General features: G+C 50.0%; 3 protein-coding genes and 1 long non-coding RNA gene across 11 annotated transcripts in view; 3 read left to right on the forward strand and 1 right to left on the reverse strand.

The window, feature by feature from the left end:
• The window catches only part of MAP4K1 (mitogen-activated protein kinase kinase kinase kinase 1), a 33,011-nt gene extending 22,097 nt beyond the window's left edge, over positions 1 to 10,914 (reverse strand). Inside the window, 1 exon segment of the mRNA XM_073321671.1 lies at positions 10,721 to 10,914. Coding sequence (XP_073177772.1) covers positions 10,721 to 10,828 — 108 coding nt within the window. The 5' untranslated portion in view covers positions 10,829 to 10,914.
• A 1,229-nt stretch (positions 10,915 to 12,143) lies between these two features.
• EIF3K (eukaryotic translation initiation factor 3 subunit K) lies at positions 12,144 to 19,529 on the forward strand. Of its 2 annotated transcripts, XM_073321730.1 has the most exons (8): positions 12,145 to 12,250; positions 15,592 to 15,690; positions 16,339 to 16,459; positions 17,156 to 17,230; positions 17,796 to 17,862; positions 18,235 to 18,312; positions 19,055 to 19,180; positions 19,381 to 19,529. In XM_073321730.1, exons 1-8 carry the CDS (start codon positions 12,192 to 12,194, stop codon positions 19,410 to 19,412), a joined length of 657 nt encoding a protein of 218 aa, XP_073177831.1. In that variant the 5' UTR covers positions 12,145 to 12,191; the 3' UTR covers positions 19,413 to 19,529. The 2 variants fall into 2 exon arrangements, with proteins under 2 accessions (XP_073177832.1, XP_073177831.1); XM_073321731.1 differs by lacking the exon at positions 19,381 to 19,529 and having other exon boundaries at positions 12,144 to 12,250; positions 18,920 to 19,099.
• Positions 19,530 to 20,725: 1,196 nt separating this feature from the next.
• LOC140902142 (uncharacterized) lies at positions 20,726 to 23,079 on the forward strand. The gene is made up of 4 exons (XR_012156017.1): positions 20,726 to 20,826; positions 21,581 to 21,962; positions 22,541 to 22,732; positions 22,862 to 23,079. It is a non-coding gene; the product is annotated as an uncharacterized lncRNA (long non-coding RNA).
• A 7,166-nt stretch (positions 23,080 to 30,245) lies between these two features.
• Positions 30,246 to 110,708, forward strand: ACTN4 (actinin alpha 4). Of its 7 annotated transcripts, XM_073321882.1 has the most exons (22): positions 30,247 to 30,490; positions 72,086 to 72,200; positions 73,682 to 73,801; positions 77,919 to 78,005; positions 78,710 to 78,797; positions 79,327 to 79,405; positions 79,866 to 79,947; positions 80,880 to 80,965; positions 89,632 to 89,724; positions 90,004 to 90,234; positions 92,003 to 92,150; positions 96,496 to 96,646; positions 98,862 to 98,970; positions 99,116 to 99,256; positions 99,713 to 99,895; positions 100,802 to 100,936; positions 101,966 to 102,145; positions 102,876 to 103,022; positions 104,263 to 104,343; positions 104,678 to 104,743; positions 106,637 to 106,795; positions 107,954 to 110,708. In XM_073321882.1, exons 1-22 carry the CDS (start codon positions 30,341 to 30,343, stop codon positions 108,110 to 108,112), a joined length of 2,790 nt encoding a protein of 929 aa, XP_073177983.1. In that variant the 5' UTR covers positions 30,247 to 30,340; the 3' UTR covers positions 108,113 to 110,708. The 7 variants fall into 7 exon arrangements, with proteins under 7 accessions (XP_073177980.1, XP_073177983.1, XP_073177979.1 ...); XM_073321879.1 differs by lacking the exon at positions 104,263 to 104,343 and having other exon boundaries at positions 30,246 to 30,490; XM_073321878.1 differs by lacking the exons at positions 80,880 to 80,965; positions 104,263 to 104,343 and adding an exon at positions 81,544 to 81,629.
• The last annotated feature ends 30,703 nt before the right edge of the window (positions 110,709 to 141,411 follow it).

The raw sequence follows: 141,411 nt of genomic DNA on the forward strand, positions 1-141,411 counted from the left end.
CCGTCGCAACGGGGATCTGCCTGGCCGGCAGAGGGTCCTGAACTGTAGTGCTGTGTGGCCGTTAACCAGCCCCTGTGCCCCACCCCAGAGGTGGCTGCATCTCAGCATTGGGCAAGGGATCCCTGTATAACCAGCCCCTGTGTTCCACCCCAGAGGTGGCTGCATCTCAGCACCGGGTGAACTGCTCACTGTATGTAAGGTATGTACCTGTAAGGTGCTTTGGGATCCTTTTGGAGGAGCGGCACTATGGAGATAGCAGATACCAGCACATGCCTCAGAATAACCCTACCGCGTAACCCTACAGCAATACACCTAATGGCAATAAAAACGTACAGCGCCTAGCGCTATGCAGTCCTTGTCCATGGCTGGGGCTCCTAGGTGCTACCGTCATACAAACCATATACAATAATGTACAGCCTTAACTCTGCCCATTGTGGAGTTGCAGCACAACATAGGCTCTGTGGCTGAAGCCCTGAGCTGGAACCCAGGAGATCTAGGTTCTGTTACTGGCTCTGCCACGGACTCCCCGCAGATGCTGGGGCAGGTCACGTCATTGTGGTGTGCCTCAGTTTCCCCCATCTGTGACATGGGGATGATCATCTTCCCCTGGCTCCCGGAGGTGGGGGGAAGTGTTTGCGCAGCGCCATGACACCATGGGGATGGGGACCATAGGATGCTCCTACCCATAAATCCACCCCATAGTGGCTGGTACCAGGGACTATGGCAGCCTACACTGATGCCCTCCCCTAGCCCATGCAGGATGGGTTGTAGTTATGGTCCGGGGGTTCCGCCCCACCAGTAAGAAAATCACAAGCTATTTCTCGACAACAACCACCGTATGTTCTCCCCAACAGCCACAGACACACAGATGCATCTACTTTAACCTAGGAGGGAACTACAGACAGGACTCCTGGGTTCCCGGGAAGGAGCGGGGTCTAGCGGTTAGATCAGGGAGTCGGGGTGCCTGGGTTCGCCTCCTGATTTGGGGGAAGGAATATAGCCTTATGATTAGCGAAGAAGGCCGAGAGCCAGGACTCCTGGGTTCTATCCTGGCTCTAGGAGGGGAGCAGAGTCTAGTGGTTGGGGGGGGGGGGGCAGAGGGGAGGGTCAGGACTCCTGGGTTCCACTCCCAGCTCTGCCACTGAAATGCTGTGCTGCCTGGTGCGAGTCCCTTCCCTGCTCCGTGCCTCAGTTTCCCCAGCAGTACAACAGGGATGGAGAGCGGCCGCAGAAGGAGGGAACCCTTCGCCTCCCTTAGGAGACGGGACCGAGTGGCCAAAGCAAACCCAAGACCCAGCTGCGGCCTCGGACCTGTCGCGCGGGGCAGCCCGGGATGCCGTGCCACTGAGCCCCCAGGAGGCTGCCAAGCACCGGGCCGGATCCTGCCCTGGTGGGGGGTTGCCCAACGCCCCCTCCTCCAGTCACGCCTGCCCTGCCCCACCTGTGCCTGTGGCTACCAGCACAAGTGGGCGTTCTGAGCAGGGAGGGAGCCATATCTGAGTGGCGGGGAGACCCCGCTCGGTCCCAAGGCCACTCGCTCAAATTCTGCCCGGTGTCACGCCAGCCTGGGAGGGTCTGATGTGATGCCCCTGCCTTGTTTCCGGTGCCCGTGGGGGGGCACCCCGGGCTGAGCCCCTAGCAGGCCAGGCAGCAGCTCACAGACCACCGCCCCCACCTGCTCCGGTGGGAACCACCCCACAGTGTCTCTGATTTGAACTACAGCCGGGATCCGAAACTGAGCCCCTTAGAGCGCAGCGAACGAGGCCTTCGGCTCTCAGCTGGGGGCAGGGTCCTCTCAGGGCACAGCAGTGGGAGCCCCCATGCACACACAGCCCCCCATCCATGGGGCTGGGTGTGAGCCCCCCCAATTCTGCCATCACACGGAGGCAGGGGTATTTCTGGGGACACCGTCAGTCCCACGTCAGCCAGCTGAGCTCACCAGAAGCAATCTCGTAGCTGGGCCCAATCCTGACCGTACTACCCCTCCCCCCTTCACCGCAGGGCCCTGGCTATTCCCCCCCCGGGAGGTGGGGGCTGCCACCTCTCCTCGCTCAGAGCAAACAACTTGCCACTTCTGCTTTTTATTTTTACTGAGCCGTTGACGAGGTAGGGGGGAGGACGAGGGCCCGGGGGGTCTACTGGGGGATCAGCCACGGAGCACATCACCGCAGGGCAGTGGTTCAAAGCCAGTGCGGCTCGGCAGCCAGCCCAGCCTAAGGCCCACGGGTAGAACGAGGCCGGTTGGTCTCGTCTCCTCTTGGCCGCTCCTACAGGGCATCCCCCTTGGCCAGGGTGTGCGTCAGAGGGAGAGTCCCCTGGGTAACAAGCCACCCTTCCTTCCGTGGGACGCCCACATGCCAGCGCCCTGCTCCTCACCCGACCAACACAGATGTGCCTAGCCTGGGACCAGCAGTTGCCCAGCCGGCTGGGGCCTGGGTGGGGAGCTCCTTGGAGCAGGAGCTGGGCCCCGTTGTGCCAGGCACTGCACGACCCCAGCCTTGCAGGACCTAGGGCCCGTCTACACTAGAAAGCCGCATGGCATTAACCCCCCTGCCCACCCGCGTGGCCGACATAAAGGGGCCGGGGCTACCCTAGGAGTGCAGTATCCACCCTGGCATACGCACTCCACCAGAAAAGCACTCCCAGTGTGGACACAGCTCTCCCAGCGTAAGGGGGCTTAGACCAGGGTACCTATTCCCGTCGGCACTACACAACCCTCGCCAGGTCGGGACAAAGCCATACCCTGGCCTGGCCCAGCGCTCCCAGTGCGGACACAGCTCTCCCGGCATAACGGGGCTTAAACCAGGGTACCTATTCCCGTCGGCACTACACAACCCTCGCCAGGTCGGGACAAAGCCATACCCCGGCCTGGCCCAGCGCTCCCAGTGCGGACACAGCTCTCCCGGCATAACGGGGCTTAGACCAGGGTACCTATTCCCGTCGGTACTACACAACCCTCGCCAGGTCAGGACAAAGCCGTACCCCAGCCTAGCCCAGCGCTCCGAGTGCGGACACAGCTCTCCCGGCATAACGGGGCTTAGACCAGGGTACCTATTCCCGTCCGGCACTACACAACCCTCGCCAGGTCAGGACAAAGCCGTACCCCAGCCTAGCCCAGCGCTCCGAGTGCGGACACAGCTCTCCCGGCATAACGGGGCTTAGACCAGGGTACCTATTCCCGTCCGGCACTACACAACCCTCGCCAGGTCAGGACAAAGCCGTACCCCAGCCTAGCCCAGCGCTCCGAGTGCGGACACAGCTCTCCCAGCATAACGGGGCTTAGACCAGGGTACCTATTCCCGTCCGGCACTACACAACCCTCGCCAGGTCAGGACAAAGCCGTACCCCAGCCTAGCCCAGCGCTCCGAGTGCGGACACAGCTCTCCCAGCATAACGGGGCTTAGACCAGGGTACCTATTCCCGTCCGGCACTACACAACCCTCGCCAGGTCAGGACAAAGCCGTACCCCAGCCTAGCCCAGCGCTCCGAGTGCGGACACAGCTCTCCCGGCATAACGGGGCTTAGACCAGGGTACCTATTCCCGTCCGGCACTACACAACCCTCGCCAGGTCAGGACAAAGCCGTACCCCAGCCTAGCCCAGCGCTCCGAGTGCGGACACAGCTCTCCCGGCATAACGGGGCTTAGACCAGGGTACCTATTCCCGTCCGGCACTACACAACCCTCGCCAGGTCAGGACAAAGCCGTACCCCAGCCTAGCCCAGCGCTCCGAGTGCGGACACAGCTCTCCCGGCATAATGGGGCTTAGACCAGGGTACCTATTCCCGTCGGCACTACACAACTCTCGCCAGGCTGGGACAAGGCCGTACCCCGGCCTGGCCCAGCGCTCCCAGTGTGGACACAGCTCTCCCTCGCCCCACCACAGCGACTCCTGTAGGGGAACAGGCTATAAACAGAGCCAAGGCCACCTCCACCCTCAGAGCCCGGTGCCCAGACCCAGCGCATACCAACAAAACTGGGCTTTGTGCGGGCAGACCTCATTCCACCCCCCGCCCCAAGCGAAATCAGCCGTTCTCTGTTCCCTTGGGTCCCCGTCTGTCTCTCTCCACCTGGGGTCTCTCGTCTTAGATTTTTGTTCTGTGTTTGCACAGCGCCCGGCACAAGGGTGGCCTGGGGTGCCTAGACACGACGGTAACACACCTAATAAATCATATTATTAATAGAGTAACTGCTTGGGGCTTTTGCCAGCACACCTCTCCCACCTGCGAGGGGTAGAGCTGGGCCTGCCGAAGTGAGCAGCGCAGCCCCAGTCTAACTGCAGCCCCGCTCCGGCTCGGGCTGGGAGAGCTCTCCCCACCCCACCCCAACCTGGCCAGGCCTAGGGATGCCAGGCGGATGCAGCAGCCAGGGAGGCAGAGGGAGCAGCCAGACGCTGCTGCTCAGCATCTGGGCCTCAGTTGGCATGTGCCCGCTTGCAGCGAGCGGGTGTGTTCTGGGCATGCGCTCGTCCAACGTCCATCTAGCCATGGTCCTTCTACAGCCCCCCAGAACAGCCATGCCTGAGCGCTGATCCTCACAAGCCCCCATGAGGCAGGGCTGTTATCCCCAGAGGGCAGATGGGGGAAACTGAGGCACAGAGCAGCTAAGTCACTTGCCCAGGGTCACACAGGGAGCCTGTGGCAGAGGAGAGAATTGAACCAGGGTCTCCTGAGAACTGGGCCAACCTTCCTCCACCCCTTTCCTGCTCCTCCGCCAGGGGCCGGCCCCGGCTGTGTGCTGAATCTTCAGCCCGTGTGGGTGTGAACAGGGCAGGGAGCCTTCGAGCAAGGATGTGAAGGGAGGTGTTGAAACGAGCGTATCAGTGGGTGGGAGAGGGGGTGGGTGTTGAGGGTGAACTCATGTCTCTCCTGGCTTGTGAGTCTGTCTGACTGCTGGCTCCCCTGTGTGCCTCTCTCTCTCTGCCTGGCTGTGGGTGTCTGTGGGTGTGTCTAGACAACCCGCAGGGGAAACACTCTGCGCGTGTGTGTGTGTGTGTGTGTGTGTGTGTGTGTGTGTGTGTGTGCACAACCACCACCCAGCCTGGTGGTCTGTGGGGGAAGGGCTCTGGGCCCGTGTGTGTGCGTCGCTCATGCAGAGTGTGTGTGTATCTCCCATGCAGTGTGTCCGTGTGTGTCTGTATGTCTCTGGGTGTGTGTGTGGCCCATGCAGTGCGTGTGTCTGTATGTCTGTGTGTGTCTGTATGTCTGTCTGTGCGTGTGCATGGCCCACAGAGTCTCTCTCTCTCTGCACACACCCCGGGCGGGCGGGTGGCCAGTGGGGGAAGGGCTCCTCCGGCCCTGTCGCTCTCTGGGCAGCAGCCGGGTTTCCTGCAGGAAACTCCTCAGGAGCAGGAGGGCAGCCGCTGCCCTGATCCCCCGGAGGCCAGTGTCGGGAGGGCGAGATCCTGGGCATGGCCAGGCCCTGAACGGCCCAGCATGGGTGGCCCTGCCCTCCCGCACAGCGAGGTTGTAAAAAGAACAGGAGGACTTGTGGCACCTTAGGGACTAACACATTTATTAGAGCATGAGCTTTCGTGAGCTACAGCTCACTTCATCGGATGCACGCAGTGGAAAATACAGGGGGGAGATTTATATACACAGAGAACATGAAACAACGGGTGTTACCCTACACACTGTAAGGAGAGTGACCAGGAAAGGTGAGCTATTACCAGCAGGAGAGCTGCGGGGAGAGGGGGGACCTTTTGTAATGATAATCAAGGTGGGCCGTTTCCAGCACTTTACAAGAACAGTAGGAGGGGAAATAAACGTGGGAAAATAGTTTTACTTTGTGTAATGACCCATCCACTCCCAGTCTCTATTCAAGCCTAAGTTAATTGTATCCAGTTGGCAGATTAATTCCAATTCAGCAGTCTCTCCTTGGAGTCTGTTTTTGAAGTTTTTTTGTTGAAGAATTGCCACTTTTCGGTCTGTAATCGAGTGACCAAAGAGATTGAAGTGTTCTCCGACTGGTTTTTGAATGTTACAATTCTTGACGTCTGATTTGTGTCCATTTATTCTTTTACGTAGAGACTGTCCAGTTTGGCCAATGTACATGGCAGAGGGGCATTGTTGGCACATGATGGTAGATATCACATTGGTAGATGTGTGAGCCTCTGATAGCGTGGCTGATGTGATTAGGCCCTATGATGGTGCCCCCTGAATAGATATGTGGGCACAGTTGGCAACGGGCTTTGTTGCAAGGATAGGTTCCTGGGTTAGTGGTTCTGTTGTGTGGTATGTGGCTGCTGGTGAGTATTTGCTTCAGGTTGGGGGGCTGTCTGTAGGCAAGGACTGGCCTGTCTCCCAAGATTTGTGAGAGTGTTGGGTCGTCCTTCAGGATAGGTTGTAGATCCTTGATGATGCGTTGGAGAGGTTTTAGTTGGGGACTGAAGGAGATGGCTAGTGGCGTTCTGTTATTTCCTTTGTTGGGCCTGTCCTGTTGTAGGTGACTTCTGGGTACTCTTCTGGCTCTGTCAATCTGTTTCTTCACTTCAGCAGGTGGGTATTGCAGTTGTAAGAACGCTTGATAGAGATCTTGTAGGCATTTGTCTCTGTCTGAGGGGTTGGAGCAAATGCAGTTGTATTGTGGAGCTTGGCTGTAGACAATGGACCGTGTGGTGTGGTCTGGATGAAAGCTGGAGGCATGTGGGTAGTCATAGCGGTCAGTAGGTTTCCGGTATAGGGTGGTGTTTATGTGACCATCGCTTATTAGCACGGTAGTGTCCAGGAAGTGGATCTCTTGTGTGGACTGGTCCAGGCTGAGGTTGATGGTGGGATGGAAATTGTTGAAATCATGGTGGAATTCCTCAAGGGTTTCTTTTCCATGGGTCCAGATGATGAAGATGTCATCAATGTGGCGCAAGTAGAGTAGGGGCGTTAGGGGACGAGAGCTGAGGAAGCGTTGTTCTAAGTCAGCCATAAAAATGTTGGCATACTGTGGGGCCATGCGGGTACCCATAGCAGTGCCACTGATTTGAAGGTATACATTGTCCCCCAATGTGAAATAGTTGTGGGTAAGGGCAAAGTCACAAAGTTCAGCCACCAGGTTTGCCGTGACATTATCGGGGATACTGTTCCTGACGGCTTGTAGTCCATCTTTGTGTGGAGGGCTTCTACATCCATAGTGGCCAGGATGGATTGTAGTTTCCTCAGGAAGTCAGTGCTGTCTCGAAGATAGCTGGGAGCTGAATCGCAAACCCGGGAAGCCAGCCATGTTGGGGCCTCGCTCCTGCCGGTGGGCGAACGACCCATGCCAGCCACCTGCCCAGGCGAGACGCACCCAAGGACAAGAGATCCAGCACCCAAGAGGGCAGCCCAGAGGTCCCCAGGGCACTTGTGCGACCCCAGCAGGAGCGACCCAGTGGGCTCCCCCCATATTACACAGGCGCAGGGGGGCATCCAGCCACTACCTGCCGTGACACCCCAGGCACACACGATCTGCCCCCAACAGCCTCACGTGCTCAGTACCTGCCCTGTCCCCTCCCTGCCCGACAGCCGCTGTCTAAGGCCCGGCGCGCCCCAGCATGCCCCCACCTCAGCCCCCCAGGGCCTGTTTCCACATGACCTGGCCCCAGCTGAAACCTCCTGAGAACTGAGTGCCTCCCACGCATGCCTGTAGCCCAAGTGGGCAGAGGCAGGGCACCCGCCGGTGGTGGTGGGGAGGGGTTGTGTCTCCATGGCCCATCCTATCCCTTGGCTTCTCGGCCAAGGTGGGGGCTGGCCAGTGGGGGCGCAGATATGGCCAAGCACGCCAAGACCCAGCAAGCTCGCTACACGCCAGGCCTTCGGGCAAGAAGGCAGCCCGCCCCTCTGTGCCAGGAGTTGGGTGGATCCTAGCCAGGAACCAGCCCAGCCCCCACCACTGACCACCCCCCTTCAGGCTGCCCGGGCCCTGAAGACTGAACTCCCCCACCCTGCTTGTGGAGGGGGCGTTCCAGCGCTGAGGTGGGGGAATCTGCCACCTGCTCTGGGGAGGAATAGGGTCCAGGGATGCAGAACGGGCACCCAGAGCTCCCCCAGAGGGCCTGGGCTGAGCCAGGGCCGGGCACAGCTCTGAGCCGCCTGAACGCCCGCACCGCCAGGAAAGGTGGCCGGGAGTTCCCCTCGGGCGGCTGCAGCGTGCAGTGTGGGCGCTGGCTGCAAACAGGCGCTGCAGGGCCCTGCACGTTCACCGCGAGGAGCGTGGGGGCTGCAGGAAGGCTCCGTGCAGTAATGCAAACTGGGATACTGGGTCGGGAGAGGGGCTGCAGGGCGTGAGGGGCTCCGGCAGAGCTGGGGCGGGGGAGCCCAGGGCTGGGAGAGGAGGGGAGTTTGGGGGATGGGATTTAGAGGCATTGGCAGAGCTGGGGAAGCCCAGGGCTGCAGGTCAGGAGTGAGGGGCACCAGCAGAGCTGGGGTGGGGGTGGGGAGCCCCGGGCTAGGACAGCAGGGGACTGTGGGTCAGGAGTGTGGGGCACCGGCAGAGCTGGGGGGAGCCCAGGGCTAGGACAGCAGGGGACTGTGGGTCAGGAGTGTGGGGCACCGGCAGAGCTGGGGGGGAGCCCGGGCTAGGACAGCAGGGGACTGTGGGTCAGGAGTGTGGGGCACCGGCAGAGCTGTCGTGGGGAGAGCTCTTAGCCCTAATAGCCAGGCTCCAGGGAGCTGAACCCCCACCCCCAGCCCAGCCCTACGCCTACCAGGGGGAAGCTGCTTTGCTGCATCCTGCCATGTGGGGCTAGCAGCGGGAGGCATCCCCATTGCGTGGGCACAGCAGCAGGGGCCAGGGGGTGACCCACAGAATCAGACACAAACGGGGCCCCTGAGAGCACCGGCCTGCCCAGACTGGCTCCACCGGCCCCGGTGCCCCCTGTTTTGCCGCTGCCCATCCAGGACAGCCTCCCGAGGCTGCTGCCCTCCGCCACACCCCAGCCCAGCCGTGCAGCAGGGCGTGCTGGGAGCAGGGCTCCTGGGTGCGCTCTGGCTGCATGGGGCTGCTGTCACACGGGAGGTGCAGGCCGCCCTCTGCTGCCCCCGCTCTCCCGCCTCCACCCGCCCGCTGCTCAAAGCAGCTTCCGGGCCGCGCTCGCCTCTGGCCTGGGCTAGTGACAGCCCCCGCCTGCCTGGCCCGCAGCAGCCTGGCTACCACCCTCCCCACCGCGCCCCTTGGCCCCTGACTCATTTTGGGGCCCAGGCCACTCCTGCCCCTTTATATCTTTACCTGCCCCGTGGCTTTGCTCTCTGCTCCCATCCCCCTCCCCATTGTCCAGGCAGGGGCCTTCCCCGGGTCAGCTCTGACGCTGCCTCCATGTATCTCTGCCTTAGTGACTATCCAGCTGGGTGCGCAATGCCTGTAGACGCAGCGGCCCTGCTCTACCCCAGAGGGGGCTGCATTTCAGTGCTGGGTGCGCAATGCCTGTAGACGCAGCGGCCCTGCTCTACCCCAGAGGGGGCTGCATTTCAGTGCTGGGTGAGCAATGCCTGTATGAAGTGCTGCCATGCCCCGCTGCAGCGGTGGCTGTATTTCTTTTGACTGGGTGAGCAATCCCTCTATAAACATGTTCCACCCCAGAGGTGGCTGCATTTCAGTGGTGCAGCAGGGATCCCTGTAGAACACAGCTGCCACGTCCCACCCCAGAGGTGCCCACATTTTAGCTTACTTTCATATTTGAAAATCACGCCCCACCAGCTATTGTTCTGTCGAATGTGGTTAAATTTTAAACCAAACCCACATTTTCTACAGTGCAGTCCCTGGACCTGGTTCTGACCTCCTTGCCACCAGCGCTCTGCCCTGGGAGCCTGCCCCATCATGCTGAACCCCAGGGTAGACAGAGGGGTGCAAACTGCCCCCTGCTCAGCTGGTGGCATTTCACTCCCGCTCTGCATTGGTGTCAATGATGGTGCGAGGTGCAGGGAAAGAGGGAACCCGGCTCAAGGGATAACGCAGGGCCACAGCCTCTGGCGCTGCTCATGTACCCCAGCTGGGGAGCTGGCTCATTAACTCACTCCTGCTTTTCACCAGTGGGAGCAAGGAGAGAACTGGTGCCAGTGACCTTCCCCTTGTAAAGACACTTCCCTCAGAAGAACCTCACACCCTTCTGTATCTTTGCTCCATCGTGCCCTGGGCGTGCAGATTTAGCTGCAATAGCTCAGGCTGGGACTTGCAAAGCAGCCTACATGAGCGGGGTCGGTCGACTAACTCACCCCAGACCTGCCTCCGACTCCTAGCTGCTGAGAATAACTGATAGCGAAAAGCAGCTGCACCAAATAACTAAAACAGGCTTGGCTCTTCGGAGCTGGGTGCAAAACCGCATTGCTCTCCTTGTGCTATGGGCTGCATCGCCCACTGTCATGGCGATACTTTCATTCTAGCAGGTGCAGATCCTAAATCTTCTTTGCTCTTCCCCCTCCCGAGCTCAAGGCGTTCGCCCTGCCAGATCCCGGAGCACGAAGCTCACAATGAAGCTATCGCAAATACCATGTTGGCCCCCCGCCCTCCCCCGATAATCACCATCAGGGTCCTGCCCAAGGGGCCTGACTCTCCCCACGGCCCTGCACTGAGCATTATGCCAGGGGCTAGAAAATGTACCAATCTTATTTAGTTTCATGCTGCAGCCACTCTAAATAAGAGCAGCTGATGAGAGTGTTACTGACCAGGTGCAGGGCACGGAGGCTCTGACCCAAGCCCTGCAACGTGCAGCAGAGCGGGGTCTGCAGGAAAGCGATCGCAGCGGGTCCTCAGCGTTACCTTATAAACTTCCCCATAGGTCCCTCCGCCAACTCTCTGCAGCAGCTCAAAGTCGTCCTGGGGATTTCGGGTGGAAATATCCAATGCCAACCTCTCTTGGACATCCATACCTCAGCGTTTTCCCGCAGACTGACGCTGTGGTGCTCAGCGCCGGGCGAGCGTGTGTGTGCGTGTGTGCGCAGTGAAGCAGTGTGTGATCTGGGGAACGATAACGTTCTCTAGCTTTTATTTCCTGATTTGAACCGTCAAGAGCGTTGTGTGAGCCCAGAGGGCCCCCTAGACAGAATGTAGGATCCGTGCAGCACAAGGCAACCCAGAGGGGTCACTGCTTAGCAGGCCAGAGTCACAGGGGCTCAGAGAGCGGGAAGGATACCTATATAAAGCAAAAAGAAAAGGAGGACTTGTGGCACCTTAGAGACTAACCAATTTATTTGAGCATGAGCTTTCATGAGCTACAGCTCACTTCATCGGATGCAACTAATGACCATACTCCTGGTGACTCAGGGGCACGGGTGGATTTTGGAGAGTGCCAGGGTCCATCCAGTTGATTTGTAAGCAAACAAATCAGTAAAGTGCCTTGAGATCTGCTGACAGCTCACGCGATTGGTCCGTCAAGAGAGATAATTAATTATTCCAAAAGGAGCGATAATAAATAACGCTTTGCCCGAGTCCCCCAGAAATCTCCAAGCACTTTGACAAAAGTCGGGCTGGGATCACTGTTCCTGGTCTATGGAGGGGGAAACTGAGGCACAACGAGGGACAACAGTGGAGCTGGGAGTTGAATGCATTTGACCCCCCAAGAGCCCCACCCTGCTCTAGCCACTGGGCCCCGCCCCCCTCCTGGAGCTGGGGTGAGAACCCAGGTGTCCTGACTCCCTGCCCACTGCACCATGCTGCTCGCTGGTGGCCCTCAGACCCCCGCGTGCCCAGCGCCCGCCGGGAGGGGCCGGGGGAGAAGGGGCGTGGCCCCCGTCTGGGGTCAAAGGATCAGAGGGGGAGAAGGGGGAGGGGGACATGGGTGGGGGGCCGGAGGCCAGGCAGAGAGGGGCTCAGGGGTAGAGAGGGGAGGTGGCAGGTGGAGGAGTGGGGGGCAGGGGGAGGATATGGGGGCGGGGCGAGTCCCAGGGTGGGCGTGGGCCTCAGGGTGGGGGCGGGGCGCGTCGTGGGGGGCGGGGCCTCAGCGGGAGGGCGTGGCTTCAGGATGGGGCGGGTCACAGGGTGGGGGTGGATGTGGGGGCGTGGCCGCAGGGCGGGGGCCGCTGGGGGGGGGGCGGGGCTCCCGGCTGGGGGCGGGGCCCGAGGGCGGATATGGGGCGGGGGGGGGGGGCGCCGCTGCTGCTCTCGCTCCTCGGCGCGTGCCCCCTTCCCATCATGCCTCGCGAGGGCGGCCGGCGGAAGCGGAAGTCGACGGCGTCCCGGCCGCCCGTGCCCGCGGCCCCCGCCCCCCCCTCCGCCCCCGCCCCCCCGCAGCATGGCGCTGTTCGAGCAGATGCGGGCCAACGTGGGCAAACTGCTCAAGGGCATCGACCGGTACCGGGGGGCGATGGGGATAGCGGGGGGCCGCGGGGGGGCGGGCTGGCGGGGGGCCGCGGGGGGGCGGGCTAGCGGGGGCGGGCAGGCGGGGAGGGGCGATGGGGATAGCGGGGGGGGGCCGGGGCCGCGGCGGGGGGGCTGGCTGGCGGCGGGGGCCGCGCGGGGGCGGGCTGGCTGGCGGTGGGGCTGGGTAGTGGGGGGAGACGGGGATAGCATGGGGGGCTGGCTGGTGGTGAGGGGGGGATGGGTAGCGGGGGGGATGGGGGCCTGGCGGGGAGGGGGGGTGGGGGGGGGATGGGGGTAGCGGGGGGGATGGGCTGGCGGGGAGGGGGGGCCGCGTGGGGGCTGGCTGCCGGTGGGGATGGATAGTGCGGGGATGGGGCAGTGGGGGGAATAGCGTGGGGGCTGGCTGGTGGGGGGGGATGGGGCAGCGTGGGGGCTGGCTGGCGGTGAGGGGGGATGGGTTGCAGGGGGGCATGGGGCTGGCTGAGGGGGATGGATAGTGGGGGGATGGGGCAGTGGGGGGGATAGCGTGGGGCTGGCTGGTGGGGGGGGATGGGGGCAGCGTGGGGGCTGGCTGGCGGTGAGGGGGGGAGGGGGTTGCAGGGGGGCATAGGGGCTGGCTGAGGGGGGATGGATAGTGGGGGGATGGGGCAGTGGGGGGGATAGCGTGGGGGCTGGCTGGTGGGGGGGGATGGGGCAGCGTGGGGGCTGGCTGGCGGTGAGGGGGGATGGGTTGCAGGGGGCATGGGGCTGGCTGAGGGGGATGGATAGGTGGGGGGATGGGGCAGTGGGGGGGGATAGCGTGGGGGCTGGCTGGTGGGGGGGGATGGGGCAGCGTGGGGGCTGGCTGGTGGGGGGATGGGTAGTAGGAGGATGGGGATAGCATGGGGGCTGGCTGCTGGTGAGGGGGGATGGGGCTGGCTGGTGGGGGCGATGGGATAGCGGGGGGGCGGGCTGGCGGTGGGGGGGGATGGGGCCGCGCGGGGGGGCGGGCTGGCGGTGGGGCTGGGTAGTGGGGGGAGACGGGGATAGCATGGGGGCTGGCTGGTGGTGAGGGGGATGGGGGTGGGGGGAGATGGGGATAGCGTGGGGGCAGGCTGGCGGGGAGGGGGGCTGCGTGGGGGTGGGCTGGCGGTGGGGCTGGGTAGTGGGGGGGATGGGGCAGCATGGGGGCTGGCTGGCGGTGAGGGGGGATGGGGCAGCGTGGGGGCGGGCTGGCGGGGAGGGGGGATAGCGTGGGGGCAGGCTGGCGGGGAGGGGGATAGCGTGGGGGCGGGCTGGCGGTGGGGCTGGGTAGTGGGGGGATGGGGGAGGGGGCAGTGGGGGGGATAGCATGGGGGCTGGGTAGTGGGGGGGATGGGGCAGCATGGGGGCGGGCTGGCGGTGAGGGGGGATGGGTTGCAGGGGGGCATGGGGCTGGCTGAGGGGGATGGATAGTGGGGGGATGGGGCAGTGGGGGGGATAGCGTGGGGGTGGCTGGTGGGGGGGATGGGGCAGCGTGGGGGCTGGCTGGTGGGGGGATGGGTAGTAGGAGGATGGGGATAGCATGGGGGCTGGCTGCTGGTGAGGGGGGATGGGGCTGGCTGGTGGGGGCGATGGGGATAGCGGGGGGGGCGGGCTGGCGGTGGGGGGGGATGGGGCCGCGCGGGGGGGGCGGGCTGGCGGTGGGGCTGGGTAGTGGGGGGAGACGGGGATAGCATGGGGGCTGGCTGGTGGTGAGGGGGATGGGGGTGGGGGGAGATGGGGATAGCGTGGGGGCAGGCTGGCGGGGAGGGGGGCTGCGTGGGGGTGGGCTGGCGGTGGGGCTGGGTAGTGGGGGGGATGGGGCAGCATGGGGGCTGGCTGGCGGTGAGGGGGGATGGGGGCAGCGTGGGGGCGGGCTGGCGGGGAGGGGGGATAGCGTGGGGGCAGGCTGGCGGGGAGGGGGATAGCGTGGGGGCGGGCTGGCGGTGGGGCTGGGTAGTGGGGGGATGGGGGAGGGGGCAGTGGGGGGGATAGCATGGGGGCTGGGTAGTGGGGGGGATGGGGCAGCATGGGGGCGGGCTGGCGGTGAGGGGGGATGGGTTGCAGGGGGGCATGGGGCTGGCTGAGGGGGATGGATAGTGGGGGGATGGGGCAGTGGGGGGGATAGCGTGGGGGCTGGCTGGTGGGGGGGGATGGGGCAGCGTGGGGGCTGGCTGGTGGGGGGATGGGTAGTAGGAGGATGGGGATAGCATGGGGGCTGGCTGCTGGTGAGGGGGGATGGGGCTGGCTGGTGGGGGCGATGGGGATAGCGGGGGGGCGGGCTGGCGGTGGGGGGGGATGGGGCCGCGCGGGGGGGCGGGCTGGCGGTGGGGCTGGGTAGTGGGGGGAGACGGGGATAGCATGGGGGCTGGCTGGTGGTGAGGGGGATGGGGGTGGGGGGAGATGGGGATAGCGTGGGGGCAGGCTGGCGGGGAGGGGGGCTGCGTGGGGGTGGGCTGGCGGTGGGGCTGGGTAGTGGGGGGGATGGGGCAGCATGGGGGCTGGCTGGCGGTGAGGGGGGATGGGGGCAGCGTGGGGGCGGGCTGGCGGGGAGGGGGGATAGCGTGGGGGCAGGCTGGCGGGGAGGGGGATAGCGTGGGGGCGGGCTGGCGGTGGGGCTGGGTAGTGGGGGGATGGGGGAGGGGGCAGTGGGGGGGATAGCATGGGGGCTGGGTAGTGGGGGGGATGGGGCAGCATGGGGGCGGGCTGGCGGTGAGGGGGGATGGGTTGCAGGGGGGCATGGGGCTGGCTGAGGGGGATGGATAGTGGGGGGATGGGGCAGTGGGGGGGATAGCGTGGGGGCTGGCTGGTGGGGGGGATGGGGCAGCGTGGGTGCTGGCTGGTGGGGGGATGGGTAGTAGGAGGATGGGGATAGCATGGGGGCTGGCTGCTGGTGTGGGGGGATGGGGGCAGCGTGGGGGCGGGCTGGCTGGTGGGGTGGTGCCTGATACAGGTTGGGTGCTCTCGGGACAGGTGCCTAGGATGGGGGGGCAGAGAAAAGGGCTGGGGATGACTGTAGCTGGGCCTGGATTTTGAGGTGGGGGGGCTGTGGTGTCTGGATGGCATTGTCTGGAGGGGGTGTCTAGTATGAGTAGAGGAAAGGCCTGGGGGCCAATGACTGGGTGGGCAGGAGCAGGGGGCCTTATGGGAGTGGAGGGGGAGCAGGGCTTGGTGGGCGTGGAAGCGGCTGAAGGAAACGGCTGGAGGCAGGGGTGTGGTGTGGGGGAAAGGATCTCCTGCGAGCTGGGGGTGGCAGGGGACCTGTCGAACACTGGACCCCCCTTCCCTCCGGGGACTTTGTTGAGTGTCTCACCGACCCCTCTGCATGTCAGGTACAACCCCGAGAACCTGGCCACACTGGAGCGCTATGTGGAGACGCAGGCCAAGGAGAATGCTTACGACCTGGAGGCCAACCTGGCCGTGCTCAAGCTGTGAGTGGCGGGGGATGGAGGGGGCACCCATCACCCCTGCATCGTGCCAGGGAGCAAGACCCGTGCACGATCATGCAGAGCAGGGCTGGGGGCATGGGCACGTTTGAGGGTTCCTGGCTAATGCTGGGCCCCACCAGTTACAGGGAGACTCCCTGGTGCAAATGCCTGTCTCGGGGGCGGCACAGAGTGGCTGCGATCGCTAACCTAGTCCTTATGTGGCTTCGAATCCCGTGGAGCCAGGCCCATCACGGTCAGAGCCGTGGTTAGAGCTCAGAGTAGTTATTCAGAGCTGGGCAGTTGACTAACCACCACCAAGGGCTGGGAGTTGAAGGTCACCAGACTGGAAATGGACACTTAACAGGGAGGGTAATTAGCAATTGGAACAGCTTACCGGGAGCCATCGCGGACTTTCCATAGCTGGCAATTTTGAAATTGGGACTGGCTGTTTTTGTGAAAGATTCTGTAGGTCAGGGAGGAGTTGAGTTAAGGCAGTCCTGGGCTATACGGGGGGGGGCAGATGATCACAGCGGTCCCTTCTAGCCTTAGGCTCTATGAATGGTGCACAGCTTCTCCTGATGTCTGCGTGGTGATAAACCTGGGTTTGATGGGTGCCCCAGGGCTGCTGACCTCTTCTCTCTCTGTCCTCAGGTACCAGTTCAATCCTGCTTTCTTCCAAACCACCGTCACGACTCAGATCCTGCTCAAAGCCCTGACCAACCTGCCGCACACAGACTTCACCCTCTGCAAGTGTATGATCGACCAGGCTCATGTATCCTTCCCAGGCTCTTCCTGGCATGCCTCTCTTGCTCCCAGCGGCCTGTCCAACTGCTCTGGTCTCTGAAGGGCTCTCCCCACAGATTGGGGTGGCATAGGCAATGATGGGTGTACACCCTCGCTCTGGCCTGGGGGAGATGCCCCCAGCAGTGGGAAATAAATTCATGAGCCACTGTCCCTTGGCTTCTGAGCGTGACAAGGAGCGAATGGTGTTGGCTTTAGGTGATGTGAACAGGGAGCTCCTTCAAGACGAGCCAGTGAACGGTGGTCGGCTGGTGAGGATGCTCAGTACTGACTTAGATCAGAACCAGCGCCCTAGAGGGGGAGGAGCCTTGTCTCCCATTCCCCTGAGCCGGTCACTCCACCTGTACATCGTTCTGTTGCGTCTGTTTCAGTTCCCCTGGCGGGTGCTTGGCTTTCTTGTGCCAAGGAACAGGTTACCACTTGCTCTCCTCCTTCCTTCCCTCCCAGCTGAGCCCAACCACGGGGAGCTTGGAAGTTTCTTCTGGACAGCAGGGCTTGAAGAGGGAAATATCTGCTCTTCATGGAGGCACTGGAATGCCGCTCTCCAACCCCCTGGCCTTGAGCAACGAGTGTCGGGGACAGGGTGACTTGCTCTTGTGCTCCAGCCCTGCTAGCTCAGCTTCCTTCCCCTCTCCCATGCATGTTTCCCTTGACCCCTGCACCTCAGCAAGAAGAGAGGCCGATCAGGCAGATCCTCTACCTGGGGGAGCTACTGGAGACCTGCCACTTCCAGGCCTTCTGGGTGAGTGTCCCCTCCCCCAAGATCTTATTGGGCTTTACCAGCCTGAATGACTTGCGCCTCTTAGCCCACCTACTCTCTGAGGGGGAAACCGGCCCAGCAAGTGACATCAGCTCAGCGAGTCTGTGCAGTGCTGGGAATCGAACCCAGGAGTCCTGGCTCCTGGCCCCTGCTCTAACCCCTTGGCAACATCCCTCCCAGAGCTGGGACTAGAACCAGGAGTCCTGGTGCCTGTCGCTGCTCTAACCATTAGTACACACACCTTTCATGAAGCAGAGGTTTGCAGTTGGGCTCCCTAGGACACAAACCCAAGGGCTTCTACATCACAGCGTAGACTGGTGGCTGGATGGGCTCAGGAGGAAATTAACCACCTGGATGTCCACTGGTCCCCTTTAGAAGAACCCAAAATAGAAAGGGAGGCAGACTCCTTTCTCTGCAGCATTCGTCACTGGCCACTGAAATAGTTGGCCTGTTGCCTTGTGCCCCATGGCCCTTGCTGCGCCCTGTAGTTCCTGCAGCTCCCTGGTTGGTGACTATCCTGTGCTAACGCAGAGTCCTTCCTCTGCAGCAAGCCCTGGATGAGAATATGGAGCTTCTGGATGGGATCACAGGGTTTGAAGACTCAGTTAGGAAGTGTAAGTCTGGCTAATAATGTCACACTCTGCCCCGGTGCGCCCCGTTCCCTGATTGCAGTGTCCTCTTCCTGGTGGGGATCAGGGACCAGTCACCGAATCCCTTCTGGTGGCCGGCACGTCAGCTGGTAAGCCAGGGCCCTGGAGTTTTGGGCTGGAGGTTCCTGCATTGTCCCTCTGGGAGCTGGGTGCTGAACCAGGGCTTGTTCACTCACTGTGTCTCATTGCCGTCTAATGGGGCTTGATCCACCTGGGGCTAACACCTCACTCTTTCCAGCAGGTGGGTCAGGTTCAGCCCCAGCCATGCTGGGTGGGGAGGGGGAGGTCAGCTCATGTGGAAATAGCAACCTCTGTCTCTTCTGTGTCCTCACGTAGTCATCTGCCACGTGGTGGGGATCACGTACCAGCACATCGACCGGTGGCTGCTGGCTGAGGTGCTGGGTGACCTCTCAGGTAAGGCCCTTCAGTCCTCCAGCGCCTGCCATGGGCTCATGGGTGCCACCCGCACTCATTGTTTCCTTGGCAGGTCTCCCATCCCTGCTCTGAACTAGCTCAGCAATGACAAGCATCTCTCACAGGGCTCCTCCTGCCCCATGGTATTACCCCACAGACAGATCAGGGCTGTGCCTCTGCAGGCTGGGAGCAGACAGTCCCTACGGGGGGTGGGGGGCATTGGCTGACCTGGAGGCTCATGTGTTGAGGAGATGCTGTGGGACTGATGAGTGGGCTCAGCGCAGTTAAACTCGGGACTGAGCTCGGCTGTGCTGTAGCAAAGAACAGAATCCCTTCCTGTGTTCCCTTGGCTGGGGATCTCTGCCCTCGTATCATGCATGGGGCAGGGTGCCTGACTGGGCTTGGATAGGAGCCGGGGGCTCCTGCCAGCCAGCTCTGTGATCTCAGCTGGCAGGTTAAAAGGGGAACAGCCAAGGTAGCAGGCAGCCCTGCTGCAGACTTGTGGGGCTAGAGGATCAGAGTTGGAGCAGCGCCCTAGCCCGCCTGGGGCTGGGTTCCTGTGTCACCCGAGCAGAGCTGCCCTGGCTGAGACTGGCTTGGCCTGCAGGCTCTCGCATCCACCGCTTCCCACGATGGTCCGTCCTTAGAGGCGATCCCATCCGGCACTAATGGGAGTGGCAAAGGCTCAGCTGAACAAAGCTGAGAGCCCACCTGCTCAGCCTTCCGGCCCCTCTGTCTGCAGACAACCAGCTGAAGGTCTGGATGAGCAAATACGGTTGGACAGAAACAGAGTCGGGCAAGATCTTCATCTGTAACCAGGAGGAGAGCATCAAACCCAAGAATATAGTGGAGAAGATCGACTTTGACAGTAAGTGCTGAGTGCTCGCCTCGGCTCTGTGTCAGGCCCCTCGCTGGGATCACCCAGCTCTCAAAGGCCCCAGTGGGGGCCTTGCTGGAGTAAGGCCTGCATTTGGGATCCAGCAGTGGCTGTTACAGGCTGTTAATCTGTGGGGGGTGGGAATGGATCCATTGAGCGGGGGTTTATTTCCACCCTTCCTCTGTTCGCAGGTGTCTCCAGCATCATGGCTTCCTCCCAGTGATGGGCCCTCCGTCACCACCCTCCTCACTGCTCCACGAGAATTCGCTCAGGGGCTCTGTTCGGTTCCCTTTTTAACACCAGTCCAACCTCGGCCAATAAAAAAACGTCGTTGATTCTGCCTCGAGCCTGTCTCCTTTCTTCTCCGTGCAGCCTTGAACGTGGGAACCTGGAGCTGATTGGCGCTTGGGGGGGTGGTGGGGGCAGCAGGCAGAACCCCAGGGGTGTAAGTGGGGCCCCAGCCAGCACAAGATCCCTGAGAAGCTGCTAGTTGCAATCGACTGCGCCCGAGAGGCGGTTGGTTCCAACACCAGGGGGGATTGTCAGCCAGGTGGCTCTAAGCAACGGGGTAGGAGGGCAGGGAGCAAGGGAGGCTGCTTTGGGGCTGAGCAAAGAGCTCTGCCCAGCTCTTGTCTCTGCCCCACCCTTGCCTCGTCCTGTGTCTGCCTCGAGGGACCCCACTGAGAGCAGAGCTCCGTCTGAGGCCCGTTTGGGCCTTTGCCCCTGTGCGAGCCAAGGAGGACACAGCAGCTGCCTATCAGTGCCCAGTGGCACTCAGGAGGGGAGAACTGAACGTGGGGGTGGGAAACGAAGGCTGGCAGCTTCCTACAGCCAGCACTGGGTGACGGGGTGCCCGCTGTCTGTGCCTTCAGGCAGGGACTGACTGTTCTGCATTGTGTGGTAGCCCTGGGGCGCGAGGTGCTCTGTGTGACGCACCTGATATCAATGCTCGTTACCTCCAGCTCTCTGAGGGGAAGCCCTACGCTGCAAACGAGAGTGAGGGATGGCCAAGGGACTTACCAAAGGCGGTGCAGCTGGGAAGAGAACCCCGCAGGCCTGCTCCCATTCTCCAGCAAGGGGAGCCTGGGGCTGGACAGCCTGTGGCAAGAACCAGCAGGAGCCATTTCCAGTGAGGGGTAAAGTGGAGGAAGGGTCTGGTGCTGCTCCCCCCTGCCTGCTGGGCTGGGCCCCAGTGGGGTTCTGCCTTCCAGTTCACGCTGGCTCGATTGCACAGAGCCTTGTCCTGCTGCGCTGGTCTCCTGACCAAACACCCAGTCAATACAGGACAAGCTGGCCAGGGAGCTGGCTGTCTCCTTGGGGAGCTGGAGCAGTGCTGCAGCCAGCCTGGAGTAGGCAGGAGCTGCTTTGAGGCTCCTGTTTAAACAGCAGGACTCCTGGGTTCTGTTCTTGGCTTGGGCGGGGCATGTGGCCTGAGGGCTGGAGCACGGCTCATGGGAGTCAGGCCCTCCGTGCTCTGTTCCCAGGGCTAGGAGCAGTTTGCCCCTCTGAGACACTTTTGCCTTCTCTTAGTGAAGCTGGTTCTGGGCACAACGCTGGTCCTTCAGGCCCTGAGGCTCCCTGCCTGCTGTGCCCAGTGCAATCCAGAGGGGGGCAGCAGCGCTCCACGTCAGGCTCGGGTGAGCATCTGGCTGGTGCAGGAAGCATGGGAGGGAGCCGTGCGGCTTGTTCACTCTCGCCCTGCCCATGGCCTCATACTGGGCCTTGGGCTGGAGGCTGGTTTCTGGGTTGGGGCTGGAAGTCGGGGGGTAGCTGGTCTCCCCCTGCTCCGGTCGCAGTGAGGTGTCTCCTCTCAGACCCACGCGAATGAGAATTGTTCACTGCATCACGGCAAGGTGGGGGCGTCTCTGCCCCAGGCTGCTGGGTCGCTGCCAGCAAACCCCTGCCTCGGCCGGGCGCGTAGCTAGCAGGGGCTAGACATCCCCCAGCGACCCCCCGTGCTGCAGGGGATGAGGCTGCCAGCCTGCACTGTGGCAGAACCCCGGACCTCAGAGGGAAGGGGGACTCCAGCCATGCAGCAAGGGGCTGTTAAGGGCTGTTCTCTGACTCCAGCCCAGTCAGTGGCCCTAGTTCCGGCCTGGATCTAGCGAGTGGAGCTGAGAGACCCACCTGGGCAAGGTTGGAGTGTGTGAGGGAGATGCTTACAAGGTTGAGCCCATCCCCAGGCTGGATCGGCCCTGGTTTTGCTGCAGACATGCTGGACTGACACACAAGCTTTGTTCTGCCAAGGCCCTTTATCCAGCTCTGCGGCACAAAGGCCTTTTGTCTGCTGCTTTTTATAGCTGGCACTGTCCGGCTTTGCCGGAACATCCGTGTCCTGCTGCAATGTCGAATCTTCCTCCTGTTGTTTCCCTCTTCCTCCCCCCATGCTAGGGTGAAGCTGTCTGGGATCCAGGACTGCTGACTGACTCTGGTCCAGGGCTTACCCCCTTGTGTTCATTCCCCACAGAGCCCTGTCCCCGCCTCCTCCGCTACGGGTTGAAATGGGAAAGTACGCAGCTTGATTCTGCAAGGTGAGGGCACCAGGAGGTGTTGGTTATGGGGGTGGAGTGCTGCTGGCTCAGAGCACGTGGGCTTCTGGGGGTGATGGGCTGGCTCAGCCTGCAGGGTCCTGCCTCTGCGATCAGCTGGCGAGAGCATTCCTCTAGCAAGAATGTGGAGCACTCCGGCGGTGTAATGGGAACAAGCTGCGGGGATTTGTCTTCCTGAGGCTGGAGAGATGTTGGCAAATGGCACGTGGACTGGGAGAGTGAAGGTGTGTTGAGGGGGAGCCATGGGGGGACGGGACAAGGATCCTTCACGCTTACAGCATGAAACTGAGGGCTTGATCCCATCCCGTCTACACCCTGTGGGCGTGGCGTGTGCGGACGACAGCAGGATCGGGCCTAGGCTTGGACGGACAGACACCTTGTCCCCGGATACTGTGCTGCTGTCTCCTGGTGCTTAGTAGGGTGTCTCGGGGGCTGTGCTGATACAGGGGCCCACGGGATCTTCAATGACCGGGAGAGGCCAGGACCTCCAGTGATTCCAGTCCTTCTATTGCAGGGCTGTCCCTGGCCTGGGCTGCGTAATGATGCCTGCCCCTGCTTGGGCTGTCTGTGGGCAGTGGACGTTAGGACCTGTGGGTCTGTTGTCTGAGCTAAAATGACAGCCCTGTTTTCTGGAAGGCAGTAGCTGACTCAAGCCTCTCTATGTGCTGTAGCCACACCGAGGTAGGGTGTGTTAGCAGGGGCCACGCCGGGGCTGGGAACGGGAGTGTGTGCGTCTGGATGTGAGCTGTGTATGTAGCTTCCTTTACCAGGCCCGTTTCTCTCCCTTTCCCTGTCCTCCCAGCTCCTGTCACCGGCTCTGTCCCATTCACTCCCTCTCACTGGACCACAAGATGCTGCCGTCCTTGTTTGCGAACGGGGGCGCAAGCTCTGAGACCACGCAGTCGGTGAACCCAGGTGGGAGCTGAAGGCAGCGGGGAGACACGATCTGGCCCAGCCCTGCATGCGTCTCAGCCGGCCAATTGTTCCTCCCCACGTGAGTGATGCCATTTAGCAGAGTTTCAGAGTAGCAGCCTTATTACTCTGGGAGTGGATGGGTCATTACACAAAGTAAAACTATTTCCCCATGTTTATTCCCTCCCTCTCCCCCCCCACTGTTCCTCAGATGTTCTTGTCAACTGCTGGAAATGGCCCACCTGGATTATCACTACAAAAGGTCCCCACCCCCCGCTCTCCTGCTGGTAAAAGCTCACCTTAAGTGATCACTCTCCTTACAGTGTGTACGGTAACACCCATTGTTTCATGTTCTCTATGTATATAAATCTCCCCACTGTATTTTCCACTGAATGCATCCGATGAAGTGAGCTGTAGCTCACGAAAGCTTATGCTCAAGTAAATGGGTTTGTCTCTAAGGTGCCCCAAGTCCCCCTTTTCATTTAGCAGAGTGTTTCTCAAACTGGGGGTCCCCACCCAAAAGGGGGTTGCAAGACTATGGGAGAGGGGGCGTGAGAGTAGCAGCAGCTGCTGGCTGGGTGCCCAGCTCTGAAGGCAGAACTGCCACCAGCAGCAGGGCAGAAGTAAGGAGGGTGTGATATGGGGGGGAGAGAGAGGGGGATGTCACAGCCCAAATGTTTTCAAAGAGGGTCCCAGCAAAAAAAGTTTGAGAACCTCTGGACTAGCATTTAGTGCCGAACATCCGGCCCGCCCCTGTTAACAGCGTGGGCTGGGGTGGCAGGGAAGTTAAGATGATTGTTGCATGCTGGTGAGTCACGCACCCCCCCCCTCTTTCTCCCCCCACTGAGAGCAAGCTCCTTCTTATGATAAATAGAGGATTCCGAGCCAGCGTCTAAATATATATGTCGCAGGAATGTTCAGCATCTCGCCACGCAGGAAATGGGAGGGCATAACCCTTGCTTCATATTTGCGGAGCTAAGAAATAAAACAAAAGTGTGTGGGGGGGGGAATTGATAGAATTTCAAAATTGGCGGGGGGGGGAAGCAGCTAAATCTGTGGGTCTGGTTCGTGGCCAATTCCCGGCTATATTGGGGGACTTTGCGTCCAAAAAGAGCTTTATATGGCAGCTTTCTGGAATACATTCCCCTTCTCTCCTTGTCAGCTATGATCTCACCGGATAGCACCTATGTTTAGAGGCTAACCCCTTGCATGAGGTTAAATATTCAGTGGGAAAATGATTGCAGCCGCTCTTTGGGTAGCTAGGACAGAAGGGCTGCTGCACGTTGAAGTTGCTCTGGACATCAAGGTGAGGGCAGTACTAGAACTCAGATCTGCCTGCTCCAAAAGCCTAAGCCTTGAATTGAAGGAGAATCTCACCTAGGGGTTAGCAGTATAGAGCTTATGACACGTTGTTTGGATTCCATCCACGAGAAGGCAAGGGTGTGTATAAGTAGACACAGACACACTCTCGCCAGCTGGTTTATGACATACTCCCCTCTAGCCAGCGCTCGCAAAGATAAGGATAGATCTGATTCTTGAGTAGGGGGATCCCCAGGAGACCTGACACACTCTTGACTTCAGTGTAAGCAATCTGGGACCCCCAAGAGGACAGATCCTACCTCTCACACCAATGTAAGAATCCATTGCCACCTCCTGGGATGTTTCCCTTAAACCTGAATGCAGTTGGCTCTGAGTGGTCTATTTTCCTCCTGCTTCACTGTGAACGTGCCATCACCTTTGGCCCTTGAGGGCCACTCGCTGTGATGGCTCTGGTGCCCTTCTCTCAGGAGTGAATGAAAATAAATCTCCTTAGAGTCGGTTTTCGGCCCAGTTCAGCCTCCGAGACGGGCTGTGAATGGGGTCAAAGAAATGCGAAGCCCAGCGCTGAGCTATCGAAAGTGACAAATGAAATGAAACGTTACAAATACAATTCCGTTGGAGCAGGAAGCATGAGATGTGAGCTCCCCTGTCAGCTGCTTCATGTGTGGCAGAGGCTAACTGCACGGCATAGGGGAGGCCCTGAGGCTCCGCTTGGTCCTTGCGTGTTCCTCACGTCTGCCCAGGTAGCTCCGGCTCACAAGGAACAGTGTTGACTTTGTTCCCGATCCCAGAGGCCTTCCTGAAGCTTTGGCCCAAGTTCCGTGGGTGCTGTAATAGAAGTGGGAGCAGCCAAAGAGGCTTACTCTGTCAGCTTTCCAGATGGAAAGAAAGAAAGGCTGTAAATGTTTTTTCCATTCCTGACGATCTGTTTTTCATTATGTCTAGCCCTGGCTCCCTGTCCTTCCTAGCCCAGTGTACAGATCTCCTCCTCCAGAGTAGGCTGGAGCTCTGGGTTTGGTTTCAGACCTGAATTGGGGCTCAGATCTGAGTCTAGGCCGTATTTGATTTGTTTTCTGAGATACCAACCCCACGAGGCAGAAATGTCCCGTCATTTGTTGTTCCTCCAGGGCACCAGCCACATCCCAGTTGGAACCAGCAATGGGTCCCTCTTTGTTGTGTAGTCAACCCAGGACTGGCCCCTGGGGTGGAGGCAGGTCCCTCACTTCACACCTTGCAACAGGAAGGTGCTGGTTTCATCCCCTCCAATCATTTCCAGCCATGGCTTTTCCATACCGATTGGCAGAGAATCGCTCTCCTGGGAGCCCGGACTCCCCCTTGTGCCCCTGGCTCTGCCATCCAGCTCACTGGGCTGCCTGCTTGAATCGCAGCTGCCTCCAGCAGGGCTGCGGCTGAGAAACAAGGAGGGTTCTCGAAGTGACATCTGTGCCTGTGCTGGACATCAAGGATCCTCTCACGACGGAGGATGAGTCAAAGAGCCTCCCCTGCCCCACTGCACGGTCTTTAGAGCAGGAGAAGGGGGGGACTCTGTGGCAAGCCAGCCCTGCAAAACAGGCTGTGGGTCCAAGACGGGAACGCTCAGGGGCCTATGGAGGCGCTCCCTGGGTTGAATCGAGCAGTGATCTTCTCTGCACCCTGAGAGAATAGAGGTTGTTGTGGCATAAAAATTCAGTAGCACAACTAGCCCCCTTTGTTGACCAGCCATGGAGATTAAACGGGGTCCCTCCAAGGCAGAGAGGATCACTGGTCTTTGCCCTGCCGTCAGATCCAGTCCCCAGGGCTATCCAGCGAGCACCTCTCACCAGTCGTTGCTACAAGGGGACCCAGTGTCACAATCTGGGGTGCAATCCAGACTAGTGAAAGACTAGTCACCACTTGTCCTGTAACCCTGAGTGCCTTAAAATGCTCTGCTGTCCTAGCTCCTTGTCTGGGTGGTCCTAGCCAGCATGCACTCAGGGTCTGTGTGTCTGCTTGTTACCCCCCCTGCCATGCTCTGAACTCCACCGGCCTTGGTGGCTACTGGCCAAGTGACCGCAACCCACCCCCAGTCCCAAATTTCCCCAACACCATCTGTCCTGCCATGTCCAGCCCTTTCCTCAATGCATTCAGGTCCATTGCACCTTTAAAGAGACAAAACCACAGCGGCTGGTTGCCTTAACTGGAATTAACAATTGCGTCAATTCAAACGCAGCACTGGGTTGGTTTCGATTAGAAGTAAAATACGTTAATTAACAGAAGAACTGGGATTAAGTGGTGCCAAGTAGAAGGGATAAAGGTAGAGATGGTTACAACCAAATAAAGGGAAAACTCACAGCTAAAAGACTGAAACTTAACCCAGCAAGACACAGTCGTGGTTCAAGGTAGATTTCTTCCCAATTTTTCTTTTCCTCATCCATGGCTGACTTCCTTTCAATCAGTCAGGGCCTTCCATAGAATTACAAGGTGCTGATTTCCCGCGTATTCCTAGGTGAAAGATCTTTGCCTAAGCAGATTTCTCACCTACATTCAGTTCCCAGAGACTTCAACCCCCTTGGGTGAAGGATCCATCTTTCTCTGCTTGCCATGATGGCTTCTCCTCTCTCCTTATCTCTTCCCAAACTCAGTTTTGTCCCCAGACTCAGGATGACCTCATGCCGTTCTTCCCATCCCCCTACTGATTCGTACATAAACAGAGCCTGTCTCTGCCTGTTGACCAGCTGGTCGGATACACAAATATACACTCCTTTGTCTAGGGGAGAGTGGGTTGATGCATTGCTTGCCAAACACATTTTAGGAATGACCAAGTTGGGTGAGGTAATTTCTTTTATTGGAAGAAGTCAACCACTGATGGGCCTCTGTGTCCCACCCAGCTAATGCATCATGAAGCCTTCAGGTATTATACACCTGGCAAAAATGTCTTACTGGCACTGCTGCGCCATCCCAGCTGGGAGGCAACAGAGGAAGCTCTGCCTCATTTTTATGTCCTGAAAGCAGGGACATTAACGCAGCATAATCTAGGGGAGGAGCATTTCTGTAGCTGATGCTCGATATGGCCCTTGCAAGCCGTTGGCCGTAAAGCAGAAGTATGGGCTGAATGCCTCATGCTTCCCAAAGCACGTGAGCATGTGTCAGTGAAGTGAGTATATGCTTGTGAATGGCTGTATGCCCACACGCGTGAAGTGTGACTGTGCGTGTGATGGGACTCTATTTTTGAATGCTTGTGAGAGACAGAAGGGTGTATGAGAAACATGACTGTATTTATGAATCTACCTATGGGCCTCATACGAACCCTGTTACCGCAGTATCACAATCATCTTCACAAACCCCCTATGAGGTAGGGCAAGGCTCCTACCGCCATTATACAATGGGCAACTGAGGCACAGAGAGGCTAAGTGACTTACCGAGGTCACATGGTGCCTCCGTTTCTCCATCGGTGGCTGAGCAGGGAATTGAATGAGGGTTTCCCCAGTGCCAAGCCAATGCTCTAACCACTAGGCAGTCCTTCCTCTGAGCATGTGTCTGTGAATGTGTGTGTGCACACCTGAGAAACAGACTCAGTTTGTGAATCTGTGTGTGTGTGTGTGTGCAGGGTGCACAGATGTGTGTGCATGCAAAGGGCCATGACTATGTCAGAGACACAACAATGTATTTATGAATACGTGTGGGTGACAATATGGGGCTTTGGATAAAGATTTGCATGCGCCTTGTTAATGCTTATGACATACACATCACGGTATAAACCTATTCCAAGGGGTGACTTCAGAGTAAAACCCACCTCCCCTCCCAGCCACTCAGGGCTACCGCCACGCCTCAGCTTATTGTCATGCCACAAATTTGCCCACTCGAAGCCCACATGGGTCCAGAATGCAGCCGTACAGAGTTTGCTGTGAACCCCAAGGGATTGGTCAGAGCTTCATTCCTGGGCCCGCAGCCTCAGGGTAATTGCTGTGATAGAGGGCAAAGATGACTGCTCAGTCACAGAGCCTGATCATGGGAAAACTGCTTCCTTTCTGAGTGCAAACTGCGGTTACAATTAGGGAACCTGTGGGCAGACCAAGGTTTTTTATATTAAGGCAGTTCCCTTCTCATCATGGCTTGGAGCCAGGCGTGAGATTGGGTAGGCTACTCGGGGGCAGGGCTATTTCTATTTATAAGGCTGATGGCTGCTTCCGCCCATTGTTCCAGAAGAAGGCAGCTCCCAGGATTCATGCTGGGGCTGGAGGGCAGGAATCCGTCAAAACGGCAAGTGGAATTTTAATGACAATTTTCCATTCCAGTCATTTTTTCTTTGCTCTCGATGGGAGACCTATACACAAGAATGACATGGTGAGAATTAATAGTAAATACCACAAACTGCATGTACTCACCATTGACCTTGCTGAATGGAATCAAAACTGTCCAGCTGTGCATCATAGGGCCTATACTGACAATTGCTAATGGAGATTCCCCTTCTGCACGAAAGGCTGGGCACTGGGCTTTCAGAGCACAAGTTTCAGAGTTCTGTTCTTGCCTTTAGCTCTGGCTTGAGACAATCTAGATTAATGAACTGAACAGGGAGCCAAGAGCACAGCTGGGCTTTGTCCATCCTGCGACCAGGATCCACTTTTCTCTGGTCCAAATACTTCTCTGCTTTCGTGCTGCGGCATGAGCTCAGCCATGCCAACTCGGGGATGAGCTGTTCCATTTGTGCTCACTCTTGCCGCCAGTCTCTTCTCGCACGTATTCTGGTGGGACTTTCTGCAGCTGCAGTGGATCGGATGCTAAGCTGGGAGCCAGGGCTCGCTATTCCAACCTCTGCCAGTGCTACGTCGCCTTGTGTAAGGCACTTGCCTCGGTTTCCCCATCTGTCCAATGGGGTTCATGGTACTTGGCTTCCTTCGCCAAGTGCTTGGAGCTTGAAAGCTCACGGTTATTACGGAGCCTGCTGACCCCTGCCCAGAAACGGCTCGGAAGGGGCCTTGAGGTAGCGGCCATTCCGCCGACAGGAGCGTGGGCGTCGGGCCCACCTGCAGACAGAGGCTCCTCACGCAGGCTCGCCGACCCGGCAGGGCCCCCTTTCCAAAGGGCTGGCTGCCATGCCCGGGCTGAGCGAGGCCGGGGCAGGGGCACCCCCAGGTGAAGCCAGAGGCCAGGCGGGGTGAGGGTGGCTTTGTCGGGCCGGATGCTGGAGCCGTGACAACCCCCCCGTCCCCTGCGGGGCAGGAGGCCGGCACTGTCCGAGGGGCGCTCACCACTCTGGGGCCCGCACATGGGGCAATGGCTGTCTCCTGCCCCCACACACGCCAAGGGGTGGAGGGGCACAAACTCCACCCATACTATGAATATTCATGAGGATGAGAAAGTAGACACCCTGCCATCATGAATATGCATAATGCAACATCACCACCCCCCCATATGCACACACACCTTATTCCTTACCTGCTCTTTCATCTCAACCGTCCTCATATGCCACGAAGGGGTGGAAATACTATTCTGAATATTCATGAGGAAGGTTTAAACTCCACCCACAATATGAATATTAATCAGAGGACACTGCCCTCCCCTTATGAATATTAACAAGGGGTTACACCGCACATACAATATAAATATTCATGAGGGAAGGGGAGGAGGGGCTAACCACAATATGAATATTCATGAGGGAAGACAATGTCACGTGCAACCTCCACTCAGGATATGAATATTCATGAAGCAGCGACGTTGTCACACCCACAATATGAATAGTCATGAGATATCACAACAATCCCACCTCTTATATGAATATTCATGAAGGAGGGCGGGCTCCATGAACAATATGAATATTCATGAGAGGGAGGTGCCATCCCACGCCACACATACAGAGGGCATTGATTGTCATTGGCCACACACACACACACTGAATATTCATGAGGGGAGAAACAGGCGTGTGGCTCTCAAGAAGCCGTTGTGGGGACATGCGCAGGCGCAATGCTATGGTGCTGGGGGGCAGCGGGAAAGATGGACGCAGGCGCACTTGTCAGACCCCCGAGAGGGCGGGAGAGGAAAAGGGAGGCCAAGGGAGAGCGCAGGCGCAGGGGGGGCCCGAGGACGTGGACGGGGCAGGTAGTGACGTCTCGCGCGGGGGGGGAAACAAGGCGTTTTCAGCGCCTGCGCCCTGAGAGTTTGAGCCTGGCGGAGTGGGTGAGGCCACCCTTCGCGCCGGCCGGGCGTACGACGCAGGCGCCCTGAACCTCCCCGTCTCGGGCGCAGGGGGCGGGGCTCGCTTCCGGCCAGCCGCGCCCCGCGCAGGCGCCGCGCGCGCCGGCCCCTCCCCGCGGGGCGGGGCGGCCCCGCGGCGCGGCTCCTCCCCTCAGGCGGAGCGGCGGGTCGGGGCGCTGGGCCGGGAGCCGCGCGGACCATGGTGGATTACCACGCAGCGGGGCAGCCCTGTCAGTACGGCGGCAACGGGCCCAGCTCGGGCGGCGGCCTCAACGACTACATGGCGCAGGAGGACGACTGGGACCGGGACCTGCTGCTCGACCCCGCCTGGGAGAAGCAGCAGCGCAAGGTGAGGCGGGGCCGGGGGTCGGGGGAGCTGGGGGGGGACGGGGGGGACCGGGTCAGGGGTGAGGGGCTGGGGGGGTCGGAGGGACGGGGTCAGGGGGTCTGGAGTCGGGGGTGAGGGGCCGGGGGGGGCCGGGGCGGGGCTAGCGGGAGAGGGAGGTTGGGGGGACGGGGTCAGGGGGTCTGGAGTCGGGGGCGAGGGGCTGGGGGGGGACTGGGGTCGGGAGGGGCTGAGGAGGGGAGAGAGGGGGGTCGGAGGGACTGGGGGGACCGCGTCGGGGGTGGGGGGCGGGGGGGCTAGGGAGAGAGGGGGGTTGGGGGAATGGGGTCTGGAGGTGGGAGTCGGAGGGGCTGGGGGGGCCGAGGAGGGGGGGACTGGGGTCGGGAGGGGCTGAGGAGGCGGGGCTAGGGGAGAGGGGGGTCGGAGGGACTGGGGGGACCGGGTCGGGGGTGAGGGGCTGGGGGGGTCGGAGGGACGGGGTCAGGGGGTCTGGAGTCGGGGGTGAGGGGCCGGGGGGGGCCGGGGCGGGGCTAGCGGGAGAGGGAGGTTGGGGGGACGGGGTCAGGGGGTCTGGAGTCGGGGGTGAGGGGCTGGGGGGGGACTGGGGTCGGGAGGGGCTGAGGAGGGGAGAGAGGGGGGTCGGAGGGACTGGGGGGACCGGGTCAGGGGTGAGGGGCTGAGGGGGCTGGGGGGGGCTAGGGAGAGAGGGGGGTTGGGGGAATGGGGTCTGGAGGTGGGAGTCGGAGGGGCTGGGGGGGCCGAGGAGGGGGGGACTGGGGTCGGGAGGGGCTGAGGAGGCGGGGCTAGGGGAGAGGGGGGTCGGAGGGACTGTGGGGACCGGGTCGGGGGTGAGGGGCTGGGGGGGGACTGGGGTCGGGAGGGGCTGAGGAGGGGAGAGAGGGGGGTCGGAGGGACTGGGGGGAGCGCGTCGGGAGTGGGGGGCGGGGGGGCTAGGGAGAGAGGGGGGTTGGGGGAATGGGGTCTGGAGGTGGGAGTCGGAGGGGCTGGGGGGGCCGAGGAGGGGGGGACTGGGGTCGGGAGGGGCTGAGGAGGTGGGGCTAGGGGAGAGGGGGGTCGGAGGGACTGGGGGGACCGGGTCGGGGGTGAGGGGCTGGGGGGGGACTGGGGTCGGGAGGGGCTGAGGAGGGGAGAGAGGGGGGTCGGAGGGACTGGGGGGAGCGCGTCGGGAGTGGGGGGCGGGGGGGCTAGGGAGAGAGGGGGGTTGGGGGAATGGGGTCTGGAGGTGGGAGTCGGAGGGGCTGGGGGGGCCGAGGAGGGGGGGACTGGGGTCGGGAGGGGCTGAGGAGGTGGGGCTAGGGGAGAGGGGGGTCGGAGGGACTGGGGGGACCGGGTCGGAGGTGAGGGGCGGGGGGGCTAGCAGGAGAGGGGGGTTGGGGGAATGGGATTAGGGGCGTTAGAGGGGCTGGGGGGGCCGAGGAGGGGAGGCTAGGAGAGGGGGGACGGGGTTTGGAGTCTGAGGTGAGGGGCTCTGGGGAGGCTAAAGGAGGAGGCCTGGGAAGGCAGGATTCAGACTGGGGGCTGAAGGGGCCTCTGGGTGTGAGGGGGGACTTGCTCTGGGGGGGTGGCCTGGGTTGCGGGGGCTCTGTGGCTGAAGGGAGGGGGCTGAGGGGAAAAGCGGGGCTGGGGGGCTGAAGGGGGAGGCGTGGGCTGAGGTGACTCGGGGGAGAGGGGGGCTGGGGGGAGGGAGACCTGGGCTAAGCAGAGGTGCAAGGCGAGGGGAGGGTGTCTGGGGTGAGGAGACAGGGAGGGGTCTGTGGGTCTGAGCGAAGAAGTGTGTGAAAGGGTGCCCGGAAGGGTGGGGAGGGAGTGGCTCTCGGCCTTAGGGGCAAAGGGGGAGTGGTGAGTGACAGGTTTGGGTGGGGAATGGGGGTTTCTGTGGGGGTGAGTCTGGGACTCAGGCTGGGAGATGCCTCAGCGCAAGGGGAGGGGTGGGCGCTCCATGAAGTGGGCACTTAATAGTTTGGGTTGTGGGTCCTGACTGGGGAGTCTCTAGGAGGGGATTGAGGGTGTGTGTGTGCGGGGGGGGGGGGGGCGGGGTTAGGGACCTGCTACTGGACCCTGCCTGGGGAGGCATCAGGCAGGTGAAGAGAGAGCTTGGTCTTGCGGGGAGGGTGCTTGTTGCTGACTTTGCGGGGCTGTGACCTGGGAGAAGCAACAGTGTTGAGTAAGAGGGAGATTCAGGAAGGGCAGGGGTAGGAAAGGGGTCTCTGCAGGGGATGAGGACCTGCTGTTGAACCTAGTCTGGAGAAACATCAGCTCAGGGTGACAGGGGTTAGAGAGGTATAAAGGGGAAATGGGCTTTGGTCCTGGGTGGTCGGGCAGAATATAATGGAAAGCCTGGGTGCTTGTGGGAAAGAATGGCAAAGAGTCCTGTAGACCTTATAGACTAACGTGTGTGGGAAAGAATGGAAGGGGGTGGGGTGAGCCTGGGTGTCAGTAGGTGTTGGTTGCAGGAGGAAGCAAGAGTCATGGGGGTTGGGTGGGGCAGGTTGAAATGTATGTGATGTTGGGTGGAGAACAAATTCCTAGTCACTGCTTTGAGGTGCTCCCCTTTGAGTAATCTACCATGGGTGGGGAATGCTGAGAGCCCCTGGAAGGGAGGTGCCTGTTTCCCAAACCCCTTCCCTGGAATCTCCTTGAGATCTCTCTACAGCACCACTGGGAGCTGTTGACCTATGGAGTTAGTGGCTTCTGTAATAGATCCCTACTGCATCCCTGCCCCTTTGAAGCAATCTTCTCCACTGGCTGAGTTTCATTCCTTGCTCTTGTCTGGTCAGCTGAGAGAGCCAGATATGGAGTGACCATGGAGGTGAAGATTCCAATCTATATGCTTTCCTTGTATGTCTAAATAGTTTTGTGTAAAAATTGACTGGCCCCTGCTGCACCAGCTATCTATATTAATATATAAAAATGCACCTATTGTGATCTCTAGCTGCATGTACAAAAACGCTACAATGCACAGACATTCATTAATAGGCACATGGTCAACCATGGACAGCCTTAAAAATGCCGAGGGTGTTACCCTGCCTCTTATAATCACTCCTGAGGGCAGCTGTATGTCTGCTAGCAATAACTGATGTGGTTCTGTGAATCCTGCTGGGTTGCAGGAATCCTTCCTTCCATTTCTGTGGCCTGTGATTTGGAAATATTTGCTTGGGTGGACTAAACTTGCTGTGATGGCATCAGAATCCTCTCTGGTTTGTTCAGTGTTCAAGGTATATTGGAGTAGTTGTCGTCAATTCACTCATGGCTGAGCTCTGTGCTTCGGGCACCTTTTTGTGCCCGATGCATCTAAAACCATGCGCACATTTTAATGTGTGTGACACTTGCAATTCATATAGCTTTTGCGTTCCTCAGGATGAGAGGATATATTTGAATGAGAACTCATTTTACAAAACTACACCCTTAAATTTAGCAGGTCCTGTCTTGCAATGACTGCAGCTGTGAATTCAGTCAACTGAAGCCGGGAACTATTAGGACTGCAGCAGTATTAACACTTGCGTTCTTATATAAATCTGATGTCCCTCCCCCAACCTCATCCGATTTTATATTGGGAGTGTCACAAAGCTGGGTAGGGCACATCTTTTTTCCTCTCTCCCTTCAAGTCATAGGTGACTCTGGTAATTAAAAAATCCTATCATCACAACAGGGCAACACCTTGCTTGTAAGACTCGATTGTGAAGAATATGTGCCATTTTCTCTGCCAGTTTTTCCAGAACCCTGGAAATGTAGCAATACATTGAGCATTCGGACCTATAGCTGATTTTGCATTCATGTTGGTTAATAATTTGAAGATTATTTGTGTTTCAGATTTTTCTTTAGGCAGGCAGTGGAGAATTCAAGGTGGCCATCTGCTATTTTGTTTAATTATCTTAATTGCATGCTATTTAAGACACAGCTAAGAATATCAGAACAAAATTCAAGGAGGTGGAGGAATTTTTAGACTCCATGCTGGCAAGAGAAGAAACTTTCAAAGGGAGTATTTTATTCTAAATGTAACAAGTATGTGTTTGTTAAAACTATGTAACAAGTCTGTGCTGTCAAGCTTTGTGAGTTTAGGCTGAAATCAGACCGAAGATATTTTAAAAATAGCCAGTAGACTGTTTCAACAGTGTGTAAAAGCCAACTCACATTGCTAATGATTTTTCCATATTTTGAGGGATAGTGAAAATGGCTCACTTTTAAATCATGCTGATGCATTACTATTAAGAAAAGGTTCTGCCCTCTCTCAAGTATTGAACAATAGCTTAGTTCCACTTAGATCACCTGGCTAAAGGTTTTGTCACTGTGACGTGGCACCTTAGCTGCTCTTCTTGTGGGAGAACGCTATTAATGCTCATTGTTTCAGGGTGTGTGATTTCCATGATGTAGAGCTGCATGAAGCCCGTCCCATATTCTCTCCCCCTGCATCCATTTGTCCTTCGCACTTCACTGAAACTATTTTACTATGATATGAAACAAGCGGAGACACCTTTTCGAAATTGGGCTACAGCTCTGCAGTCAACTGGAAATTGTTTTAAATACATCTAAATTCCTCTAAGAATTGTGTGATAAGAAAAATTGATCGTTCAAGGCCTTGTTGATACTGGGCTTTGAACCACCATTCCAGCTAAACTGGCTTCAAATGTGGATTGACTGATGTGGATAGGACCAGACTCTCAAATCAGTTCTCCAAAAGTTGGTTTTCCAGTCAAACTTTTTTTTGAAAGCTATCTTAGAGCAGATCTACACTAGAAAGAATTGTTGATTTTAATAATGCTGGCATAGTTAAGCTGACAAAATCTTCCTATTGTAGATGTAGTTTATATAGGTATGAAATTCACAGCTCAGGGAACCAATATAAGCCATACTATTGTAAGCAATCTTACACCTGTATAACACTGTGTTTAGTAGGGCATGTAAGTAAAACTTTACTGGACATCAGGCCTTAGGCACTGTGGCTCCATCTATGCAGCTCAGATCATGTTTGGAACTGTGTTTAAACCAGATCCAGGCTTTGTTTTCAAATGTGGTTAAAAGCCCAGTGTAGACAAGGCTCTTGGTGTGGGGAAACCAGAGTGAGACTTGACCAAGCAGGATGATTGTTATAACATGACAGAGCCCCCTGATCATGCGATTTGGCCCTGTTCATATAGGCAATATCAGGGCACCGGTAGCTTGTTTTATGTAGTAAAAGATGAGAAGTCGTAGAACTGACTGACTTGGCCTTAAATGTGGCTGTTGTTTTTTTTTTAAAAGTCATTTTGGCTGTATATAATATATATTAGATGCTTAATTCAATTAGGACCAAGTTAAGAGAATGTTCTAAGAGAACAATGGTGATGGATGGGGAATGTCAAAGCACAGTCTAGACCAGTGCCTCTCAACCTTTCCAGACTACTGTACCCCTTTCAGGAGACTGGTTTGTCTTGTGTACACCCATGTTTCACCTAACTTAAAAACTACTTGCTTACAAAATCAGACATAAAAATACAAAAGTGTCTCAGCACACTCTTACAGAAAAATTGCTTACTTTCTCATTATTTTTTAATTATAAAATCAATTGGAATATAAATATTGTACTTACGTTTCCTTGTATAGAGCAGTATAAACAAGTCATTGTCTGAAATTTTAGTGTGTACTGACTTCACTAGTGCTTTTTATGTAGCCTGTTGTAAAAGTAGCCAAGTATCTAGACGAGTTGATGTGTACCCTCTGGAAGACCTTTGTGTACCCACGGTCAAGAACCAACTATCTAGACTGATACAAGCCCAATAAATGGGGAGGGGAGGTGACACTTCATAGTTTAGTGGTCACTGTGATCTTGATATTTGAACAGTTCAGTTTGTTTCATTTTCACACCTTATAGTGAATGAAAATGCCGATGTATACATAGCAGCTGATGTATACATGCCATTGCATGCTATTTTGGCTGTTGTACTGATTTCTGAAAGTTTAGTGCATTGCCTAAAGGTATCTAATCCTTCTCCCTTTAGCTATATCTCATCTCATTTTGCCAGATTTCAATGTGAGTTGCTGCAAGCTTCACTCAAACTTTGAGGAGATGATAAAATGTAGTTAATACTTCCTTTTACAAAAACAGTTGGCACTTCTAAAATAGCTGGAATGTTTGTGCTTGGAAAATCACAAACAAGTGTTAAGCTAGTGTTTGAGAGCTGAGCTTTCTGGCAGCTGTGGAAGGACAGGGAATCCTGGAGAAAAACGACATTTACTTTTGCTTTGAGCTTGTGCTTGGAGATCTGGTGCCACCTTTGATTAAAAGGAGGTGGAACAAGTGTTGTAGCCTAATTTTGGTGGATACTTGTCCACTATCACACAGGTGCAGTGGAGCTGTTTGGGGTAGGGACGGGACCGGAATATTAGGAAGGTTGAGATGAAATAGCAGGTTAGGAATAAAGTGTGTGTGCATGGATTTGTGGGGATTGGGTGCATTATAAGAATAATCGAGAGCACTGAAAATCAAGGATGAGGTGAATTGGAAGAAATTAAGGGATTGTGTCAGGACCAAAATGTAACTTACCAAGATGCACGAAGAAAAACTGTTTGTCTGATCTTCACTTGAGGTGGCCAGGTTTGCTCAGTAAAGAAATGCTGAATGTTCTTGCAGGTTGTTTAAATTGGCATGCTAGTGGAAGTACAAGGTTCACTGATTTCAGAGCAGAAGCAGCAGTTTCAAATTCCAGTCTGCTCAAAGGCTAATCTAGTTTAAAAAAAAAAAAAATCCCTTCACCCTCCCCAAAATAATTCCTGCTTCTTTCTCAAAGAAATCTTTGCTGTATTTAACTGCATCAGTACAGAATAAGTCTCTTAACCAGTGGTTTCATCAAGACTATAAAACAGAGAACTCAGCATCTAACTTATTGAAATACTTTAGCTGTGTGTCCTTTTAGGTTTTTTTCTTGCAGCACAATGCTTGGAACAACTGACTGTACAGAGAAGCAGAGAAATTAGCTCTGCTGAATGTTAATGCTTAGCACTTGTATAGCAGTTTACTTCAAAGTGCTGTACAGAAATTAGAGGCAGTTTGCTCTAGTGGATTGAGCTCAGGACTAGGAGCCAAGAATGGATTCTGCCACTGGCTTACCGTGTGGCCTTGAGTAACACTAAACCTTTGCCTCAGATTACCTGTCCTTAAAAAGGCAATAATACCGAACTTCCTTGTGTGGGGTGAGGACTAATGCTTACAGAGCACCTGCACAATGTGCATTAGAACTGTTAGGTGTTTTAACTTCTCAGTGAGGCTTCAATAGCATGCCGGAACACCCACACATCAGAAACTCACTTTCATTTTATTGGTGTCTGAGCAAAAGGCAAAGACCACTTTGGCATATGCTTCTCTGTATTCTTGGATAGTCCCCTTAGCAACTTGGTCACATTTATTTGAAGAGGGCCACAGAATAAATAGCATGAAGCAGAAACACGCTTTCCTCTATAGGATGCTTTCAGCCATTATTGGTTCGTTGGTCATGTTCGTTCAACCATCTTGCATTAATGTCAATCCTTATACTTTTAGTTAGTTTACTTCGTGCCATTTCTACACCTGTTGTTAGTGGGCCCAAGAGTTCAAATTTGTCTGGAGTAGTATCAGTGTGAGGTGCTTCAATCATTTCTTTAAATTGCTCATTCTGTGCTGCATGGACAGTGATGGTTTTTAGTATCAAAGACGGTTGTAACTTACAAAGTTCAAGACTTTGCCTTTCAGTTTTACGGCATAATCACAGACTTGATTTTTGACAATTTTGGGATTTCAAAGATGAACATAGACCATTCCTATGTGAAGCTGATATTGAAGAGTTGCTGGAAGGTTTGAAACAGAGATATGAGTTGTCACGGCTATGTTTTGATGCAGTTGTCATCAAGTCTCATTTCCAGGGTGATGAGTCATCACTCTTCCATTTCAATAGACAAGGTTTCATTCAGTAGCAAATTTGAGCTTGAAAAATGCAAGTAAACTGATTTTTCTGCTGCTCTTGAGACTCTGACTTCCTATTTAACTTGTGATGTTTACACTTTACTGTAAAAGAATGATATAGTTCCATTATTTCAATTCCTTAAACTGCTTATTCCCCACTATTTTAGCTTTAGCAACTTGAGTCAGATAAATTCATACACTGGTGTGCGATCACTGAATACTAATCACCAACTTGCAATATTGATCAGCAGGTTTCATATTTCCTATATTTGAAGCGAAAACAACCACCTATGTTCTGTCTGCATTTGATTTAAAACCACATTAATTAAACACATCTACAGTGGAACTCCCACCGGTGCCATCACTGGTGCTGCTGGGAAACTTTCTGTAAAATTCCCTAGTGTAGATAAGGCTCCAGTGAATTCAACAGTGAAGACTGGAAAACAAGATGAGCTTGGCAACTTTATACATAACCACAGGATTGAGTGCTTTGTCCACCTGCTAGTATTTGCTAGATCCTAGCAAACCAAGTCATCTAGCAGTTCACTACTCCACCCACTCCCCTTTCTTCAACATCTAAAGGCTGAGCAACATCCAGAGTGACAGAATAGTGCTCGATAACTGTTCTCCCTGTGCTTTTAAGGAGCAGTGGTCATTGTTTCTGTTGATTCATTGCTCGTAACAGGCTTCTCCTATGTCTTTTCTGATCCATCAGTAACAATTGAATGGCTTTGAGCTCCTGGCTGACCTGATGTACATTGGACTTCTAGTTTATTTCCTGCCAGTTAAACCACTTACAGGGATTTGGTGGCCAAGGCTTTCCTCTTCAGAAGTCACTTTTCTCTTTGAAAGAGGAAAAAGCTGCAAGTTTTATCTACTGAGCAAAGAATTTTGACTAAAAAGCATCTGTTATAGTGAAATGCAAGTCATCAAGGCTCTCTGGTCCTGAGAGGGAAAACTCTAATACAAAAAATATATAGGGAAGGTAAAATTTAAACTCAAATTTTTTTTGTAAGGATGGTGAAGGATGTAGTAAAGGTGGCAACCTCATGTCTTCTTGCTCTGTTGAGCTGCTACGGAAAATTCACTGTGTTGTAGCTCCCTGCTTTGGACTCCTTTCTAATGAGCAGCCCCACTGTTTAAACATATCTCATCTGTTTTTGTTGGGGGGGGGGGGTTGCACTAATGAATTCCTTGTAAACTTAAGACATCACCGTACTGGTAACATGCTAGACTGAATTCAGTCATGTCTCTGAACTAGAAGGAGAAGCAGAAATAGCAGTGGCAGGCCACAGGGCTACTTAGATTCCAGCAAACACTGCAACACCGCAGGGAGTCCCTGACATTTAAACACTTCAGCATGCTATAGAAATAAAACTGTCCTGTTAGAGGGTTTACAGTGGATTAATGCATTGCTCAGTATGAATACTGACTCCTGTAGTGAAAGGGCAAGGGATGTTACAGTTCAGCAAAAGACTACATAAGACCATTTCACTGGTATTGAATAGGTGTATATCTGTGTGCATACACAAGCCATCCAAACAGTTGCGGTTTTACTGCTGGTATGTGTCCAGTCTCTGGGGTTTCTGTGATGGAATCTCAGCTATGTGACATTAACAGCAGGGCAGAATCTGTCTGCATCCTCTGCGTCGTTTTCCAAACACTAGCAAACAAAAAGCAAATGAGTGCCAGTATTCCGCCTTAATGGAAATGTATATCCTAGCCATATGTTCTGCACACTTATTTCCTGTTGTGTTGATGCTGGAGAGATCACCATTTTCACAAGAAGATGGTATCTTTGAGTGAGTCAGTGGAAGCCATCTCCTTTGCTGCGCAGGAAAGCAAAGTTGGAAAACACTGAGGCTTGTTTTACAAGTTAACTTGGTTTTCTTGTTCTTCCACAAGCTTGGAGTGTAAATCCAAATTGTGTAACATTGGATTTAGCTTCCAAGGTCTTAGGCTTGGAGACATACCATTTTTGTACAAAAACTACCTGCGTCCTTGAGCTGGTTTGAAGGGCATGCTAATGATTCAGCCTTTATTAGGTTATCTTGTAACCATGATTTAAACTTCCTTTGGACCAAATCCAGAATGTAAACATCCCACTGATTCTGAAGGTGGTTACATTTTTGTATTGTCTCGATTTAGATGCCAAGTTACAGACAACACGTTTGGTCGACAGTATGATGCTGTGCTGTGTACGGGAGAATGTTTGTGAAGGATTACTGTTAGTAACTACCTTACCTAACTGTGCCTTCTCACTCTGCATCGATAGGGCATTTGCCAGATTGAAACAAGTGCATATGCATAACTTCTGAAGAGAGGATTAAATTGAAATAAACAAAAGCTGTACTCCAGACAGAGAACCTAGGACTTACATGAAGAATGAAGAGATTGTAAACTCCCTTATCCATTAGCAATCATAGAATAGCAGGGATTTCTTTCTTCTCCTACTTGCCTCACCATATCTTTTCATAATGGTTTTATGACACTATGAATATGATGTAGGAGTGGCTACTTGTTCAGCTGTTAAAGATTCTCAATCTTTCTCTAAAAACATTCAGCTAAAAAGAGTTCTGGGTGATGGAAAATCTTCCAGTTTGTTGAGCTCCCTCAGCTCCCATTGGCTTTGGGATCTAGGGGTGCTCAGCACCTCAAAGAATCAGGCCATAGGAAAACTTAATACACGGAGGGTTGACCTTTGAAATATTCTCTCTGGAAGAAGTTACCCACTGCCTGTTTTAAATAGTGGATAATCCTCATTGTACTGTCTTCACATATCTTCATCTGTCACCAGTAAAACAGGTCCTCGTGTCAAAGGTATGCTGGACACATAATAGCAGTTATATTTGCAATCATCATGACAAAATCTTGTGAAAGAATGCTGAAATTCAATCTTGAAGAATCGTGCTCTTACAATGACTGCATTTTTGCTTTGAGTCTGTGTCCCATACCTATTGCTGACCAAGTGTAATAGTAGTGATCCATTCAAATGGTGGTGTGATGTAACCATCAACTGTGGTATCGGTGCCCGAGAGGGTACACAAGATGTAAAAGGTTTCACTAGGAGTACCCTTCTCAGGGCATAACAGCGGTTCATAGTTAGCTGTAAGAAATACTTAAACTGTATAATGGCTTACTTTCTAAATGCATAAGAGAGGATTGCAGAATATTAAACAAGGCAACAGCTTAATTATACCACCACCCATGAGGCATCTACTTTATTGGAGGAGTTGGCAAGTGTTGGGTTTAATAGCTAGCTTTATTATGCTGGATGATCTGCCAAATGCTTTGTGGTATGGCAACATACCTAGCAGAAAGCTAATGGCATTTTACTCCACATGGCACCTGTCTGTATACCAGGACTAATAACAAGGCTATCTGATTCCCACTTGGCTCAAATTCCTTTTGCCTCACTTCAGAGCTACAGTGGGAACACATGCTTCTTATTGTAATGCCAGTGTTAAAAGAAATGCCTCAGTCTTGCTCAGTTTGCATTATAGGCCTTGTTGTAAGACATGACTTACCAAATACCATCTGCATGTGTGGTTTCTGGGGGCAGGAAAGTTCATAGTTTAGAGCATGGCTTAAGTCTGAAAAGGCTGAAAATGGCCTGATGGAGTTCCATGTTTGTCACAATGTTTCCAAATCAAATGTGTTTTGTTCACAAGTAAAAAGCATTTTCTAATTTCCTGCCCTGCTAACAGGGATCTGTGAGTCAAGCTGGATTCTTCCCTCTGGATCTGTAGTAAAGATTCTGCAGGCCAAATCAGACGGTTGACACCTGTGTAACCTTATTGTCTTACACTTGTACATGCCTATTGAACAGATTGGAACATAATAAACTTCTCTCAACAAGGACTTGTGCTGTGTTAGATTTATGGAGGCAAGTTAGGGCTGGTCTATACTAGGTTGACATAGCTACATTGGTTGGAGTGTGGAAAAATCCGCATCCCTAATTGCCATAGCTATGCTGCCGTAATCTCCAGTGTAGACGCAGCTATGTTGATGGAAGAATACTTCTGTCAAGCTACCTACCATAGTTCAGAGAGGTGGGTGGCTTAGTCTCTCAGTAGTGTCAACATACCGTCAGCTGAAAGCTTTTCTCTCTACTGGCAGAAATACATTTCCTGCACAAACAAATGTCAAATTAGACTTTGAATGCATGCAACTTTTTACACAGACGTTCTTGAGCCTTTGCTGAAGATGTAGCCAAGTAAACAAGATGGCCATTTCTGACAGCTGCACTTGGGATCTAATCTCTTGACTGTCAGGGGTGAAGAGAGTTGTAAGATCCCTTTTGGTCGGGAGGAAAAGTGGGAGCAGTATAACTTAAATACAGTCTGTCAACCTAATTCACTTTTTTCTTAGAGTCAGAAAAATTTCACTCAGTGAGCGTTTCTCTTTTTGTTTAGAGAATAAAAATATTCGGTTAGTATTGAACTAGGAAGGAGCATAGAGGTGTATACTAGTACTCTGTTTTAGATGCAAAGAGTTAAATCAAATGCTTTATTTAAAAGATGCAATAAGTAGCTGTTCTGGTAGTTAGTTGTCCAGCAACAGGAAGATATAAAACAGATACAAAGTTCATGTTGCATTAGTATCATTAACTTGAAACTTGTCACATGCTTTTTGTGACAGAGGATGGGAAAGGGTTATGAAATTGTAGGCGGAGACTTTCAAAGCTGCCTATGGAATAATCAGGCATCCAGATTCTCTCTAGATAGCCTTGAAAATCTTTAACTATAATCTTAGTGAGTTTTCTCCAAGTTCTGCCTACATTGGGGTAAAAAAATAACAAAACAAAAGGCTGTCTTTGTAAAGCATCTGTCTAGGAGTGTGACCCTGACCTCTAGGTTGCTACCATAATACAAAAAATAGAAGGCCGTTGAATTGAAAATAGGTGTTCATATGAGCTGTCTGGTCACTTCAGAGAGCACTTACTGAGATGGCTAAGGACTTGTCTGTGCTTAAAAGGCTGAAACAAAGACACTACCTATGCTGATGGCTTCTCCCATCAGGGTAGGTAATTCATCTCCCTGAGAGGCAGTAGCTATGTCAATGGGAGAAGTCCTCTTGTCCACATAGCACTGTCTACGCTGGGAGCTAGGTCAGTATAACTGTGTTGCTCAGGGGTGTGGACTTTTCCACACTCCTGAGTGGTGCTATTATACCGACATAAAGTCTAAGGCTTTCAAGCCTGGTAATGCACCCGTGAGAACTTGCAGGCTCTTAATGTTTTTGTGGCTGAAGTTGGGATTTAAATATAGTATAAAACTCCCCCGATTTTAAGACTTCTTCTGAATGAGAGGACTTGAGTGAAGGGGGTTGCTGAATGGAAATCTTTCTTGGAGTCATAGATACCCCTTGTAGCAATACAGCAGTAAACTTCTATGGTAGGTGGCTTATTGCAAACTAATTGTGGGGCAGAATGCTTCCAGCCTTGCCCTTTTAAATGATGAAAGGTTTTCATTTTCTCCTGTTCAATAACTTTTCTAATTCTTCAAGGTCTTGTGAAGGATGCAAAATCCTGCAACTCTCAAATGATCTCTGTTAGAATGACAGTCTGGTGCGCATAATAGTGAGCTGTGGTGTCAGTTACTTATATAAACAAAACTTCAGTCAATTCGGGAGTGAATTCCTGCACATGATCATCTTACTTGAAAGTCTTAATCTCCATCTGTTTTTCTTGGTTTCCTTTCCTTATAAGTGGAGTTTGTTTGCAGAAATGTGGTACCGAGTTCTGTCAAGATGACTGGGATGGGCCACTTGTCATGGTCAAGGTGCATAGCAAACCTGAAATTACAAGTTTCACAGTGATTAATTAAACATTATCCCACTGCATTGCTGAGCAAGTTATTGGAGAAACTGATGTATGCCGGTCACTGTACAAATGAATCTGAATTCTTTGTGTCTGTATCCCAGAAGAGCCATAAATTTGTCTCCTTCCTTTGACTTTGTCACCGGTCGGAGCCTCTTTACCATGTAAGGACATGAGAGCAACAGCAACGAACTTTAAGAGCAGCGTCTGTCTACAGGACAGGTAGAACAACTGTTCAGAAGGCTCAGGTTTGAAAACTCCCAGAGCTGAGAGTCTCTTTTGTTCTGATGAAGGTTCTCATCTTCTGCAGTGGTAGCTGGCATTCAATAGTTTGTTGCAATGGAAGAAACAAAATCTTACCATTGAATTGGGGAAGAAAACAACTGCTAGCAAATCAAGTGACCGATCAGCCTACGTCTCCCCTTGTGGGAATTGAATCTAAACTTGCTTATTAGTACATCTAGTCCTGTAGTTCAGCTTTAATAGCAGTCTCACTTATAGAGGAATTACTTCTAACATTCCCTGAAGGATAACTTTGACCTAAAAAAGAAAAGGAGTACTTGTGGCATCTTTAGAGACTAACCAATTTATTTGAGCATAAGCTTTCGTGAGCTAGCTGTAGCTAGTCTCTAAGGTGCCACAAGTACTCCTTTTCTTTTTGCAAGTACAGACTGACACGGCTGTTACTCTGAAACTTTGACCTACTATTCAAGCAAAAGTAATCCGAATGGGTCTCATGAGGTCTCAGCTGAAAAGTCTTGAGACCGTCACAAAAATTTTCTTTAAAAATCCTACTTTTATTGACCAGTACACCAGAGCAATAGTGAGCAACAAAATTCACAATAAAATAAAACCAGAGAAGAAATAAGAACAGGAGCTAGGAAAGGGGGAAAAAGATTTGAGTAAAAGTACATGGAATGGAATGGTATGCCAGCTTAAGTGATGTAAAATTGGTTGCAAGGCTTAGGTGTTGAAGACCTTGGTTAAGTCTGGAGTAACTTTCTCCATGGGAGAACCAAACAGTAATAAATGGGATTAGAAGAATCCTGCATGAAGTTGTTGGGACTCATCTTGAGTGTGACTTTGGGGGTTTTATAATACAAATACGCTTCACTGACTCATTTGGGTCAGGATTACATACATATCTGTTTCAATCAAATCGACTTGATACCAATCGGAAGCTATTATAATTGTGCTTTTGCCACAAGAGCATGATCAGATCTAGATTCTATTCTCTGCTCAGCCAGGTCTTGGATTACTGATGCTTCATTTTTTACTGAGTGTACTAAAACATTTACTAATATATTGCCAGGTAAGATAAGCAGTGTGAATGGATCAAAATAGTGAACAGTGTATCTTGTGGTATTCACTTATGATAATTTGCAAAATTCACCAACAGTGTGAATTAGTAAATTGCTAATATATTGTCAATCCCATGCTTTCCGGGGAAAACTCCAATAGACTAAAGCCTATTCTACTAAATCTTTCATAGCCGGATGTTTAATTCAAAGCTATCTTTCCCTAGCGCTTTGTAGCGTAAATCTGGATGTAGTTTTTTTTTCAGAACCCAAGATTGCTAAGGCGTAAACTGCTGTTTTATATTGATTTTAACACTTCTGGCTTTTTCTCCCCTCCCCCAAAATTACCTTAATTTTCCGTGACATAAATGGGGCAAACTTATATTTAGATCTAGAAATCTGACACTGGAAAAAACATCTTGAGGAAGATTGGGCATGCTGAGAATTTGGAAGCACAAAAATAAACTTTTTACAGCTCCGAAAGTCTGCTTCTATGCCTCTAACTGGTAATTAAGTCATCAAATGACACAGCAAGCATACCAAGGTTTGAAAGAGGTGTGTCTGTTCAGACATCCGTTCATCCCTAACTGGAATATACAGTACATAGTATATCTATTAGACTATAGTATGAGTCCTCTTCAGTGGTGGCTTCATATGTTTTGTATTGCTGCTGCTTTGGATGAAAAGCATACCCATTGCAATAGCATACAATACCAAAATCCACTGCTGCCGTGCAATAATGGATGCCTAGGCATTTAGCCAGAAGAAACATGACTGAATGTGCTTTCCCCAGCCTTCATGGATCTTGTAAAATCTTTCCCTTTAAATATTCATATTTTAATTTTTAAAGAGAGCAGCATTAAACCTGTAAGAATTAAGTTGAGAACCTGTAAGTTAAATCTCAGCCCTTTTGCCTCCAAAGACTTTGCTCTCAAACACCTAATTGTGTATCTCTTCTTCGCTACATCTCTACTGATTGATAGGCTAGGGAAGTGGAATCTGCAACATTGTAATGAGTGCCACTTAAAAGCTAAATACAAGAATAAACTTGCTAAGTGACTTGGCCAGCAGCACTGAGTGCTACCCATGTGGCATGTCAGAGCTCACAAGTGCCTGTGGATTCAAGCTTCCTAGACTAAAGACATTGCAGAGATTCTTCTTGTGAGGAAGAATAGCAAATGGCCACGAACAGGTGACTGCAGATGCAGTCAGGCTGTGCATAAAAATGTGTATCAACTGTAGAGAGGGGAAGTGGTTACAAAAACCTTGAAGAGGTAGGATATAGGCTCGTAGGGAAGTCTCTGAAAACATCAGCCTACCTCAGCCCTAGCCCATGTCACTTATGCCACACAGCCTTTAGTAGATCCTGTATATTTATGGTAAAGCGTCCTTGCTAATGGAATAGCCTGACTGCCTAATTGACTGATCCTCATAGAATCTTAGAAATGTAGGGCTGGAAGGGACCTCAAGAGGTCATCTAGTCTATCCCCTGTGCAGAGACGGGATTAGGCATACCTAGACCATCCCTGACAGGTGTATGCTTGACAAGTCCTTAACTACCACTACCAATGACAAGTGAGTTGTAGCTCACGAAAGCTTATGCTCAAATAAATTTGTTAGTCTCTAAGGTGCCACAAGTACTCCTTTTCTTTTTACAACTTCCTTAGGTAATCTCTTCAGTATTCAACAACCTTTAACTTTAAGGATATATTCTTAATATCTAACCAGAATCTCCCTAGCTGCAAACTAAGCTGATTTCTTGTCCTACCCTTGAGTTCTCCAAACTCAGCCTGATCAAATAATACAGCTTCACTATTTTAAAATCCTCATCAATCCAGATACTACATGGCTTAATTCCTTCTTCCCAGCTAAGTGTGAAAAGAACAGGAGTACTTGTGGCACCTTAGAGATGAACAAATTTATTAGAGCATAAGCTTTCGTGGGCTGCAGCCCACTTCATCGGATGCATAGAATGGAACATATAGATATATACATATAAGTTGGAAGTTACCATACAAACTGTGAGGCTAATTAGTTGCGCTATTATCAGCAGGAAGAAAAAAACTTTGGTAGTGATAATCAAGATGGCCCATTTAGACAGTTGACAAGGTGTGAGGATACTTAATTTAAGGAAATAGATTCAATATGTGTAATGACCCAGCCACTCCCAGTGTCTATTCAAACCCAAGTTATTGGTATCTAGTTTGCATATTAATTCAAGTTCAGCAGTTTCTCAAGTCTGTTTTTGAAGCTTTTCTGTTGCAAAATTGCCACTCTTAGATCTTTTACTGAGTGGCCAGGGTGGTTGAAGTGTTCTCCTACCGGTTTTTGAATGTTATGATTCCTGATGTGAGATTTGTGTCCATTTATTCTTTTGCGTAGAGACTGTCCGGTTTGGCCAATGTACATGGCAGAGGGGCGTTGCTGGCACATGATGGCATATATCACATTGATAGATGTGCAGGTGAATGAGCCCCTGATGGCGTGGCTAATGTGATTAGGTCCTATGATGGTGTCACTTGAATAAATATGTGGGCAGAGTTGGCATCAGGCTTTGTTGCAAGGATACGTTCCTGGGTTAGTGTTTTTGTTGTGTGGTATGTGGTTGCTGGTGAGTATTTGCTTCAGGTTGGGGGGCTGTCTGTGAGACTTGACATTAGCTCTACATGTGACATAATTGTACCATTTTCCAGTAACTTGAAAGTTACTCTTTACTAAGGCACCCCTTGAATGACTGTTTCATTCTTAGGTTTGGATGATTTGTCTGAAATGGTTATTCAGCAATGCAAAAGCTTTTAAGCTTTCTGTTAAAGCTTCTGCAGCTTGTATGAGAGGTTAGGTTTGTCTATCAAATTTACTACATAACCACTGTGGGCTCTCAAACAGATCGGAAGAGAAAAATGTAAAATCATTCGTATCTCAATCCAATATCTTGCGATCAGGCTGGCTTATGGCTGCCTCAAACTGTTCTGAACCGTTTTTTCCCTGCATAGGGAGAATTGGTTTTGTTCAAGTAGGCAGGTTACCTAAACTATCAGAACTGAAAATACTGTGCTCAGGCAATCGTACAACCTACAGGTAGGTGAACCTGATCCGAGCTATCACAAGGATTTGTTATAAAGATGAAAGATTGAAGTCATTCTGAGAAGTGTGGCAGAAAACCAGCAGCAGCGTTTATTTAGGTGCTGCTTGTCCCAGACGCCATCCGTCCCACTCCCCTCGCTTCCCCAAAGGCCACTTCCTGCTGTCATTCCTCCTCAAGTTAGCTTCAGTCTCACCAAACAAAATCAGATGAACAGCCTAATAAGGCAAAAGAATGATGAGAATCTCCCTGGCCGCGCTTCTTCCTAGTTTTTCTGTGTGGCAGCAAATTAGGAGAATCTTACCGAAACAAGTGACTCAGACCAGTATGTGAAGCATCCATTAACTGCCCCAGGAAATTACTAACCAACTTCTGGTGGCTTTGGGCAGCAATACCCAGCTGACACTAAACTGCTTAAATCAGAATTAACAGAGCCATAGTCTCTAAAACTGGCTGCTACTTCAGTTTCTTTTATACATTGTATTGAAAGCCCAAGGCTGGCTAAATGTGTTGAGTACTAATTTGCATACTTGCTAACAAGGGGCGAAGAGCTTGAAAGGGACTGTTCATTAACATAAGTTCAAGGAAGGCAACATCAATCACAACTGGAAATCCACAAATCACAACACTTCTAATAATTTTGCCTGTTTCCTTTGCCTAGGTGAGCATTAAAGCTGGTTGTCAACACTGGAGCTAAAGCATAGGGAAATGGTCACACACACTTCATCTGATTCTAATCAAGCCAGTGTAATACACAACTTCTATAGCATCTTTCATCCAAAGGCCTCAAAGCACTTTACAAACATTAGGTAATCTTCACAACACCCTCTGAGGTGGTATTGCAGATCGGAAGTGGGAGGTAAAGAGGAGAAAGACCTGACCAACATCACACGGTAAGTCAGTAGTAGAGTTGCAAGTAGAAACCATTGTTCTCTTCCTAGGCTACTGTTCTAACTACTAAACATCACTTTCTCTACAACCTGAGATAAACCTTGGGTCTCCTGACTCCCCATCCTATGCTTTAGTCACAAGATCCTCCTTCCTCAAACATGAGGATAACAGTTCTCAGGAGTCTAGTTCCTCTTAAGCCAACTTGCAGAAGTTAGTACATTGAGTGTGCATTTTCCAATTGGTTGCAAAGTTATAAGACTGTGATGCCCAATAGCATGAAGCTGATGCCCTAAATTAATCTCAAAAAGAAAAGGAGTACTTGTGGCACCTTAGAGACTAACCAATTTATTTGAGCATGAGCTTTCGTGAGCTACAGCTCACTTCATCAGATGTTTACCGTGGAAACTGCAGCAGACTTTATATACACACAGAAATCATGAAACAATACCTCCTCCCACCCCACTGTCCTGCTGGTAATAGCTTATCTAAAGTGATCAACAGGTGGGCCATTTCCAGCACAAATCCAGGTTTTCTCACCCTCCACCCCCCCACACAAATTCACTCTCCTGCTGGTGCTAGCCCATCCACCATCCCATCTAGCAGGAGAGTGAATGTGTGTGGGGGGGTGGAGGGTGAGAAAACCTGGATTTGTGCTGGAAATGGCCCACCTGTTGATCACTTTAGATAAGCTATTACCAGCAGGACAGTGGGGTGGGAGGAGGTATTGTTTCATGATCTCTGTGTGTATATATAATGTCTGCTGCAGTTTCCATGGTATGCATCCGATGAAGTGAGCTGTAGCTCACGAAAGCTCATGCTCAAATAAATTGGTTAGTCTCTAAGGTGCCACAAGTACTCCTTTTCTTTTTGCGAATACAGACTAACATGGCTGTTCCTCTGAAACCTAAATTAATCTCATTATCCAAGTAGTGTTTCTCTCTCTCTCTCTCTCTCTCTCTCTCAGCTACCTGTTTATCTGGAAGGCCATGTCTTGTAATTGCCTTGGTGGGACAGTTATGTAAATTAATTGCTAATTATCAGTGAAGAGTGAGGTAATGTGTAACTTGATTTTTCAGCTGTGCAATTAAGAATATGTTGAAAAATGTCTTACTCTTATTTTAAGGCCTCTGATGAATATTGCTGAGACATCTACGAACAGGCTGATAACTTGAAGCACAGGAGCTGTTTCCTGTCTTAAGAGCTTGCACAGGAAGTTTGTTAAAGATGATGTCGGTGACCCTGCCAAAGGGGAGGAGGTTAATTTTTTGAAGCAGCAGCTGTAGCGCTAGTATGTTAGACCAAGAGCTTGCCTACAGGGTTTGTTAAGCCTATTTGGTAATCCAGTTTTACCGTTAGCCAAAGTGATTAACCTTCCATTAATAATAATCTTCAATTGTCTCGTGAACTAGTAACCCATCCCCTCAAATCATCACTGATTCCTAATCATGTCACTTGCACTCCTTACTGCATTGGGTGGGTTTCTGATCTATAATCAGACTACATGGAAAATCCTCTTTATCCCCTCCTGATATCTCCCAAATGGAGAGATCTTGAAGCACAGAAATCATGGCTTCTGCCCGACTGGAAGGCCAGCAGCTGAACTGGAATCCAAAGGTATTTGAAACGTTGTCGCACTTGATAAGACTTAGTGGTCAAACTAGTAGTCTGTCGTGGATTAAAAACCTGTTGACAGTGTTCTGACCCCACAACGAGCTGCCTTTACACTGAGTCTTTAAAAATTCCGTAATGGATAATGTGTCATGAAGTCAACTGGCACTTGAATACTACAGTGAACGTGGTATAGGTGCCTAGACAGGTCTTTTGCTGTTCCAGAGCATTGGTTCTCCAACTCTTCATTCCATGGACCACTTTAAGAGACCTTTCAATGGGACACATCCCTACTACGTTGCCAGTGTCCCTGTTCTAATGACCACAGGCCAGTTTAAGAGCTAATACTTTAGAGAAGTCTTGCTTGCTGTAAGTGCAAAAAAAACTGTTTGGGAGGTGTCAGACTTTAGATCTTGTCAGATGGTTCCATTGGTATCTGGGGAAGGGTTTTCAAAGGCACAAATGAGTTGTGTCCAACTCCCATTGGCTTTCACCCTGTCCACCCAGTTGCCCTTTGTGCCTTTGAAAATTTCCCACAAGGTGTTCAGTTTTTGGAATGAGTTGATTGAAGGAAAAGCACAGACAAAACATTAGCAGATATCGATGAAGTGAGACCCGTGAGGAGGTGAGATTCTGAAGAGAGATCAATAAACTAATACAAAAGAGGGATACAGTTTTGGGAGGGAATGTGGGTGAGGTACTGTCACTGCCCCTCTTCCACATATGCTCTGGTATTGGCTGGAACCCTACAATAACCACAGCACGCTTGTGTAGAATCTTCTCTTCCTCTAGGTGCTGCCTGTTGAAAATTTCACAAGAATGGAAGTTTGAAGCAAAATTCTTATAAATGTCCATTTCCTGCCAGGGTGGTAGAATGGGGCATACAGGCATGGTGGGTGGGGATGTCATTTTGTGCCTGAACTACAGGTGTAGTAAGAAGGTTGAGGATGTTCTTAACAGCTCACCCTGTGTTTGACAGACTACAAATTGGTGGCACTTTCATACCAGACAGATCTTGGCACTTCTCAAAGCAGGAACTGTCTCAAATACAGCATGGTGGTCATCCTGCCTCAGTGAGTTCAGCGTGGCCAACCAGTTTGACTTCGCCTTAGGTGACTGTTTACTTGCACTCTTACTATTACTTGACTGAACTTTAGGTATAATGATTAGGTTAAATGTTTCAGCTAAAAGGGTGGTTTGCTCAGTTGGGTAGAGATGATGTGGAAACAGATGAAATACTGGTAAAGCAGGGTTATACATTTGCATTTTTCATAGGATCCACTCTGGAAGAACACCCATATGACAACATTCATCAGAGCCTGCTTATCCCACAATTTCCCATCTGCTTCCCAAAGCTTGTAAGGGCCTGTCAGGAAATTGATCAGCAGACCTATACCACTGTAGAATTTCCCATGGGGACACTGTTTTGGAATAAAAGTTTTTTTTATGTAGAAGTAATTTATTAGGGAGTTGTATGGTATCGCTGTAACAGTATACAGGTTTCAGAGTAACAGCCGTGTTAGTCTGTATTCGCAAAAAGAAAAGGAGTACTTGTGGCACCTTAGAGACTAACCAATTTATTAGAGCATAATAATTATAGTAGCAGTATATAGCAGTATAATTATTCTGCTGTAGTTCAGTTGGTTAGTTTCTCAGTGTAGACAGGGTTAGCCTTTAAGTATATAAATGGATCTTAGTTTGCATGAATTCTTCTGTCTTCAAGAAGTTAGCATAAAGTCTGCTCTTATACACACTTGACTTAAAAGGAAGGTTACAAAAATATGAAAAAAAACTATTCATGTCTTGTGTCCACATAAAATAAGCAAAACTGATGTAACTTGCTGTGCGTACAATCAATAGCTAAACAAATTCAAATTCCCTCTAAACAAAATACATGAAAAATGATGGCTTTCCATCTGCATATCAGCTCTGTCTACATTTTATGCTAAGAGTAGTGTCTAACAGTTGTTAGTATGCGTACAGACTTGATCCAAATCACTAAATTTTACAAGCAAGCGGCATGATCAGAATCCAAGACTAGAAGCCAAGAACTCTTGAGAGCTAATCCGTCTTCTGAGTCCCTCTATGACTTTGGGTGGTAAGTATCTTATGGTTTGACTCTTAATGAAAGCTAGCTAGTATCCACAATTTACATTGAAAACCATGTCGGTTGACAGTTGGGCCCCGTCCAGTCACGTAGGCCAAGTGTCCAAATCAGAAGGCACTTAACTTCTGACTCTATTTTCCCATGTGAAAAATGGGGATAAAGTCTGTTGTAAAGCAGTGTTGGCATCCGTGGCCTTTGACGTGTGCACATGCTGCAAAATTTATGGTGTGTTGGGGAGCCACATGAAAAGTCTTCCCTAAACATCATTGGTTGTCGGGCAAATACTTGGCTAAAACAGTGTCTTATTTCAAAGGTCAAATTTAGAGCTCTGGATGGCCTGGTGGAGTAAATTCCACTGCATAGGAAATACCCTGAAAACCTGTCAGAGGCCGATACAACTTGACCCACTTTTAAAACTTTTTTTAAATTTGGTAGCAAACTTTTTTTATTTTTTAAAAAAGGTTCCTTTGAAATCTCATAAACCACAAGGTGCAGTTTATAAATGGATCCATGTTTCCATCTCCTGCATATTTGAATGGTCTCTAAATTTCACAGCTGTCTTTATAGCACTTCCTGGAATTCAGACAACATTGAGTCTCTGCATGTGTCACTTGCACTGTCTCTAAAACCAAACTCATAATGCCAGTTTTGTGTCTTCTGGCTTTTCTTTCTGGCTTTAAACCTGGGATGTCACCTTGTGTCACTTGACAGAGAAATGTCACCTTGGATGTCATCTTGTGTCACTTGGCAAAAATCAAATAGCTGTGAGACAACTGCCACTGCATCAATTCAGTGTGAGGCCAAGACTTGTTTTGTGTTAACCCAGCCAATGTTTGTTTTATGGTAGCACCAATGTTTTAGATCAGATTAGGTTATAAGCCCTTCTAGCATCCATGGGAATGCTTCCAGTGTTTCTCAACCTCTTAATACTGTGAGTAAGCTACAACAGAAGAGTTGCAGGACCGCCTTCCATCTAGCTATAAAGAGGGCGATTAGGAATCCCTGAAACCTGGTAACTCATCCGGTTGAGAACCTATGATTTAGTGTACTCCGTTCACACTGCACAAACTACTGTTAATTCTACAGCCACCTCCTCCCCCAGAACAAAGCCAGCTTTGATACAATGCTTGGAAAGCACTTCTCCAGGGCCTCACTGGGAGGGAAATTCTAGGAGCACATGTAGACTCTGCGGTTCCAGTAATGTGTGGCCACAACATAGCGTTCGTGTGGCAGCTCTTTTGTCCGCAAACTGCTCCTCTGTGAATTTAGATACATTATTAAATCTTACTCCCCTTGTTACTGTGCACGCCCAGTAGTGTTTGGCCTTCGCCAATATTGGTAATTTTAAATATCGTTGCAACTGGCAGAAACGTATAGTTCCGTTGAGAGTGGCTGACATTTTCAAATTATTTTAATGGTTACTGGCTAGTTCACACCTTTATGAACTCGACCAAATTCCAAATGCTGGCCCAGTTTGCTGCTGTTTGTGGAGGAAGAGTTGGTTTGTAAAGCGATCGATGGTGTCTTGAACCATGTTTACAGTTGGGTAGCTAATGAAACCTTTTTTCCTTAGTGACAGAACTCCTAACCCTAAATGCCCCAGCTACACCCCAAAACTGTGAAGGAGCATATTTGTATATGTGGATCTCTGTTGAAATCCTGACAGGGAAAATTAGTGTTTTCTCACTACATAGGTTTAGTGACCGGTACCGCCTTCTGGGTGTTCCTAACTACACTCCTCTTCAGACAAGCAAGAACAAGAAATTGAATTATCAATGTCTGAATAGAAAGTACTTTCCTAGATCCTCAACCTCTGCTGAGGTGTTGTCCTGGTTTTGTTGGTTTTAGGACTTGAAAAAAACCTGAAGCAGTAATAAATACATTGATGAACATGCTCGTGGCTTCTGTTTCTCAGTGGTTTATCTGTCTGGCACTCCTCACAGCATGAGGGCTGGAATTCATATTGCTATCATATGTATTACAGTATGCATATGAAAGTGGCTAAAGCCTTAGTTCTCAGCCAAGCATTTCTATTAAAGGTCTTCACTCTTTACATAAAGCACATACAGCTTACTTCTCACACTTCACTGCCGTCAGTGAGACTGAAGTTATATAAAATGTTGTCTGCTTGCAAACTGTCTTGTTTACTAATTTTTAAGTGAGGACCGGACCTAGTATTGTGATGCCAGTGGCTAGTTCAACATGTTATGAAGCTTTCTCCCTAGAAATTGTACGGTGGTGAGCAAGAGAAGCGAAACAAATTGGAACTGCACTATTTAACCATGTAACTTGTGGAGTCATCGTGCGTGTTGTTATTCCCCAGTGGACAACTCAGCAGATTCACTTTGTGATGATGTACAGATTCTATTGCTGCTAGAACATTCATGAAGATGACTTAACTTTGGATAGAAGTTGTCTCCAAACTTCATGGAAGTTGCAGCACCTTATTCTCTGTGTTGCTACTTTTCTGCTATGGTTAGAAAAGATTTTGGGTTTAAACATTTTGGTCCCTGTCTACAGTGGAGCTTCTAAAACTCATTTTATGCACAGTTGGGCCCCATCCAATCACGTAGGCCAAATGTCCAAATCCGATTAGCCTGAATTGGGTTTTAAACCCATCTGGCAAACTTTGGTTGAATCCCATTGTAGCTGGAAGCTTGTAACTTTGATTATCAGCAGTGATATAGTGATTGAGTCTGGCCCTTTAATTTTAAACTTAATTTAATTCATTAGATTAGATTAGAATTTAAAGGTACCGTAACACATAACACTTTGTAAAAATCGAGTGTATGCAAGGCAGCATGTTTAACATGTGATGAGCTGGTCAAGTTGGCTTGAATTCATTCAGATTTGTACACGTTAAAGCAGACGCTGCTTTGTCTACATTAGAGATTTAAAATATATTCATTAACATGTTCTAACACACACTTGTTCTCCTCCTCAAAACAAAACAACCCTATTAACTGTTTTTTGGCTACATGTTGTGACAATGTTAAGTTTAACATTAACTACACATCAAAGCCAGTGTGCCCATTAAGTTAAATGAAAAGAGCTGGTGTTTTTGAAAGTAAAGGTTACCTTCTGCCTTGAATGAGGGGAATGTAACAAAGTGAATGCTAAACTTTGAATAGTGTAGTAAGAAAATGCTAATCTTGAAGAAAGCAGACCTTTGGGGTTCTGGGTGTGCCAAAGTGATTGAGCAGGGAATTCCTGTTTAGAGAAACTGATGTGGTGAATTTCGGTTGATTGCAGATTGATGATAAATATCTTTCAAAACTAGTATCATAGCTCATTACAAAAGCACTTCAGACTGGTAGCAGATTGTGCTACAGGATAAGAAAAATAAACAGTTTTTGTCCTGTGCCATTACTGAGCCTGAAGTGCTACAGTTGTGGCCCCTTTCATCTTGGAAGGCTTAATGGCCTCACTGTTTCCTATGAAATGACTTTGTTACTTGAAAGCTTTGTAGCCACACTGACTTAGATGTTGAATGACATCGCTCCCCTGCTCCTAAGAAAGGCTTGAGCCAATCGTAAAAGCCACAGTACAACTCTTTGAAGAGCTAAGGCTATTGCCTGCAGGATAATGGCATCCTGTTAACCATGTTTACTATTACTTGTGCAAACTGAACTTCCAGCTCATCTTATATTAGTTGTGTAGACACATGCAGCCTTGAGGCAGAGGTGTCAGGAAATCTATATTTAGGTAACCATAAACCAGTAACTGAAGCTAAGCAGACGCCTGTGTAGTTTAAAGGGTTGGCTTATATTTGGGTTTGGCATCAGGATTCATTTCTCATACAGTGAGTCTCCCCATATAGGCACTAACACATCCTCCTAATGCTCCTCTGAAGCAAGTGTTGTCTTCATTACCTGTCTGTCCATTTCTTCATCTGTGACTTGCCCCAGGCCATAAAAGGAGTGGATGTTAAAACCAATATTAGAACTTGGGGTTCCTGTCTTTGAGCTGTTTCCATGTATAGTGCCTGCATTGTGTCCCCTTTTTTCTTCAGCCTTAATGTGATTCTATTTGTACTTGGATTCTGCATGTCTGTCTTCTCTGGGTTTTCTGTGCTGTAGCAGGCTTTTGGCCTGCTTCACTGATGAAGCACATCTGGAGATGGATTGAGTCAATGACTTGAATTCAAGCAGTTGGCTGTCTGATTTGGATAATGAATCTGCACTGTCTAGTGATGGTGAAGGAAGGGTTAAACAAATGCCTCTACTTTTAGATTCTCTAAATCCAGTTTGCTTTTGGATGTGGCAGAGCTTGTTTTTGAAGCAAAAGCTCTTTGTGAATGGCATTCGTGATACATTGGAGAACTGGCTGCCATCCCAGTTCATGTGTCCGCGCAGCCTCTGCACAAACCAGCCCTAACCCAAGAGGCCTGCTCTCCGGAGGCAAAAATAGACACAATTAGAGGCCTTTTCCTTTCAAATGCCGTCTTGTTAACGTTGTTGCGTGTGTGGTTTGGCGGTGGGTGAGAAGAGGGAAACACAACTTGTACAACAGAGGCAGCAGACCCACTAGCGGTGCAGACAGGAGCCTTTTAAGACCCAACATTTGTTCAAACAGCTTTTAATGGGTAAGAGAAGAAGGTAATTGAGTGAAGAAGTAAACAGAGGTCAGGGGATTGAAATGGAAAGAACTCTTGATTACCTCAGAGCAGTGTAGGTGGTGGCAGCTGCCTCATTTTGCACCACACCAGCGCAAGAGGACCTTGAGGGCTACATGCTGCCAATAGACAAAAGTCACCAAAGGTACTTTAACCTTCAGCAGCAATTGGCAGAAGGAAAGCTAGAGCTGAAAGTCGGAGAGGCATGGGCTTTTGGTATAAAGGAAGCACTCGTGCATCTTAATGTGCCTCAGATACACTGAGTGGGGTTTAGGGCCTTGACTGTACTGATTAAATGGAAGCTGGGAATCTAGCTGCCATTAGGTTTCTGAGCGGTGGCTGTGTTAGTCTGTATCAGCAAAAACAAACACAGCTAGCACTCGGAAACCTAATGACAGCTAGATTCCCAGCTTCCATTTAATCAGTACAGTCAAGGCCCTAAACCCCACTCAGTGTATCTGAGGCACATTAAGATGCACAAGTGCTTCCTTTTTATATATGTGTGTGTGTGTATATATATATGTGTGTGTGTGTGTGTGTATATGTATAAAAAAAAATATTACAGCCCATGAAAAGATGGGATTTGCCTTGAGTCATGCACCTTATCTGTCTACCGTCACTGCTAATTATCAGGCTAACTATCTAAATGGCTTTCTCCACTTATCTGACTGACCCAGTCAGGAGCTGTCAGAAAGTGGTGTTCTTGCCATCCGTCACTCCCCTGTTAACTGAATGTAATGTCAGACCTCGTAGGTTTCCTCACAGAAGAAACTGGCTGCTGGGCTGTGATCCAAAGTTAGAGACTTTATCAGACTCTGCCTGCTCCCCTCCCTTCAGAGAGGCTGGCTCAGTACCTGCTTGGCTGGTTTCCTGTCTAAAAGTGGCTGAGGTTCTGGCCAGCCAGTTCACATGGAAGGAGGGAGGGTGGGCGGGCACACACTGAACTGTAATGTGCTTAGAAAAGGGAGTGCTTCTGTTAAGAGATTTTGGCAATCAGCAAGATTGAAAAAGGAAATGAAGCATGCACTAGGTATAATGGAGTTTCAGTAAATGGATCTGAAGTGGTATGCTCTCGCCACCAGAACCTCAGCTCCACTTGTCGATATCTTGCTTCCTCCTGTTATATAGTAAGTGGCACAGGGAGCTAGAATCTAGGACCTAGGCAGCAAGGATTTTCACCTCATAGCTATTCTTCCTTCTCCCTCCTCCTGCTTCTGCCATGGACTGTCTGGAATACAATTATGTCTGGGTTAAGGGACCAACACAGTTATTACAGTAAAAATCGTAGTGTAGATGGGATCTAACCATGGACTGACAAAGGCTTTAACCCATGTAAAAGGGCTCTTGAGTAACTATTAGGTGTAGACCCAGACCCATGTAAAAACCGGTCTCATGACTTGGTATAACCATAGTGTTAAGGAATATCTGTGGGTTTCTATCAAGTCTGCCTGGTGGCAGCAGGGAAAGGGATCCCAAACGGCTTAGAACGGAGCTGGAGTCCCAAGTGTATTTTAACCCATGTGCCAAACATAGCTTGAATTAGTCAGAATATTGCATGGAAAAATCTGTTTGCATTTTGAATTTTACTCCTTTCTTGTACTTTGCGTAGGGGTTTTTGATGGGCAGTGGTTCCTTGTCTTCTCAGGTCTGATTCAGATTTTGACTCTCCTTTTCCATGTGCTTGGAGTAATTTAATTGGAGTTGTCTTGGTGAGAGCACTTAGGTTTTTTTTTGGTTTGTTTGTTTTGTTTTTTTGATGGCCATGCATACAATGACGTGGCAGGCACTGGTGCAAGACTGCTTTTAGTTCCCACCTTGTTTGGTGATGAAATTTTGGGTAAGGGTGGAATGGTCGAGCAAACTTCAGGTGGCTTTCTCTAGTGGAACTCTGAATAGAAAATACTTTACTTCCTGCATGAATCCCCAAGACTTGACTGTAGCTCAAGAAAGCCATCTGTATCATGAAATGGAATTTATGATGGGCTATAACCTATATTGGCCCATAGGCAGTCAGAATCTGCTTATCAGATGACTTTCGCGTGGTACTGGAACACCTTATTCCACCTTTGTAATTGACTCTCTTGAAATCTGTCATCCTGTCCATATAAGGTAATCTCTGAGTTCCTTTCTGTTGGCATAGTGGTAGGAATGTCAAGGTAATGCAACTGCCTCAAGTAGCCCATTCTCCTCCTCGACACAGGAGCTAGTCACATGGCTTAGAAATGTTTCAGCATGTTCAAAGATCAGCTGCCATTTCACTCTCCACCTTACCCGTAGGAATTTTGGGCTTGATCCTGCAAATGCTGAGCAATTCAGGAATGTGTTCATCTTACTGACATCAATGGAAGTATAGGGTGTGCAGCACCTTCAAGGAGGCACTCTGCCTCATTGCATCAGGGAAATGGTTAGCAAGTTGCTGCTTTGATGTGGACACACATCGCAAGTTCATTTTTCTCTACGTATATGCTAGGGGTGTTACGGATCCACAGGATCGGTGCTACATCCTGAATTTTAAACACTCTTGGAGGAACCCCTGCTCCAGACCACCGGAAGGGGTCTTGCTCTTCTTTCAGGGTGGGCCACACAGTCTCGCCTCCTCCAAGTCTGATCCTCTGGACTCCAGCACTCCTGCTTCATGCTGTGAGCTCTGCCCAGCAACTCCAGTTGAAATAGACTCCTCGTTAGTGACTTGTACACTCTTCAGTGACTAATGCACCTTAGTAAGTTCGTGTTTGCAGTGACACCAAGCAACAGTTTAAAAACAGTGATTCATTAGTCAACTGGAACGCAGCATTGTTAGTCCTTGCGTTAGAATAGAGAATGACAATTAAAACATAGTCCATCTGATCAAGCCAGAGGAATCCATCAGCCATGTTGTAGCAGATTCCATGTTGTGCCCTTTCTCTCTGACGCCTTAGTCCTGGCTGAAAGCAGCCAGCTTCTTCCAGAAGCCAACTCTTTATCCCCTGCGGTTCACCTCCCAGTCCTTTGTCTCCAGACAGGGCCATGCTGAGCTCACCACTCCACCTGCTGGCGCTTCCTGCTCTTAAGTGTCAAGTGTTCAGTTGTTACTGCTTCCATTGTCTCTCTAGACCCTCTGTTTTGAGTCAGTTTCAGTAAGTTCCTTAATGAGCCTATTCATTGTAGCCAAGACAGCAAGGTGACCACCCACACTGCCCCAAGAGCTTCCACTGCGTAGCAATGGAAAGTACAGAGAAACTGAAGCATAGGATTCATAAAAAATGTTACAGAAAATTCCCACTTTGTCCCAATGAGCTAACTTAGGTCAGTAAAAGTCTTGTATTAAGGCATACTGTTTTGTAGTGTTTAGTTCTTAATAAAGAACTAAATACCAATCACTGTCTCTCTGCAATTCAATACCTTTATGAAATTTGCAAATACATGGCATAAGATTTAAAAAAAAAAAAAACAGATTGTGATCAGACCACAACTGGCACTCATTGACCGCCTTGCTGGCAGAGACACCAAGGTTTGATTGTGCCTGAAGCTGGAACTGCTCCTGCAAGCCCAGAGTCCTTCCAAGTCAGGTTTTGGGGCACACTGGCAGGGGTTACCATATGGAGGAAGCTTGTTCTGTCACTGCCTTCCCTGTTCTGGGCCGTCACTCTCCAGGGCTGACAACTTGGCACTTCTCAGCAGCATTACAATTCAGATTTTTTTGTGGTTTTTGGTGGAGGGAGGCAGTGAATTGAAAAGCTTGACTCTAAAGTTTTACAGCTTTCTGATTGCATCAGTTTTGGATTACCAGTAACAGGCCATCTTTTGCTGGCTAAGAAAGGTGCAGTTATAACTCTCTGCCCCCACACATCCTGTGTTGCAGTTGCTCTTCAGAGTGAAAATTTTAATGTGAATGTGTAAAATTAAAATTTCCTGAATCACAGTCTTCCAGGTTTTTTGTGTGCATTGGCTTGATCCCATGTTGAAGGAGAACACCACCCAACTTCTACAGCCGCTTGTATGGCTTGGCAAGAGGCTAGTTCCTGTGCCAGGCCAAGCCCTTGTGAAGCAATTGAGTCAGACGTTCCAGTCCCTTTCATCTTGCTCCTCCCATCCTATACTTACACTAAGCAATGTTGAAGGAGGGAGAAGGACTTAGTTTCCTTAATATTGTCCCCCTCTTGAGTACACAGCACTTGTTTGTTTAGCATTACACCCTAATTTGATAGTAAGGACCAAGGCGTCTGAATATGGATTCTAGTTTATTGGCATTCTGTCCTCCGTGTAGTCTTAAAGATGTGTGAGGTTGCTGGGAAACCTGAGCTGATTATCGTCAAGCTCCTGTTCTGACCCATCAGGTTAATGACACTTGAATAACATCAGCACTAAGTAGCATAGGCTTCACTGTCTGGGTTTTCGTTCTTCTCCATAGCTGCTGCTCCAAATTCTGTTCTTAAACCAGGGAGGGTAGTGCCATGCTGCACATCCTCGCTGGGACTTGATCCAGCAAGCTTCAGGGCAGAGAGAGTGAGTAATGGCAGCAATAAAGGGCTGAGATTAACATGTTGCTCCTCTCATTCTGGACTAGAGTAGGAGTGAAGACAGTGTGGCTAACTACATCTACTACACAAACATCTCTGTCTTCCCCAGGTCAGTGGGTGACTGTTTCTCTGAGGCTTCAGCACTAGGACAGTGTAGCACATGGTGGCTTTACAGAGCTTAATTCTGTTGAGTTTTTCTTTGTTCTGAGAAATTCAGGTGTTTAACCTATTAAATTAGAGCCAAACACGAATAGGTCACCTGCTGTATAATAACTGAACTAAGATATTCATGCAGATACTGAGAGCCTGTGAGGTAATAGGTAAAACTTAAGGTACAGAAGTTAAATGCCACCTGTCTCCATAACCCATAGGATAAATTCCTTTGTTTTTATTACCAGTTTAGGGTTGAAGTGTGGGCATAGAACATAAGCAGTTAGCAGGATTGGGGGAACGACGGTAACAAAGCAAGGCGAGAACTACTAAATCTAGGGTCCCAAGTCTACTCTAGTTAGGTTTATATTACACTTGGCTATCAGTCAAGTTCTTAACTGTTACAAGGCAATTCCAAACCAGCAGCCTGTGGGATTAGTATTAGGGTGGCATGGCTGTTTGTAACAGCAACAGACTATGCCTGTTGTTCACAAATTCTGTGGAAGGCTGTCGCTGCTATGGCCTCCCTAACTTATCTGCAGGCTTCACTCACGTGGTGCTGGGGAGCCCATTTTACTTGTGACGCTGTCATTCAGCAGTCCCCAGTCTTTACCCACTCTCTGTCCTCAAGGAGACTGACTCATTAGACTCTAGAGTGGCTTTTTACCAGTGTAAATGTTACTCTGACACGTCACCTTTGAAGGTGACCCAGCTAGATTCCCATTTAAGGTCAGTCCTGGCTTATTTGTATTTCTGCAGTGAAAATGACGTGGCACATGCGAAGAGCAGCAAATGGTGAGCGTCCTAATAGCTGCTGGGAGGAAGGTAGCGGGATTAATGTGCAGGAAGAAAGTGATCTTATTTCCCACGTCAGAATCTAGCTCATGGAGTGCTCCTGCCTCCACTGTAGTGCCAAGGAGCCGGAGTCATGGACCAGAACCGCACCACGCTAAGCGTGCACAAAACACGCTCCCTGCCCCAGAGTTTCAAGTCTAAACACAAGAGCCTACAGATGGGGAGTATAAGGAAACTGACAGTACTTGTCAGCATGATCGGCAGTGGTCTCAGCCTGTCAGCAGCCTAGCCATTGTCAAGGATGCTGATGAAATTGCTTTGAAGGTGTTAATGGGGAGCTCCTCCCAAGGGCCTAGGACAGGGGTTCTCAAACTGGGGGTCGGGACCCCTCAGGGGGTCATGAGGTTATGTGGGTGGTCACAAGCTGTCAGCCTCCACCCCAAGCCCCGTTTTACCTCCAGCATTTATAATGGTGTTAAATATATACAAGTGTTTTTAATTTATAAGGGGGGTCACATTCAGAGACTTTCTGTGTGAAAGGGGTCACCAGGACAAAAGTTGAACGTCACTGGCTTAGGAGAAAGCAGGAAGGTGCTTGTTTGAAAATTTAACAAGTGGCCAATGGAGACCGGCGTCACTGCCCATTGGATATTGAACTGTAGTTGCTCAGTGGGATTTGGTTCCTGCCCTTGTGTCTCTTAGCTTAGGATTAATTGGTACCATTAAGCAAAAACGGGTGCAAAGGCTCTTTACAAGGTTCCACTACAGCTTCTAATCCTATTGTATCTGGCCCCTGTGTCTCACTTATAGTTGTAGTGTAGACAGGGTCTCAACAGCACTGAGTGTATTGTGAGGTTGGCTGTGAAATACCTGAGTGCAGTCCATCAGGATTTAGCTAGGTGCTGTACCAAAGGCATAATGCTAGCCTTTCTTAGGGTACCGCCACATCATGCTTGAACATGGAGTCTGTTGGGAACTCTCTGCATTTTCCCTAATGGTCATTTTTGTGCATAGTACAAAACTACTGGGTGACACTCCGTCCTCTGATCGTCAGTGCTAGGACTGAAATAGCAAGGCGTCCAGTTCCCTGGCAGTGCTGTGGAAAATTTTGCATGGTACTTGCTCAGACTAGGTCTGGCTGTAACCAGTGCTGCTTAATTCGTTCCCTCACTTTCATAAATGCCAAATACACCCATTTATGTGTGGAGTTGGGTTCCTAATTGGAAATGGTGCAGTTCTACAGCTTGGCTTTACAACACTGTTCGCTTGGGAACAAATTAGCCTCTCAGGTTGGTCCTAGTTTGACTCTTAAGGATCAAAGTTTAAACAAAATAGTCTTTAACCTGTCCCCAAAAAGGTATAGGCCATAAGGGGTGGCTTGTACAGGTCAAGCTAAAATCACTGACTGGGGTGTGACAAAATAAATTGAACAGACAAAACCGAATACAATGGGATAGTAGTGTAAGGGCAAGTGTTCAATAAAAGAAGCTCTCCGGGTGCTTCACCTGTGCTACCAAAACACGGAATTGTATATTTGATGCAGACCGAGTCACATCTGTATTTCTTTCTGAAAACTTCTGCTTGAGGAACTTGTGCATATAGGAGGCATTTTGCTTGCTCCATCTTTTGTCCATATCCAGACCAAATACATCACTATGCAGACTAACAGTACATGAAAAACTTGCAGTACAAGAAGCTGAAAGGATCTTAAAGCATTAGATGGGGCATGAAGATACTTTAAACCTATATAGGTTTCAGAGTAACAGCCGTGTTAGTCTGTATTCGCAAAAAGAAAAGGAGTACTTGTGGCACCTTAGAGACTAACCAATTTATTTGCGCATGAGCTTTCGTGAGCTACAGCTGTAGCTCACGAAAGCTCATGCTCAAATAAATTGGTTAGTCTCTAAGGTGCCACAAGTACTCCTTTTCTTTCTTTTTTTTTAAACCTATATAGTCTCCTTTAGTTGGGGATTCTGCATAAATGCAGTGGTGGCCATAATTCATTACCTTCTAAATATATATGGAATATCCACTGTTCCTTGGGCCCGTAGCTTCAGTAGCATTTTATATTTTCACAGCAGGATTATTACTTAAAACACTCTATCATGAAAGTAACTTTGTGGAAATTAGAGGTTAATTGAGTGAAACAAAAATGTTTAGAGTGCAAACTGGAGGCTTTCCAGATGCAATACAACTGAAATCTATACCACTGCGCCTCTCAAGGTATTTACCTTTTACCTACCCAAACACCAGAGCTTTTTCTTGTGTGTAGGAATGACTGAGTAAGAAAACAGAATTCTACTTCTAGGTGCTAAAACTTGGGAGCAGTTTGAGTGAATCAAACTAATTTATGCTATGACTAGGGACTAAAAATCAACAAAAGAAAGTATTCTTATCTAGTGGTTAGAGCAGAGGACTGGGAATAGTCTCTTGAGTTCTGTTCACAACTCTGCCGCTAATCCAGTGTAGGGGATCAGGGCAAGTTGCTTCCTTTTTCTGTGCCTCTGTTTACTAATTCACAACATGACTGGAGTGGGAGGAAAAGGGCAGAGAGCAGAAAAAAGCAACTCCCTATTGATATTGAGGCTTAATGTATGTGAACCATGCTGAGATTTTTGAGACTAATATGTACTGCCATAGTTACTAACCTGCAGTGATAATCACTGGGTCTCTTGTAGGGCACATTTTTCTTTGCTTTGTCTAGTGAGTCAAGCCAGTTCAACTAGAAGTGTAGAATTCAGGTGTCACTGAGTTGATGCTGCATCGTGGGTCTCTGGTCAATGTTCCATGACGCCCTGGAGAATAAATTGCTCTTGGCCTCTGGAGCTAAAACCTCACTCAGTATGCTTATGTCAAGAGACCTTGAAGCATATCCTAACTGCATGGCCTTCTTAATCTCCCTTTGAGCTTTCAGGGTTTTACTTTGGTAATGCCTGGATTCAGACCACTGCCCAGAAAGAAAGTGCTGAGTCAATGGAATCTACCAATGGAGATTTTTCTTATAACTCAGATTTAATCAGTTTTGTTGATGTGCATAGAGTCTGTTTCAGAGGTGCTTTGACTCAAGGTGAACTGGAAGTCCCAGAAGTAACAGTTGGTGGAACAACTACTACCCAAAGTTTTCTGTAACCAATTTTAACACTCATAGTTACTTGCAGTAGTTCTGTTGTACTGTACTTGGTGCCATGATTTCCAAGGAGCTGTGAATGGTGGTGCGCTGCCCTCGAGTCAGAATTGAGTTAATGCCCTGTGATTGTGCTATCAGGATGTTCTACTATGGGAACTCCTGTCTGGTCTCATGCCAGTCCTTGCAAGTCTACTTACTAGACTAAACTGTCGTTTCGCATCCAGAAATCCAGCTTGTATTCCTCTTGGCTGCTTTTAGGACCAAGCATGTTAATTATTTATCCATTGTTGCCAGAATAGCATCCATTGGTGAGGATAGCCAGATCCACTTCCCTCCATGCAGAGTATTTTGGCTGAACCTATCAGAGGTTGTCCCTGACGATGTCATCCATAGGCTCTTGTGACGTGGTTGGCACTAATTTGTTAATAGCTATTACAGAAATTCTGACATCCGTGTGTCTCCATCTGTTGGCAGGAAAGGGTAAATCAGTCCCGTGGTTGGTAGAGGAATGTCCAGGAATGGAAACGTCCCCTCCCCTGCGGATCCCAAGGTTACAAAATGTGGGAGGAGGAAGCTTGAATGGAACACAGATTGGATAAACTTTGTCTATTCATGTGAAGACCAGATGGTTCTGAAGCTGGCTTTCATATCCTCCTTTTCATTGCTATAACAGGAAATGCAATTCAGTGATTAGGAGCAAGGGAGTGAGTCAGAATTCACTGGTGCTATTCCAGACTGCACAGCTAAGTTGTGGGGTTCTGTTCACCCTTCCGTAAAACTGGGCAATATGTACATTAGAAGGGTTGTGTGGCTTGGTGTTTATAAATAGCTTAGTCAGCAGTTCTCAAACTGGGTTGGGGCCCCAAAGTGGGTCACGACCCCATTTTATGCTTGCTGGGACCCGGGCAGCAGCTGAAGCTCCACCCCCACCCAGGGCAGCGGGGTTCGGCCTGCAGCCCTCTCTTCCCCCCCACCCAGGGCAGCGGGGCTTGGGCTCTGACCTCCCCTCCCCCCAGGGTCATGTGATAACTTTGTCAGAAGGTGGTTGTGGTGCAATGAAGTCTGAGAAACCCTGGCTTAGATTAAAGATGCTAAGAGTGGAGTATTCTAATAGAAAAATAAATCGTCCTCTGAGTCTAGGCTGGGGCGGGCGAACTGCAGCCTGTGGGACAGATTTGGCCCACCAGCTATTTTAATCCGGCCCTCGAACTCCTGCTGGGGAGCAGGGTCTGGGGCTTGCCCCACTCCAGCCAGGGAGCAGGGTCGGGGGCCGCTCGACACGGCTCCCGGAAGCAGTGGCATGGCCCCGCTCAGGATTCCACTGAACATGGAAGTAGTAATTGTTTACTTGTCTGTCCTCAGTGTCCATGCTAAAATCCCTAGAAATTCAGTGCAAAACCAAATGGCTCTGTACCTTTACTGTGTGGCATAAAGTGTCCCTTTTCAATGCTGTCCTGTGTAACTTCCCTTGGTACTTGCAGTGCTTTGGGAATGCTTTTTTGAAGGAAAAAAATAAATACTAGAACTGGGTTTACCTTTTTTCATGTGCAGCATCAGAATCTGCATTAGTGAACTTGGCTTGCTTACCATTCCCTTATTTTTCCCAAATTCTAAGTGTATCTTTGGTTCTGTTTAGTTACACAACTGAGGAGATCCTTCTCAGACACTGTTAATCCTTTCAGAGCTGCAGCTGTAGTTCAATGGCTTTGAAGGTCTCCACTCTCCTACCTGAATTAGAGCACACTGTGTTCCCAGACGCTGTCCCCCTGCTGTTTAGTGAAATAAACTTCCATTGTTGAGAGCTTACAGGATTGCTTCCTTATGACGTAGCGCAACCTTTGATTTCTGTCTTTGAAAGTCCTTTCCTCCCTTCACCTCCCCCCATCACTTTGAAGATCCTTATGAGATGCTGATTTACCTTCCTCTCCTCCTTTGGGGTCATTAAGCACATGTTTCACAAGAGTAAGGTGGGGGGAAGGCACTTAAAATGTATAATTCTTGGTAAACTGTATTTCAGTGAGTGGCAACGTTTGAAATCTGGTGCCAGTTTATCAAGTGGGAAAACAGCGCTAGTGTAGTTCTGGGGTTTCTTTTAAAAGCTTACCTTCTAATTCTCTCATTGAAGGGGGGGGGGGGCTTTTTTCCCCTCTCATCCTTATCAGATGAATGGCTCATTAAAAACTGTCATTGAAACATTCCCCAGCAGTGAGCTCACCAAAGCCACCAGGGATTGGCCAGCAATGTTTGGGGTAGAACAATACTTTCCGTTCATTCTTTCTGCTTCCTGGCTGTCCAGAGGGGTGTGTCAGCAGTTTTAGGAGGGGCTGTGCTGTGACACACATGGATGGATTTTGATCCTCATCCCTTCCCAGCAACCACGGACTCTGCCTTGGTCTGAGAGCACAATGTGTTGGTTGTGAAAGTTAATCATAAAAGGCACAGCTCCCCATAGCTGGAACAAGAGGTTCAATTGCTTGTGGATGCAACAGGTCTTGGAAAGGTGATTCCACCCTGTAATTTCCCATCCCTTCCAGGAAAATGTGTGGAAGAAAGGTGGCAGGCTTGCCTCAAGCCACGAGGAGGTCTGTTATGACTCATGTGTTTTTGAAACCTTGTCCTTGGAAGCAGGTTTAAGTGCTAGTGTTAAGGAAAGGGTATGGGGGAGTTGTAATTGATCTGCAGGGAGGCAGAATAGAATGTCACTTGAAGGAAATAAGTGATCAGTGTGGTCTTAACTTGCCAAGAATCATTGATATTTCTGCAAATTTCCCTTCTTAAGACCTAAGTTATATTTGATTCAGCTGAACTGGTGGGTAGCATCAGAGGGATTCCCCCACAAATTCTATGGTAGAGACAGGACTGGGAAAGCAGGTATGCTGAGAAATCCAGAAGAGGAACTAATGTATCTATTTTTATGGTGAACTGAGTTCTGTGCTAAACCTTTTGGAGAGGAGGACAGTGGGCCTTAGCTATAGTAAAACGAGGCTTTTCCACGGTGGAAGTAACTTTCTCCAAAGCAGCATAACTAGTGGCTGATTCTGAAAAGTCTTTAGGGCATCACTTCTCAGCTGCTCTGAATAAGTACTGTGCTACTCACTTCTTGAGAAGGCAGAGCAGTTTGTGAATTTGATATCAATGGGTGTAACTCTGTATTACAACAAAAATGATGTTTGCCATTAAATCAGAGAGTAAACTTCCTGGAGGAAAGGGATGGCTTTTTATAGCATCAAACACGCTGGAGTTCAACAAATATTAAACTACAATGAGACAGCGGCTTCCTGTGACTACAGCTCATCACCCCAGCTGAGGAGGCAGGCTGGAGGGTGGGTGTAGTTACATGACCACAATTTGCCACTTGCTTAATTGCCTTTCTTTAGTGTTCCAGGAAGTGTAGCCCGTGTGCCTTACCCTGGCCTTTAGCAATCTTAACTACTAGGAACACAGTGTCTGAGGTTAGTTTTTTACACTTTAAGTTCAGACCATAATTCATTTGGGTAAAAGGCAGCACGAATGAGTTTAGACTAAGCAGCAGGAGATGTTCCTTACATTAGATGTGGTCTGGGTATTTAGAGGAGCTGGGAGTTGGGCTGAAGAGGTGCCTTTGTATCAGGCTGAGTGTCAGACTAAAACAGGGCAAAACTCATGGGAAGGGGTCTAAATTGTAGGCCACGCTGTAGTAAAATGGGAAATGGCTGCATATGAAGAAGAAATTACACCTCAAGCATTAGAGCTTCCTGTGCCTCTGTTCATGATATATGGGGATCTTCACTGCACTAATTCTCTAGAACTACAGCTTTCAGCTGTGATAAGAATTTTGTGTATCTAAACTAAAAATACTTGCTTGTAAAACTGCATGGAGTCTCGCTAAAACTGCTGGTAAAGTGAAGTCGTTTTCTATTCCGTTACCTGGTTGCTTCAGAAAATGCACACTTATATCTAAAGCACATAGCTGATACCTAAAGCTACAAGAATATGAAACATGTTCCATGTTTAGTGTGTCACATAGTTTTCGTTTTACGCTCTGAAGAATGTTTTATGATGCTGAGTATCTAATTCCTGGACAAAGAATGAAGTATGGTCAACAATCTTGCATAGACAGTAGGGGGGAAATGGAACATTCATTTTACTTTGATTGTGTGAGTGTGCAAAATGACCAATCCTCTTCTTCCCCACAGTAGACTCTCTAGTAATTCCTAATGCATGTTCTTCTGTCCCGCCCTATGCATTGGGCATGCTGTCCTCTGGATGAATGGAGGAGAACTGTTAGAGTGAATTGCCATTTCTAGATTGGTGTAAATTTCTACCATTGGTTCCATTACACTATTTTTTCCAAGCGCACACAATCAAGATGGATGGTTATGTAAGTTCTCAGACTTGCCAAAGATCATTCTTCATCCTTGCAGTCTCGCTTCCTTTGCTATATGGTCGTGTCACTTTCCACTTTCCAAGTGCTCTTCATCAGATAAAGAGGGTAAATCTGTGGCAGCTCTTGAAATGGGCATATCAAAATCCTTAGAGTTTCACATTTTAACCTTGCCATATTTGCTGTCTGAAGGCTGTGTGTAGGGTAGAGTGTCAATTCAGCAGCTACTGTCTAGGAGTTTTTGAATGAACAGGGTTAGTAACAGTTGCCAAAACAAATGGTGACTGGCTTGAACACTCTTTTGCCTACTGCTTCTGACTTTGCAGCAGTTCATTGTGTTCATCTGGTGGCAGTAGTCTTGTGTTTTTTTGGATGTGTGGAATTGTTAATGTAGTGTTTCTAGAATGACAGATCGTAACATCTTCACTAAGTGTCTCCCATCTGAACAACAGCTTACAATATTGCATGTGTTTAATATTGTTCCCTGTAGCAGGGGTCGTTGTGATGTTTGTGTGGGGACTAATTAAATTGACACTAAATTGGAAGGATTGAACTCCTACAGCGCAGGAGCTAAGCCACACCGTGCCATTTAGCATGTGGTGGTTTTCACATCGGAGTTTTGGTATGTTACACAAATAAACTCGTGCAATTTTAAGCTCCGTAGCTCAGTGTTTAATTGTTTGCCACAGCGAGGAGGCCACAGGAAGCCAAGAATAGACCGAAGGCGTCCAGCTAGAGCCAGAAAGATCTTTCTGTCGTTCAGTGCAAGAATTGCTTGGGCGCTCTGCAGCAGTTTTTTCGTCCCTGTTAACCACATACCTCAGCAGCGTAACAAGGACCTGGTCATATGTATTTAGAAATGCTCACCATATTTAGCAATGTCCACTAAATGTGATTCTGTCTTGAAAACCACTCAAGCTCCCTCTGATTCTACAAACGCCATATTGGTACTTGGTCAAGTCTAAAAGGTTGGGTCAGGCTGTATTGTTCTACTGCAACCAGTTAGTCTTGCCACAAAGCAGAATAAAGTGGTGGTTCTTGGAATAAGTTTAGGGAAACGATAGCAGAGCTAAAATCTCTGTAAGATGGTTATGATCCTGAAAGGGGGTGATCTGACCTAGAAATGAAGAGTGAGCCCAGTGAATATAATCACCAAAGATAGTGAATTAATGTACATGTGCATTAATGAGACCTGCACCACGTTTTGGTGTATTGGATCCAAATAGGTTAGTTCATGTAAAGCTGGATGGCTTGTCCATTTCTAAACTGAATGCTGCAATATCACACCCTCCTTATCTTATTCTTCCAGACTTTTACAGCATGGTGCAATTCTCACCTGCGGAAAGCTGGCACGCAGATCGAGAACATAGATGAAGATTTCCGCGATGGCCTCAAACTCATGTTGCTCTTGGAGGTCATTTCAGGTGCGTCCCTGACACTCTACTGCTACTGTACCTGGTACTTAAAGAATCCCTGGACCTTGTGCTCCCTCCCAATCTGTCACTTACGCTTGGGTTGTAAGTTTTTTGGCCTAGGACTGTCACCTTGTTTTGTGTGGAAAATGGGGCTCTTCTCTTCTCTTAGGGTATGTCTACGCTGCAGTGAAACACCCATGGCTGGCCCCTATCAGCTGTCTTGGGCTGTGGGACTATAATATTTCTGGGGTCTATGTTCAGGCTCGGGTCCCACAGCTCGGGGTTCCACAGCTCGGGGTTCAACCTGAGCCCAAACATCTACACCACAAGTTTACAGTCCTGCAGCCTGAGAGGCACCTATCACAATGTAGGTTAAGTATGATGCTGTCTTTGTAAATATTTATATTACTGGAGGGCAGGGGTGGGCAAAATTTTTGGCCCAAGGGCCACATCTGGGTATGGAAATTGTATGGCGGGCCATGAATGCTCACAAAACTGGGGGTTGGGGTGTGGGAGGGGTTGAGGGCTCTGGCTGGGGGAATGGGCTCTGGGGTGAGGCCAGAAATGAAGAGTTCAAGGTGTGGGAGGGGGCTCCAGACTGGGGCAGGCTGTTGGAGTGGGGGGGGGAGAGCTGAGGGCTCCGTCTGGGGGTGTGGGCTCTGGGATAGGGGGTTTGGAGTGCAGAAGGGTGCTCTGCGCTAGGATGGAGGGGTTCGAAGGGCAGGAGGGGGATCGGGGCAGGCGGGGGGGTGGAGCTCAGGGGTGCAGGCTCCGGGTGGTGCTTATCTTAAGCAACTCCCGGAAGTGGTGGCATCCCTCCTCCAGCTCCTACACAGAGGCGCAGCCAGGTGGCTCTGTGCGCTGCCCCATCCGCAGAGGTCGTCCCTGCAGTTCCCATTGACCGTGATTCCTGGGCAATGGGAGCTGCGTGGGCAGCACTTGGGGAAAGTGCAGTGTGTGGAGCTCCCTGGCTGCCCCTACGCATAGGAACTGGAGTGGGGACATGCCACTGCTTCCAGGAGCCACGCAGAGCCACAGCACGCGTGGAGCAGGGCAAGCCCCTGACCCCGCTCCACAGCTGGAGCGCCAGAGCGGGACAAGCCCTGGATCCTGCTCCCCAGTGGGAGCTCGAGGGCCAGTTTAAAACATCTGAAGGGCCAGATACAGCCCCCGGGCCATAGTTTGCCCACCCCTGCTGTAGGGCCTAGGAGCCCTAATAATGGAATCAGGACCCCTTTGTGCCAGGCATTGTACAGACACAGAACAAGGAGACAGCCCCTTCCCCAATAGTCAGGTTTATAATGCATGTTTTAACAAATTATTCAAGTATGAGTAACCTTTGCAGCAATCTAGAAACAGATCTTCTGCCCTTGACATCATGGTAAAGGGACTAGTTTCATATTAAACTTCTTCACTTGTCTTTCCTACCGGTGATTTTAGCTCTCACCTGAGACTGTAAAAAGAAGCTGTAACTTTTCTGTTTCCTTTAGGAGAGCGATTACCCAAACCAGAACGAGGGAAAATGAGAGTGCATAAAATCAACAATGTGAACAAAGCTCTAGACTTCATCGCTAGCAAAGGAGTGAAGCTGGTCTCTATAGGAGCTGAAGGTATGTAATTTAGGCTTCTGAATGTATCAGCAGCCAGCCTCAACTCGTGACTACAGTAGAACCTCAGTTACGAACACCTCAGAAATGGAGGTGGTTCGTAACTCCGAACAAAACGTTAGGGTTGTTCTTTCAAAAGTTTTCAACTGAACATTGACTTTATTCAGTTTTGAAACTTTACAATGCTGAAGAAAAAACGTTCCTTTTAACCCTCTTAATTTAAATGCAATGAGCACAGAAACAGTTTCCTTACCTTGTCAGATCTTTTTTAAAGGGGAAGGGTTTTTTAGTAGCTTATGTTTAACACAGTACAGTACTGTATTTGCCTTTTTTATGTTTGCTGTCTGATTGCGTAATTCCAGTTCCAAGTGAGGCGTGTGGTTGATCGGTCAGTTTGTAACTCTGAGGTTCTACTGTATTAGGAGTCATAGGTCATACCATCTAATTGGAAGAGTTATTTTCTCTATACAGTAAAGTGTTGGAACATTTCAGCCCTCCTCTCCGTCAGGAACTAAGAGAAGACTGGATTATGCAAATAACTTGAATGACACCAAATGCCTATAATTCAGTCAATAGAAAGAGAGAAGTTGGGCCAGAGGTTCATATTACTGGGAGCCTAACTGCATTTAAACAATGGTAGTTGGTTGCAATTGCTGTAGTTTTGCTAACATGTGGGGTAAACACTTTTTAGTAGAACTCATTCATTTCTAAAATGTAACTTGATGCTCACCATGCCTGTTTCTTAGATGGCAAGAATAACACTTGGAGAATAAGTTATAGACAGCTAAGGTCAACTCCAAATTCTGGGTGTCCAGACCTTTGGTAGGCAAATCACCAGGAGTGCAGTAAATGTCAGTTCTGGTGTGGGTTCATCCATCTCATCAGTGGTGGAGTTACTTCTCTCCTCCCTCTATTTTGGATTAATGCGTTAAGCTAAAACTCACCCCCTAAGTAAAAGAGCTGTCCTTCTGTTGTATGTACCAAAGCATATTTGGCGAGGGAGGGGACATTTATCAGGAGTTATTACTGCAGTTGGAAGTAGATGCTGCTCTTTAATAGATGAATACGGTATGCATGGGGCTTTACAGACAGACATGGCCACAAAGCAGGGCTTGTACTTGCCATAACCATAAATATCAGTGTTGATGCCTGCCATAAAAATACTGAAGAGACCTTGATCCCACCTTACTGTTGTCTGAATGCTAACAGGGTGGGAAAGGAAAAAATCTCAAACTTATGGCTCATCCTGGGAATTGTTATGCAGTCAAATGTCAGTGGAATCAGCAGCAATGTTGGCTTAGAGTATCTGAGCGTAATGCACGTGGTCTTAGCCCTGGGTGAAGAATGTCTTGTACTGAACAAGGCTTGTAAGTATCTCCTCTTCTCCACGGTTAGGTCCATCCAAGGGAAGCCAAGGATGCTCAAGGCAATTTAAAAGCTTTTTGGGAGCTTGGAAATTAATATTGAACCGTGGTGACTGCCTATAAAGCCGTTGAACAGTTAGTTCAAGGCATGATTCTTTCTCCATGGTCAGTTGAATGGCGGCATGCTGCTGTTTTTTTAAACTAATTGCCATTACTTCGTGGATCAAAGAATGTGCCCAGAAAAGCAAAATATTTGTATTTGCATTGTTCCAAGTCTCCAGGCCTGGTATTTCTTTGAGCTTTGCCAAACATATATATGCTGGCAGTCAACTTGTTATGATTTAAAAAACAAAATTCCTGCTCTCAGATCAGAACCTCAGATTTTCTTTAGTGGTTCTTTACAGCTGGACCCACTCCCGGCTCTGCCTCTCCTAGCTGCATTTATTTAATTTGTCCAAAGAAAAACACCCTGGTTAAACAGACCCCCCAGAGGAGCTTCACAGAATTGCAGAATAGTGAGAATTTCCAGATAGATGATCCATTAAAATGCTATTAATGGTGAGTTCACTTTGGAAAACTATTTCTCCATTTACGCAGACCAGAGTTTTTTGGATATTTCCATAATGAAACTTTACAATAAAGCCTGATAGCATGAAAAACAAAATAGTTTTTATCCTGTTTTTTTTTTACATTTGTCTGTCTCTCTGCAGTTTCTAAATGAGAAGTTTGAGGGAGAAGTACTGTATTTTCTCTCACTATTGCAAATAACTTAAAATCTGTCAGTTTAAGATACTTTGCATTCAAACTAGTTATCTCTCCTCTCTTCCTTCCCAAGGAGGATAGTCTAGAAGAGAACTAAATTCTTCCATCTCCGTATTGGTGGTTTCTGTACGTGCATCAGTACTCATCTATTTATAGTTCTCCACCTTTAGATTGTCCAGGCTACTGCCTTTTTAAATGTGTTTTTTCCCTTGATATTTTTGTTGGAGTTTAGAATGTGGGACTAAATTTGGTAAAATTACCCACTGAGGAATATAGTTACATTAGACAGAAATATTTTATTAGCGTATTTGAATCCCTTATGCCTCAGGGTATAAGCAAACCACCGAGTGGTGGGGGTTCGGAAGAAACTCCCCTTGGAGCAAGAAACCTCTGCCTGTTTCCTCCCTCTAAAGCATCTGGTGCTGGCCACCATTGGATAGGATTCTGGGCTGATCTGATATGGCAGTTGGTTCCCCAGGAATACAAGCTGCAGCTACTTTCTCTTTATAGAACCTGTTCTTGCTCACAAGAACCATGACCTGTTCCTTGGACTTGTGAAACTCCCACTGTTGCTTAGACACCGAGGGATGTTGCTAGGACATCACTTGGCACTAGGCTACTTGCAGAGCCAGTTTGAATTAATCAAGTAACATGGCTTGCACTGAGGTTACATCTCTAAATCTAGTGACTGGTGTCTTTTCTCTTGACTATACCTGAAACCAGTGCATGTTCCAACTAGTGCTATGTTGCAATTCAAGATGTAGGGGTGGGGTGTTCAATTTACAGAAGCCAACTTATCCACTGAGCTCTCCTCCTAGACATCAGCTGTTGCTGTGACTGTTCAACAGCCCCCTTGGTACCCAGACTTAATTCTCCATGCTTCCAAGGATTTATTTGGTTTGGAAGAGGCTTTTAGCTGCTCAAGAGACGTGAGAAATTCCATGTCTAGTTGTTCAAAGAAATGATCATCTTGCTATCACTGTTTAACTAAAATAGGGTCTCTTAATCTCCATAATCAACAGGTTTCCCACTCTCCTTCATTTCATACGGTTGAAAGTAATGGCTGCAAACTCATCATTTTGAGGGGGATTGAAAGAGGCTTTCTTGCTGTATCTAGATGGCTCCTGGCACTGTGACTAACTAGCATTGTCACATACTGAGTGCAGATGTAGTTAGCTTTGTCCACATGGCAGTGGGTGTTGCAGCCTATTACTCTAGAGAGCTGGGTTTAAATATAGGTTTGTGGTGAGGTCATTAATGAAATCTCCTGTGTCCTTGCATGATGATGCCGAGGTGTCAGTTTTGTAGCCATTAGCCTTGGCTGCTCATGGAATCTGGGGGGGTGGAATTTGAGTGGGGATGAACTGTGCGTGGCAAGCTTGTGCTGTCGGGCTGTCCCAGTGCTGTCTGACTCTCTTTGAAAATTGCCAAATGTACCCGGGTATATTAGACACAAAGTCTAAAGTCTGGATTCCAGAAACTCCATGAGTGTTGCTAGTGAAGCTTTGAACACTGGTCTGATACCTCTGCTCCACTGTCTAGTATGGAAATGCAAAGTGGAGGCCTTCTCTCATTGCTGCTTATTTGTCCTTCAGAGATTTGAGTCCTCAGATGTGAGCTCCAACTTTGAATGAAAAGATGAGCCTCCATATATCCTTTATTCAAGTGTTGTCCCTCTGTCCTCTATAGAGTAAAATGTAAACTGGTTAAAGACACACCAGAACTTAAAATCCTGAAGTGTTTGAGTCAGAAAGCAATAAACTCTTTCTGGATGTGCGGACAGTGCAGTGAGCTCAGTATTTGGCTTTAAACTGGACCCCAGGAAAATTCTAGGTGTTAATGGCTGTTTACTGTAGTGCCTCTTGAAATCCTTCTCCTAGCTTGCTTGCACCTGGAAGTTGTTTGCTGATGTGTCTGTATTAAGAAAGTGAGGTTTTCCTCCATCCCTGGTGAGTTTAATGTCAATGTTCTTCTCTCCACTGTTGCTTTCACAGAGATTGTAGATGGCAATACAAAGATGACATTGGGAATGATTTGGACAATTATCCTGCGATTTGCCATTCAGGACATTTCTGTGGAAGGTAAGAGCCAGGCGTGTGCAAGCTGTGTTCTTATGGTCTGCTTCTTTGCTCTCCAGCACATTAGAGGGATCCGTGTAACTACAGCACAAAGAATGTATGATGGGGAAGATAAAACTGGTGCAGTGAATTGATGCAGTTTTATGGTAATCCAGGACAGCTCATGCATCACGTTTCCTAGACATACTTCTTTTGCATAGCTGTCGGTTTCAGTAAATCAGTTACTGTGCTTCTGCTTCACTTGGTTTGTTGGCTGTTAGTGCTAAATACCCGATCCCTGTGAATCTGGGACTGCATGGTGGGTGGCCGGTGTTTTTCCCCTGTGCTGTTCCAGATTTTGGGATAGTCCCGCCAACCACCTAATGGTAATAGAAGGAAGATGAGCTTTTTTACCCCATACTTGCAGCTGTCTTGACTCAACACGCCAACTGGAGACTGTCCTTCTTAGTTGGAGACAACCACAGTGGAAAATAAACTACCCTGAATATGAATTGCAATACTTGACTTGCATGTTTGTGACCAGGTTGGCTTGTGACTCAGACACATGCTGTAACACTAACACTAAACAGGGGGCAGGTTGCATCCTTTACTGTCTGTGGATAAGTCTGTCATCTGTTGCACTCTTGTCTCATGTTCTTGGCTTAAAACTCTACCAGGAGAGAGACGCTCCTGGGCACAGTCCCTTAATTGCCCTGTGCCTTTTGCAGAGACCTCTGCCAAAGAAGGCCTGCTGCTGTGGTGTCAGAGGAAGACGGCGCCCTACAAGAACGTCAATGTACAAAATTTCCACATCAGGTAACTGCCTGTCAGACCCCCTCTTAGCAAGTGCTCAAATCTGTCTGCTCCTTTACACGCTTCAGAAAGAGCTCTCCATGTTGTCAGGCTCTGCTGCGTGTCTTGAAGACAGCAAGAAATAGCCCATTCCCTTGGCCTCACAGGCATCTCCATGAAATATTCAATGGGTTTGCCATTAGGGAAGCGATGCTTGTAGCATGGTTTGGCCGGAACAAAACCCCCAAATTCATGCATGTTTTGCTCTTGTTAAATCTGCAATTCCAGCCATTGCTGCCTCTTATCTGGGCTGTCATTCTCAGGAGGGCCTGGGGGTGGAAGAACCTGAAATGCCCGATCTAAAGGAAGCATGCAGTTAACTGTGCATAGTACTCAGTCCTGCTGCTTCTAGAGGCATTAAATCAAGGTGAATGGAAAAAAAATAATCTGTTGGACTCTACTGTGTATTGGTGATCATTTTCTGTAGTGTATTATACAGATACATGTATCTAACCCCACGCACCAAGCCATCTAACTCTGATCTCTTTTGTAGCTGGAAGGATGGTCTTGCTTTCAATGCCTTGATCCACAGACACAGACCAGAGCTCATTGAATATGACAAGCTCAGAAAGGTACATCTCTGCAGTGGCCATGTTATCCTTTCTTCAGAAGCTAAGTTGTGCTGCTAGACGCACCCCAGGGAAACACATGTCCCACTTAACCTCTCAGGCCCCCATTGTCACTGCTAGCTGTGTGTCTTATTAGAAGGCAAATTCAATGCTAGAAGGCAGGATTTGAAAAGATCTTCCTGTCATAAGTTAGACTCTGTTCCATTCAGTGAGACAGGAATTTGAGTCTGGCAGGGAATGGTCGGCTAATGGGAGCAGGTGACTAAGGAACTTTTGGGTCATTGGTGGAAAAGGTTAGACATGAATGCTACAGCAAGTCTGCCTTCAAGTGGAAATAGGGGAGATGTTAGACCTCCTGCCAAGCAGCCCTTGCGGCAGCCATGCCATCTGTGTTAGAGGGAGCTGTCAGAGACTCAGGTTCATAACACCCTCACACGACTTTTTACAACTGTCCTTTTCCCAGGATGATCCTGTGACGAACCTGAACAACGCCTTTGAGGTGGCAGAGAAATACCTGGACATCCCCAAGATGTTGGATGCCGAGGGTAAGCATTCCAGGCACTCGCAGCAGGAACCACCTGGGTCAGTGGAAGTTCCTGCCATTGTTGTGGAGATGACCCAGTCCCATGAACAACTTGCTTGTCAAGGCAAGAGGAAAGTGCATTTCCTCCATTGCTGTGTCACGTAGGACTGGGCATCAGGTGGTCTGATCTGATAGGGCAGCCAGCCTGGCTTGTGTTTAAAAGTCAGAATTGGCCTTCCATACAGCATTCACATCTCCCACCCTTTCCATGACTAGGCTTATATTTGAAAGGCCACGTAAAGCTCTGTAAACACATGATGGACCAGAAATTTGTTGTCAAATGCATCTTGCCATATTCTGTTTTCACTAGCAGTGAAGCTGTCCCAACCGGAACAAATTGCCCTCTGTTACCTTGGCCTTTTCCAGCTATTCATTCACATTTGTGAATGTAATGCTCACGGAACATAGTGACCTTTCCTGGGTAGGGCCGTGGTGTGTACTGAACAAGAAGTGAGACCACAATTGAGTAACAGTTGGTTACTTTGGGTAAAAGTGCACCCCACTTCTTGTTTTGTGTGGTGGTAATCTCACTTGACCATCACCACCACTAAATCCTGGGGCCAACATTCCCTTTTTAAAACAGTCGCAAAAACAGTAATAGCTGCCCTATGTAAAATGCAGTACCTGTAGCTGCAAATGGCTTGTGTTCAGTCTTCGTTGACAAGCTTATCTTTCACGTTCTGTAGTATATCCAGGACAGTTTTGATGTCCTCTTCTGACCATCCAGATATTCTGGCACTTCTTTTTTTAGAGAACTGCTTATCTACAGGACTCGAGTGGTGAAGAGCGGGTTTCTTGAGATGATGTGCGAGATGTGCCTTGGCAATCAAGTCTGACTCAGTGTGAAACCAGGCCCTCCCCGTGAGGGCATTAACACTTATTGTTCGCTTGCAGACATTGTCAACACAGCTCGCCCTGATGAGAAGGCCATCATGACCTATGTATCCAGCTTCTACCATGCATTTTCTGGCGCGCAGAAGGTACCGGAGGCAGCTGTGTCCATCTCGTTATAACTCTTCGAACTGCAGCATCCTACGCTGACCCAGTTTTTCTTGCAGATGGCAGTGGTCTCTTGCTGACTGGAAAGCAAACCTCAGCTAGTTCATACATGCTCCGGGAGCTGTCCAGCTTCCATGGCTCCAGCTATTATGTAACACTGGAGGGACCAGAAAAATCATCTTTATAGAGTAGGTGACTGGGCTATATCATTAGTGGCGGGGGAATTACATAGCAATAAACAGCAGGAGAAATCAGCTTTTCAACCAAGAGCTTTGTGAATCTGAATACCAAGACCGATAGCCAGGGTCTCAAATCAAGGGCTGCTAGAGGAGTGTAGCTACTCATCTTGGGAGAGTCTCAGACTTTAAGGGACAGGAACTGTGAACTGAGTGGGAAAGATTTAAAGCCGCAAAATAGCCCATTTGGCTGAGTCACGCTCCAGCTTAGGTTTGGATTCCAGTCTGAAGCAAGTGCTTGTTCCCCCTCAGCTGCATGCCAGAGGGGCTGGGAGGTTCCCACGCTGCTCTCTTCACTCTCTCCTCCCTTTCTTTCTGTGCAGATATTGTAGGCACTCTCAGGCCCGATGAGAAGGCTATCATGACATACGTTTCCTGCTTCTACCATGCTTTCTCGGGGGCTCAAAAGGTGAGCTTTTGGCAGGTGGAATTGCTTCTGCTTCTACGCATGTTTTGTCTGGTTCAACTGCCACTAATCTTGCACACTAAGCAACTCACTGAGGCTTGTTACATTGGCATGAAGGGCTTATGAGAAATGTGACGAGTGAAAACGGCTGGAATGATCGCTGGCCACTGAGATTGGTGGAGAAACAAAAACATAGTCACCGGCAATAATAAAAATCTGGGGTGGTTTGTACTTTGTACATAGCGCGGCCAATGAAGGGTCACTACTTCAGCAGCCAATGGGGGTGAGAGAAGAGAAGTAATCACTCAGTTTTTAATTGATTGTTTCACTGTCCTCCAAACACTAGTGTTAGATTCAAGATCTTCACAGTAGCATTTTATGGAGCTGGAAGGGAGTAAGCTAGCACTGTACTGGCTTACGTTATGGCAAGCCATTCTCTGTGACAGTTACAGGGCTGCTTGCCATAATCCCCTGGCTGAGTCTCGTTTAACACGCTTGATACAAAGATGTCTAAACTCAAACTGCTGGCCCAGTAGAAATTTTAAAAAAATATTCCAGCTGGGGATGTGCGGAAGAGGCATTATTAAGTGCCCAAATGACAGCCCCCAGTGGCTGTTATGGTGCAGGAGGATAGCTGACACAGTGCTCAGCTGAAATTAGCATGCAAGTATTTATGATCGTAGTGGGACTCTTGTATCACTAGCATAATGAGCACAAATCTGGATGACTCTGCTGACTTAATCAAATTTGATTCTGCATTAGGCTTTTCATTTCCCATGAAAATGCCATGTCTGTGCAAATGGCACTGCTGTCAGTTGATTGGCGCGTAGGATAACAGCATCACCAAAATCATTTGAAAGTCTTTGTGATGACAGTTTAACCTTGTGTATATCCTGTTTGCTTTCTCATGCGCGGTTACAGTTCTTATCCAGAACACTTATCACTGCTGTTAATATGCCTCTCATACTAGGCACGGCAGCAAAAGTCATGCCAAATGAAATTGGCATCAGCATTTCTATTAAATGCTGGTTTCCCTTGTTTAGCTAGAATATCCTTCTCGGCCCCATTTCATCTTAAATATTGCCATTTGGGGTGGTTTTGTTTCTTCGGCGGTGGAGAATATCACTAGGAAGGTTAGGTCTGGGAACACAAACTTGTTAGAGTTCTGTCAATCAGACATTGCTTAAACACTGCACAAGCAAACTAAACAGTCAACTCTTTGAAGAGTTTACCTGACAATGCCCAAATCCATAATAGGTTAGCCTTGCTGTTACCCTCTGCTATTGTAGGGGAAAGGACAGATGTTCTCTGAAACCAATATGGCTTTTAATGTAGACAACTGATAGGGAAGAACATCTTTCAATGGCAGCTAGATACCGCCACTTGATGACTTTTACTGTCATACCATTTTCAAGAGCGTCTAAGTCCCATTTTCAAAAATGACTTTGGTTCTGGGGTCCTAACATGCCTCTTAATTTTCAGTGAGACTGTCTCCCAAGTGCCTAAGTCATTTTTGGAAACGGGACTTACGCTCTCTGGAAAATCTTACCTTAGACTCTGGCATTGCCCTGACTCACTATGATCTCAATTGTGATAAGTCATTATACCTCTGGTTCTTGGAATCAAGCACCTCTGTTAATATCAAATCTACTATGGTTACACTCTTGCCGGGACTCTGCTGACTAAAATCTGAAACTAGATTACAAGCAGGAATTTCTGTGCTGCTTCTGCTCTTGGTGTTCTTAAACTGTGGTTTTCCCTTCCTTCCCTTACCACACTAAATGCTAGCATCTTTTTTAGCATTTAGAATGCAAATCCAGGTCAGTTGGATTGTCTTTAATTGCTTGTGTAGCTGCTGTAGTTTAGACGTTCGAAACGCATCTTTACTTGCTGATTCACTTTAAATGCCATTTTAGTGCTAACTAGGTTTCAGGGGATGAATGAGACATTTCGATGCCTTGCTGCAGACCAAGGGTGCCTGTCCGGCTTTGATTTTTAAAGAGAACTGTTGAGTAAACTCTTTGGGGGCAGGGATCATGATTGCCCTCTAGGCTTGTACAGAAGCCAGCACCACTGGGGCCTTCTGATGCTACTGAACCAAGTGTTACTGTAGCGTCTGTATTACTTGTTAAACCGGTACTGGAGCAAGGCTGAAACTAGTCTCCGATCTGACATCAGTAACTGAGGCCCAAGTCCAGATTAAGTGCCTGGCCATTACACCCATGTAAAATGGCACTATTCTAGTTTGGTAGTGTTTCCTCCCGCCTTTTCACTGGTGTGAATGATTACATGCAGCACAGGGGAACAGAGAATCCGGCTATGAGAGTCCAAGAGGGGCTCAGGCAGAACTAGAAACATTCCATTTCAAATGCAAGGCACCAGATGTGCTACACCTGGGAGTTCTTGGACCAAAGATGGGGGGAAGCTTCCTTTATTACTTGTTACCCTAGTTCTGAAGAGCCCCATTGTGCTAGCCACTATACAAACACAGAACAAAAATGAAAGTCTGTGCCCCGAAGAGCTCACAGCCTGAGACAACAGATGAATACAGACACATGGCGGAGTACAAGAAAACAACGAGACCATATTAGTCAGTGGGATGGGCAGTGGTCAAAGCACACTAGTATCATAGAATCATAGAATATCAGGGTTGGAAGGGACCTCAGGAGGTCATCTAGTCCAACCCCCTGCTCAAAAGCAGGACCAATCCCCAATTAAATCATCCCAGCCAGGGCTTTGTCAAGCCTGACCTTAAAAACTTCTAAGGAAGGAGATTCCACCACCTCCCTAGGTAACGCATTCCAGTGTTTCACCACCCTCCTCGTGAAAAAGTTTTTCCTAATATCCAACCTAAACCTCCCCCACTGCACCTTGAGACCATTACTCCTTGTCCTGTCCTCTCCTACCACTGAGAATAGTCTAGAACCATCCTCTCTGGAACCACCTCTCAGGTATTTGAAAGCAGCTATCAAATCCCCTCTCATTCTTCTCTTCTGCAGACTAAACAATCCCAGTTCCCTCAGCCTCTTCTCATAAGTCATGTGTTCCAGACCCCTAATCATTTTTGTTGCCCTTCGCTGGACTCTTTCCAATTTATCCACATCCTTCTTGTAGTGTGGGGCCCAAAACTGGACACAGTACTCCAGATGAGGCCTCACCAATGTTGAATAGAGGGGGACGATCACGTCCCTCGATCTGCTCGCTATGCCCCTACTTATACATCCCAAAATGCCATTGGCCTTCTTGGCAACAAGGGCACACTGCTGACTCATATCCAGCTTCTTGTCCACTGTCACCCCTAGGTCCTTTTCCGCAGAACTGCTGCCTAGCCATTCGGTCCCTAGTCTGTAGCTGTGCATTGGGTTCTTCCGTCCTAAGTGCAGGACCCTGCACTTATCCTTATTGAACCTCATCAGATTTCTTTTGGCCCAATCCTCCAATTTGTCCAGGTCCCTCTGTATCCTATCCCTCCCCTCCAGCGTATCTACCACTCCTCCCAGTTTAGTATCATCCGCAAATTTGCTGAGAGTGCAATCCACACCATCCTCCAGATCATTTATGAAGATATTAAACAAAACCGGCCCCAGGACCGACCCCTGGGGCACTCCACTTGACACCGGCTGCCAACTAGACATGGAGCCATTGATCACTACCCGTTGAGCCCGACAATCTAGCCAACTTTCTACCCACCTTATAGTGCATTCATCCAGCCCGTACTTCAACTTGCTGACAAGAATACTGTGGGAGACCATGTCAAAAGCTTTGCTAAAGTCAAGAAACAATACATCCACTGCTTTCCCTTCATCCACAGAACCAGTAATCTCATCATAGAAGGCGATTAGATTCGTCAGGCATGACCTTCCCTTGGTGAATCCATGCTGACTGTTCCTGATCACTTTCCTCTCATGTAAGTGCTTCAGGATTGATTCTTTGAGGACCTGCTCCATGATTTTTCCAGGGACTGAAGTGAGGCCGACTGGCCTGTAGTTCCCAGGATCCTCCTCCTTCCCTTTTTTAAAGATTGGCACTACATTAGCCTTTTTCCAGTGATCGGGGACTTCCCCCGTTCGCCACGAGTTTTCAAAGATAATGGCCAATGGCTCTGCAATCACAGCCACCAGTTCCTTTAGCACTCTTGGATGCAACTCATCCGGCCCCGTGGACTTGTGCACGTCCAGCTTTTCTAAATAGTCCCTAACCACCTCTTTCTCCACAGAGGGCTGGCCATCTATTCCCCATGTTGTGATGCCCAGCGCAGCAGTCTGAAAGCTGACCTTGTTAGTGAAGACAGAGTCGAAAAAAGCATTGAATACATTAGCTTTTTCCACATCCTCTGTCACTAGGTTGCCTCCCTCATTCATTAATGGGCCCACACTTTCCTTGGCTTTCTTCTTGTTGCCAACATACCTGAAGAAACCCTTCTTGTTACTCTCAACATCTCTCGCTAGCTGCAGCTCCAGGTGCGATTTGGCCCTCCTGATTTCATTCCTACATGCCCGAGCTATATTTTTATACTCTTCCCTGGTCATATGTCCAACCTTCCACTTCTTGTAAGCTTCTTTTTTATGTTTAAGATCCGCTAGGATTTCACCGTTAAGCCAAGCTGGTCGCCTGCCATACTTACTATTCTTTCGACACATCGGGATGGTTTGTCCCTGTAACCTCAACAGGGATTCCTTGAAATACAGCCAGCTCTCCTGTAGCCGAATCATTCATGTGTTTTGTAGGCATCATGGCTTCCTTGAAATGTATTCTGGATTTGAATGGTTCTCTTCGTTAGGAATTGATTTGCCCATAGTAGCAGATATTGATCTAATCTGTTGTATAGTCTAGGGAAGAGCTGAGGATCCTCACGAGGGCTATTTTATGCAAAGAGTAGCTGCTTGCATCTTGACTGCCTATCAGTTTTGAAGAAGTTTTACTCAGCTAAAGGCAGAATGGCATAGCTGTACCTAATCAGTAAATTACCTCATCCACAGGCACTCTGATGACTGATGTTTTAAGGCTCATAGATTGAGACTAGAGGTGACCTTTGTGACATCTCGTCCGACCTGCGTAACACAGGCCATAGAACAGGGGTGGGCAAACTACTGCCCGGGGGCAGCATCCGGCCCTTCAGACGTTTTAATCTGGCCCTCGAGCTCCTGCTGGGGAACAGGGTCTGGGGCTTGTCCAACTCTGGCGCTCCAGCTGGGGAGTGGGGTCGGGCTTGCCCCGCTCTGCACGGCTCCTGAAAGCAGTGGCATGTACCTGCTCCAGCTTCTATGTGGAGGGGCAGCCAGGGGGCTCCACACATTGCCCCTGCCCCACACGCTGCCCCTGCAGCTCCCATTGGCCAGGAACCACGGCCAATGGGAGCTGCAGAGGCAGCACCTGCGGACAGGGCAGTGCACAGAGCTGCCTGGCCGCACCTCTGCTTAGGAGCTAGAGGGGGGATATGCCGCTGCTTCCGGGAGCTACTTGAGGTAAGTACTGCCTGGAGCCTGCACCCCTGAGCCGCCCAGCCCAGATTCCCCTCCAAACCCCTGCATCCCAGCGCAGAGCACCCTCCTATACTCCAAACCCCTCATCCCCAGCCCAACCCCAGAGCCCGTACCCCCGGCCGAAGCCCTTTCTCCTGTCTCCCACACCCCAACCGCCTGTCCCAGCCCAGAGCCCCCTCCCACACCCTGAACTCCTCATTTCTGGCCCCACCACAGAGCCCGCTCCCCCAGCCAGAGCCCTCACTCCCTCCTGCACCCCAGCCCCCAATTTCGTGAGCATTCATGGCCCGCCATACAATTTCCATACCCAGATGTGGCCCTCGGGGCAAAAAGTTTGCCCACCCTTGCCGTAGAACTTCCCTATAATAATTCCTAGTGCAGATCTAGGATTCTGGGCAAACATTTTCCACATGCTGCATAAGTTTGTCAGCGCTAGATCCTGTTCAGCTATAGGATGTGATTATTAAAGATCAGGATTAACTTGGTTCGTAAAGTGTGAAACTTTTATAGGCTGGAAGCATTAACCTTGTTAGCCAATGTTTGAAAAACACACACTGGATACGTATTCCATCTGGACTGAAATTTTTCTATTAAAGTCTGAAGTTGAGTGTATTAGCTAGCACTTCTCCCAGGCGCTCCCTGGGAGGGTGTAATGTGTGAAATTCTAGCCTGGCCAGTGTTTTTTATTGTTCTTTGTCTGATCCCAATCTTTAGGAGCACAGCTGGCATGTTCGTGGCATCAGCTGGTATTTATTAGCTTCTCGTAGCATGCGGTGGTTTTTCCAATGTTCTTGTGTGTCGTGCTCTTAATTCCAGTCCCAAGTTTGAGGTGGCAACTGATGTGTGCTGCATCATGAGCATGTCTAATATGTTTAAGTGGTACCCAGCAGTGTGAGGAGAAGCATACAGCCTAGAATCCAGACTGCTTATCACTTATGTTTTGTTGCTAAAGGGAATCAAACTTCTGATGTCTAGTCTTTTTGGCAATTCATTTCCCCAGCTCTGTTTTCCTCTCCCCATCCTCCTATAGACCCTCTTCACTATTTCTGTTGATGTCTGGCTTTCAACTCCTCCTCTTGGACTCTTTCTGTGCTGCCTACAAGGTACTTGATCTCTTGACTTTCCTTCTTTGCATCCACGTATGCCACTCTCCTACCTAATACACAAGGGAATTTCACCTTACCCCACCTGCCTCACAGATGAGGAAGGGGCAGAAGGAAGGCGTGTGTACGGTACGGAAGGCTGCAGTGAAATCAGTCAGCAAACGGGAATCAGTCAAAGAGAAATGATTGTTAAACACGTGGATGCTTATGGCTCAGTGCCGTAGTTCTGGGAAGACCCAAACCCAAAATGCAGCTGCTGAAATGCTGTGGAACACTACCCAGGCAGTGATTTGACAAATAGCTAATTCTGGAGCTAAATCCTGAGTTCGTTAATTATTAGGAGTCAACGGGTGTTGAATAAGGAGTGGAATACACAAAGTGGAGGGATTCTGACACTACTACAAACACACTTACTTGGCAAAATACTAATTTACGAACTCTGCGTTAGTCCAGCCAGTTAACACTCCAAGTAAGAATGCAGCAATCTGGTCTTGTACTGTTGGCGGGTGCAACTGACCATGTGCTCCATTCTTATAAACCAGAGAGCCAGGTGCGGTGCCTAGGGGAAGATATGGGATGCTGGGGAGGGGTTCTGGGAGCAGCAGTGGGAAGGTGCCAAGTCAGAGACTTTCATAATTGGTATAGGCTGGCGCCAGAGTCTTGCAGTGATGGGCAGATCCTCACTCTGGTAGCTAGCTAGCTGCTTTCACAAGGCCATGGGGATGGGTGGCCTTGGAGATACAGGCACATGAGGAGCAGTCATGAGATCTAGGTCTTTCTCCTTGCTTTGCCCCAGACTCAGTGGCATGTCACTTCCATTTCCCAATCTGTAAAATGGGGGCATGCCTACCTGACTGGGGTGCTGTGGAAATGCACATTAATGTGCAGAGGGCTTAATCTTCCCCCTCAAGGCAGTGGAGGGGCTCTGGCCAATAGCCATTCAGATATCACCTGCTTATGCTGAGCTTGGAAAAAGCTTTGATCAGTTGGATCCAACCGATCCCGAAGACCCAAGCGCTGTTGGAGGTTCCCAGGGCAGCTCAGGAAGCGGGCACATCTGTAACATGGCACCTACTTTCCAGTTAGTCCCACTAGCACAGGCAATGCCGGTCTGGGAGCCGGAGCCACGGGAGCCTCCCTGGTGGGTGAGTTGCGCTATCATGGCAAGTTATGCAAGGGGCATCCTCTAGCTGATGAAGCCTCAGGGTAAATCTTCCACATGACATGGCAAGTGCGGATTAAACCTGCCAGCAAGCCCTTCTGAGGGGACTGGTCTAGCTTCCGAGTGGCTTTCCTTTCCTCTCTGTGGGGGCTGGACAGATCGTAACACTGCTGGCTTCTCCTTTCATGCATTGTCCTTGCAGCTCTGCTGCAAATGGGTCTAAAATCTCCCCCTCCTCCCCTTTTGCCTCCCCCCAGGCTGAGACAGCAGCAAACCGGATTTGCAAAGTGCTGGCTGTGAACCAGGAGAACGAGCACCTGATGGAGGACTATGAGAAATTGGCATCTGATGTGAGTCCCCCTGCCTTCTGATTACTCTCCTGTGTGGAGAGGAGCTCTGAGCTGGAGGCCGACAGGGATCCTGGTGGTTTATTGTGGAGGGTGGCCTACGCTTCTGGGATGTGAGAGATCAGGGATGTCAATAGCCGGAGAGACATGGCTCCATGGCATATTCTGTGTCAGTTGGTACATTCCCCAGCATGACTGCGACTTCCCCATTGAAGGGCCAATGACAGGTATGTTGCTGCTGCTCCTCACGTCCTACTTAACCAGTGTCTGCTCGTCCCGCAGCTGCTGGAGTGGATTAAACGCACTATCCCCTGGCTGGAGGACCGGGTCCCACAGAAGACCATTCAAGAGATGCAGCAAAAACTGGAAGATTTCCGTGACTACAGGCGTGTCCATAAGCCTCCCAAAGTGCAGGAGAAGTGTCAGCTGGAGATAAACTTCAACACCTTGCAGACTAAACTCCGGCTGAGCAACAGGCCTGCCTTCATGCCTTCGGAGGGCAAGATGGTCTCGGTGAGTAACGGTGTTTGTCTGAAGCAATGAGGCACTGAGGGGGAAGGGTAAAGCAGAGTGAGGCCTTTACCACAGTGGAGTAAGCAGAACTGAATTTGGCAGAGATGAAGAGGGAGCGGTCTGTACCGAAAGCTGACTTGAGTCTGCTTACTAGCTCCTATTAACAGTCCAGAAGCAACTTCCTCTTGGGTGACCTGCTTATGGGGTACTGCAGCCAAATGTTGGATGCCTTGTGGGTGGTCCCTCCGTACTCTGCACGCTTCCTGGCAGTGCTAACACGAGTGTCTGGAGGAGAAGGACTTGTGTGCTCATGCTGGAAGATTGAGGGCCAAATCCAAATCTCTCTCTCACCTACAAAACCCTGCTTGGGTGTGCATGGGTGTAAGTGAGGGTCGTCAGCAGTCAGCTTCTCCCTTCATGTGCATTGGCTACTATTTCAGAGCCTAGTGTCTCCTCAAGGCCTGCAGTGTAACCGACCTTACTGCATACTCCTTGCCTATGCCCAATGTAACAAAGAGTACGTCGGCACAGCAGAAACTGTGTGTGGATGGGTCAGCCTACCCGAGCTAGCGTGAATCCCGCAAGCATGGCTAACGGCCGTGAAGACAGCACAGCTTGGGCTGCAGGCCAAGTAGAACAATCCCAGCATATGCCCGAGTGCCAACTCTGCTCGCTCTGAAACCTGCAGGGCTGTGGCCTCGCTCTCCTCGTTATCTGTGCTAGTCGGTTTCTGGCAAGCTCAAGTGGGCTAGCTCTGGCACTGTTTTGACCATGTAGTCGTACCCTAAGCCAGTGGTTCTCAACCAGGGGTCCAGGGCCCTCTGGGGTCCGTGAGCAGGTTTCAGGGGGGCTGCCAAGCAGGGCCAGCGTTAGACTCACTGGGCCCAGGGCAGAAAGCCGAAGCCCCACCACATGAGACTGAAACCCCTGGGGCTGAAGCCTGAGCAATGGGGGCCCCTGTGGTGTGGGGCCCTAGGCTACTGCCCTGCTTGCTAACGCCAGCCCTGGCTTTTATATGCAGAAAACCAGTTCATGGGCACGATGGGCCATGGAGTTTTTGTAGCATGTTGGGGTGGCCTCAGAAAGAAAGGTTGAGAACCCTTGCCCTAAGCAGTGAGGTCTCAGTCCCGTTTCTCAGCTGTATGTGCCAGAGATGCACATGCTTTTTTGTTCCTGGTAGCAAATATTGTGTGGCATGTAGCTTCCCCCAATGACTGGTGTTGCTGGTCTGCCAGTCTCCCAAGGGTTAGTTATTACATATACACATGCATATGGCATGGCAAACGCTAATGTTATAACGGAGATGGTGTTAACATCCAGTATGGGAAAGGGAAAACCTGATGATGTCACCCTGGAAGTATGGGCCATTCATAGATTCTGAGGCCAGAAAGGAACCATTGTGATCATCTAGTCTTACCCCCTTGTATTACACAGGCCAGAGAACTGTCCCAAAATAATTCCTAGAGCAGATCTGTTAGGAAAACACCCCATCTTGATCTAAAAATTGTCAGTGATGGTTAATTACTTGTACAGTTAAAAATGTACATCTTATTTCCAGTTTGAATTTGTCCAGCTTCAACTTCCAGCCATTGGACTGTTAGATCTTTCTCTGCTAGATTGAAGAGCCCATTAAATATTTGTTCCCCAAATATGTTCCCTGTCATGTTGTGATTCCCCTTAGGTGCTTCATAATCTTGCTGGCAGTCTGACACAGCCCTTTCTTGCTCTAAACGCCTTGTTTCCTATACTCCCCCTCCCCCCCCCACAGGACATTAATAATGGCTGGCAGCACTTGGAACAGGCGGAGAAAGGCTATGAAGAGTGGCTGCTGAATGAGATCAGGAGGCTAGAGCGACTGGACCACTTGGCTGAGAAGTTCAGACAGAAAGCCTCCATCCACGAGTCCTGGACAGAAGGTAGTCACTTCTTTCTGAGGCCAGAGACGGGCTGAGGGCGAGCTAGATCTGGCAAAGGAATCCTTTTAAAGCAGGCTGAATGGCTGAGAACAGTTGCTCCTCTGGCTCTGATAGCATGGCCCAAGAGACGGAGGCCTGAACCCCAGCAGGCGTTGGGAGCTCTGAATTCTGATTCTGCGCTATTGACTCTGTCACTCTTTGAGCAAGTCACTTGGCACTCAGTCCTCCATTTCTGGAATAGGGAAACTGATCCTTGGCTACCTTTTGGTAGTATTGGGATCTGGAGATGAAATGGCCCAAGGAATGGTATTAGCTGCATTAGCAAGTCACTTTGTGCCTTCCAGCTGTCAGCATTATGGAGCCGTTGTACTGTACTGCAGCTTGGCCGTGTTTCCAAACTACTCTCTGGGCATTGGGTGTGTGCGCATGGGACTAGTTTAAGAATAGAAGCTACTGCTCTGTACTCAAGTCCTCACCGCAGGCAAGGCCAGGAAAACACTTGTCCTGTGTTTTGAACTCTGAATGAGCACTCCAGGTGTGGTTGGACCCCGGATTAAAGCAGACAGGTTCCCCGAATGCATAGGCAGTGCTATTCTTGACAGCTTCGTCATTTTGTGCAGGCGTTTTCAGATGGGACCAGGTGAAGTTTAGACACTGGCAGAAGCTTTACTTTCAGCTGAAGCTGTCTGTTTAAATGGTCCCCTAGCCAGTCCCGTAAGCAAATGCAGGCAGGTTAGCAGTCTTCCTCTTCCTCAGAGGCTGTGCCCTTTGACGCAGTCACTGTGGCTTGTTTACGGTTTGCTCGGGCTTTTTTGTCTCCCCTCCCTAGCCAGATGGCTAAACGTGACTGCTAACCCTCCGAGCCTTCCAATATGGCAGCTGCATCTGATTCCATAGAAAATACAGTAATCCCCTCTCCATACTAGAAGGAATGTTCTCATCGCCCAGGCTGGGAGAATACCACACGGCGCATTAAGGGGAGAAAGGGGCTTGCTCTGTCTTTGGGAGCGGTGCTTGCAGCAACTCAATCTGGTTTTGCTTTTTCCTTCTTAAAAACGTGATTGCAATAACTGAATTCGTAGAACGGATCCATATGGTCCCTTTGGGCAAAGATGGGGGGGACTCTGGAGTGGTGAGGAACAGGACTGATGCATCAGGCAGGAAGCCTGCTTTTTGGAGAGGTGACTGACGAGAGGGTGTAGGATAGCTGAAATGCTGCTTTGACGGTGTGGCAGTTAAACGGTAGTGTTGTGCCAAAGTGGTATCTGACTGGCACTGAAGCTTCCTGTAAGTTGCTATTAAACTCCACCTCCCCTGGAGAAGCTGACATGGGCGGGGGCAGACAAGCTACTAAATGATTTAGGCTCTGTTTCTCTGGAGAAACTGCCCTCCATGATGACTAACTTGCCCCTTGGTCCTCAGCAGTGTGAAGTGGATTTTCCGTTACCTATAGTAACTTTCCTTATTGTGACCTTGCTGCGTCCTGCCAGTACACAGGAGCTCAAGTCCACCAGTCCTCCCCCCACACTAGTCCCTGACTGCTTGGACAACGGAGACCCTAGTCCTTTAGTGCCTAACGTTCCCTCATCCTAAAACAACTTCATGTGCTCTGCACAGCACTGCTGAAATGCAGCCAGCTCTGGGGTTGAGGGCAGCAGCGAGGTGCTCAGCATGCTGCAGATCCCTTCTAGTATCTGGTAGATCTGTGGTTTAAAACAGCCATTCCTCTCTACGGATTGGTGACAGGGCTCAAGTGAAAGCTGGCAGTTTGGGTGGGGAGGAGTAAATGGAAAAAGTTCCCATTATATTTCCCTCACTTTGTCATCTATTTGGGGCGGGGTGGGGGGGAGAGAGAATGTGAGCCAGGAGAAAATTTAGGATCCTCTCTTCTGCCAGTCAAATGTAGACTGGCTGGGGCTACTGCAAGTCTCCAAAACCTGGCTGTTGAGAAGGCACATGGTGTCCGTCAGTTTGTCTGATGGCTCAAGCTTCCAACAAGCCAGCTGTCTCCTCCACAGCTGAGCTTATATTTGGTCTTGTCCTTTGTCACCATCCCGGGTGAGGGCCCAGGAGGTGTTTATCAGCCTCACTACAGATTCCTGATCAGCAGCTGTATAGCCCGTTTTGCTGCAGCAAAGATACGGGACTAGTCAGTTACCAGCCACACCCTGCTACCGCATCCATCAAAGCGGAGACCAAGGAGCTAAGTTACCAGGGAGGTACGGAGTCCTCGAATTGCAGCTCTAAGGGGGATGGTTCTTTGAAGTCCACAAGCTGTTGAGCTTGGTGCTAGAAATGCCATTTTAAGATCCCACCTTGACTCCAGAATAAAGCTGTCAGTGCTCAGTAGTGTTTGGGGAGCTGAGAATATAATTCCATTCGTGTCTCCAGACTCTGCCTAAAGTCCTTGGTCCCTGTGTAAAGATCCTTGCAGTACCCCGTAGATTGTGTGTCCCCTTCCTTAATGCAGTGTTGTATGCTGGAAGCAGGAGAAGGGAGAGAAGTAACATGTCCCTTTGGAAGACAGGAGATCTAGATGCCTATTCTTATGACTAGGGCCTGATACTGTGCTCTCTGGAAACAGTCAAGCTCTGAAAATGGGGCACTGTTTGGAGGGTAGGTGCCCCTCCTTCTGGGATCAGAGGAGGACAGTAACTTGACTTATTAGCTAGTAAATTATGTTGGTATTGCCTGGAAGCCTCAGCCAAGACCAGGACCCCATTGTGCTCATTGCTGTACATGCACATCGTGAGATAATCCCTACCCCTAAGAGCTTAGTCTAAATAGGCAGGATGGATAAATGGGGTTGGGGGAAAGTGGGGCGTGGAGAGGGTCTTGATTTGGTCCTGGGCACCCAGAAAGTCAGTGGCAGAGCCAAGAATCAAACTCGGGATTCAAGTCCCCGCTGTGCCCTCACCACTGGAGGCACTGCTTCTCCTGCAGATGCTGGTTACGCTGATAAGCAGTTCTGTGCAGCTACTTCCTGCCTGCCTCTGCAGAGAACGGTCTGGGAGCCATTAGCAGAACGCAGACGGTAGCCACTGCCAGAGGGCCCAGGCCGGCTGCTGGCAGCACCTCCCGAGCAGAACATCTTGGGGAACAGCTGACTGGAACCAAAAGGCATTTCAAGCTGAACAGACTCGGCACTCCCAACTCAAATAGCTTTCAGATTAACACAGAAACACCAATTATGTGGTAGGTTGCCAACAAACGTGGCTTGCTAGCCAGACCCTGATGCTGGAGGGGGATGGAAGCTTGCCTTGCAGAGCAGGCTCTCTCTCCAGCTCCAAAATGTGCCAGGAGGAATAAAGAGCATTAAGAATATGTAATCAGCACCATTGTCTTAGTTCCTGGCACTTTAATTACACCCCAGTCTGATTCGTCCTTGTGCAAGAAGGCAATTTGGAGTACACTTCCTGTGTCTGGCTTCATGCTGCAGGCTTCTCTTTGACAGGGGCTATGGAAGGAGGGGCATGTTGCAAAGCTCCCCCAGGAACTGAGGGTTTCAGCTCCTTCTAGTGGCCGTGGGTGTGTCTTTTCCTAAGCACTGAACTGCAGCGTCCCCATGAGCACAAGCAGAAACTAACCAAAGTGAGGCAGGGCTGTCCCCGTCTCCCCGTGTTAGTGACCCTTCATCTTCATTCCCTCGCCTCGCCGTCGCTGCACTGCAGGACTCCTTTCGTGCCGATCCCCTTCGTTTGGGGCCAACCTGCACTTAGCTGACTTCCTGGCCAGTCTCCCAATCGTTTGTACATCACTCTGTTATCTTGTGTTGCATCTGTCAAAGCTGTAAGCTTTTCAGAGCAGGGGCCATAACCCTGCGGGGCTGCTTCTGCTCCGTTAATATCCTGCAGTGGCCCTGCCCTAAAACATGTGAGCACTTCATCGTGCAAGCCGAGAGGGTGGGGCTAGAGTACGTAGGGACAAAATCTGTTCAGGCCAAGGCAGTGCAGGTGGCGGGATGCTCTGTCAGTGCTAGGGCCAGCTGAACCAGGGAAGGAAGGGGTGCGGTGGGAAACTGCCACTCTCCCAGCCTCTTCTGCAAGGTCCTCATCCTGAAGATGGAAGGGGGAGGCAAAATTATTCCTCCTCCTGGTGTCTGATGACGGGCTGCTCCACGTCTCATTAAAATGATGCAGTGCGTCTGGGCGGCAGACCTGCCTCTGAAACCCTGCTGCCGCATCCCTCCCTCCCGCACCAGGGAATCGGCTCAGCACGTTCCTGATGTCTTTTGAACAGCACGTGCTGCTGCTTGTTTAATACCTACCCTGTTCCCCCGTGTGTATCTTCTGTGCTGCAGTGTGGATCTGGGGTGTAACAGGCTCTGTTCCTCTCCATCCCCCAGGGAAAGAAGCCATGCTGAGGCAGAAGGACTATGAAACCGCCACCCTGTCAGACATCAAAGCCCTAATCAGGAAGCACGAGGCCTTCGAGAGCGACCTGGCAGCTCACCAGGACCGTGTGGAGCAGATCGCTGCCATTGCACAGGAACTCAAGTATGCCAGCCTTTCTCCCCTGGTATTCCACTGCGGGGACGTCAGAGACCCTGCCCCCTTTGGCCTAATCCTCAGGGTATTTAGGCTCCTAACTTCCACTGATTCCCCGAAGGTTGGGGGCCTAAACACCTCTGAGGATTTGGGCCTCAGTACCTAGCCTTCCTTACTCCTAAAACTGTCAGCACAGCGCCATCAAGCTACAGTGTAGCCACCTCAGGGTGGAAGACAACAGTACCCTGCAGACAGGGCACAAAGACAAACCCCAGCTTGGTGTCCTGTGGGGGGGTTTGTCCAGATAGAGCTGTCGGGCTGTCACATCGATCTCACCACAAAAAACACACACACAGTCCAGTGCATGGATCTTATTCTGCCTGTCCCACCCCAATCTATTCTGCTCCACTTCCCCCTTTGTTGATCCTAGAGTGTGATCTTAGTTCACTCAGTGTTGTCCTGAGAGCCTTTGTGCTCCAAACAGGCCGCCTGTACCCCATCTGCAGCAATTCTGGCTCAGGCTTTCAAGCCCTCTTGGTTGTTTGCTGTGTACCCATCTTACACTGGCACAACATTGACACGAGCATACTCTCCTGCAGCGAGGGGCTGGGACAAAGAGACACTATATGATATTTTTGGCGGAGTTAAAATAGTTTTTTTAGGCTTTGTCATGATCTTTTTTTCCAAGAGGACCTGGCTTTTGCAACTGGACTGTTGGGAGCACCTCTGTTTGAATGGGGTTCTAATAGGGTTTTTCTCCCCAAAATACACACAGTACCCCCATTGTTCTCTCCCTGTCCCCTCCCCCTCTGTAAGAATGCAGTTATTGTAAGAGATTCCACGGAGCTGCGGTCTCTTTTTCCAGCCAGATAAACTTGCACACAATTAGTACACTGAGAGTCGAAGTTGTGAATGGAGCCCTTATTCCAGCGGCCTGAGTGGCAGAGAACCTGGAAACGGAGCTGTGTGGCTTGGAGCATTACTTAATGGAGAGAGCCCTCCCAGTGCACAGCCCACAGAGTGGGGAGAGCGCAGAGGCGGCTCTGTGTCCTGGAGCACAGTCTGTTCCCATGCATGTTGGGCTCCTTGGACAAGCCACTGGGCCGCCTTCTGTAACTCCCAGCTCATTGGAAAGTGGGAGCACTCTGGAGTAACTTGCAGTCCTCCTGCCCTTTCAGCTGGGCTTTAGTCACTCTCTCGGGTGCTTTTAAAGACAAAGCTCTCACTGCTAGCTCTGCCACCATCCCTCTGTCTCCAGGACATTCCACTCCCCCTGTTTCTCTCAGCTTTAATCTCTCCTCCGGCCCTGCCTTTGAAGCATCCTGGACATGCAGCAACTTGTAACCTTCCAGGAGCACTTTTCAAACTTAATGTATGGGGCGGGTTGAGTCTGTACCATCATGGGGGCAGGGCATGGCCCTGGCTAACTCCTCTGTGGGGAGTTGGGGGACTTTGAACCAGCAAAGCTGCTAGGTTGTCATGCAGGTTAACCTCCCCTTTACTAACTGGCCATGCTGAAAGCGGCTGCCTCCGAAGAGCAGTCACTGGGTATGTCTACACCGCACACCCGCTCACGGCAGGGTGTAGAACACGTACACTGGGTAGAAATAGCAGCGTAGATGTGCGCCGTTGCTTAGGCCATGTTCCCAGTGTGGCTCTCTCCACGCCCAAGCTGTGTCTCCTGTCTACACTGCTGTTTTTTAGCAGTCTCCTGCTGCTTCCCTGCCAGAGAGAGGCTCCAGCAGAAAGACAGCGGAGAAAGGCTTCGGCAGCTCTCTGCTGCTGCCTCCCCCAGCCAGAGCCCTTCATTGCTGCGTGTAGCTACACATCGCCGTGTGGACGCAGCCTGCTCTTCCCCGTGGTGTGTGGCTACTCGTATCCTACGTGCTACTGCCAGTGTAGTCTGGGCCACTGTGGTGGGATCTCTTTGAGAGAGGAGGGTGGTATTAGCTGGTGGGGTTGCTGCCTTTGCCGTCCTTAGACACACCCATGCAACGTTCTCCCAGATTCCCCAGCCAACTAGGTTTTGCAGTGCCCTGACTGGGAGGCTGGAGTTGGAGAGGAGCCAAGCCATACAAAGGTCTATGAAAGAATGAGACACTGGGGAATGTCAAACTATTTTAGCATGGAAATTACTGCACTTTATGCAGCCCCACATCAATTCTGATCTGTACTTGGCCATGTCGAGTCACTTAATACCTGTGTCCTTCCCCCTCCATCCCAGTGAGCTGGATTACTACGACTCTCCCAGCGTGAACGCTCGGTGCCAGAAGATCTGTGACCAGTGGGATGCTCTGGGATCCCTGACCCACAGTAGGAGAGAAGCCCTTGAGGTAAGCAAATCTCTGCCATGTGCTGGCTCTGTGCTCAACATCCCAGAGGCAGAGGAGGAGGAAATGGTGCTACTGAGGCCTCCTGGCGGGAAATTCATCTGTATCTGTTCCTAACTTAGCTGTGCCCTGTGTGTCACCCCTGCAGAAAACAGAGAAACAGCTGGAGACCATTGACCAGCTGCACCTGGAATACGCCAAGAGGGCAGCGCCGTTCAACAACTGGATGGAGAGTGCCATGGAAGACCTTCAGGACATGTTCATTGTCCACACCATAGAGGAGATTGAGGTAGGAGAGGCCTGGCGTGTCGTGGATGAGCTGGTGGTCCAGTGAAAGCAGAGATGCTGCACTCTGCAGTTTTCTCCCCAAGTCTAGAAGGCTGGTCTGTCTGGCTGTGCAGAGCATGTGCTCCTTTTTGGAGAGGCACTTTGGGGTTTTGTTGCTACTCGGTTTCACTACCAGGTTCTCGGGCATTAGCCTCATGCTGCTGCAGTTAGGTTGGGTTGCTGGAATCCAGAGCATCTGTTCTCATTGAAAAGGGATTCAGACATTTGAGCTTGGGTAAAATCTTCTCGCCCAAAGTTTCTGTTGGTCCCAAACTCCCAGATCCGTGTGGAATGCAAGATCAGCGCTTCACCGGGCCGCAGGGGCTCACTGCACCAGGTGGGGTTGGGTTCACGAAAATTCTCTCTCCATCTTCTTGGTTTTCAGCAGTTTGTCTAACTGGGATCCTGTGTCTTCCAGGGCCTGATTGCTGCTCACGCTCAGTTCAAATCCACCCTGCCGGATGCTGACAAAGAGCGCGAGGCCATCCTGGGCATTCAGAACGAGGCTCAGCGGATTGCGGACTACAACAACATCAAGCTGCCTGGGAACAACCCATACACTTCGGTTACCCCGCAGATCATCAACTCCAAGTGGGAAAGGGTGGGTGCATGCTGCACGGTGATAGCAAGCCCATGCTCTGCTGCCAGGGTTGCCTGGCAATGCCCAGATTTACAATCCACTGTTGACATAAATGGGCCGTTATTGGCTTTTTTGTAAGAGATTGCAGGTGTCCCAGGCTGCCTGTTTGGAAATGGCCCTGCAGCTGCCTTAGAAAAGTGACCAGGTAAAACAGGCTTCTGGGGATGTCCAAGGAATTCAGGCTAAAATTGACCCCCCAGCTTGATCCTTCTCACATGGGGAGTGCTATGGACATTCACCCTCAGATGGTTCCTCTAAAACGTCCTATCCCACTTGCTGGCGGCGAGGGCTGCCATAGCATGGCTCTTCGGTGCTTATCGTGGCCGATCTAGAAGCAGCAATACCCTTGCTGTGGAGCAGCAGTTTTCCATCCGCGGTCTGAGGACCGCAGTGCTGGGGTGACTTGCACTGCTGGCTCTGCATTTGAGACCCCCGATGCGTGTCTAACGCTGCTGTGCCATGCACGCAATGGCTGTTGTGGCCATTCGGATCGTGGCTGCAAGCAGGGAGGTAGGTGTGACTGGGAACAGCAGAGGTGCCCATGAAGCTTTGCTGCGGAGCAGTGGGCAGGTTGGGAGCAGGTGCTTTGTCAGGATCTTACTGCACAATTCAAACAGTTGCCCCGTGAGTGGCATTTCACATGCTTCGTGTGGTGACTGCCTGGCCTTCAGTGGCTGTTACAGCTGAACTTCTCCCTGCTGCCAGTCTCTCCTCTCCTGCCAAGTGAAACTTGGCTCCACGGGGCTGTCAAGAGCCCAAGGCCTGGGCACATCCCTAGGCCAGGCAGGCACTTGGCACATGCTGCTTCACCAGCACTGACCAGTGCAGAGATGGATCAGTTCCATGGGCGTTCCTTGTTCCTCACAGGTTCAGCAGCTGGTGCCAAAGAGGGACCATGCTCTGCAAGATGAGCAGAGCAAGCAGCAGTCCAATGAGCACTTGCGTCGGCAGTTTGCCAGCCAGGCCAACATCGTTGGGCCCTGGATACAGACCAAAATGGAGGTAGGAGCTCAGTTTGCAAGAACTGCTTCCAGCTGCGGGGCAACCAGAAACTCCAACCTCCATTCCTGAGTGTGGGCTTATTGGGTCATTCCTGCTCCAGCCAACACTTGAACTCCAGAATGACCCAGCTGATCATCCATTTTCATCCTCTCAGCATTAGAGTTAGTGCCACCTAGTGACCAAACAGCTGCATTCAGAACCATTGTCACCCTGCTGGAGCAAACCGTACTGACCGTGTCCACCTGCCTCTGGTGGGATCCGGCTGCAGAGAAAGCTAAAACTTCCCTTTTCACTGCAGATAGCCAGTTCTGTGCTGCCTCAGCCCAACTGTGCTAGGAAGAAATTTCCCTGCTTGCGATAGCGATGTCCTCAAGCACAGCTGCTTTCCCTTATACTGCACTTTTAGGGCACGCCTATTCCAGTATAAAATGGGTGTGTATTTCAAGCACTCTAGCTATTCCAGAATGAGAGCCCAACCTGGGGTTATTTCATGATAGCTATTGTGGTTGATTTCCCCATAAAGCGAAGCCCTAAACCTGACCTGGGTTGGCTCTTTTTATACTTCAGTCCCCTAAACTCCCATTAGTGTCTTGAGGCGCCATATAAATGCAAGTTATTTCCTGGCCTTACAGTGCCCTGAGAAGGGGCAGTATATGCAACTGGCACCTTACTCGATAATCAGCTCCCTGTAGTCTGTGTGTGTACAAACAAGTTCATATACCCGTGAGTCCTGCAGAGGCAGCCCATCTATGAGTGAACTGGATTTTCTTCCTGTTCTATCAGCTGGATTGCTTCCTGATTTCCAGTCACACACCTCTGCATGCTCCTTGAAGGCAGGAGGGCTGCACAGGTGCCATGGAGGGCAGAATTAGGCCTGCAAGCCCTTTAGTATGAGAGCAGGAAGGAACCCAGCTTGGTTCTCGGGGGACACCAGGCTGAGTCTGCAGGAATGGCCCAAAAAGGGCGTTGCTGAGTACACCATGGAGCAGAGCTCAGCGATGGAGAATGACCGGCTGGTTTCCTCCCCAGGAAATAGGGCGCATCTCCATCGAGATGAATGGCACGCTGGAGGACCAACTGAATCACCTCAAGCAGTATGAGCAGAGCATCGTGGACTACAAGCCCAACATCGACCTGCTAGAGCAGCAGCACCAGCTCATCCAGGAGGCACTGATCTTCGATAACAAGCACACCAACTACACCATGGAGGTAGGGTCAGTGCCTAGCCTGCAGCCAGAGCACCCTGCACAGCTAGCCTGTCGCCGGAGGGGAGGGATAGCTCTGGTTTGAGCACTGGCCTCTTAAACCCAAGGTTGAGAGTTCAATCCTTGAGGGGGCCATTTTGGGATCTGGGACAAAAATTGGGGATTGGTCCTGCTTTGAGCAGGGGGTTGGACTAGATGACCTCCTGAGGTCCCTTCCAACCCTGATATTCTATGATTCTGTGATCATGGTAGTGGTTTGTTAGCTCGCAGTCGGTGTTAGGTGCTGTTGTCCTGCCACAGTAACCATCACTCAGGTAAAGCCCTCAGCAGTCTTCATTAAAGATCCCACAATTTTTTCCCCCAAGGGTCAGGGTGTAAACCCAGATCAAGTTTGGGTGACTGCCTTCTGCCGGCAGTTGTGCATCAATCCAATATTCTCCTTCCCGTCTGTGTGATCTTTATAAGTTGCATATCAGTTTAAGTGTCAAAGGCTCCATATAAATGCAAAGTATCTGCATTAACCTGGCACATCAGGTGCTCCTGGCTAGAGGGAGGATCTTTCTTTAGGCATTGGAGGCAGTGTACAACTTGCGTCCATCACTGCCAGCAGGAGTCGGCCCTTTTAGAGCTGTATAACTGCTGCCTGTTTGAAGAGGCTCCCAACTTCTCTGGGGTATTGTCAAGTCTCCTGGAGCTAGGTGCCCTATTAACTGCCTCTCTCCTGGTGACCTCAGCATATTCGCGTTGGCTGGGAGCAGCTCCTCACCACCATCGCCCGCACCATCAACGAAGTGGAGAACCAGATCCTAACCCGCGATGCCAAGGGAATCAGCCAGGAGCAGATGCAGGAATTCCGGGCTTCCTTCAACCACTTCGACAAGGTAGCCAAGGGCCCCTCACACGTGGCTCTCAGCTGGGCATGGGGCCAAAGGCAACTAGGGTGCTAATGCTGGTGATAGCTGCAGGATTTGGTGTCACCTCCTCCCCCCTTACATGCTAGCCTAGTGCTTGCTTTTCTCCATGTTGTCCCAGGAAAAAGAACAGACCCCTCCCACGCACTCACTGACCACCTCTATTACTTCAGCAGGAAGGAAGGTTAGATGGGGGGGAGGGGTTGTTTTAAAAAAAAAAAATGGAAAAAAATTAACTGCTTTCTAGCAGAGGGGGAGTCCCAGCTGTGCAGGAGAGATGGAGCCATGGGCAGCTGTTCTTCCATGAAAGAGAAAAGTGGGAGGTGCCATTGGCTTGGAAGGGAGGCCGGGAAGAGAACTGTCCCACATAAAATACCCTTCATCCTCTCAAATCAGAGTCATGGCGCCAGCTTTAATTGCTCCAGCAGCTGATTCAGCCCCTACCCACTCCAGCCAGACTCTGATTTTGGAGGTGCCCTGGTACAAGTGAAGGAGACTTGTTCATAAGGAAGTGGCTTTAGAGTTTTCCTCCCCGGGAGCCTGGCGTATTATGAGAGCTCCAATTTTCAATGTCGCAATAGCGCCTAAATCTGCTTTCCAGAAGTGACTTTAGGAGCATGAGCCCAACTGAGTTTCAATGAGACTTAGGTTCCTAAGCCACCTGGGCACTTTTGAAACCGTTCTCCCAGATTCCATGGCTGATGGATCCATCCCAGCACTGCTGCTGTCTCCTGAGGGTTTAGCTCTCGTTGGGCCCCTGTCAGTACAGGTGTGCACTGCAGAGCCACCTGGGTCAGAGCTCAGGATGAGAGCGAGCGTTGGAGCTCGTTGAGCATTTTATACATTGCTTTCATAGCTGAAGTTCCTTGATGAAGTGCTAGCTTTTGGCATGTGGCTGCTCCATCCTGGGGTAGGCCTGTCTTGGGCATAATGCCTAGGATGTAGCGCGCTCCTTCTGCACGGGGCAGGCTGCATCCGGGGTTACAAATTAGAATCAAGTTCGGTCTTAAACTCCTTCCCTCCTGAAGCAAAGAGTTGATTTCAGTTCAACTAATGGCGTATTTTTTCCCTTCTCCCCGCCCCTCTCATGTGCATGTTGTTCCTCCCCACCCCAATGTGCATGCCATCGTCTCTGTGAATCCCGGTGCGGCCGCCACGCCACGCTCTGACCCCCCTCCATCCTGCATGTTGTGTGGTTCCCCGACGGCAGGACCACGGCGGTACCCTGGGACCTGAGGAGTTCAAAGCCTGCCTCATCAGTTTGGGATACGATGTGGAAAATGACAGACAGGTACCAAGCGTCATTACTGCACAGCCTGCCGCTGATAATTCAATTAACATGATCTCCTTTCTCTCTTCCTTCACCACATTCTTCGCTCCTCTCCTCCTGCGCTCCTCCACCCATTTGTTTGTGTTCAATTCTGGCATTCAATCTCCACTACATCGCCTGGTCACATGCGGCAATTTCCACTATGCCTCCTTAATTAAACTTCTCTCTGCCTCTCTCTCCCTCCATGGGGCCCTTTCTTCTCTCCCCACTCCCCTATCTTCGTGTCTTTGCATGCACCGTCCATTTGCCCCTCTCGGGGCTGGCCCACTCCTCCTCTGTCATGCCCTCGGAATAGAAGCGCACAGGAAGCATGGACACAGATGACTTCCGAGCTCTCCTTATCTCCACAGGATACAGCCTGGTATGCTATCCACTAACTTGTTCCCTTCTCTCTCTCTGATCTTCTCTTATGGCGTGATCCTCAAGCCGTGCTCTTGCCGAAATGTGGCGCTGAATCACTCAGCGGTGACCGACCTGCTTCCGGGGGCATTGTCTGTTAAAAGGCAGTTCTGCTGAGAGGTGGTTGCGTGACCAAAGGCCCTGCTCCCTGGGTCTCCCACGCTCATCTGCAGAAATAAGTTTTCACTGCTCTGCAACTACTGTAGAGCCAACCTGGAGCCTCCCACTGCCTTGCGCAGCGCGATGCTCTGCAGCGAAGCTTCCTGTCGAGAGATCTGTTTCCTAGTGCCTAATGGCTAGGCAGCAGTTCTGCAGAAAAGGACCTAGGGGTGACAGTGGACGAGAAGCTGGATATGAGTCAGCAGTGTGCCCTTGTTGCCAAGAAGGCCAATGGCATTTTGGGATGTATAAGTAGGGGCATAGCGAGCAGATCGAGGGACGTGATCGTTCCCCTCTATTCGACATTGGTGAGGCCTCATCTGGAGTACTGTGTCCAGTTTTGGGCCCCACACTTCAAGAAGGATGTGGATAAATTGGAGAGAGTCCAGCGAAGGGCAACAAAAATGATTAGGGGACTGGAACACATGAGTTATGAGGAGAGGCTGAGGGAGCTGGGATTGTTTAGCCTGCAGAAGAGAAGAATGAGGGGGGATTTGATAGCTGCTTTCAACTACCTGAAAGGGGGTTCCAAAGAGGATGGCTCTAGACTGTTCTCGATGGTAGCAGATGACAGAACGAGGAGTAATGGTCTCAAGTTGCAGTGGGGGAGGTTTAGATTGGATATTAGGAAAAACTTTTTCACTAAGAGGGTGGTGAAACACTGGAATGCGTTACCTAGGGAGGTGGTAGAATCTCCTTCCTTAGAGGTTTTTAAGGTCAGGCTTGACAAAGCCCTGGCTGGGATGATTTAACTGGGAATTGGTCCTGCTTTGAGCAGGGGGTTGGACTAGATGACCTTCTGGGGTCCCTTCCAACCCTGATATTCTATGATTCTATGATGTACAAGGCGGAGCCCAGCTAGGTTTTCAGATCCCAGGTGGAGCTGGCAGCATCCCCAAGTTCGGAAGATCCTCTCGTAAATTGAGCTGCTTTGCTCAGGGAATGAACACGAGAGCCCACGCTGCAGCTTAGTCACGCTCTGATCGAGCTGGGTTTAAGGCATCTGTGCTGGGGAGAATTTATGCTTCCACCTTCCTGTGCATTGAGGATAGAACTGCCCCTCTCAGTCATGCGTGCTGTGCAGCAGGTCCTGGCCAAACTTCGGCCGTCTCATTAGATGGGTGGTAAGTCCTGGTCCCTGGGGTGCAGGCCCAGCTGAGCCCCTCTGCCAAAGTGGGATCAGCTAAGATCTCCTGTGTACAGTCGTCAAGGATCTGCCCCCTGGCAAGCTGCATAACACATCCATTGCTTCTGCCTCTGTTAGCTGGTGTGCTCTAGTGTGGAGTAGAGAATCGCGGTGGCATCTAAGTGTCCCCTAGTGCCTCTATGAAGAAGGGGGTATAGCCAGAGAAAGTTGCGAGGCCTGTAAAAGCAGACTGCAGACAGGCATGTGCTTCCCAGTGCTAGTTGAGGGGGTGGAGGCCAAATGATTCCAGCTGTAAAAGGAGCTGGGGTGCAGATAGCGACTCTCCGGTCGTTCTACGCCTGGAAAGATGAATGCCGTTGGAGCTGGTCTTGCTGCCCAGGCATAGGAGCTCTATGGGCTGCGGGAGGCCGAAAGATCTCCATCCTCGAGGGTCTGCTGTTTACGTCCCCACTGGGTGTGTTCGGCGTCACCCTTTCAAGTACCACACCTGCAGCTGTACCTGAGTTGGTCTCTGAATGTCCATTAAAGCTTCTCCTCCCACCCGTGCAGGGAGACGCCGAGTTCAACCGTATAATGAGTGTTGTGGATCCCAACAACAGCGGGATTGTGACCTTCCAGGCCTTCATAGACTTCATGTCCCGAGAGACGACTGACACGGACACGGCTGACCAGGTCATCGCCTCCTTCAAGGTCCTGGCAGGAGACAAGGTGAGCTGTGGCCGCGGGAGACAGCTGGGGGTGTTTGCTCCGCGCATGTGCTCTGAGCCCTGGCCTTTCTGCTGCTCTGCTGAGGCCAGCGCTGGAGTGGGCGAGCAGAGGGGTGGGGACCCTTGTATCTTTGAGGGGGTGCAGAAGCTAAGCTGGGGCAGGGAAGACATCTGGCAGCCCCTAAACCCTCGCCTCGGAAGCTAAACTGAGCAGCAACAGGTGCCTAGTAACAAGCCTCTCACTGCCATCCCCAGCATAGCTTAAGACATCGGGCATTGGGAGAGACCTGCGTGCTCGCCTACACAGCCCACTGGGAATTCCCATGAGCCTGGGTGAATTTCCAAATCTAGCGTCTGCTGTGCTCATTTACCCACACACTTCAATGCAGCCATCTCTATCCCAGCATGGGTGTTTAGGTGGGGACAGAGGAGCAATGCCTCCGGGAAGGGTTTGTGGAGAGATGGCCGCTTAGCCAAAGATCTGTGTCTGTCCTGGGGAGTGGGAAGCTACTCAGAGTGGTGGCTGCTTCAGCCTGTTAAAATAAACCCTGTAAGCGGCTCCAGTGACCCTTTCTCTTCTGTAGCTGGGGCTGTCATTAAATTCAGCGCCGCTTTGTGTTGCTTAGACTTTCTTACCGACACTGCACATCCCAAAACGCTGTGACGTTACATGGAGGGAGAAAATGGAAGGGAGTAAAGATGTTTAAATCTGAGCTATGATCTGGAAATGTATCAGGAAGGCTCCTCCAGACAACAGGAGACGAGGTGCAGAGGAGAAGGCCCTTGAAAGGACAGGAGAGGCTAGTGCTAAGTGAACCCATAGCCAGAGCATGTTTAAAAACAAGGCAGGCGGCTTTGGGTCCGGAAACAGAGGGAGCCAGAGGAGCTGGTTGAGGATCAAGGGGACTTGACTGCACTGCTTTGAAACGCATTTCAGTGCCAGTTTGAGGACATCATCGGAGACTAGCTTCAGACTTCTCTTTCCTGGTAGGCCTGTGCACAGGGTGGGCTGGCAAAGCAGCAGCCCTGCACTACATCACTCCCTGGGGCTTCTGGCTCGGAGCCTAAATTGAGAGAGCAGCTGTCAGTTTTGCCAGTGCTCACGGGGCTCTGGGAAGAGCACAGGCATTCAAGGGATATTTATCTCCTTCCACCCCAGAACTACATCACAGCAGAGGAGCTGAGGCGAGAGCTGCCCCCAGACCAAGCGGAGTACTGCATCGCGCGCATGGCACCGTACCAGGGTCCCGACGCCATCCCCGGAGCCCTGGACTACAAGTCCTTCTCCACGGCACTGTACGGCGAGAGCGACCTGTGAGCCGCGGGCAGCGGCAGCAAGTGCTGGCGCTTTGACGGCCGGAGCGAAGGCCTGATTCTCTGCTCTGCATTTACACACACAAACTGTCCCGCGGGGATCGCCCTTCCTCGCCTCCAGAGGATGGAAAGCCACGTTCGCACCGGCTGATCCTGGGAGTTAGCCTCCATTCCGGTTGCTGTTGCATATTCTGTGAACCATGTACCTATGCAATGATTTTTTTCACTTTGCTCTGTTAAACAGGTTGGGAGGGCGGGCTTGAAATGTTTTTTTTCTCACATTTAATTGCTTTGGGATTTCTTGGCAAGGAGGGAAAAGGGAGAGTCTGAAAACATGCCAGTGGCTCTGGTTCAGAGGGTTATTTTTGTTCAGTGTATCCCCTTCTGTTTTTTCAACTGAGCTTAAAAAAGAAAACCAACTGTCGACTGGTATGGTTTTGAAATTGAGCCTTTTCCCTTTGTCTTGGTCTCTCTGCCCTCTGTAATTTATGCCACTGTGTAGCAGAAATCCGAAGAGCTTTGTCTGTCTCAGTCACCCCGGCAAAATCCATAGACGGAGCCTTTTTCAGGGATTCCCTGTTTCCTAAACCTGCCTCAATCCAGATCTCATGCGCCTCAATCCAGTCTCTTCCTCTTCCCCTTCATTTCTACAGCAGTGATGGTATCTTCCAGCTAGCTGGGCTCGGCAGTATGTGGGATGGGGTGAAGTGACGTAGCATCCCTTTAATGTAGGTATCCGCAATGCCTTCCCTCCACTCCCAGACGGTGTGCATGCAGGAAAAGCAGCTCCCTGCTTGGTAACATTATCTGCTGCCTCTTCCTGGTTATTTCCTTAGTGAAACTAACTGGACTCCCAAGAGACTTCAGTTCTGTCTCTGAATGCTGACGTTGCTACGCTGATCCGGCCTGCAGACGTGTCTATGTTGGCGGCTAACACAGTACTGGTTGTCTAGTAGCCGTGGGCTTTTTGTGGTTTAATCTTCACTACTCACAAAATTGTAACGTTCCCTTTTTAAGAAATTCGGTGCTTCCATTTTTTGGACTTTGTGGGGAAAGGTTTGAATTCCTGTTACACAGCCCAAAGTTTCTGAGATCTGGAGGCAGAGAACTCTGTGCCTTTCTTGTGTGGTGGCTTTTAATTAACCGGCAACATTTAGCAAGAACAAAGCAATAAGGTATAAAGACACAACCTACTTTATCACTGAACTGTAATCCTGTTTGCATTGTACGTACTCAAGTGACCTCTGGCTGTCAGGCAGGGAGACGCAGGGGTTGGGGTTTAAATTCTGAACAAGCTTGTATGTGCGGGAGGGGTTGGGGTGATCCAAGTGGAGTCATTTTGTATTCACATCACTCAACACTCGTCACAAATTCACTGCAATCAGCTTCATACCAAGCCATAAAACTTCACTGTTCATTATCGCAGCAATGTTGACCCAACTCTATTGAAGGCTACTGTGACTTACAATGGAGGTTTTCCCATTAGGGTGAGGCCCAGAGCTGGTGTGGGTTTGCCAGTAGCTATATTTACACATAGTGGAAAGTGCTTTTCTCCTTCACGTGGTTTTCTGGCTCTTCAGGATCCTTTAGCACACTGGAGTGAGTTGGAGACTTTGGGTGAAGAAGAAAATGACGACAGCACTAGTTTTCAAAGCAGTTTAAGGAGCTACAGGCCCCTGCTGCTGTCTCCTCGTCCTTGGATCTCCGCCACCCTTAGCCACAGAGTCAGATCCCCATTGCACATATTGTCAAGTGAGCTGTTTAGCAAGAGGATCCTGGAAAAAGGCAGCTAAGCACACTTGGCTGCATGCATGTCAGGCACAGGCCTGTTAAACTAACCATGCTCTCAAACTGCAGCTCCGCAGGGCTGGGAATCTCTTGGGTTTTGGAGAGGGATGATAAAATATCTCTGTACACCAGCAGCCTTGCCCAGCAAAGTCAGAGGGCCAGAGCTTTCCAGTCAGAGGGAGGGAAGCCAGGAACTCAAAGCATATAGGAAATAAGAGTTTCAAAGGCTCTTAGCATCTTCTTTGAAGAGCAGGAATGCTAGCACACCCAGTCTGTTTGGCTGTCAGAGCAAGCACCCTCGCCAGTTCACTGCTGGGGCATCTCCCGAAACCCTTTTTCACAACTGTCTTGGAGCAGGATTTTCTGAGGACCAAAAAAATCACCTTTTTTTTAAAAATTAAAAAAAATCATAGGGTTCCTATTTACTTTATTAACTTACGGATTTATTATATAAATATATATTCACCTAGCATCGTATATTACAGTTTTTCTTTGTCATGTAATTAAAATATTGCTGATTATTGTAACAATGGAAACTGTAACATTCCATGCCTTTGTCATTCATCCTTCCCCTTCTGCCCCCCCCTTTTGGCATCGGAGAACGGTAGTCATGGAAGCATTTTACTGTGTTCGCTACTGAATGTCCTTCAATGGCTGGGGGGGGGATGCAAATGTCCGCAGGTAGGAAGACAGCAATAGGCAGTAGTTCGCTTTTATCTGCCTCTGTTATGTTCTAAAAAAGCTTTGAGGTTTCTGGGAAACCAGCCCTCCTCCCTCTTGGGGCAGGACAATAAAATGTGTAATATTTTTAAGGATGATCATATGTATCCTTTCTCCCCTTCCTCCTAAGTACACTTTACACTTCCTGTTGGTCACTCCATTCAAAGCCAAAGGAGAATTTCAAGTATGTCTCTGATTGAATCTTCTAATCAGTGATAATCACTTTGGGTCTTCAAAGCGTCTTTCAAACACTGCTCTCCCCTCCCCCTGCATGGGGGCTGGAACAATGTTCTCCCTGTGTTGTAGGCAGGTGCGGAAGGTAAGTCCATGCAATGAGTTGGGAGCAGAACCAGAGTCCTGATTTTGCCAAAAGCTGGGAATGGGTGACGGGACAGATCACTTGATGATTCCCTGTTCTGTTTGTTCCCTGGCACTGGCCACTGTCAGAAGACAGGACACTGGGCTAGATGGACCTTTGGTCTGACCCAGTTTGGCCATTATGTCCTGTACTTGGATCTGTATACCACTCCTCTCCCTTGTTCAAGTCTGATCCAGATTCACATTGACTCTAAGCTGATCCATCTCATGGGTTTTCAATATCTTCTAAGTGAGATTAATTCATTCCCAGTACTGTTGCTATTGGGAAATGTATATTGGATCCCTCACATCTAGGGTCCTCTGCATGGGGCTGGGGGACTCTCAGAGCTGGGAACCTTCAATGCTTTGTGAATGCCCCTTGAAAAACCAGACACAAGTGCCTTGCTTTCCAGCGTCTGCAGGCCCTCTGGAAGAAGTGGCTGGAATGGGATTGTGTTGTAGGGCTCATCTTAGAATTGAGGAAGCTGGAGAAAGTCTAGCTTGATTCAATGGTGCCAAAATCTCATTGGCATACTGCCCACATGGGGGGACACTTAATTTCATTTGCTCTTGTAAATTTGAGCAGAATCCAAACTTGAATGAGGGACAGCAAACCAGGCTCCTGCTGAGTCTGGAGTGGCTTTAGCACCGTGGGCAGGTTCTGATGCGGTGAGTCAGATCTGACTGCTCTGAAATCGGAAGTCGTTTTACGTCCATTGGTTTTTTTTCCTATGACTCTTGTCCCTGTATCTGGATTTAGGTCATCCCTATTCTGAAGGCGACTCCTTTCTCCAACAAGGAGTGTGTGCTGCTGTAAAATCCCTTCAGAGGCTAAACTGCAGGCAGGACAGGAATGAGACATCCAACTACTCCACTTGTCTGGTCTGTACTCAATAAAACGACAGCTGGTATCACCGTGCTAACAATTGAGTCTTCAGGGACAAAGAGGAAAACATGCTATGTCAGGAAACATTCGCTACCGGTGCTAAGCAGGGGGGAGCAGACTAGCCCCTGCAAGCCCTATAAAAGTGCCGTCTCTTAGCCCACTTGGGACCAGGCAAAATGGATTATTGGGAACAATCCCACGCTAGTCTCCAGCTTCCCATGATGGCTACCTGTTATCCTACTATGTTCCAAATGATTTCTAAATCGCTGGTATCCCAAATCCAATCTGCATTGTGCAATCAGGCTTCAATCACCGATTGCAATTGAAGCTGTGGTTGTGACTGTTCACAGCCTCCCCGTGGCTCTCAGCATCAAAAGCCCAGTTTCCTTCCAGAGGGTTGGTATGAGTCAAACCCAGCTTGGCCAAGTGACTCTTCTAATGCAGTTACAGCTCCTCAGCAAGGAGGCCATGAATGGGCCTTGAAGCCTGAGAGAAGAGGGTCCCTCTGGCCGGGACAGGGTTGAAAGTATTGGTGGAGTGAGTGTAGGAAGCGTGTCCTGCTGCCTCCTGGGCTCAACTCGCTTTGGATCACAAAGGCTCCAGGGCGGCCAAGGCTAGATTTATGGTTTCCATTATTTGTAAGCTCCCAGGCAGCCTTGGGAGTTGGAAGCTGTTTGCATGAGAGGAGGATTACTTGCTAAAACCCTGGGATTATTTCTATTCTTATCCTGCTGCTCTCTTAAGGAAGTACCTTGTGTTCTTTAATTCACACCTGCACAGCAACAGAAGGGACCTGGATTTCACATTTCACTAAGAATGGCTCCTTCTGTAGTCTGCGCTATTCAGCTTGGCTTCTGAGCCAGCGTTCAGGGCTGCTGGGCCATAGCTATCTGCTTTGGTCCAACCTGTAACTGCATAGCACCCATTTGTTCTTAAGATCTGGACCAGGCTTCCAAGGGAGCTTGTACAATCCCTGTCATTGGAAGTTTTTAAGAACAGTTTGGACAAACACCTGTCAGGGATGGTCTAGATACTGTTTGAATTCCTTCAGACAGTATTCACCCAAGAGTTCTGAAGGAACTCAAATATGAAATTGCAGAACTACTAACTGTGGTATGTAACCTATTCCTTAAATCAGCCTCTGTACCAGATGATTCGAGGATACTGGGCTAGATGGACTATTGGTCTGACTCAGTATGGCCATTCTTACGTTCTTGTGTCTCAGCACAGGGGGCTGGACGTGGTGACTTCTCCAGGTCCCTTCCAGGCCCACGTTTCTGTGATTCTGTGAACTTCGCTATCAGCACTGGGTACAAATGCACCCAGCTTCCAGCCCTGTTGTTTCCTGCCTGATCCATACCTACTTTCCATTGTTCAATCCTCTTCCAAAGCTGCTTGAATTCCTCCAGGGAGAGCTGCCCGTCCTTAGTTTCCTGATCCTCAGCTTGAAGGGAAAACAAACACTTGGTGCACATAGAAGAGACGAAGTTGCCTTTTCTCTTTCCCATGTCAGGCCTAAATACTCTCCTGTCCTTATCACATCTCCCTCTATCTGCCTGGGCGAGCACAGCATGTGCCCCCTACAGCCTGGGACTAATTGCACCTGGAGCATGCAGCGAACAAGGACGATCATTGCTAGCTCCTGGCTCTGTCAGATGGAGGTAGCGGGGATGTCTCTTGACTCCTCTGGTATTCCAGCATCTGTGTGCAATGGGTAGCCAACTGACTTTTGCCATCATGGACCGGGGAGGTGGGGTTGGGTAGGGCAGCTTGTGAGAACATATTTGCCACCTCGTTGTTTTATCATGGCATCCTGCTGAAGAGCTAATTTCCCCTCCTGCATCTCTGCAACCCTGTGGGGTTCAGGAAGGCTGGCTGCAGTCCTCATGCTTTCTAGGCCTGTGTAAGTGAGGTTGGAGAGCGGGGAGGATGGCCTTGTGTGTTAAGCACTGGTCTGGGTCTTGGATCCATGTGCACTTCCTGCCTCAGAGAGACTCCCTCTGATCTTAGGCAAGACGCTGTGTGCTGAGGTAGGTTTTAAACATGGCGAAGTCAGAGCAGTTTAGACTGGACACGTTAAATGGCGTGTCAAAATTGGGCCCGGACCTACTCCCCAAGTTCTCAGATCCAGATTCCAATCCAAGCTTCCTCCGAGGTCAGGGCTATTCAGGGCCAGGGTTCCAGTTTGAACCTATCATCACAAAGTCGGGACCACATCTGGGATGTGACTTCAAAACCGTCATAACGCAGCGTGGCCTCTTCACACCATCTAGACAGAACACAGAACCTAGGTTTGCTGGAACACTTCCAAGCTGATTCCTTAACTTTTGGTTGGAACTCAGTGTTGACTTGACCCAAAGACAACTTTGGCAGGTGGACAGCAGAAGGCAATTTCAAACTCTCATCAGCGCCTCCCACTGTTCAGAGCAGCCCAAAGACCTTCTTTTGGTGTTGCCCAGCATCCAGGCCTCAGCCATGTGATGATCTTAACATCTGTGTAACTTTCCTTTTCCAAAGGATGCGTCAAAGAGGCAGATCATTTGCTGACATCTCTCCAGTCGAAATTCCTGTGTGTTTGAACCAGCTTCTGCAGCAAGACGTGGGGGGGATGGGGTTTATATACATTTACACCTGTCATTGTGCCTAACGCAGATATTATTAGCACAGCAACAATCAGGAATTTCGCTTTTGCTTGTTGCCTTGACGCTTGCTAGGCAGGACAAGACCAGGTAGGTCAGCCCCTGCTTCTAAACGCCTGAATTTCGGCATATAGGAACTGACTCTTTATTTCCCATGGCGTCTGTAGGGCCCAGATTTGAAGAAATGATAGTTGTGGTTAACCTTCCCTTTCTTGCAGGGGAAACCTAGATCTCATTCACATGAACAGACTGGAGAACATAAATGAAGGTAATACCTCGCCCCTCTAGTGCTCTGTCATATTTTGATGGGCATATAGTTTCTTGATGTTTCATGTCCCTTCTAAGGTGAAAAAGGCCTAATTCTGCTCTTCATGCATCTTATGCTCCCATTCCCCTCTGAGGGATGGCTCTCTGCATCCGATGAAGTTATGCTCAAATAAATGGGTTAGTCTCTAAGGTGCCACAAGTCCTCCTGTTCTCTGGCTAGACTACGTCTCCCATGACGCATCACTTTCTCCCCTCTTCGTGAGGGGTGTCTGTGACACAGGATTCCATGGCCGGGGTGCATCATGGCAGAGAGAGAGACTGAGCCTGCTGTGAGAAATATAAGATGCTTAAACTACAAGGCCCAAGACTCTTTGCTTCTGTTGGTAACCAGCTGTGGTGTAGTGGAGCAGGAATGCGCCAGAACAGCTTCCCCAGCCACTGTCGCCCCTCGCAGCAGGGGGGGCCAGGGAAAGGCTGAAGTTTAGGACTGCAGCGCTTGTAACCAGAGCAAGAGGCAGCCTTATCTCAGCCAAGTTAGTCTTGTTCGCTGAACACTTACCCCTTGCTAAGGTCATGGTCAGTATCTTCTGGAGCTCAGGGGCATTGCCTTGCTGATCCTGCAAACGAGCACAAGTAGGGGACAGGATGATTATGATGACAGACTCCTGTTTTCTCCATCCCCCAGACAGGTTTTGGTTGGAAATGTTGTAGATATTTACTTGAGACACAAAGTGTCTGAGAGCAGCACTTCTCAAACAGGGGTCTGAGGCCCCCTAGGGGGCCGTGAGCAGTTTTCGGGGGTCCATCAAGCTGGACCACCATTAGAGTCACTGGGGCCCAGGACAGAAAGCTGAAGCCCCACCAGCCTGAGCCCCATCACCTGGGGCTGAAGCTGAAGCCTGAGCAACGTAGCTTTGCGGTGCCCCCTGTGGGGTGGGGCCCTGAGTAATTGCCCTGCTTCCTACCCCCTAACGCCGCCCTGGGCCGTGGAGTCTTATTGCGTGTTGGGGGGGGCCCTCAGAAAAAAGTTGAGAACCCCTGCTCTAGAGAGCTACATTAGTCCCTCATTAAAACACTAGAATTCACTTAAACCAAGTGGGCGGAGCAAAGCAGGCAGAGATGGACGGCATCCCCTTAGCGAAGGAATCCCTCAGGCTGAGGGAAGTCCCCGGGAGCCTGGTGCAACACAGCTGCCTCCTAAGCCAGCTGTCTTAGGTGCTTCTCTGGTCCCCTCGTATCTGAGTGTGACGAAGTGGGCCTGTTCTTAATGTTTCCTCCGAATATTGTGGGGGTGCCTCAGTTTCCCCTATGCAGTTCTTAAGTATCTAGGGGGTGGGGTAAGGGTGTATGATCATTGCAAAGCCCTAGAGGGCAGGTGTGTGCAGGGGTCTGGACACAGAGAATGGCCAACACCCTGTTTCCTGGCAACTGATGGCCTGGGCCCTTCCCCCCCTGCAAGGTGAGAGCTGAAGGGTTGGAGAACAAAGGAATCAGGTGACCTCCTGGCCCGGGAAAGGAACAAAGCCCAGAGGAGGAGGGGCTGGAGGGAGTTTCAGTTTGGGGCTGGCTGGGACATGGAGTGAAGTGCAGACGTGGTTGTCTGGCTCACTGCCCCCCAAAATGGACCCAGCTGAGGGGTCCCGTTCTCTGCACCTGCAAGCTCTGTTTTAGACCATGTTCCTGTCGTCTAATAAACCTTCTGTTTTACTGGCTGGCTGAGAGTCACGTCTGACTGCGGAGTTGGGGTGCAGGACCCTCTGGCTTCCCCAGGAGCCCCACCTGAGTGGACTCGCTGGGGGGAAGCGCACGGAGGGGCAGAGGATGCTGAATGCTCCGAGGTCAGACCCAGGAAGGTGGAAGCTGTGTGAGCTGTGAGTCCTGAAGACAGGCTGCTCACAGAAAGGCGACTGCCCCAGAGTCCTGACTGGCTTCATGGGGAGCAGTTCCAGAGCATCGCCCAGGGACTCCGTGACAACTGGTGGCAGCGGTGGGATGTACTGCACCCCGTGGATGGCGCTTCCTGCAGTAAGTGACTGGGGAGCAGAAACACGAAGGGGGATTGCCGAGGACCAGGCCTGCTGAAGGCTCAGAGAGGAGCGGTTTCGGGGGGCGGTTAACCCCTGCGAGTGTGTGACCAGCGAGAAGGACTGTGCAGTAATGGGGTCCCCCTGGGGACTGCAGTGAGCAGTCTCAGGGGCGGAGGAGCCTGCAGCTTGGCCTGGGGAGAGAGAAGGACTTTTGCAGTAACAGGGTTCCCCTGGGGATTGCAGTGAGCAGTCCAAGGGGCGGAGGAGTCTGCAGCTCGACCCTGGCAAAGAGGTGGTGACCTCGAGAAGGGCTGGCACACTAGGGGTTCTCCCTGGAAACCGTGGGGAGCTGAGAACACACGGGCCTGTGAGTCCACAACAACTTGGGAGGAGCGGAGTGATGGTCTGTCCCCGTCTCCTTAAGAAGGACATTGTAACCCTGTGCAAAAAGAGAGGGTTGAGCGTTGGAAAGTTCACCAAAGCACAGTTAATCGTGCAGCTGGAGGAGGATGACCGCTCTAAGGAAAAAAGAAAAGGAGGACTTGTGGCACCTTAGAGACTAACCAATTTATTTGAGCATGAGCTTTCGTGAGCTACAGCTCACTTCATCAGATGTTTACCGTGGAAACTGCAGCAGACTTTATATACACACAGAAATCATGAAACAATACCTCCTCCCACCCCACTGTCCTGCTGGTAATAGCTTATCTAAAGTGATCAACAGGTGGGCCATTTCCAGCACAAATCCAGGTTTTCTCACCCTCCACCCCCCCACACAAATTCACTCTCCTGCTGGTGCTAGCCCATCCAAAGTGACAACTCTTTACATAATCAAGTCGGGCTATTTCCTGCATAGATCAAGGTTTTCTCACATCCCCCCCACCCCCATACACACACAAACTCACTCTCCTGCTGGTAATAGCTCATCTAAACTGACCATTCTCCAGGTTTAAATCCAAGTTAAACCAGAACATCTGGGGGGGGGGGGTAGGAAAAAACAAGAGGAAACAGGCTACCTTGCTCTAAGGAACAGATTCCTGACCCCAACTGGGGCTATAGCAGGATCTGGGAGCAGCTGGAGTGGGAGCCAGGCATCGCCAAGACTCCTGTCCCCGACCAGATGGGGGTCTTCACGATCGGGTTCCCCATCAGGGGATCAAGACGGACGGGATTGGAGCTGAGTCCGAGGGAGCAAGAGGACTGTGAGAGACAGCGAGAGCCCGAGAAAGAGCTGCAGAAGCAGCAGCAGCATGAACTGGCGGTGGTGGGGTGGAGAGGCCTAGGGGACCTCCCCGGGGTGAGTGGGGATAGACCCCGGGGGGCCAGTTCCGCAGGGAACCTCGAGACTAAATTGCTGCCCCTGGTTGAGGAGGGGGGGATGTGGATGCCACCTCACTGCCTTTGAGCAGGCTGGAGATTTGAACCAAGGGGACTCTGCGGAAAAGCCCCGGTGTCTAGCTCCCTTGCTGGGTCCCAAGGCCACAGACTCCATCAGCCAGATGGGTGGGGAGGTGGACACGCTCCCACTCCTGACCCCAACCTATATGTCTGTGTGGAGTTTCCTTGGGCCAGGCCCCTCAGACCCCCAGTGGGAGCAGAAGGTGATGGTGAATGGGGAGACATTCCTGGGGTGGCGAGATCCTGGGACAGAGAGAACTGGTGTCAGACCCTGGGTGGTGCAGCCTCAGATGCTGAGGGGCTGTGTGAGCTGTGTGAGGGTCCCAGGGACGAAACCCCTCGCCTTCCCTATGGTCCAGATCCCTGGGCAGACCCAGGAGGAGTGGGGCTGGCTGGTCGTTGGGGTGCCCCAGGACACCAGCTGCGAGACCCTGTTATGGGGTGACTGTGTCTCTTTGGGACAGGATCCAGGCCCTGTTCCTGTAACTGCCAAGGGTTTGAATTTGAATCCAGGGAACCAATCGGCGGAGAGGGAAATGGTCAGTGAAAATGCAGATGACCTGGCTGGCAGCAGGGAGGAGCCGCTAGGCTCAGAATACCTGCCTGCCTGTAACCAGACCCCTGGGGCTGGGTGGGACAGAGAGATGCTCCCTGCCCCCTTGCACACAAGAGTGGGGACTCTCCCTGGCTCTGATGCATTGAGGAAAGCAGTGGCCTGCCCCACTGGGACAGCCAGGGCAGCGCTGAGCACAGTGGGAGCTGAGACCCCAGCAGAGTGGGGGGAGACACAGGCAGGGCAGGGGATCTGTGGGGAGTGGCAAGGTGCTTGGTAAGGAAAGTTTGGATGAGCCTAGGCAGCCTTGTGATCTGATGGCTGTGTCCAGTCAGCAGGGTGGGAAGGCGAGGAGAGCGGAAGATGAGAGTCCCTGGACCTTACCTGTTAGCTGGGTGGAGAATTGGGACAGTGAAGGAAATGGGTCTCTGTCTGTCAGGGGTATTGACTTGCCTATGGAGGGAGCTACCCTGATCTCCAAGCAGTTGTCTGTGACCAGCCTTGTGTGCTGGGACAAAGGGAAAGAGATCCCAACCTGGGTGTCTGGTAAAGGAGAAAGTGTGTCCGGCTCTTCTTGGTCTGTGGAGCTAACAGAACAGGCCCACTTCGTCACACTGAGCACCTCAGAACACCCATTGCTATCCCCATAGTACAGATGGGAACTGTGGCCCAGACACCTGCCCAAGGTCACGTAGGGTTTTTTTTTAGCAGAGCAGGGACTTGCACCATGATCTCTCAAGTCCTAGGCTAGTGCCTTGATTGCAAGACCATCCTTTGTCTCTGTGCCGTCCTTCCTGCAGCCCCTGGCACAGGGATGGGGGAACGGGCAAACAGCCATGTGATTAGAGCATGCAGCACCCTGCTGATGCTCAGCTGGCTGATTGTCCCTTGGGAAAAGCTGCCGACTGACACAGGCTTTAGCAGACTCTAGGCTGCTCTGATCTGCAGCTGGCTTCCTGATGGGCTCCCCCCACACGTGTGCCCAGCAGAGAATCTGGACCCATGTTTGCTTAACGGCCATCATTGAAATCTGTTAGCAAATTAACTGACTCTCCACGATGCAGGAAAATTTCAAGGCCTTCTGAGAGCCCTTGCTGGGGTGCTTTCACACCACGTGTATGCCAAGGGATAGGTCTATGGGCTGGCCCCACACAGGCCAGCAAGGAAGACCACATTGGAGGAATATCCAGTAGCCTGTGCGGGCAGTGCAGATGGTCTGTAGATGCCCTTGGGTCCAGCCTATATTAGGGCATGGCATAGGCCAGAGTGGAGTATGATTTTTGTCCCAGCTGTAATAAATTCAGCTACAAACAAATATTGTTTGTCCATCGTACATCATGGAGACAGTTCATCTCCCCTTAGTATTAGGAGCTGTGGTGGGGAAAGGGACCCAGTGAATCACCTTGTTAAAGGATTCTCTTCCATTTACCCATCCTGCATACTTCATAAAGATCCTCTCTATTTCCTTCCCTAGTTCCACTCGGTACCATCTGGAAAAGGAGGACTGGAGAGTGAGTTGCACTTTCAAGCCATTAGCCCAAAATGTTTCCATCCATCTCAAATCTTTTCACCCTCCCCACACTTATGTGGAGCTTGCTACAGTATGGGGAGGAATGTGTATACACAGCATAGTGGATCCAGTCCTGGTCAGCATCAATGCAAACCTAATGTTAGCTTGACTAGGGAAGCAGCCCTCTGCAGCAATTAGATACCAAGAGCTCTAAAAACATAAAAATTAAACACCTGACCTCCACTGGGAATTCAGGTTTGTGCCCCTGCCTATAGTGGACTTTTTGTAATGAAACATGTCAGGAATCTGACAGATAAAGATCGTAGGGAAGCAATTCTAGAAATCAGTGCTGGTGACCTCTTGGCTCATCTAGACCATCTCTCGAGCTGTGGCCAGTACAGAATTGTTCCCTACAGCATGTTCTCCAAAGCTTTGTCCTGTCTAGATGCACTGCGAGCTGCTCCCTTCCAAAGAGGGTGAAATGGAGACTCCTACAATACACATTTATTACAGAACTGTTACCTGAAGGGCTTCTAGATCTGCGCTGATTTCATTGTCAATTTCACTAGAAGACGGAAGGAAATTGCAGAGTAATTTTTAAAACGGACTATTCCTGGGGCATTGTCTAACCTTTTCTTACCCTTAATACCCACCACCACCACCTTTATTTGCCATTTCTCTTGTCAATTAAAAAAAAATCAATTTCTGAAATATGTTAGTTACAGAGATCCACAGTGTATCAGTGCATCTTAATTGGACAATGACTGATGCTGGTGGAGTTCCCCGGGTTTTTTAGCAGATGGTGCTGTTGCATAGGGCAGTGTCTGCTTTCCACCTGCACAGACCACTGACAGCAGGAGTGAAGCTGAAACTGTTAAAATCTGTTACTGAACAAGAGAAGAGAAATACTGCCAGAGACACAAAGTCACTAAGTTTCCAGATGATCAGGTTGTTGGAGTCTTAGGATTTAGGAGAGTTGTTTGTTTGTTTTGTTTTTCGTGGCTGGTGTGGGGGGAAGAAGAGTTTGCTGGTGGTATTGTGTGGCTGGAAATCTGACGAATTACTGGATGGTTGTGGGGTCGTTTTGTTTAAATTAATGTGAGATGTCTAGAGTCTAGGACAGGCACCAGATGTAGCCAAGTATTTAAAATGAAATAAGATGAGAATTGGGGTAAACTTTATCCTGGCCATTTTCAAAATAAGGTACCAGAACCAGCTTTTAGGTGGGCCTCAAGTCTGATCCAGGGACTTCGATCTGGGCATTCCTGTGCCCCCGGAGATTCTCTCCAGTCCCACCTTGGAGTAGCCCAGTGGTTCTCAAACTTTTGTACTGGTGACCCCTTTCACATAGCAAGCCTCTGAGTGCAACCTAACCCCCCCCCCCTCCCCCTCAGTTAAAAACACATTTTTATATATTTAACACCACACCAGACTGGAATTTTAAAGACACCCGAGACTATCAGTTCCCATTGCTCCCTCTCCTGTTTGGTGCTGCCACCCAATGGGCCGTGCATGTGTGAACCTCCTCCATTCAAATGCGTCTGTCTCAGAAATCCCAAAAAGCAGGAAGTGCCTGCAGCATATGTTGATCAAGCCAACAACTGGAATTGTTTTTGTTATGTTAAAGTCTATATCTTGGGTCGGAGTCTGAAGGTGTCCAACAGGGGTAAAGGGGAGCAAATGTTTAGCATAATCTATTTATTATATAAACTGTTGGTAAAATAAGGAAGTGTTGCAGATCAAAAGACTGATACAAATTGCATGTGTTTAAACTCAAAGAACTGACTTGAAAGCTCCAAGGCATTTGGTGGGATCCCACTATCATTTTAGTGCGGGATGACAAAGTTGCTGTGACGATGGGAAGTATCTGAAATTTGGGATCACTAAAGCTGTGTTCTGATCGGTTGATTTTGACGGAGTGAGCCTGTCTTCCCGTTCTGGACATTGGTCTTTGGGCGCTTACTTGACAACCTGCTTAAGCTTGCAGGGAGGAGCAAGGAAGGTGTACTGCATGTCAGCCAGCATCACCATCGTGGCTGCCCCCCCTGCCACCAACTGCTGGGACCCCAGGATTTCCCACCATAGTGTGCCCCTGATCCTAAAACATGTCCTGAGCAGGCAAGGAAAAGGGACCAGGTGGCAACAACCCCTCCTTCCCACAGGGCAGCTGGACCCTGGACAACCCCTGCAATATGAGCCTGAGGTTCCTGCTGTCACCTCCCCCTAGTGTACCATTTTCTGTCCTTACCTTTCTGGTTTTCTCTTTCTAACCAAAAAGAGTCTAGTTTGGCTTAGCCAGCTGGAATACATCTATACATGTTACATTGCTCTAATAATAATAAAAAGACTATAACCTGACTAGAACCAAAATATATATTAAAAAAAAAAATAACCACCTCAGGTGCTGAAGTGATTAAGAAGGTTGTTTGCAGTGTGATGTCGCTCAGGTTTGTAATCAGCTGCACCATTTTCTCTGGGATATTCTTTCTCCTTCTGTATCCCAACAATAACTCAAGGCCAGCTGTTGCTGCCTTTCTTTTCTCCTAATAAAGGCCTTCAATACCACCTAAAAGACTGGCAGCAAGGGGGGTTTCCCCTACAAAAACTCTAGAGACCAGGTTTCCAAAGAACTCCATGGTTTGGGTCCATGTTATATGGATGCTGAGTTCTTTTGAAAATCTGGCCCTAGCTGTAGGTGCAGAGTCTTTGAAAATTTGATGCTTAGCTTTCTGGATGATGCATGAACCAGAAAGAACCTCTCGGAGCGCAGACTCTTTGTGGGACTGATGATTAGAAAACACATTTTGCCCTTTTATTACATGCAAGATAAATGTATTTGGTCTGGAGTCCTTGAGACAAACCCAGAGCCCTGCAATTCTTGCAGTCACTTTTCATAGGGTAACTGCACTTTACACCTCAATTTATTTATGACAGAGCTCTAAGGTGGGGTTAAGGTTGCTCCTGCACAACAGGGCCTTTTCTTGCTCCTTGTATTAAGTTCCAGAACAAGAGGCTTCCAGCCACTAGAGGGGGACTATGACACACAGACATACACTCTTTACCAGTGTGTTACACCAGCCAGCTGCAAAAAGCACTTGGGCAAATTACTGCCCAAGATGAACCATCTGGCCCACCAGCGGGCCCTGGAGCACAGAAAATTTATTTCTGACAGAAAAATATAGAACAAACCATTTCTGAGAAATGTCAAATTTATATCAGTAATCTGCATCCAGTTACTGATTTTATAAACTCTTTGGGCTAAAGACCATATTTTCACAGTGTCTGTACAGCACCCCTAGCACAGTGAATCTGTAGAAGGGAGACAAAGGAAAGGTTATTATTAGGGGACTAGTAGGAGCCAGGAAGATTTCTATATAAAGAGAAATTGGAAAGATTAAGATTATAATTTAGAGAGTAAATTAATAAGAGTTGACACGTGAGAGGCATACAATGGAATGAAAAGTTTAGAAAAGGTAAATGGAATGCTCCTATTCTCTCTCATAGGACAAGAACAGGGAGACATTAAATGAAATTAGAATGTCAGCAAACTTAAATTTGATACAAAGAAACACTTCGTTTTACATAAGACACTTTGGGGGAAGAAAAGGGAGAGATCAGTGTGACGAAGTGGGACTGTTCTTAATGTTTTCTCTGAATATTGTGGGGGTGCCTCAGTTTCCCCTAGGCAGTTCTTAAGTATCTAGGTGGTGGGATAAGGGTGTATGATCGTTGCAGAGCCCTAGAGAGCAGGTGTGTGCAGGGGTCTGGACACAGAGAACGGCCAACACCCTGTTTCCTGGCAACTGATGGCCTGGCCCTTCCCCCCTCAAGGTGAGAGCTAAAGGGTTGAAGACCGAGATTAGGTGACCTCCTGGCCCGGGAAAGGGACAAATCCCAGAGGAGGAGGGGTGGAGGATGAGTTAGTTTGGAGCTGGCTGGGGACGAGGAGTGAAGTGCAGACGAGGTTGTCTGGCTCACTGCTCCCCAAATGGACCTGCCTGAGGGGTCCTTTTCTCTGTACCTACAAGCTCTGTTTTAGACCATGTTCCTGTCCTCTAATAAACCTCTGTTTTACTGGCTGGCTGAGAGTCACGTCTGACTGCGAAGCTGGGGTGCAGGACCCTCTGGCTTCCCCAGGACCCCACCTGGGCGGACTCGCTGTGGGAAGTAAAGAATAGTAAATATGGCAGGCGACCGGCTTGGCTTAACAGTGAAATCCTTGCTGATCTTTAAATACAAAAAAGAAGCTTACAAGTGGAAGATTGGACAAATGACCAGGGATGAGTATAAAAATATTGCTCGGGCATGCAGGAGAGAAATCAGGAAGGCCAAATTACACCTGGAGTTGCAGCTAGCAAGAGATGTTGAGAGTAACAAGAAGGGTTTCTTCAGGTATGTTAGCAACAAGAAGAAAGTCAAGGAAAGTGTGGGCCACTTACTGAATGAGGGAGGCAACCTAGTGACAGAGGATGTGGAAAAAGCTAATGTACTCAAGGCTTTTTTTGCCTCTGTCTTCACGAACAAGGTCAGCTCCCAGACTACTGCACTGGGCAGCACAGCATGGGGAGGAGGTGACAAGCCCTCTGTGGAGAAAGAGGTGGTTCAGGACTATTTAGAAAAGCTGGACGTGCACAAGTCCATGGGGCCGGACGAGTTGCATCCGAGAGTGCTAAAGGAGTTGGCGGATGTGATTGCAGAGCCGCTGGCCATTATCTTTGAAAACTCATGGCAATCGGGGGATGTCCCGGACAACTGGAAAAAGGCTAATGTAGTGCCCATCTTTAAAAAAGGGAAGAAGGAGGATCCTGGGAACTACAGGCCAGTAAGCCTCACATCAGCCCCTGGAAAAATCATGGAGCAGGTCCTCAAGGAATCAATTCTGAAGCACTTAGAGGAGAGGAAAGCGATCAGGAACAGTCAGCATGGATTCACCAAGGGCAAGCCATGCCTGACTAATCTAATTGCCTTCTATGACGAGATAACTGGCTCTGTGGATGAAGGGAAAGCAGTGGACGTGTTGTTCCTTGACTTTAGCAAAACTTTTGACACGGTCTCCCACAGTATTCTTGTCAGGAAGTTAAAGAAGTATGGGCTGGATGAATGGACTATAAGGTGGATAGAAAGCTGGCTAGATTGTCGGGCTCAACGGGTAGTGATCAATGGCTCCGTGTCTAGTTGGCAGCTGGTATCAAGTGGAGTGCCCCAAGGGTCGGTCCTGGGGCCGGTTTTGTTCAATATCTTCATAAATGATCTGGAGGATGGTGTGGATTGAACCCTCGGCAAGTTTGCAGATGACACTAAACTGGGAGGAGTGGTAGATACGCTGGAGGGCAGGGATAGGATTCAGAGGGACCTAGACAAATTGGAGGATTGGGCCAAAAGAAATCTGGTGAAGTTCAACAAGGACAAGTGCAGAGTCCTGCACTTAGGACAGAAGAATCCAATGCACTGCTACAGACTAGGGACCGAATGGCTCGGCAGCAGTTCTGCAGAAAAGGACCTAGGGGTTACAGTGGACGAGAAGCTGGATATGAGTCAACAGTGTGCCCTTGTAGCCAAGAAGGCCAATGGCATTTTGGGATGTATAAGTAGGGGCATTGCCAGCAGATCAAGGGACATGATCGTTCCCCTCTATTCGACACTGGTGAGGCCTCATCTGGAGTACTGTGTCCAGTTTTGGGCCCCACTACACTACAAGAAGGATGTGGAAAAATTGGAAAGAGTCCAGCGGAGGGCAACCAAAATGATTAGGAGACTGGAACACATGACTTATGAGGAGAGGCTGAGGGAACTGGGGATGTTTAGTCTATGGAAGAGAAGAATGAGGGGGGATTTGATAGCTGCTTTCAACTACCTGAAAGGGGTTTCCAAAGAGGATGGCTCTAGACTGTTCTCAGTGGTAGCAGATGACAGAACAAGGAGTAATGGTCTCAAGTTGCAGTGGGGGAGATTTAGGCTGGATATTAAGAAAAACTTTTTCACGAGGAGGGTGGTGAAACACTGGAATGCGTTACCTAGGGAGGTGGTGGAATCTCCTTCCTTAGAAGTTTTTAAGGTCAGGCTTGACAAAGCCCTGGCTGGGATGATTTAATTGGGGATTGGTCCTGCTTTGAGCAGGGGGTTTGACTAGATGACCTCCTGAGGTCCCTTCCAACCCTGATCTTCTATGATTCTATGAAGCACACGGAGGGGCAAAGGATGCTGAATGCTCCAAGGTCAGACCCAGGAAGGTGGAAGCTGTGTGAGCTGTTTGCCCTGGAGACAGTCTGCTCAGAGAGAGGAGACTTCACCAGAGTCCTGACTGGCTTCATAGGGAGCAGTTCCAGAGCATCGCCCGGGGACTCCGTGACAATCAGCAATTGTGGGGAGGTTGTACAGATTTCAGGGATGAATTAAGGAGGGCTGTGGTAATGCCTTTAAAAATGGCTCCTCCTCACATCCCAGCCTGCTTCCACGTGTCCAAGTTTCACAAGCAGATTTGGTTGACTCTGTTTTTTTTCTCCCATTAGCCCTGTTGGGAAATGGAGCCAGAGACACACATCATCAGTGGAATCACCAGCTCCATTCCTAGTGGGGGATTATCACTGAGGTAGAAGCAAGAGGCAGGCTTGACAACAGCGGGGTCAACCTGAGTCAAATGTGAGTAGAAGCCGAAACCACGGATGGCGATGGGATATCAAGGATCCCCTCTGGAAGAGGAAGGACGATCCAGCAATTAGGACGCTAGATGGAGCAGGGAATTCAACCCAGGACTCTATCACAGGTGCTCTGTATGACCCTGGGCAAGTCACATAGCCTCTCTGTGCCTCAGTTTCCCATTGGTACAAAGGAGATATTAGCACTGCCCTGTCTCACTGGGCGGGTTGTGGTCTTAAACAGATTAAACATTGGGAGATATGATTATGGGGTTGCATAAGTCCCATAAATAGTTCTCCAGAACCAGCTGTGGGACGGCATGTGCATTGATCAACTCCACACAGCCCAGAGCCAACTAGCTAAAGGGGGAAATGACTACAGGGGGAGAGGGAGCTGCCTTGTTCTGAGTCTTCCTGCCAGTCAGTCCAAAAGGAGCTGCAGAAGGAGTGGGGCTGTGGCTCCCTATGCAGTGTCGACTCTCACTGTTTGGTGCCACAAGGGAACCCCACAGGCCACTGCTTCCAGGGAGCTCAAGCCTTGCATCTCAGGAGCCTCCAGCTGCAGGTGTCCCTGCTGTTGATTTGTTAATATTTGGCATTAGGGCAGTGGCATGAAAGTGCTTGGGGTGTGGACGGGTGAATTATTATCATGCACAGAGAGTTCTATGGAAGGATCACAGCTTTCAGGTAAAGGTGAGATTAAAGGTAAGCAGATCCACCCCTTGCTACCCTTGTGAGGGCCTGGGGCCAGCAGAGCCTCTACCCTCCTTTCCCTTCCCCCTACCCACCCCCCTTCTACCCCTATCCTTTTTGCCTTCTGTCTAATAAGAACGTGTCTTAGCTGGCCAATACTGCATATTTTGGAACACTGCTGTAAGCCTGTGGCCAGAGAGGCAGCTAAAAGAAATGCCCTAAAGAGCCCGATGCTGGTACCAGTTCAGAGTGGCTGTTCAGACCATGTGCCATGCCTGTGTTTTTCAGCAGCGAGATTTCGAGTAAGAGACAACACCAGGGACAGAAGCTGTATTTTATGAGTTTGCTTTTCTTTTCTTTTCTTTCCCCTCTCTTGTGTATTTGCCTTGTCGGAAACGGGATTGGACTTTAACAACAACAGTAATGACAACGGCTCCAGCCCATCTCAACTAACTGCTTCTCTCTTCCCCAAAAAGGATTGTTATTACCATCTAAGAGGTGTGTTTGCTCCTGAGATCTCTCTCTGGCCAATGGGAAAGGGACCAAGAGATGTTGTTAAAATGAAAACCTTACTTAATACTTTACATTTCAAAGGCTTTAACTGTTTTTCCTTCTTTTCTGTGTCTCTGATAAGAGGTAAAGTTTCTGCAGGGCAAATGAAGTGCTCATTGATATCTCTGCAACCCCATGGCCCTCTCAGTCACTCCCCAGAGATGGGAATAGAACCTAGGAGAATCCGAGGCCTCCTACTCCAGCCATTAGATCAGACTCTCTCCCAGAACTGGGAATTGAACCCAGGTGTCTTTAGTCTCTAAGCCATATTCCCTGGGCCACACTCTTTCTAGCCCAGTGGTTTCAAACTTTTGTACGGGTGATCCCTTTCACATAGCAAGCTGTGACGAAGTGGGACTGTTCTTAATGTTTCCTCTGAATAGTGTGGGGGTGCCTCAGTTTCCCCTGTGCAGTTCTTAAGTATGTAGGTGGGGGGAGAAGGGTGTATGATCATTGCAGAGCCCTAGAGGGCAGGTGTGTGCAGGAGTCTGGACACAGAGAATGGCCAACACCCTGTTTCCTGGCCACTGATGGCCTGGGCCCTTCCCCCCCTGCAAGGTGAGAGCTAAAGGGTTGGAGAACAAAGGAATCAGGTGACCTCCTGGCCTGGGAAAGGGACAAAGCCCAGAGGAGGAGGAGCTGGAGGGAATTTCAGTTTGGGGCTGGTTGGAGACATGGAGCGAAGGGCAGACGTGGTTGTCTGGCTCCCTGCCCCCCAAAATGGACCCAGCTGAGGGGTCCTGTTCTCTGCACCTACAAGCTCTGTGTTAGGCCATGTTCCTGTCATCTAATAAACCTTCTGTGTTACTGGCTGGCTGAGAGTCACGTCTGACTGCGGAGTTGGGGGGCAGGACCCTCTGGGATCCCCAGGAGTCCACCTGGGGGGACTCGCTGGGGGAAGCGCACGGAGGGGCAGAGGAGGCTGAATGCTCCGAGGTCAGACCCAGGAAGGTGGAAGCCGGGTGAGCTGTGTGTCCTGCAGACAGGCTGCTCACAGGAAGGCGACTGCCCCAGAGTCCTGACTGGCTTCATGGGGAGCAGTTCCAGAGCATCGCCCAGGGACTCCGTGACACAAGCCTCTGACTGCGACCCCCCCTTATAAATTAAAAACACTTTTAAATATATTTAACATTATAAATGCTGGAGGCGAAGCAGGGTTTGGGGTGGAGGCTGACCGCTCACGACCCCCCGTGTAATAACTTCGCGACCCCCTGTTTGAGAACCCCCATTCTAGCCTATTGCTCCTGGACTTTTTTTAGAAGCCATGAATAAATTATCATTACTCACAATAACAACAGGCGTGACTGCATGTGTCACAGCAGAATTTATTGTGTTTGGAATAATTCTTCCCTGATTCTACAAACTGATTTAAAATCAACACACACCATTGTTTTTATTTTATCAGATTCAAAAAGTGCCCCCGTTGGAGGTGGGGAGAACAGAATGGCCTGTTTGTTGGCACATCCTCAATCCCCAGCAACCTGACCACATCTGCTCAGTGGTCACCTCACCTAGTTTCCTGCGACTGCGTGCTTATCGTGGCTGTCACCTACATCACTGCCAGAATCACACTATTTGGATTCAGGGGATGTAGAGCTGATGATGTTGCTGTCTTTGAAGATCTCAATTTGCTGCAACTCCACAGCCCCACCCACCTGGAGGAATTTCACTTGCTCCAGCTGGACACGATGAGAGTACTCATAGAAGGGCTTGTTGTCCACAATCACCTGGTAAGTAAAGGGGAGCGTTAGAAACAATGACTCTCGGCCAAGCCATAGCACAACGGTTCTTTGGGGGTTGGTCAGAGGTTCCTTGCCATCTTAGGTAGGTCAATGGATGTTCGCAGAGTGGAACCAGTAAATCAATCACCAGTACGGAGCAGGGTGAATGCAGAGCCAGGGGTTTGTTCCCACCGTACTCAACCACTCTAGCTGTTGCTCACCCAGGCTGGCAGGAGATGGAACAGAAGCAAGGACCGGGTGTTCCTACCACCCTGCCGACAGAACCAGCAGGGTTTGGGGGCACGAATGGATGGTGCCGTCTCCAACCAGGAAATGGATTGTGTTGAAGGAGGGATACCTGTATTCTTGCCAGGCGCACCCACCCAAAACATTCTCAAAGGAGACAGGTCGTTGCCATTTTAAAACTGACACTTTCCCTGATTGAGGCAGTTCAACAACCCTCCTCGTCCTCTGAACCTAGGTCAGACACAGGCACAGCAGCAGCTCCCAGTACAGCATTGTACTAGGCTCACCATTCCCTCCCCACCCCGGCCTCACCTTCCCCTCTTCTTCCAGGCCCAACTCAGTAAACTCTGAGACACACTGTTAAAGAAAAAGACCCCACTGTATTCAACCCCTGACCCTCATCTCCAAACTCCCCAAGTTATTTCAGCCCTGCACCAGGCTCAGTCATGCCTGCTGACCTTTCCCCAGGCCTTCCTCATTCCCCTTGTCTCAGGGCTTCACCACATCTCCATAGCCAGGCCTCCTGCTCCTCTAGCTCCCAGTCTCCTGTCCAATCTCCCCGCTATCCTCCTTCCCAGTTTCTCTCCCCCAGTCCAAATGCAGAGTTGTCTCCGGTCCCCGATGCAGAGGCTCTGCTCTGCTTACATCCCTTACCTTGTAGCCGTTTTTAGTAATGACAAACTGCAGCTGGAAGTTCTTCCCTTTGTAGAAAGGGCTAAAACACTTCTCTTCCTCTTGGCCCCACTCATTGTTCAGCTTGCTGTTGAAAATGGCCCTGGCCCTGTCCTCTTTGAAGAGAGTTTTAAAGTGAAAGGCGATTTCATTCATTCTGTCCCCACCACAGAGAAAGTTCACATCAAACCTGGGCAGGAGGAATAGGAAAGTAATGACCAAGTGGCCTGTGAGGCCTATGGGAAGAGCAGCTACTCCCCTTCCCCTACCCTTAATATAAACTGAGGAATGGATTAGACCAGGGGTCTCAAACTCAAATGACCACGAGGGCCACAGGAAGACTAGTACATTGGCCCAAGGGCCACATCACTGACTGCGCCCCACTGCCCCGGCCCTGCCCCCACTCTACCCCTTCCATGAGACCCTGTCCCTGCCCCACCTCTTCCCACCCCGCCCGTGCCCCCATTCCAACCCCTTCCCTGAAATCACCACCCCAACTCCGCCCCCTCCCTGCCCCCAGGGGGTGCAGGGTGCGGCATAGGGCTCAGGGCAGGAGGTTGGGGTGCAGGAGGGGTGTGGGGTGCGGCAAGGGGTTGGGGTGCATCAGGTTGGGGTGCAGGAGGCGGTTCGGCTGCAGGAGGGAGTTTGGGGGGCGGCTCCGGCCCGTCGCGCACCGAGGGCAGGGCAGGCTCCCTCTCTGCCTGCCCTGCCCCCGCGCTGCTCTGGGAAGTGGCTGGAACCTGGGGGTGCACAGGGGTCTGTGTGTTGCCCTGGCTGTGCCTCCAGGTACTGCTCCCCGCAGCTCCCATTGACGGGGAACAGGTGGGGATTATAATTACCATTAATCATGTTTATTATGACAATATCTAGGGGCCAAGGAGTTAGCAGACCTGGGTTCAATTCCCTGCTCTGCCGCAGGCTTCCTGTGTCCTTGGGCCTGTCACTGAGTCTGTCTGTGCCGGAGTTTCTCCAGGTCACAGTTTCAGGGTAGCGGCACCTGTATTCTCCATCCACAGTCCCTCAAGGGCACCCACTTAAAGGTTTCTGGCTCCCGGCTGTCACCTCTCTTGTGCAGAGACCTTCATGCGTCTCCCTCCTGACTGCGGTTTTTAGGCTGCACAGCTCCCTGGATTTACACTATATCTCCAGCAAGCCAGACTGCCTACGCAGGCCAGTGACTTTGCTGTCTCCCCAGAGCCTATGCTCAGTGTATTGCTATCAGTTACCACACAACTTCTTCCAAGCAAGCACACTTATTCTTCAGGGAAAATCTTTACAGAGAAAACCCATTAAAAACAATAAACATTCCTGCATGCAACCAGCTTTCCAGAGGTCACCATCAGTCTTATGGGGCCCTAGTATGTCAAGCCCTTTCAACCCTTATGCAAGGGTCCCCCCAACCCCTCAGGCAGAAAGTCCTGTCCATTTGCTGGCTCAGAAGGAAGGCCCCGAGTTTAAACTAACTCCGGCTCTTTGTCCCAAAGGCCTTTCTTTGTCTGTTGCTCTCTGGAGCATCTACTTTGAACTTTGTACATGTGAGTCTCCCCAGGAAGTCGTACCTTTTGGAGGGGAGGGGGGTTTGCAGCCTGGCTGATTTGCCTTAACGACCACCCCGTTTTTAGTTCCTGGAGGAGCTGTACATAATTATACATAAGCCATTCACTTAAAACAAGGGACCCCAAAGATACTGCATGGAGTTGCAAAATCTGTCACATCTCCCCACTAGAGAGGTTACAGGCAACCCCGGCCCACAATAATATATAAACTTTATGCAATGCGGTTTTTTAAGGCTATTGCAGGAAATTGCCACATCGAGGGCTGATGGGCCGGGATGTCTCTCCCAAGTGGGGGCAGTGTAAAGGGGAGCAGTGTTTTTGGGAGAGGGGGGCTTACACTGTATCTACCCAGCAGATAAAGGGGGAGGGGAATGAGGGTGTTTCATTGAGGGGCATTGAGTTTTTTTATTTTTCAGAGCGGCCTTTTCCTAAACCCTCATGGGTGAAAATCTTGTAAATATGTGAAGAAATCCTTGTCGGGTACCTCTGGCTGTCCTTTGGCACTGAGCCACGGATATTCACCAACATCCCAAGGAGAAAGCCCCCAGCGACAGAGATGTTGCAAGGAGTCCCCTGGAAGAGAGAGACATCTGAGGAGAAGAGGTTTGCAGCCCTGACAAGTCACACCCTATGTGGATCAAACTAAAGCAGATCTGACAGGATCTCTGAGAACCCCACACCCACCTGACCCCACCGGGCTGGATGTGGCAGCAGCATGACACTGGGGAGTCTGAAAGCTTCCCGCAGCCTCATCTCATAAAGGGTAAGTGTACACTGCAATCATGGTGGATTGTGAGTCATGGTGGATTCTCCATCACTGACAATTTTTAAATCAAGCTGGGAAGTTTTTCGAAAAGATCTGCTCTAGGAATTATGTTGGGGAAGTTTTCTGGCCTATGTTGTACAGGAGGTCAGACTAGATGATCACAATGGTCCCTTCTGGCATCAGAATCTATGAATCGGGACAGCACGTTTAGATGTACCCGAGCTAGCTGTGATCAAGATAGCTCACAACAAACAGAAGTGTAGCCACAGTGGTACGGGCAGCGGCATGGGCTAGCCACCCCAGTATGCACCTAGGGTCGTGGGCGGGATTGTACTCAGGAGGCTAGACCCTGTCACCAAGGCAACTTGGCTAGTTTTAGTACAGTAGGTCGATCAAAGGTATTTTGGGTGCATCCACACCTGCTGCAATCCGGCCTCCCAATTGTTGTGAAGACTAACCTACAGAAACATGATGGATGCAGAGCAGATGCCGCGGGAAAAAGCAGTAGACAAAGGATTAACATGAATTTGGGTTTTAACTTCCCCTATCAGAGGCTTAAACATTTTTCAGATTTACAAACGTGCCTGTCACGTTCCTCTAAGGGCAGTGTGTGAAAACAAAATGCTCTATACTGAGGCAAATTCACAGAACTAGGTAACACCACAACACAACATCCCTGGCACAGTCTGCAACCGTGACATTTTTCAGTACAAACAGTGCTGATGCTTCTCTTCATAATGAAGCTTGTAGTAAAAGTTTCCTTGCATGACCGCTTCACAAACTCACCATTGCTGCTCTGCATCCCTTTACTTTATTCCTGCCCCGGCCTCTGGCTGGCCTGAGGCAGCAGCACCTACAGGAGCCCTGAGTGGAGAGAGGATCAGTACTCACCAGGTTGGTGATAGAAACCAGAGCCATTGGAGCTGTCATTCTTCCTGTGCAGTGAAGGAGCTGCTGTCTGTTGAAAGCTCACGGCACAGGTAGCACCTTATATACAGTCCTGGCTCCTGAGAGGTGGGGCCTCCACGCTCACTTCTACAGTTCCTCTTGCCTCTGGATTCCACCCACTTTTGTTAGTAGGAATCTGCATGTCCGTGTGTGACGTTATTGACATAAACTGGGACCGTATAGATCATTGTTGCAACCAAGGTCCTGTAAAAAGAACAGGAGGACTTGTGGCACCTTAGAGACTAACAAATTTATTGGAGCATGAGCTTTCGTGAGCTACAGCTCACTTCATCGGACGCATAGAATGGAACATATAGTAAGATTACATATATATTGTGACGGGGCAAGACCAGATGGCTATAGAAAAGAAGTGGGAGATAGATATATTAGCTCCAGGCTAAACAAATTCCTGGTACCAGGTTAAGTGAAATGGAAGCTGCTCCAGGTCAATTAAGACACCTGGGGCCAATTAAGAACTTCCCGGAAGGCAGGGAGAATGCTAGGTTGATTGGGACACCTGAAGCCAATCAGGGGCTGGCTGAAACTAGTTAAAAGCCCCCTAGTCAGTCAGGTGGGGGTGTATGTCAGGAGCTGTGGGAGGAAGTTGCGTTGTTGGAGAGGCTGAGCAGTACACACCATATCAGGCACAATGAAGGAGGCCCTGAGGTAAGGGTGAAGCGGAGCTTGAGGAAGTGGGGGCTGCTGTGGGGGAAGTAGCCCAGGGAATTGTACATGTCGTCATGTTTCTAAAAGGTCAGCTACCATAGCTGATACTATTAGGGTCCCTGGGCTGGAGCCCGGAGTAGAGGGTGGGCCTGGGCTCCACGCCGACCTTTGTCCCCTGATTAATCACTGAGACTGGGAGACAACAGGGACTGTGCAAGGAAGGATAGCTTCTCACCTCCCTTGCCGGCTTATGATGAAAATGGCTCGGTAGACTGTGACCCTTGTCTCTAGAGAAAGAAGGGTTACGTGGAGGGTCACAGTGAGCCTCTGAGGCTAGCAAAATCCGCCAGGAAACGCGGGACCCACGGAGGCAAGGACGGAGCTTTGTCACAATATATATATACATACAGATAAGTTAGAAGTTGCCATACAAACTGTGAGAGGCTAATTAGTTAAGATGAGCTATTATTAGCAGGAGGAAAAAAAAAAACCTTTTGTAGTGATAATCAAGATTGCCCGTTTAGACAGTTGACAAGAAGGTGTGAGTTTACTTAACTTAAGGCAGTTTCCACGATATGCATCTGAGGAAGTGAGCTGTAGCTCACGAAAGCTTATGCTCTAATAAATTGGTTAGTCTCTAAGGTGCCACAAGTCCTCCTTTTCTTTTTGCGAATACAGACTAACACGGCTGTTACTCTGATACTTAACTTAAGGAAATCAATTCAATATGTGTAATGACCCAGCCACTCCCAGTCTCTATTCAAACCCAAGATAATGGTATCTAGTTTGCATATTAATTCAAGCTCAGCAGTTTCTCGTTGGAGTCTGTTTTTGAAGCTTTTCTGTTGCAAAATTGCCATCCTTAGATCTTTTACTGAGTGGCCAGGGTGGTTGACGTGTTCTCCTACCGGTTTTTGAACGTTATGATTCCTGATGTGAGATTTGTGTCCATTTATTCTTTTGCGTAGAGACTGTCCGGTTTGGCCAATGTACATGGCAGAGGGGCGTTGCTGGCACATGATGGCCTATATCACATTGATAGATGTGCAGGTGAACGAGCCCCTGATGGCGTGGCTGATGTGATTAGGTCCTATGATGGTGTCACTTGAATAAATATGTGGGCAGAGTTGGCATCAGGCTTTGTTGCAAGGATAGGTTCCTGGGTTAGTGTTTTTGTTGTGTAGTATGTGGTTGTTGGTGAGTATTTGCTTCAGGTTGGGGGACTGTCTGTAAGCGAGGACTGGTCTGTTTCCCAAGATCTGTGAGAGTGAGGGATCATTTTTCAGGATAGGTTGTAAATCTTTGATGATGCGCTGGAGCGGTTTTAGTTGGGGGCTGAAGGTGACGGCTAGTGGCGTTCTGTTATTTTCTTTGTTGGGTCTGTCCTGAAGTTGGTGACTTCTGGGAACTCTTCTGGCTCTATCAATCTGTTTCTACACTTCAGCAGGTGGGTATTGTAGTTGTAAGAATGCTTGATAGAGATCTTGTAGGTGTTTGTTTCTGTCTGAGGAATTGGAGCAAATGCGGTTGTATCTTAGAGCTTGGCTGTTGACAATGGATCGTGTGGTGTGTGGCACCAAATCTTGTATAAAGGGGGTCAAATGAGGTGTCTAAGACAAGGTCATGGTTTGCTGGTTATGATTATGCTGTCTGTATGTGTGTATCATTTTTATAGTTGAAATTATGAATATTGGCTCTATACTGTCTGTATTTCAAACTTACACTATGCTTCTGTGTGACACTCCAGACAAGTTGGTCTCACCTCTGCCTAGCCTGCTGGATGGCCCATTAAGGACCATCAGCTACACAATTGACCCACTGAGAAGGCAGACATGCCTGGGGACTCAGCAAGGTGTGCAGGGACCTGCCTATGGACAGAACTGAGGTTTTTCCATGCCATGTGATGGACAGCTTGTCTTTGGGACAAAGAAAGAAAGACCACATGGCAAGATAATATAGAAAGCTGCTGCAGCCCCTCCGTCTTGTCTTCAGTCCTGCTTCTTATCTCTGGGTGGACTTTGCTACACTGAAGCTTTGAACAAAGGACTAAAAGACCCATCCCAGCTGTGGATGTTCTCCAGAGACTGGATCTGAACCTGCAGTTTAGTCCATCACGGCTGTGAGCCTGAACCAAGAACGTTGCCAGGATTGTATGTAATTGATTCCATGTAACCAATTCTAGCTCTCATCTGTATCTTTTTCCTTTTATGAATAAACCTTTAGATTCTAAAGGATTTGCAGCAGCGTGATTTGTGAGTAAGATCTAACTTGTATATTGACCTGGGTCTGGGGCTTGGTCCTTTGGGATCGAGAGAACCTTTCTTCTTTTACTGGGGTGTTGGTTTTCATAACCATTTGTCCCCATAACGAGTGGCGCTGGTGGTCATACTGGGAAACTGGAGTGTCTAAGGGAATTACTTGTGTGACTTGTGGTCAGCCAGTGGGGTAAAACCAAAGTCCTCTCTGTCTGGCTGGTTTGGTTTGCCTTAGAGGTGGAAAAACCCCAGCCTCGGGCTGTAACTGCCCAGCTTGAAGCAATTTGTCCAGAACTGGCACTCTCAGTTGGGTCCTGCCAGAACCAGCATCGTTACACCGTGTTACACGGAATCTCATCCTGGTGTCTGCAAACCCAGGGTGTCCAGTGTCTGGAAGCCCTATCTCTCCCCGATACTGCTGAGATGTTGCCAATTGGCCCTTTAGGAACAAATCTCTGATTCTTAGAGAGCTAAGAACCCAGGAATTGCCATGTCCAATGGCAGCCGGTGCCCAGAGTAAATGGTGAGGCCACAGGTCGCAATTGCTTCCCCCTTGTATTCTGAAAGGATAAAATTGGGATGCTGTGGTTGGGGGGGTATCACGGGGAACCATTTTGGTGGGGATGTGGTAAGAAAGAGGTGGATGCCCTCTCCTCTCTCCCTCCAGTCCCCCTTTTAGGATGAAAGTCAGGGGCACTTTATCGTGAAGGGGAGGATGGCAGAAAAGAGCATTTAGCCCTGTGCGCCCCTTTGCTGTTCTCACCTAGGCATTGTCTAAATTAGGAGGATTTACTGGTTGCCTTTGTTCCAGCATACTGCTTCCACCATTGATATTTCCCGAGAGCACATGCACACTTGGCTGCCTCTGCCGGCACGTCCTCCCAGTGAGAGGTTGTCAGCAAAAGATACAAAAGCTTTCCAGTGTGCCCTGCGTCACTGTCTGGTGCACTAGCTTGTGGGGCACGTTACAGTGCAATGTGCTGTAACCCTTCTGCCCCTCAGAGTTGGCAGCAACAAGCAATCTAGGGGATCCATTCCAATAACACAATGCAAAACTGGCTCGAGCCCCCACCCAGTGACCTGGGACAAATATACACCACCCCCGCTGGGCGCCTTTAAGAGACAATACTTCCCCTCTCGCAAGCACAGAGTCTGAGTGTAGCAAAGGCTTTTAATAACGGAGAGAAACAAGGTGGCATTATGTTGGGGAAACACCACCAACAGGATTCATAATGCAACCCATGAGCCAAAACCCACCCCAAGCAAATTGGGCCATGTCCTTTCCCTTTGGTTCTTGCGTCCAGCAACCCAAAAGTCCCCCAAAGTCCCAAAAGTCCAACAACCCAAAAGTCTCTGTCCCTGGTCAGTGCAGCCCCAGAGTTTGAAAGTTTATCTGCAGAGTTTTACCTCCCAACCTGGGTGGAAATGGGGGGGGGGTTTGGGGCACCTTACGTGGTCCGAAGCAGACTGTCCAACCTCTCCGTGGGGCTCTTCTCCACCAGCCGCCCCACAAATTGCTCTGCTCTGCCAGTCGCTCTGCCAGTCGTCCCGCGAGCCGCTCCCGCCGTCCCGCAAACTGCTCTGTTCCACCAGTCACTCCGCTCCGCCAGCCATCCCACAAACTGCTCCACAATATATCTTCAGGCCCCCCACTACTTCACACAACACTCAGTGATTTCAGCTCTTAGTAATTTTAGCTCTTTAGTGATTTCAGTTTGTAATAGGGGAGCCTCAGTGTTAGCACACTATTGGCCCAAAGTGAATTCAACTCAGTAGCCTGTAACTAGACTCCTAGTGGAATCAAAACTAACTCTGATATTCTACCATAGAGAGAAGAGAAGGTGTAATTAGCATGTAAGGCCCATACCACCAGATATTAATACACATCCTCACCCTCTCTCAATTCCCTGGGTTTTGGAACCCATGACCCTTGCCTAGTGAGTGCTGCTTAGTTGATGGTGAGTCCCTCCATCATAACAAAAGGCCAAGGACAGTTCCACTGTCCTTGATTCACATAATCAGGATAATAACAGTTTATTCTTCCTGCCCCGATAACAGAGAAACTGGGGCTTCCACAGCAGCCAAAGTGACCATCTAAGCGGGGTGGGTGTGCCTATGCAAATGAGATCAGCCCCTGAAGTTCTTTTCCATTACCCACCGGGACTCGCCACCAGATGTCAGGGTAGAGCTCATCCTGACCAGTGTTCCTCTCAGGGACTTCTGAGAGCATAAATCCCATAATCTGCTGTTTTCTTGCCTCTTAAAATGACCAATTTCATTGTTATTTCCCGTATTGTACTCTTCTCTTCTGGGCTCATGAACTGAGCAGTGAGTGGTTGGATGGGATCATGATGCAAACCTGGGATGACCAACAGTGGCTGCAGAACTTCTGGATGAGGAAGCCATGTTCCTGGCATTGTTTATCAAGCTCATCCAAGCCCTCCAGAACAGACCCCAGATTGAGAGCCGCTTTGGCAGCGGAGAAATGGGTCTGTATCACGCACTGGAAGCTTGCAACCCTGGACTGCTGTCAGTCAGCGGACAATCAGTTTGATGTTGGAAAATCAATGGTGGGAGCTGTTGTCATCCAAGTGGATGTAAGGCCAGTAAGTGCACCTTGCTCCACAGGATTGTGACTCTGGCAGTGTGCAGGAAATCACAGAGGGATTCAATGCTGTGGGATTCCTTAATTGTGGTGGGGTGATTCATGAGATGCATATCCTGATTCTGTCCTCCTCCCACTTTGCCACTGAGTATATAAACAGAAAGGGGAAGATTTCCATGGTTATGGTGGATCATCAGGGACATTTCAGTGACATTAGCATTGAAGGACAGCTTGTCTTTGGGACAAAGAAAGAAAGACCACATGGCAAGATAATATAAAAAGCTGCACACAGGAAAAGCACACAGGAAAAGCATGTGATGCTCACATCTCTAGCAATACAGGACTGTTTGAAATGATGCAAGCAGGGACACTTTTTTCTGACCTGGCCCATTAACATAGGTGAGGTTCAATACTAAAAGTTATTCTTAGTGGCGTGGGCTACCCTTTCCTTTCCTGGCTCCTGAAGCCAGACACAAGATATGGAAAGATCTCATTACTGTCTGAGCAGGTGCAGGATGGTTGTGGAATGTGCTCTATAGACAGATTTATGGAGCCATGGTCCCATTGTTGGATCATATTAAAGAAGTTCTGTATTAAAAATCACAAATGAGTTTGATTCCCCAGAGTTTCAATTCCAGGGTATTACTAATTAAGAGGTCTCTTGGTTTTTGGTGCTGTTTCTCTCCCTCTAGGTGTGAAACTTGCAAGCTGCTAATTGCGTTAGTACTTTCTAAGACAGAGTCTGTTCTCAAAGCAATTCACAGAGAGAGAGACTCAAAGCAACACTCTGTAACAACAGAAACAGCACCCAGAGACTCCCCGCCCTTTTGTTGTATTAACAATTGTGATTAAAATAGAGATAGAGGATGTATGTGGATGGATGCTTGGTGTGGATAATAACTGAATGATCAGGGAGGTGCCAGCCTAAGAATCCAGTGTCCATTGGCTGAAGAAGGCGTCAAGTGGAAATAATCAGAGGACCCCCCCCCCCGCCCCGGAGGGCAGACTGGAATCCACCCAACAGCCTCAAGAATGGGAGAACCAAAGAACAAGATAACATCTTGGAGCCGTCAGGAATGTGCCATCTGCTGATTGATTCAGCAACAGCATGATGAAGCAATTCCCATAGACTGGCATAGGAAGAAATTCCTATAAAAATAGACTCTAAAAAGTGAGATCTTTGGGGTCTGATTCTGCAAACCAACTTCCAGGAGCATCAGATGAGCATCTGACAAGGCCCTGCTCCCTCCTCATGTCCAGGCCACCTGGCCAGTGGCTTGGCATGAGCAACTCTAAGGCTGGTAACTATGATAACAACCTTGCAGAACCTGTGTGTGTGTGTGTGTGTATGAATGAATGTGTGAATAAATATGAGATTGAATGGAATGTTATAACTATAACTAACTGCTTACTATGATTCTTTCTGTATTCACAATAAATGTGGTATTTTGCCTTTTTCCCTTTAATAAGATCCTGCTGGTTTTTATTTTATTGGTACAACATTTTGGTGGAGAATTGCGAAAGGGGGAATATTGGTAAAAAACCTCAGTTATTGTAAATATTGGTGTGCACACCGCCAGCTCTAGTGAGCTAGGCATTTCTATTAGGTTAAACCAGACCTGCTGGCCTCCGAGAAGGTAGCAGGGGACCTGCTGGCCTCCGAGAAGGTAGCAGGGGACCTGCTGGCCTCCGAGAAGGTAGCAGGGGACCTGCTGGCCTCCGAGAAGGTAGCAGGGGACCTGCTGGCCTCCGAGAAGGTAGCAGGGGACCTGCTGGCCTCCGAGAAGGTAGCAGGGAAAACAGATTAAACCAGACCTGCTGGCCTCCGAGAAGGTAGCAGGGA

Source organism: Lepidochelys kempii, chromosome 23 (genome assembly GCF_965140265.1).
Source record: "Lepidochelys kempii isolate rLepKem1 chromosome 23, rLepKem1.hap2, whole genome shotgun sequence".
Taxonomy (NCBI): domain Eukaryota; kingdom Metazoa; phylum Chordata; order Testudines; family Cheloniidae; genus Lepidochelys; species Lepidochelys kempii.

Excerpts from the sequence above, each read along its gene's own strand:
- EIF3K (XM_073321730.1), top strand. The coding sequence starts at position 12,192 with ATGGCGCTGTTCGAGCAGATGCGGGCCAACGTGGGCAAACTGCTCAAG. Across the intron at positions 12,251-15,591 it reads CTGCTCAAGGGCATCGACCG|GTACAACCCCGAGAACCTGG; the intron begins GTACCGGGGGGC and ends TCTGCATGTCAG. Across the intron at positions 17,231-17,795 it reads GCCACTTCCAGGCCTTCTGG|CAAGCCCTGGATGAGAATAT; the intron begins GTGAGTGTCCCC and ends CTTCCTCTGCAG.
- ACTN4 (XM_073321882.1), top strand. The coding sequence starts at position 30,341 with ATGGTGGATTACCACGCAGCGGGGCAGCCCTGTCAGTACGGCGGCAAC. Across the intron at positions 90,235-92,002 it reads CGGAGGGCAAGATGGTCTCG|GACATTAATAATGGCTGGCA; the intron begins GTGAGTAACGGT and ends CCCCCCCCACAG. Across the intron at positions 102,146-102,875 it reads ACACCAACTACACCATGGAG|CATATTCGCGTTGGCTGGGA; the intron begins GTAGGGTCAGTG and ends TGGTGACCTCAG.